Below are 123,049 nucleotides of genomic sequence, written 5' to 3'. Positions count from 1 at the left end.
AATGTGCTCAGGGTCCCTTCATGTTGTTGCAAATGGCAGGATATCCTCCTTTCTCGTGGCTGAATAGTATTCTGTTGTGTATATATACCACATCATGTGTATCCATTCATCTATTGATGGGCATTTAGGTTGTGTTTCCATATCTTGGCTATTGTGAATAATGCTGCAGTAAACCTGGGCATGCATATATTCTCTTTGAAATTCTATTTTCCTTAGGGATTTACCTGGAAGTATGTTAGCTCTATTTTGAAATTTTTGATGAGCCTCCCTATTGTTTTCCATACTAGTTGGGCCAGTTTACATTCCCACCAACAGTGTACAGTTGACCCTTGAACAACAGCATTTCTGCATTCACAGATTCAACCAACCTCAGATTTTACTGAAACAAAATCTAAGTGGACCTGCACAGTTCTAACTTGTGTTAAGTGTCAACTGTGTAAGGGTTCCCTTTTTCACCACATCCTCACCAACACCCGTTATGTCACTTCCTGGTGACAGCCATTCTAACAGGTATGAAGTGTCTTATTATGGTTTTTATTTGCATTTCCCTGAAGATTAGGCATGTTGAGCATCTTTTCATGTACCTGTTGGCCATTCTGATGTCCTCTTTGGAAAAATGTCCATTTAGTTATGCCCATTTTTTCATTGGGTTGGGTTTTTTTGTTGTTATTAAGTTGTATGTATTGTTTACATATATTTTGGACATTAAGCCCTCATTTAATATATGGTGTGCAACAATTTTTCTCCCATTCAGTAGGTTATCCTTTCATTTTTTGTCTCTTTTGCTGTGCAGAATTCTGAGCTTGATGTAGTCCCATTTGTTTTTTGCTTTTGTTGTTTGTGCTTTCGGCATCAGGTCCAAAAAATCATTGCTAAGACCAATATTAAGGAGCTTCTCCCCTTCTAGAAGTTTTATGGTGTCAGGTCTTATGTTTTAAGTCTTTGATCCATTTCAAGTTTTTTTTTAATGTATGACTTGTGTTAATATATTCAAAGCAGGCCTTATTTGATTACATTATCAAAAATTGCCCCCTCATCTCCTCATTTACTATCAGATTAGCCTATTTTATTCACAGCACTTACCACTATTCAAGTTAATTTTTGTGAATGGTGTTAGATAGGCATCCAATTTCATTGTTCTGCATGTGTTCTTCTCTGGTTTCCCAGCACCATTTGTTGAAGAGACTATCCTTTCCCCATTGGGTGTTCTTGGCTCCCTCGTCAAATATTAGGTGACCACTGGGATTTAATTCTGGGCTTTCTATTCTATTCCATTGGTCAATGGGTCTATTTTTGTGCCAGTACCATAATGTTTTTATTACTGTGGTTTTGTAGTATAGTTTGAAATCTGAACACATGATATCCACAGCTTAGTTCTTTTTTCTCAGGATTATTTTGGCTGTTTGGGGCTTCTTTGTGGTTCCACAAAAATTTTTGGATTCTTCTATGTCTGTAAAAGAATGCCTTTGGCACTTTGATGGGAACTGCACAGAATCTGTAGATAGCTTTGGGTAGTAAGGACATCTAGGAAAGTCCTCCATTGGATTTTTCCAATCCATGAACAGAGGATGTCTTTCCATTTGTGTCTTCTTTGATTTCTTTCAGCAGTCTTGTAGTTCTCATTGTACAGATCTTTCACTTCCTTGGTTAAACATTTCCTCAGTAGTATATTGTTTTTATGCTATTTTGAGTGGGATAGTTTTATCAATATTTTGTTTTCAGATGCTTCATCATTAGTGTAAAGGAATGCAACTGACTTATGTATGATGATTTTGTATCCTGCAACTTTACTGAAATTGTTTAGTCCCAACAGTGTTTTGGTTGACTCTGGGATTATCTATATATTAAACCAAATCATCACAAATAGAGACATTTTACTTCTTCCTTTCTGATTTGGATGCCTTTTCTCTTGCCTAGTTGCTCTAGCTAGGAATTCCAATACTATAATGAATATGAGTGGTGAGAGTGGGCATCATTGTCTTGTTCCTGATCTTAGAGGAAAAACTTTCAATTGTTCTCCATTAACAGCTGTGGGTTTATGGTACACAGCCTTTATTATATTGAGGTATATTCTTTTTTTACCCCACCTGTTAAAGGTTTTTATTATGAAAGGATGTTGTATTTTGTCAGATCCTTTTTCTGCATTTATTGAAATGATCATGTAATTTTTCTTTCATTTTATTGATGTGATATATTATTACATTTATTGATTTGCATATGTTAAATCATCCTTGCATACAAGGGATCAATCCCACTTTGGTCATGGTATATGATCCTATTTGTGTGTCCTTGAATTTGGTTTGCTAATATTTGGTTGAGAGTTTTTGCGTCTATATTCAGCAGGGATATTGGTCTGTAGTTTTCTTGTATCCTCATTTGGTTCTGGTATCAATGTAATGCTGGCCTTGTAGATGAATTTGGAAGAGTTCCCTCCTCCTTAATACTTTGGAAGTGTTTGGAGGAAGATTGTGTTCATTCTTCTTTATATGTTTGGTACAATTCACCACTGAAGCCATCTGGTACTGTAGTTTTCTGTGTTGGGATTTTTTTGATTACTGTTTCAGTTCCTTTACTCATTACTGGTCTGTCATGGAGATCTCTCCTCAGAAATCTGGGGTGTTGCTGAAAAGCAATGGGACCCTCCAACTGCAGCCCACAAGCTGAGCAGACTTACACTTACCCTTTTCACTTCCCGCCTCCTCTGCTGGACAGGTTGCTGCTGCCGCCACAGCCAGTGTCACCACGTCTCCCTTGGCTCCCTAGCCTCCTTTGAGGTGTCATTCACCCAATTTCAGATACACGGATGAATCTCTCTCAGGTGTCCTGGTATGCTGTGCAGAGGCACTTGTGTCCAGTTATGGATTTCTGATTAGTTAGAAGTCAAAGGGAGAGAAAAGGAAGCACTGGTGCCACCATGTCTTCACTAAAGGATCATCTTAAAGGCACTCCACTTTGGAGACTCCTGCAAAAGGTAAAAGGAAACCCCTGGAAAGTTTTAAAAGGAGAAGTGACAGATTTGCACTTAGATTGCTCTGAATGGAATTTAGATTCTGAATGGAATTAGATTGCTTTGAATGGAATTTAAAGTGAATATGAGGGTATTAAGACTAGAAGTTTTAAATTCTTGAACCTCTTCAATCATCTACATTCTTTTATGTGGCATCAGACCAAGATGATAAAGGCTTAAGGGAGGGAAATGGTAGAATGCACAGAGAGAATGGATTTATAAAATATTTGGAATAGAAAACTTAGCTTTAATACTGACAGACTGGTCACTTAAATACTGTTATAAATTTTCTTATAACAAATTTCAATGATCAAATCATTTTGGTACCAATTTTGCTAATATTGGATGTACTAATAACGGAAATTATACTTACGCATTGCAAAACCAAGAGCAGGGCAAAAGGTTCAGACTAGTGAGTTAACAAGTGAAAAAACACTGATTTTGAGTATTTGATTTATCTGATCAAACTGAACATTTCTCTTAGAGCAGCTGCTATGAAACACCTTTCCTCAAAAAATTCCAAATAACATTTCTGCAAAAGAAAATTAAGGCAAACAACTTAGAACAAGGACAAAGTTTAAAAGTCAGTTGAAATTTTCTTTTAATTAAACACCCAAGGGACAAGAAGCTCCTTTGTGTTACAGTACATAACATATGGCTCTTATACAGAGTAAAATAGACACCGGGGAGTCAAGTGTTTATACCAGCGCTGAATTCTTACTGTAGCAGCCAAAAACTGAAGCAGGATTTCCTTTACTGGCATTGAGACTGTAATACATTTTTACATGCAATAAATTCTTTGGTAGACTTAATCATTCAGTGGAATCACAGAATTTGCAAAAGAAAGTAATAGTAAAATATTTCATGTAAAATTTGAGCACAGTACTTCTCACCATATGCTATTTATACAGACTTCAGAAAAAAGTCAATCCTACTAAACTTTTAAATACTGCCTCAAAATTTGCCAGTTAACTTCTCTGTGTTCAAAAAAAATGTAACTAAAATAATGTAGGGCAGATAATGAGTTTTTTAAATATGTTTCATGATGTTTCTAGTAATTGTGCAAATGAAAACTAATCTGAAGGATGTGGAATTCTTTGAAATCCTGGACGGCTACCACTTTCTCCTCTCCATCCTCCTCCCAAGCACATCTGTAAGGCATCATTTTGGAACAGCTATCTAATACATCTTAAATTAAGTACATAAATAATGACAGCAATAATTTTCAACTATTACTACACCATAATATCCTCAAGACTTTGCCTTATTACATGAAGAACATGAGTTTTGAATGGTGAAAGTAAATCACTTACTACAAAAAGGAAAAACCCATGATGGGGAAAGGAGCATCAAATGATCTTGATTATGACACTGAGGCCCAGTATGTATAATGCCATGAAATGTCAGTACTGGCTTGGTTTGAAAACTGGTGCTCCTCCTTCTGTGCAATGAGTGCTCTTCCATCAAGAAGTGTATTTCTGAAGTAGTTTGTGTTTTGATTTTACCAAACACCAAAATTTCTGAGACAGCATTTTCCTTTTAAACTCAGAAACTTGTTCCCACTGTGGATCCAGGACTGAAGCATTGTAATATTCTTTGGGTGACTTATAAGATTAGTGTCATAATCATGTAATTACATGTGGGGTTATTTCACTTAAACCACCTGCACTGCTACAGTTCTAAACTCATCCTAGAGAGATTTAAAATAAATAAAGTGACTTAAGTTCTCTCACAGATGGGTTCTGTATTCAGAAACTTTCTCCTCATGAAGCTGCCATTGTAATCAGAGTTCATGGCGATGACCGATGGCCCCATCCAGTAGTCCTCTCACACAACAGTCTGTACAGGAGTGACACACTGTGCAGGAGAACCGGCTCTCTCCGAGGATGAGGTTGATCGGTTGGAAATTTCTCTCTGTAGTTCCTCTACTTTCTTCTGAAGCTCTGCTCGTTTAGCAAGAAGTTCTTTATATCTGTTGTGAATGGGCTCCTACAAGAGCAGCACACCCTAAAATTATTTAACTGGGCAATCCTAAACAAACCCAAAGTCAAGTCATTCCAGTATAGAGCTCCTTCCCTAAATGCTGCAATGTGTGTGTTTTCAGCTATAGGGACCACACCCACCTTTCCAGAACATCAGTGAAAATTAACTTCAGGGACTCCTCTGACACCACTGCTCTTTTCACTGGCTTCCCTAGTGCCCCCAAGTGCTTCCACAGAGTACCCTGAAACTGGTACTTAGCCAAATACAACAAATAATTAAGTAACAATGTAATCTAAAAGCCAATACTCAAAGATTTCCTGTCATTTAGTTGCAGACTTTTTAGTCTTTTAAACAGTTCGAAGCAGTAAATATTCCATAACATTTAAAAAAATCAACCAGAATTTTGTTAGGCTTTTAACTTTCCTAAAGCTATTTTCTCCAGCCTATTAAGACAAGACCTCTAGTCCAGCACCCTCATTTTATAGAAGAGGGGAAAAAAGACAAAACAGAAGTGACTTGTCCAAGGCCAAACAAGCGAGTCATGATAAGAACCAAGTGTACTGATTATCCCTATGTAGTGCTTTTTCTACTATACAATTAAAACTGTTAACAGGAAAAAGTGAAAGCTTTAAATATGCACAGATAATTTTTCTAGATGCTTTAAAGGGGACGAATGTAATTCATACAACTGCATGGATAAAAACTCTCATTGTATATTGCAGGGCATATACCTGTGGCTTCATCCGTGGATTCCACCTTACGTAGTATCCCACCCAGAGCTCTAGGTGGCGCATGCTGGCTACTGGATAAAGGACATGATTGGAATAGCTCCCATAGAGAGGATTAGTGAAGTCCTCCAGCTGACTATTTATGTAAGACCACAATGACACAGTCCTTTTGGGAAGATTCTATAAGAAGGAAAAAGATTCTCCATTACATAAGCTAATTATACTTTAGATGGAATTTGTAAAGAGGTATACTGTGCTCATTTAAATTGTTTCAGAGGGAGAGAGAATTCACAACACTGTGGTGACAGCCCCACTTAGATTAAAATTAGAGGGTATTGGAAAACTGTGCAGTTCCGCAAAAAGTTAAACAGAGTTACCATACCAGCAATTCCACTCTTAGGTATATACCCAAGAGAAGTGAAAACACATGCACACACAACCCAGTACACAAATGTTCAAAGTAGCATCAGTCATAGTAGCCAAAAAGTAGAAACAACCCAAAAGACCATCAACTGATAAATGGATAAAATGCAGTATATCAATACAATTGATTATTCCGTCATAAAAAGGAATGAAGTACTGATACACACTACAAATTGAACCTTGAAAACATTATGTTAAGTGAAAGAAGCCAAACACAAAGGCCACACCCTGACTGATTTCATTTATATGAAATGCCCAGAAGAGGCAAATCAAGAGACAGATTAGTGTTTGCCAGGGTCTGAGAGGAGAGAAGAATGCGGAGCAACTACTCATAGGTATGGGGTTTCTTTTCAGTGTTCTGAAATTAATGGTGGTGATGGCTATACAACTCTAGAGATGCTAAAACCCACTAAATTATACACTTTACAAGAGTGAGATTTTATGGAATGCAAATTATAGCTCAGTTTTAAAAACACTTCTTTTTTTAAAGATACAGTGAATCCTATTTGAGGCTCTCAAAAAATGAAAGTATCTTTGGAAGTTATCTATTAATTACCTAACATGCAAGAAATTCTCTTTTTTTGTACCAATAATTGTTTCTTTTATTGCTGCGTAGTAGTACATCATACAGAAATACCACAGGTGAAGGGCATTTAGGTTGTTTTCAGTTTTCAGCCACTGTAAATAAATGTTCACTGGTATGAACATTTGTGGGAAGAAAATCAGAATCTTGTGGGAACAAAAGTTTCTATTTCTCTAGGATAAATACCCAGTAGTGTGATTACCAGGTCATATGGTAAGTAAATGCATAGCTTTATATTCAAATGTCAACTGTTTATGAGACATTCAATAAATTCTTGGTTGCCTACTATGCACGGAAATATTTACTGCATGCTACATACTGAAGATGTAACGGTGAATTAAAAAATTTAATATCAGTCGTCAAGGAATTTCTAGTCTAGGAAGCACTTACTACATGGCAGTTATTATAGTGTTTTGTATGGTTTATTTTATGTAATCCTCACAACAGTAAGCAGTATTAAGTACTTAAGTAAATAAGTACTATTATCCCTACTTTACAGAAGCCTAAATTAACTTGCCCAACTTCACACAGTAAGTCAAAGATCCAAGATTTGAACCCAGGCAGCCTGGCCCCAGAGCAAGCATTCTTTGCCACTAGGCTTTATAGAAAAGCATGAAGAAACTATTTTATAGCCACATTTTTTAGAATGAAAATTGAAGCAGAGGGAGACACTAATCAAGATAATTTAGAATTTCATACATAGGATAGATGTATTTTGAGGAAGACAACTTGAAATGTAATCCTTACAAGGTTTCTTCTAAATAATATCAACCACTTAAAAGTGGTAACTCTGGGGAAGTGGGGTAACAAATTTTAACTTTCTACTTAATATCTTTTCAGTATTCGAATGTTTTATGGTATTATTTTACAATTAAAAAAAAACTAAAATGGCTCATACATATGCAGAATATATTTGGGGAAGTGAGCTGTCCATTCATTCAAATACATTTTTTTTTTTGCTAATTATATTTTTCTGCACCTGTTTTGATGGTTTTCCATCCTGCAGGGAGTAACAGGTACATGGGCACTCCTAAGACTCCACATACTTCAGTTCTCTTTAGGAGACACTGCTTCCTACCCATAAACTCAACTGACAGCTGGCTAGCATGTTCAGCCTTGTGACAGAGGTGCTTTAAAATAGATCAGGTTCAGATGTATGGAAAGAAGCATACTACAGCATATAAAATAAAATACAGCTAAAGGAATCATCCAAAAGAACAACTGTTCAGCTGAAATCCATCAGAGGATGCACTCTAGTAGAGAAAGCACATATTAGGGATACAGGGGGGAGGGTCAGGGCTCATGTTTTACCTCTTTTCCTCTCTGCTGTTCACTGTTACAGAGGAATGTTCCAAACAAACAGCTATATAGGTGGTCCAAAATGGTAATGAGAAAATATTCATTGAATTCAAATGCTGTAGGAAACTGCAAAATCAAACACCACAAACACACAAAATTATTAAGAAATTTTCTCAAGCATATTCATCCCTGTATACTGGCAGATCCTTTGTAATACTTCTTAAAATTAGGCTAAACAATATTCAAGACTATATATTTCTAAGCCATTATGGTATTATCTGCTTGGTCTTCTGTTCAAATTTATTTTCTGAGATAATTTTTCCTAATATCTCCTTTTCTTGTACAGTAAGAGTTTGAATGGTCTGATCTTGATGTTTCTGCATCCGTTTATATCAGTTAACCCTCAATTTGAGCCTAATAAATTCTGACTTGTCTTTCTCTGCCAAAATAGACCATTAAGCAACACAGTAAAATGTTTCTTTAAATTTTCAACAACATAGTTTTGTTTTTAGGAATTACACAAAAAAATATCGACTTCTCCAGAAAATGTCAGCAATGCACAAAAATAAATTCCAAGGCAGACATGCAGATCATTTAAAAGCCAACCTACTTATCTTTTCAAGGAACATGCACTCAAACCAGGATACCTTGTAATCCAGTACTTTGGCAGCCTCTTTCTAAAAAAAGAAAATTCACTGTCTCTTTAACCTAGGACAAGTGCTTGACTGGATGTCTTGCTATTACACAAACAATACAACTTTGGGGGACTGTATCAAGGACCAATTACAGATCCCAGGAAGGAGGGTAAGGGATTTAGTATAATCCTATCCATCTAATGTTTCAAGAATTATTTGAAAGCTTCTGTGTAGGACTGTACCATTTATAGGACTGTGAAAAGGAATTCCATGAATATTTGGATTGTGGATTTGGGAAATAAATATTGGTGCCAAATTTTTCTTAGAATGATCCCTACCCCATAGTGGAGGAAAACAGTATGAACTGCATGCAAAAGGCACAGGGATGAAAACAACTTTGCCTTGAAGTTTCCTAAATTTATAAGCACGGTAACGTGGCAAATTTATCTTCTCAAACAATGTATCTTCTCGAACAATTCATTCTTGAATAATAATTTTTGTGGCTGTGAAGCAAATGAAGCAGGTAATAAAGCACATGCCCACATAAAGCCAATCAATTGTAAGAAACTTTGTCAAATCCCATTCATTCATTTACAGAACAAATCCCATCTCCTGTACTGTTTTGTTTTTTTTTTTAATTTTTTACTTATTTATTTTTGGCTGCATTGGGTCTTCGTTGCTGCATGCGGGCTTTCTATAATTGCAGCATTGCAGTACTCTTCATTGCAGTGCGTGGGCTTCTCATTGCAGTGGCTTCTCTTATTGCGGAGCATGGGCTCTAGGCGCACAGGCTTCAGTAGTGGCACGCGGGCTCAGTAGTTGTAGCTCACGGGCTGTAGAGCACAGGCTCAGTAGTTGTGGCACACAGGCTTAGTCCACAGCATGTGGGATCTTCCTGGACCAGGGGTCGAACCCGTGTCCCCTGCACTGGCAGGCGGACTCAACCACTGCGCCACCAGGGAAGTCCCCCCATCTCCTGTACTGTTACACACTCTTAACAGCCTTATTTATTAGCCAACCATGAATGCACCCTGACTCATTTCATTACACAGCAAGCCAAAGGAGCTAAGCCTATGATTAGTCTTTCATCTTTGTGGCAAAACTATTATCTCAGTTACGAGAAGATGGCTTAATCAGTGAGCATTTCCTCACAACAAAACTAAAATAGCATTATTTTAGCGCATTATTTAAATAGAGTACTAACTGCTGCTATTGTTTTTAAAATTCTGAGCAGAGGAGGAATATTTTGTCTCCTTACATGTTTAAAATCTAAACGGCCCTTTATCAACTGCTTCCTGATCCCAAGACTGAGGGGATGAGGATGAGGGAAGAAGGAGATGTAGAATCTGGCTAATTACATTATTGGTCCCATTTTAACAAATTTGCTATTTAAATCTCTGCACATTCAATTATTCATAAAACTGATGATTGCCAATAAACATTATGACTATCTAACACATTCAATGCTCAGGAAGAAAATATCATACAGAAAAATATAAGCAGACATTTACAATAAAGACTCACAACTATAGGGGTATTTTAAGTTCTATCAATGAAACACAAGATTAAACTGGTATTACATTATTTATTAACTTAAGCTCAAAATTAGAGTTAAATTGCTTTTAGATATACAGCATATAAAAAGTTAACACAACTACTAAGAAAGAAAGGCATTTGTCATGTACTCTTCTATGTGAACAACTGGTAAATGTGACTGATTTTGTTTTTCTAACAAATATACCAGAACTAATAGTTCACACACATTGCTCCCTTCAAGGTATGTTCCCCAGAAAGCAGTACACTTAACCATCAATGATGACTTTTGTAGCCCTTTGATATGGCATATTTGATTTTTGCCAACATTGTCAAATATTACTTAAAGATTGATAATGGTCAAAAGTAGGTCCTACTGTTTTTGGTCAAACACCCAAAAAAAAGGACTGATAAGGATTTGTAATAGCTAATATATCGAACACTATCTCAAAGGCAGTTCCAAAGGAAAAATTCAAACCTACTCCAAGAAGCAGTGAACATTATTAAACTAATAAGCATGTTGTATCTCCCTTCCCCCCAATACGCCAAGGTCCTAATTTGTAGAACAAAACTGAATTGTAAACACATTTGCATCACATGTGTTAAAATACCAGCCTCAACAAACGGTAGTCATATCTATTACAACACTTCATTTAAGCCAGCAGGTTTCAAAACAATACACCCAAACTGAAATGCTTATGGGGGAAAAATAAACTATTCGATATATAATTAATGCATTTCACTTGAGGATCACCATTTTTCTCTTAAAGAAATAAAGAGTATTTTATTGAAGCTAGAACACAATCCTAATGCCAAGCAGAGCCAGCAACTGCCCTACTTTATATTCCTGTGGCAGTCTAATGAAAAACCAACCAGGCTCCCAGTTGTTTGAGGTCTAATAAAACTCTTGGATAAATAATTAACTGAAAAAAAATAATAATTAACTGATACACCAATGAACTGTATCTAACTTTTGGGTTCTGAGATCATTTTTCCTGAGTTAAACGTTTTTAAGACACCAATTCCTTGCCTCATTAGTGCAGTGATCCCATAATAAATCAGGTGTTTTTCAATCTCCTCTGGTATCTTTCCAAAAGACTAAATCTATTTACAGTAATATTTCAAATCATTTGCTAGAATGTTGATTAAGTCTAAAAAAACATAATCTCTCTCTCCATACCTAAAAACAAAAAGAACTGAATCTATTACATACATACCTTGCCATAATTTTCATCTCAATACATTTTTCCATCAGAAGTGCTTAAAAGAGGATTTCATTTCGCTTGAGTTACCTAGCCTATTTCATTTCTTTACCTCCTTTAGCAACGTACAGATGAGTTTCTGGGTGAATATAAAGCCATTATTTAATACTACTTGTCCAAAACAAAAGAGGAAACCTCTCAGGGGTTATTATCAATGCCATGCATTGAAATGCTAATGGAATCAAATTGTCAGGTGTTTAATACTACCTCCAAATAATATCCTTTAACTTAATTCATAATGTAATAATAGGTAATAGTTCTAGTACCTAGAAAACTTACAAGACTTTCCATTTTACATGAAATATAAGATAATCAGTGATCAAATCCAACTCTGACTGGACAGCTTAAAAGAGAGATGTAAGAATGGATATCCCAGATAAATTACCTGTCTTGTCATTTGCCAGACACAGTCAATAAACTGAAGAAAAACAGGTGATCTGTCTGCATCTGCATGGTTCTTGTCTCCATGGCCAAGTCTCTGAAGCAAAGAATGAAATATTACATGAGCTTTGTGGGATTTTTCAGCTTTTAATGAAAGTAATTTTATTTTCCAAGAAAAGTAATATTTGCTCAGTATTTTTAAAAATTCAGAAAATCTTTTTAAAAGAGCACTGCAAGGAAAATAGAAATCACCATAATCCCACCAAGCAGAAATCTCTATTAACATTTCAATGTGCAAACTGCCAGGTTATTTCCTAACATGAGACACTTGTAACAGGGATTACAACTCAGTTTAATAAATAACACTCAGATCCTAAAAGGCTGATAATGCGACACAGAAGCAGTCAGACCTCAGAGCCCAGATTTTTCTTCTGGAGATTTATTTTGCCCTGAATATTAACAGTTCCTTGTACACTAGCTTCAGGAAGCACCCTTCTCCTTTAACACCTTGGCCAGTGCATGAAGGGGACCTGCTGCATCTGAGCTCCAGACTGTCTTTCAAAAAGAATTACATTAGCACAATCTTTGAAAACTTTTAAAAAATGCTTGACATCTCCCCTCAAGCATGCACTCACCTACTTTCTCAATTTTTTTTTCTCCTCTGAGGACTTCTGCCCCCAATGACTGAGATAAACCTCTACTCTGTACCCTAAAACAGTGATTCTAAAAGTATGGTCCACAGACTTCCGGCAGCAGGGCAGGTCTGTGAGTTCAAAACTATTTTTATAATATTACTAAGACACGTTTTGCCTTTTTCAACGTGTTGACATTTGCACTAATGGTGTAAAAGTGCTGAAGGATGAAAACTTTTGGTACCTTAGGAGGAATCAGGAAGCAAGGCATTGAAATCAATGCAGTTATTATATTCTTCCCTGCCAAACACTTGCAGTTAAAGAAGAAAAAAAAAAAAAAAAAAAAGCCAATCTCTCTTAAGCCAGTTTCCTTGATGAAGCAGTAAAAATTATTAACTTTATTATATCTCCCCATTTGAGTACAAATTTTTTAAGTATCCTATTAACAAAATGGGAAATATACATAATATGCTTCTGCTGCAGACTTAAGTAGGATGGTAGGAAACACAGCTTTTTCATGGAACATCATTTTGACTTGAAAGAACAATATATGAACTATGATTATTAAGACTTGAATATCTTGCAGACATTTTTTTGAAAATGTACAAAAGTGACTGCGTCACTTCAAGGAAAACAATGGACAGTATTTGTTATCAATGACACAATTCAAGTTTTTGAGTGAAAATTAGATTTGGGGGAAATTTTTATATGCTACAATGAGTTTGATAATACTTTTCTGATAAAATCAGTAGCGGTATTAACAAATGTGACTATATGATATTATATAATGAAATGCATTAATATTGGAAGGGCTGTGTAAATCAGTAAGCCAGTATTTTCCAAATTACCAACACTTGATGTTACAAAACCATGCATGGGTAAGAGATCTATTTATTCAAAGTGCAAGACAGACCAAAGGAATTTAATAGAACAAACAACGAAAAATTCATTGAGTTAGTTTTGGATTCTACATCACAATTAACTGCTAAGAAACTACCATTTGTCGAGTTTTGGCACAGTATCCAAGAAAAATATCCACAATTCCCTGAAAAAAATTAAAATACTCTCTATTTTTCAACCTACATATCTGTGTGTGGTCAGATTTTCCTCATTTCTTCAACCAACAGAACATATTGCAACAGACTGAATGCAGAAGGAGAAATGAAATTCAGCTATCTTCTATTAAGCCAGACATTAAAGAAATTTGCAAAAAATGTAGAATAATGCCACTCTTCTCATTAAACTTCTTTATTTGTTTTGGAAAATACAGTTATTTTTCTTTAAAATGTTATTTATGTTAATATATAATAGTACTATGGTTTGAATGTTTGTGTTCCCCCAAAATTCACATGTTGAAATCCTAATGTTCAGTGTGATGGTATTAGGAGCTAACTAGGTCATGAGGGTGGAACCCTCATGAATGGGATTAATGCTCTTATCAAAAGAGACCCCACAGAGGCCCCAGCCCTCTTCCACCATTCAAGAACACAGCGAAATGTTGGCAGTCTGCAACCCGGAAAAGGGCCTTCACCAGAAGGCCATGCTGGCACTCTGAACTTGGACTTCCAGCCGTCAAAACTGTGAGAAATATAGCCGACCAAATGGACTAAGAAAACAGATTTATTTCTTTAAATAATATTTAAATTTTTAAAATTTAATTTCTAACATGGTAAATACTGATAGATATAAACAAAGACCTTTCGGGTCATCAATAATTGTTAAAAAAGGAAAGAGGTCCAGAAATCAAAAAGTTTGAGAATCATTACCCTGTATTAACCATGTAATAAGCATACCCTCTTGATCAGATGTCCTTTAACTGTCAAATTCTCCTTTCAGATAACAACTAAGGGGGAAAAAATGGAGTAGCTAACCAGAGTCAACAATTTAGGAATCCACTGCAACTTCAAACAGTCTGAAATATTTATGATTTTGGTTACATTTACATGAACATGTACAGCTCTGGCTGACTAAAACTTCATTCTTTTTTTTTTAATGGTCTTTTCATGGTAAGTACATTTTATAGAGAACGGAAAAACATGAGCTATTTGAATAGATACTCCAAATGACCAATTTTATTTAACAATTCAAGTTCAAAAGAGCAGACTACCTTTAAATGTCCATTTCTTGCAAGTTTTTTTATAAACACTGCTGGTAGCTACTGGATACTAACGGTTAACATTAGAGACAGCATCTGAGCAAACGTATTTCAGAAAGTCTTTCAGCTAATCTAGGAAAACGCTGCCAAAAATCACTCTCAGGGGCTTCAAGGCCTCTGAACAATCTTAACTCTCATCTCCAGATTTTCTAAACCTGCCCCTCCCTCGACTCTACTCCAGCCACACTCAGTCCCACCCAGACATTTGCTCACCCTGCTCCTCTTTCCTGGGAAAATATTCCTGCTCCTCGCTCTCTAAATTCTATGATTACAACCAACATATACCATGGATGGGCGTACATGAGAACCAAGGCCTACAAGGTAACTGTTCCCAAGTTTGCTGATTCCAAATTCAGTGTTTAGCAGAAACACAGCTAAAAACCACTTGAATGTTTATTTAATTAAAAGCTACATGAATCTAAAGTATGTTGTAACAAAAAGCAAATACAAAAGCACAGTATCCTTTAAAAGGGACATAATAACCCCATTCCTCTATTTTAGGAACTACTACAGTTTTGGGTACCACACTTGTAGAAAGCCATGAGCAAAGTCCAGAGGACAAAGGGGAGGGTGAGGGGATTAGGATGAGAAAAGACTGAAGAAAACGGATGTTTTGCCAGAACTGAAGATTATGACTGACACAGGAAGACAGCTACTTTCAAATATTTGCAGGGCTATCTTATTTGGATTAGTAGTCATATTTGTTCTTCTTATCTCCAAAGGGGAATGTAAGAAAATGAGAAGCAAATTTTAATTCACTATGAAGAAAAAGTTTCTAGTAGGTAGACTTTCTTAAGTGAGACTGGACAGCCTCAGGAAGGGACTTGCTGCTTATTTCTGGAGGTGTTAATGAAGAAACCAGACAACCATTTCACGGGGACACGAGAGTTAATGCCTGGACTCTGAGGCCCTTCCAACTTTTAGATTTGATACGAATGACAACATCAAAATAAATTTTAAGTCATATAGAGGGTACAAAAATTTGTCATTTCCATAAAACTAACTGCAACACTTTCCATACATATGGTCATTAAGAAGGGTAATAGAAAAGCTATTTTATTCCCAACTCTAAATTAAATTATTTTTTCTCTGTTAATTCTTTTAGTCCCAGTCTAAATTGTTTTAGACCCTGATCCTGTGTGAGTAGTGCTACTTTGTAGGGCTACGTTAAATTAAGAATAACAGGCCAGTCTCGTGTTTGTTTAAGTCTACAGGAAAAGCTAGAAGCGCCCTGTAGCTCCATACAGTCCATGCTGCTCTGAACTGTCATTTGAAGGTGGAAGTCACAGAAGGGTATCTCCTATTCCCAATAGAGAGTATGGAAGAGACTGGGTCAGACGCCTGACAAACAGCTAACCCTGGCTCCAGACTGCAGAGCCACAGCAGGGTAACCTAGTGCTTCCAAAACAAGCCCAAAGTTCTCTTGGGAAGTTTACCCATTAGAACAAAGGATCAGATTTAGACGAATATCTAGTGAGTAAAGGCATGATTTTCACATGCCTTACGTGAGATGCGTATGTGATACACTGAGTCACGGTTCTTTACTCACAAGCTGAAATCGATGTCCAAAGCTTAGCCACTCTTTTTCCACAAGGACTTCAAATCCTCGGATGGTTCGGTAGTATCCATCCAACATGAGCATGGCCAGGGAGGTCAGCTGAGCTGTGCGATCCCAGCCATCACTGCAGTGGACTACCACAGACGTCTTTCCTGACTCTACTTTGTCAGCAATCCTAAGGGCCCCTGCGAGAATAAGCTGCAAACAGATTTTTTTAATTAATTTTTTTTTTAAATTAAATGCTTCCTTCTTCAAAATTTACTAATAGAGTTTTGTTTAGAGATGACTGTCTCAATACCATGCGGAGAAAAAAAATCAGTCCCTTCCTAAAAAGAATTTTTGTGAATTGTAGAAGATATATAAATTTTGCTTTTAAAACTAAAAAAAATCTCATAAATGCAGACTCCTATTAATCCGCACAATGAAATATCCAAACAAAAGGTGCCTTTGAGTTCTAAACAAGTCAAAAATATGAGTAAAAGGAAAGAAGGATTAAGTTCTAAAGAGATCTATTTCTGAGAATCTTCAAATATTCCAACATCATCCATTTAAATAAAAATAATACACCAACTTTAGTCTCACCTGTTATTTAAAACAATGATACTTAACCAAATTAGAATATGAAAGCAATAAAGTTGGATATTTTAAAATATTCTACAGCTTCTATAGCATTTATTCTACTGTTTTTATATACATCCTACAGCACACAGCAAGCACAGTATAAAACTTTAGAGTAAGCTGCTTTTTTTGTTATCAGCATGAATAAAAAATTCTGATCAGACCAATATATTACCATGTCAATTTAACTGGTATCTAAAATAATTTTAGGTTTTTTTTAAAATATGCAGACTCTGCAAAATAATTTACCTTTTCTGAAGCTGATCTTGCGTTAAAACTAGACAGAACTAGATGTAACCAAAAAAGAAACACAAAGTATGATATCCTTTAAAATGAACAATATAGCCGCATTCTTCTCTGCAATGGCCAAATCATACTTAAAGAACAGCATGATTACACAAACATAGATAAGAATGAAAGAAAAGATATACTAGGCTTAGAGAATCTCATGATGACCTCCTTTTGATTATAACTGTAGGCATATTCTGGAAGTGGGGTACTCTGAAGCAATCTCAATCTTGACTATGCATCAGAGTCATTTGTGAGCATTAAAAAAAACAAAAACAAACACCTGGTCCCCATTCTCCACTAATCCTAACTCACTATTTTAAATAACTTCTACCTATAGTTCAAATGTATATCCAAACTTACACATCACTGACCCAAAGGATTAAAACAGCTGGAGAGTTAAGACTGACAAGAAAGAGTTATCCAAAGTGGTCACCTTCATTGACTGATTGATTCATTCCTTCATTCAAAAGATAAACATTTATGGAGTCCCCTACCATGTGGCAGGCACAGCTCAAGGTGTTGGAAATAGAGCAGCAAACAGAACAAAGTGCTGGCTTAACGAAGTTTACATTCTACTTAGGTGAGGCCAGCCAGGTGCAAATAAAGAGAGAAATATACAGTGTGTCAGAGGGCAGTAAGTGAAAAAGCACCATCTAGGTCTAGGGAGTGCTGGCAGAGCTGCTATTTTATATGGAGTGGTTGGGAAAGGCATCTTTGAAAAAGTGATATTTGAGCAGAGATTTAAAGAAAGTAAGTGGGTAAGCCTTGCAGGTGTGAGGACTGGGGTAGGAGAAAGTGGTCCAGACACAACTGTACCTCTTAAACTTCTAAGGAAACTTATTTCGGTTATAGCCAGATTTTTGGAGAGAATGTTGTACCTGCTAAAAATTGACCTGGAACTTACAGAATGCTGCAATTTATGTTAGTTCTGAATCAAGTCTTATGGTTTTCTACTTATACATCATACAATGTAATAGATGGTCCCGTGACCATGCTCTTTAACAGAAGAGTGTGTATACACTTTGCTACATTCAAGCTTCTATGTTTCTAGAAGAGAAACAGTAATCAAAATAGTCTATAATTGTCATTAGGTCAATTTAGCTTTCAATTCTGTCTTAGTTTTAGAGGTTTTAATGTGAGTACAATCTGCTCCTTCTTAACATGAAAAATCTCATTTCCATTTATTTCGTAATATGAATATATGTGGTCATATATATTATAGAAATCTATATTTTGGTAAGGTATCTTACTGAAATTCAGACACTATCTGAAAATATTTGTAACTATATTAACTGAAATAACATTTGGTGCTTCAAACATTATATATATTAACATATTAGGCAAGCTAGGGTTCACATGGTAGTCTCCAAATCATTTAGCATTCAAATGGTATCCTTCATTTAACTACTTCACTTCATGTGCCTGACCAGAATGGTTTTCACAAGCCATGCAACAATTATTTATTGAGTGCTTTATTCATATCATATAGTGCTGCCCTGGCTCCTGAGGGGACAAAGAAGAAATATGATTTAGCCTGTCCTACTCTCCATGAATTAGCAATATATGTTGGGTGACACATAAAAGTAATTAAGCCAAGTGCATGGTAACACCTGATTAGCTGGAAAGAAAAAGTAAAGTGAAAAGTTCAGAGAAAATGAAAACAAATGCAATCTGGGAAGACTTCATGGAAGAAATGAAATATCAGCTGGGATCTGAAGGATGGGCAGAATTCAGATAGGATGGGAAAGAGAGGGAAAAAAAGAAGTACAACTGACCCAAATGCATAATATAGAAAACTAATTCATTCAGGCACCAAAACTTAAAAGTAGTTCTAATTATCAAAGCAGTTATCAATTTTTCGCTGTTTAAAAAGGTACTTTCATCTTGATTTCAATTGTAAGAAAAGAGCCGATATAGACAAAAGGGCAGAGAAAGTCCTTGTTTGAAATTCTATGATAGTTTAAAGAAATAATAACATACCCACCTTAATATGTTCTAGCCAGTGAGTAGACTCCAAGTTAGACAACCAGTGGGTCTCCTCAATGTTGGGGTACACAATCTCCTTAAGTTTTCGTAAAGATTCTCTCATAACATGGATATTGTGGATATCTAGAAAAACTAGTTCTGCATTTTGATAGGCATCTTCACTTTCATAACCTCCACCTTTTGCCTGGAAAAAATAAAGCAAACATCACAGGAAATCATAAATGAATGCACATCCATTGTAATGTTGACATCCCCAAGAATACCACAAAATATTCAAAAGAATCAAAGATGACATGCATTACTGATGGATAGGAAAACTCCATGGGAAAATGTGGCTGGCTCAAGGCAACTTAACACAACCACGCTCTATCACATGTTCTTCATGAAACAAGAATATACTCTCACCCTGACTTCCTTTTGTTGCTATTATTAAAATTATATGTGATAACAAATATGAAGGTAAAATTTCCCTATCCATATTTCAAGTCCTACTCAAACATAATTTCATAAAGAAGACTGAAGTCACCAGACTAGCAAGCTCCATGTGCAGGGACATCTGTCTAGTTTACCCCCGGCCCATGCTTCTTCACCTCCCTTCCTCTTCACCTCATTTTAATCTTAATATTTGCAAAGTGCTTTGCAATCATAGTGACTGGCTTCTATTATAACCACACAACTACTATTAAACAAAAAGACAGAACAAGTATAAAAGCACAGAGTACTATAGTATAATACTATCACTGTTTTCAAAGATGTAAATCTACAAGTACAGAACAGAATGAGAAATATTTGGTGTTCACAATAAGCTATGGCTGGAGAAATAAATTTTTCTGGATTGAATATTTCTCTGTTTTAAGAATAAAATATTCTCCTACCTTATGTATAAAATATACATCCTGTCTTATGTATAAAATCATGCTTCTTAGAGCACTAATGGAAAAAAAATTAGGAAGATACAGGAACAGCCACTGTAGTTATACAAAATTAAGAGATTACACCTTTGAAAACAACAAAACTCACCTCTTAACCAACAACAAATTACCAAAGGAAGTTCAAGTTTCCTTTCTGACACTGATAGTCTGGGAAATAGTCTGGAGTTAAGAATGATACAGGTACAAAATTAACAGCGTTTCATTAGGTACCTGTTAACAATGATTACTTCTGGAGAGTGGGGATAGGACAGGCAAGGGGTAAAGGGACGTTCAAATTTGTTGCAACAAATCCTAGAAACATGGCAGTAGTAGCAACTACACAGAACCTGTCACAAAAACACACAGAATGAAAATGCTCTGGAATCAGAGAGTTATACAACTTTATGAATAGAATAAAAACACTGAAATACATACTTTAAAAGAGTGCATTTTATGGCATGTGAATTATATTTCAACGTAAGTGATATTTTTAAAAATAGGGCAACTAGATAGTAAAACCAAAAACACAAAAAAATCATTCAAGACAGAACTGGAGGACAAAGCATTCCATCAAACCCCAAAACCACCAATAGTCACAAGATCTAGATGCTATCAGCGAATGTGTGAAGGAACAAATGGATATAAGATGGACCGGAGAACAAGAGATTCACAAGAGAGTCTTATAATTTGTAGTGTTTGTTCTGCTTCCTTGTTTTAGCTTTCTTCCTCCAGAACTACAGTAAAGAACAACAGATCAATCTAAGAAGTACCGCTGAAACCAGGAAGGGTTCTGTCCAGTCTAACAGCCGAGTTATTAGAGAAACTCAGAAATGAAATGAGACTTGGGAACAAATTAGAAATAAAAGAAAAAAAAATCAGAAATAAAGACTAAATTAGAAGAAACTCAAGAGCAAACAAATACAATGGATATTAAATTAAAAGAAATAGACAGTGAAAAGCAAAATATAAAACCAAAACAGAAATAGAAAGCATAAAAAGGATTCAAGAGAAAGTGGCAAATGATGAAGATAGGCAAAGAAGAGCCAGCACAGGAGTAACAGGAGTCCAGAAGAAGCAAGCCATACATGGAAATGAAACAAATACTAAGAACTATGATTAAAGAAAACATTCATGAAATTTTTAAATTGGAAATTACCAATCAAAATAGCATACATGCATACTTGATAATATAGACCCAGAACACAAAACATGAAGATATATTCTGGCAAAATAACTGGACTTCAAAGAAAAAGAACAAACAAAACCTTTCACAAATCCAAGTAAAAAGAGTGACTTAAAAGGAAAGGAAATTTAGCTTATCATCAGACTTTGAAACTTTATGCCAAAAAAAAGCAACATATTTAAGACATTCAATAAAATCAAATGTAAGCCAGGAATTTTATGCCCAGCAAAACTAACTCAAATATAAAGGACATAAAGCTGCTATCAGCATACAAATACTCAGAATATAGTTCTTATGAGCCTTGCTGAAATATTTACAAGAGAACAACTCCGGACAAAAAGAAAAAGACCAGAAAGACATCCATATAAGAATTGGTTGCCAGCACAAAATATTTAGCTACTTGTAGAAGTCAGAGGTAAAAGGCAAAAAGTATGTGTACAAAAGGGAGACTATGTAAAGACTACACATGCTCTGATGACGTAAATACAATTCATTTTAAAATGGGAGCAAATGGAAAAAAATTTAACTTTTCAGTAAATGTACTGGTGATGATACTATTAATACTGTTATTCTAAGACCATGGTAGGATAAAGCAAATGAGTAATTATGTAGCATACTAATGTTATTATCCCCTCTGTCTTTGAGAATCGGGATTTCTGGTGTGGAAGAAAGGAGATACACATGTAATTTAGAAGAAGTTATGTAAAAACTCGAGCACTGAATTTAAATTGAAAGCACCAGTATGAGCTCATGAGGTATAATACTTTATCTTTAAAAACATATAAACAAACGTTTCCAAGCTCTATCCACTGAAAAGACTTAGAAATTAGACCAACCCAGTAGCAAATAATTATCCTTACCGCCCAGATTATGGTTTGAAATACCACTTCTTACTAACAGAAACCAGAACTTCTTAGAGAAATGGCTATTCTAAGCCTGCGGCAGGAAACATACAAGATTTCCTGATGAGTCTGGTATACCTTGTCATACCAGATAGCAAAGATTATTATGGTTATGTCAAAAGAACTCAGGAGATAACTTGAAAAGTGTTCCTCAGACCAAAGGTGGGAATATTTTTTTTTTCAAAAAAAAAAAAAAATACCATCTGCAATGAATTAGAAATTGTTGACTACATATAAATACATGCATTCATAATGACCCTTAAAAAAATTAGTCACCCTCATGGGATGGTAGGGAGTAAATTCATTATTGGGAAAACTGATAAATAAGGAAAAAGAATCAAGCATTTATCCTGGCTTTCTTATATGAACTGAACTGCTGGTTAACCAAAATTTAGATAAGAGAAAGCGTTTCCTTACAGAAAGAGTTCAACTAAGCTGAAAAGGAAATCATGAAATTAGAATATCACCATTCTGCAACCCCAGTGAATTAATACATCTCGGTACTGAGCATGAACAGCTGCTGATATCCCAAAAAGAAGAATCAGCCACAAATTATGTGCCTCCTGATATATCCCCTATAGCCTTGCAAAAGGAGTTGAACCTGAATCTGAATAAACCTCTGAATTCATGTGAAGGAAATTCAGAGAACAGAAGAAAGTTGAACCATACCATAATACAACTGGCAAAATCTGCACTGTGGAAAACCTTACAATAAAATATATTGGAGTGAAGGAGGGAGGGAAGGAGAAAGGAAGGGCAAGGGGAAGACTGTAGATGAAGAGAGACTTAAAAGACATATCAAATACAATACTTGAAAAGGCAAGGCTAAGAGTCTAGAGATGTATACACTTCAGTAATAAAAGTATAAAGTAATGTAAGAAGACTACTGTAAAAGTTAGGATAGTGGTTACTCTTAGCAGGGGTAGAAGGTAAATTTAATTGTGGTAGGGCACACATGGAAGACTTAGTGGCTAGTACAGTTTTAATTCTTGATATGGCTCATGGTGCAAAAGCAGTTGTCATATTCACACTGACAAAGCTATAAAAAATGTTCTTACTACGAAGGTAAAAAAATACTTGTTGCAACAAGGATGTATACTTTTGCAAATTTTAAAAGGGAGATGGTGGGGAGATTGGGTGAAGGTAGTAAAAAAGGGCAAACTTCCAGTTAAAAGATAAGTAAGTAGTGGTGATGTAATGCACAACATGATGACTATAATCAACAATACTATATTGTATATTTGAAAGTTGCTAAGAGAGTAGACTTTGAAAATTCACAAGGAAAAAAATGTAACTGCGTGAGGCGATGGATGTTAACTAAACTTAGGGGGTGATCATTTCACAATATATGCATATATGATATGCAATCATTATGTTGTACACCTTAAACTTACGCACTTTTCTATGTCAATTATATCTCAATAAAACGGCAGGAAAAAATATATCAAGCTGGTAAACTAACCTTCCTGAAGAATGCTGGCAATATGTAACAAAACTTTTAAAAATATGCATACTTTAAACTATGATATAGTAATGGTATATCTACGAAACTAGTTTATGGAAATAAAGATGCCAACAAAAGATACTTATTTTAGCTATATTTAAAATACTAAATACTTAAACACCTAATATTAGAAGAATGATTAAGTGCACAATGATATAGCTGTATGATGAGCACTATTAAAGTTATTTCAGGAATATTTCATGAAAAGAAATAATTCATATAAAGAGGAAAAACAATGAAAAATAACAATACATAAATGCACAGAACAGTGGGAGAAAATATATCAAAGACTGGTGATTATAAGTGATTTTTATTTCTTTGCTTTGTCTATGCCTTCCTAGATTTTTGTTGTCTATTACATATCAGAAAAATGTCCCAATAGATAAACTATATCAGAGTCTTTTAAAAAAAGAGAGATTTCCGTAGTGAAATATGCATGGGAATGACTTAAAAAATAAGATGACACCAAGACACATGTTAATCAAACTATCAAAAACTAAATACAAAGAAAAAATATTAAAAGCAGCAAGGGAAAAACAACAAATAATATACAAGGGAATCCCCATAAGGTTAACGGCTGATCTTTTGCAGAAACTCTGCAAGCCAAAAGGGAGTGGCAGGACATATTTAAAGTGATGAAAGGGAAAAGCCTACAACCAAGATTCTCTACCCAGCAAGGATTTCATTCAGATTCGATGGAGAAATTAAAACCTTTACAGACAAGCAAAAGATAAGAGAATTCAGCACCACCAAACCAGCTTTGCAACAAATGCTAAAGGAACTTCTCTATGCAGGAAACACAAGAGAAGGAAAAGACCTACAATAAACAACCCAAAACAATTAAGAAAATGGTAATAGGAATATATATATTGATAATTACCTTAAAAGTAAATGGATTAAATGCTCCAACCAAAAGACATAGACTGGCTGAATGGATACAAAAACAAGACCCGTATATATGCTGTCTACAAGAGACCCACTTCAGACCTAGGGACACATACAGACTGAAAGTGAGGGGATGGAAAAAGATATTCCATGCAAATGGAAATCAAAAGAAAGCTGGAGTAGCAGTTCTCATACCAGACAAAACAGACTTTAAAATCAAGACTATTACAAGAGACAAAGAAGAACACTACATAATGATCAAGGGATCAGTCCAAGAAGAAGATATAACAATTGTAACTATTTATGCATCCAACATAGAAACACCTCAATATGTAAGGCAAATGCTAACAGCCATAAAAGGGAAATCGACAGTAACACAATCATAGTAGGGGACTTTAACACCCCACTTTCACCAGTGGACAGATCATCCAAAATGAATAAGGAAACACAAGCTTTAAATGATACATTAAACAAGAGGGACTTAATTGATATTTATAGGACATTCCATCCAAAAACAACAGAATACACTTTTTTCTCAAGTGCTCATAGAACATTCTCCATGATAGATCATATCTTGGGTCACAAGTCAAGCCTTGGTAAATTTAAGAAAACTGAAATTGTATCAGGTATCTTTTCCGACCACAAGGCTATGAGACTAGATATCAATTACAGGAAAAAATCTGTAAAAAATACAAACACATGGATGCTAAACAATACACTACTAAATAACCAAGAGATCACTGAAGAAATCAAAGAGGAAATCAAAAAATACCTAGAAACAAATGAAAATGAAAACACGACCACCCAAAACCTTTGGGATGCAGCAAAAGCAGTTCCAAGAGGGAAGTTTATCGCAATACAATCCTACCTCAAGAAACAAGAAGAATCTCAATAAACAACCTAACCTTACACCTAAAGCAATTAGAGAAAGAAGAACAAAAAAACCCCCAAAGATAGCAGAAAGAAATCATAAAGATCAGATCAGAAATAAATGAAAAAGAAATCAAGGAAATGATAGCAAAGATCACTAAAACTAAAAGCTGTTTCTTTGAGAAGATAAACAAAATTGATAAACCATTAACTAGACTCATCAAGAAAAGAAGGGAGAAGACTCAAATCAATAGAATTAGAAATGAAAAATGAGAAGTAATAACTGACATTGCAGAAATACAAGGGATCATGACAGATTACTACCACCAACTATATGCCAATAAAATGGACAACCTGGAAGAAATGGACAAATTCTTAGAAAAGCACAACCTTCCGAGACTGAACCAGGAAGAAACAGAAAATATGAACAGACCAATCACAAGCACTGAAATTGAGACTGTGATTAAAAACCTTCCAACAAACAACAGCCCAGGACCAGATGGCTTCACAGGAGAATTCTATCAAACATTTAAAGAAGAGCTAACACCTATCCTTCTCAAACTCTTTCAAAATATAGCAGAGGGAGGAACACTCCCAAACTCATTCTACAAGGCCACCATCACCCTGATACCAAAACGAGACAAAGAGGTCACAAAGAAAGAAAACTACAGGCCAATATCACTGATGAACACAGATGCAAAAATCCTCAACAAACTACTAGCAAACAGAATCCAACAGCACATGAAAAGGATCATACACTACGATCAAGTGGGGTTTATCCCAGGAATGCAAGGATTCTTCAATATACGCAAATCAATCGATGTGATAAACCATATTAACAAATTGAAGGAGAAAAACCATATGATCATCTCAATAGATGCAGAGAAAGCTTTTGACAAAATTCAACACCCATTTACAATAAAAACCCTCCAGAAAGTAGGCATAGTGGGAACTTACCTCAACATAATAAAGGCCATATATGACAAACCCACAGCCAAATCATCCTCAAAACTGAAAGCATTTCATCTAAGATCAGGAACAAAACAAGGTTGTCCGCTCTCACCATTATTATTCAACATAGTTTCGGAAGTTTTAGCCACAGCAATCAGAGAAGAAAAAGAAATAAAAGGAATCCAAATCGGAAAAGAAGAAGTAAAGCTGTCACTGTTAGCAGATGACATGAGAATACATAGAGAATCCTAAAGATGCTACCAGAAAACTACTAGAGCTAATCAATCAATTTGGTAAAGTAGCAGGATACAAAATTAAGGCACAGAAATATCTTGCATTCCTATACACTAATGATAAAAAATCTGTAAGAGAAATTAAGGAAACACTCCCATTTACCACTGCAACAAAAAGAATAAAATACCTAGGAATAAACCTACCTAAGGAGACAAAAGACCTGTATGCAGAAAACTATAAGACACTAAGGAAAGAAATTAAAGATGATACAAACAGATGGAGACGTATACCATGTTCTTGGATTGGAAGAATCAACGTTGTGGAAATGACCCTACTACCCAAAGCAATCTACAGATTCAATGCAATCCCTATCAAACTACCAATGGCATTTTTCACAGAACTAGAACAAAAAATTTCACAGTTTGTATGGAAATACAGAGGACCCAGAATAGCCAAAGCAATCTTGAGAGAGAAAAACGGAGCTGGAGGAATCAGGCTCCTGGACTTCAGACTATACTACAAAGCTACAGTAATCAAGACAGTATGGTACTGTCACAGAAACAGAAATATAGATCAATGGAATAGGAGAGAAAGTCCAGAGATAAACCCACGCACATATGGTGACCGTACTTTTGATAAAGGAGGCAAGAATATACAATGGAGAAAAGACAGCCTCTTCAATAAGTGGTGCTGGGAAAACTGGACATCTACACCTAAAAGAATGAAATTACAACACTCCCTAACACCATACACAAAAATAAACTCAAAATGGATTAAGGACCTAAATGTAAGGCCAGACACTATCAAACTCTTAGAGGGAAACATAGGCAGAACACTCTTTGACATAAATCAAAGCAAGATCCTTTTTGACCCACCTCCTAGAGAAATGGAAATAAAAACAAAAATAAACAAATGGGACCTAATGAAACGTAAAAGCTTTTTGCACAGCAAAGGAAACCATAAATAAGATGAAAAGACAACCCTCAGAATGGGAGAAAATACTTGCACATGAAGCAACTGACAAAGGATTAATCTCCAAAATTTACAAGCAGCTCATGCAGCTCAATATCAAAAAAACAAACAACCCAATCCAAAAGTGAGCAGAAGGCCTAAATAGACATTTCTCCAAAGAAGCTATAAAGATGGCCAACAGACACATGATAGAATGCTCAACATCACTAATCATTTTAGAGAAATGCAAATCAAAACTATGATGAGGTATCACCTCACACCAGTCAGAATGGCCATCATCAAAAAATCTACAAACAGTAAATGCTGGAGAGGGTGTGGAGAAAAGGGAACCCTCTTGCACTGTTGGTGGGAGTGTAAATTGATACAGACACTATGGAGAACAATATGGAGGTTCCTTATAAAACTAAAAATAGAACTACCATACCACCCAGCAATCCCACCACTGGGCATATACGCTGAGAGAACCGTAATTCAAAGAGTCATGTACCACAATGTTCACTGCAGCTCTATTTACAATAGCCAGGACATGGAAGCAACCTAGGTGTCCATCGACAGATGAATGGATAAAGAAGATGTGGCACATATATACAATGGAATATTACTCAGACATAAAAAGAAATGAAATTGAACTATTTGTAGTGAGGTGGATGGACCTAGAGTCTGTCATACAGAGTGAAGTAAGTCAGAAAGAGAAAAACAAATACCATATGCTAACACATATATATGGAATCTAAAAAAAAAAAAAAAAGGTTCTGAAGAACCTAGGGGCAGGACAAGAATAAAGATGCAGACATAGAGAATGGACTTGAGGACATGGGGAGGGGAAAGGGTAAGCTGGGACGAAGAGATAGAGTGGCATGGACAGATATACACTACCAAATGTAAAACAGATAGCTAGTGGGAAGCAGCAGCATAGCACAGGGAGATCAGCTCGGTGCTTTGTGACCACCTAGAGGGGTGGGATAGGGAGGGTGGGAGGGAGGGAGACGCAAGAGGGAGGAGATATGGGCATATATGTATATGTATAGCTGATTCACGTTGTTATAAAGTAGAAACTAACACACCATTATAAAGCAATTATACTCCAATAAAGATGTTAAAAAAAAAAAAGACGAGGAATGTACATTTTGCTCTACCCCCTTTTCTGCCTTATATGCCTCTCTCCTTCTCTCATCCTAGACAACATCTTAAGTCTCATTCCTGCGAATTCATGGTATAAGGTTTACGGAAGGGAACAAGTAATTTTACTGGAAAAATACATGCCAGTCTCTGGGGTACCGGCTTCATATACACATTGTCTCATTTCTCCTTTAAGGGGAAATTGTACTTACAGTTTAACAGAGAATGTCTGAAATTCACAATGTCCTCAAAACACTAAATAGGACAGAAATAATTAGGTACATGTTCCATAATTTAATTTAAGGATGGTCACCCCAGCACTGTTTATAATAGGAAAAAAAAAAAAAAAACCAGAAATAACCTAAATATCCTAAAACAATTGGTGTTAATAATTATCATGTTACAGATATTTATTGTCATAGAAAGAAACAGCACCAATTAAAAAAAGGAAGTTGCAATTATCCCATTCTGTCTCAAATATATGTGTGCACGCATCTGCACATAGGTCTGGAAGTATAACCAAGATTTAATGGTGTTTCTCTCTTATTTAGTTATAGGATTTGGGGTGTTTTAGTTTTGGGGGGGCTTTTGGGGTTTTTTCTGCTTATATGTGAGGTAATTTTTTAAAGCTAAATTATATCTCTTCTCTTTCCTTCTCCTATGGTAGATTTTGTCAACTGGACTAGAATTTCTATTTCCACAATGCTAATATTTATTCCACAGCAGAAATCAGGACCACTGTGCCAGCTAACTGCAAGTTTTCAGTCTGAATAGCTTGTACAGGTGGAGAGCTGCCAGAAGAGGGCAGCACTGGTCACTGAGAAGAACACTGCATGATTTCTACAACAGTGCTGTGCAGACTTCTTTTGTCAGTCACAAGTTCAGTTTATTGTCCAGTTTGGAGAAGGGAAAGAGAAACTAGTAATTGATGAATACCTATTTCTTACGTAAGTAAGCAGGATTATGCACTATTTTTTACCAGGTGAGTTTTGCCCCTAAAGCAACCCTGTTAGTTATTATGATTCTCATTTCACAAATAAGCAAATTAAAGTTACTAAAAAGATTAAATAACTGACTCCACATTATACTGGGATTGACATGTACACACTGCTGTATTTAAAACAGATAACCAATAAGGACCTACTGTATAGCACAGGGAACTCTGATCAATATTCTGTAATAACCTAAATGGGAAAAGAATTTGAAAAAGAATAGATACATTTATATGTATAAATGAGTCACTCTGCTGTATACCTGAAACTAATACAACATTGTTAATCAACTATACTCCAATATAAAATAAAATTTTTTTTTAAAAAGTTATACTATCAAGTAGAAGAGCCAGGATTAGAATCTACATTTTTATCATTGAAAAGCCCGAAGTTTTTCTAGTGCTCTGTGGCTCCCACCAAACTCATGAAACTGTAACTATAATCTTAATTACTGGAAGATGATCTCACCTTATTGGCAACAGCATTAACACTTGGCCGGGCGTCAAATATAAACATTTTATGAGATTGGGCATTGGAGTCCATAATGGCTTGAAGGTATTTTTCATCTTCTTTGCTTCGCTTCCCACTTACCCCTACCATGGGCTGGCTACACCGAGTGATTGTGGCTTGACTTTCAGGATGAATCCATGATAAAACCTTAATGGGGGGAAAAAATGGCAACACACCCTTTACATGCTTCTCTGTTTATAATTCTTCTGAAAATCATTACTCTATAAAACTCTGCTTTCTAACTGGATTCAAAGCCTAGCCATAAAAGGATATACGAGGCTGCTATGAAAAATCATCACCTTTCTTTCAAGCCAATTCTGGCATGTGGAAAACTTGGTCTAATTCGTTAATCAGATATTGATTTATGAAAGTCACTGATTATTGGAAGTGTTGTCTCTAGAAAAAAAATACATTAAAAGGGGGCTAAGTAAACCCCACTTTTAAAGTCTGAGTACTATATCAGCAAAACTGTCCAACTATAAAGTCTTCAGAATCTGAATTTTTGTACCTAAAATTATTTGAGCTATCTTTCTAGAACACAGTAATTCATCATAAATTTGTAAAGTTTTCTTCTTTCTAGGATTTAAAGGAAAAAAGGCATTTATCACCATGACCAAAGATGTATAATAAGATAAAGAAATAGTGAATACAGAGCCAACTTTGTTTTCGAGTTAAGAACCATGCAATTCTGTGCAGCTCTCTAATATCCATCTCAAATCCTCCAGAAACGTCTTTAGTCTACGTCTTTCCTCTGGTTTTAATTTTACTAAATAACTCATTCCCTAATATCCCCAGAGAAGACCTGCTGCTGTAGCTATTTTTAATCCTGCAACCATTCTCCCATTTGTCATCCTCATCATGATGTGAAGTACAAAGCAATGGGAAAGTTTCAGCACAGCTTCACACTTACTGGGATACGGCCCCGTGACCTGAAGGATGCCACTCTCTTTAATTCTTCATCAGGAATATTTGCCGGCACAACCAAGAGGGCAGGGTATGTATCACAAAGCTCATACCGTTCATTTATCTTTGTTATTCTCCAGCTTTCATTTGGAATTCCCTGCATGTGAAATAAAACATAAGACAAATTACTGCCTAACAAAAATATTTTAAAACATCAGAACAGAAGCCTCCTCCTATTCAACTTCTCGTTTCTCCACTATCTATCACTTAAGTTGTTGGAATAGTTATTGTCTGCCTGTGGTGACCAGGCTTTTAGGATGAGATATTCTAACACGGGGATCTGTGTTCATTTTGGCATTCAATTTTATGTTAATAGATTTATTAAATCATTAAATACTGAATGAGTGTTGGGTCTGTCCTAAGCACATCAAATGAAAAGCAAGGAAACAGTAAGACTGAAAATGTTCTTGTCTTTAAAAAGAACACAGTCTCATACAGTTTGACTGGTGAGTGATTCTGTTGCCATTCATCTATACAAAGAAATTTCTGAGGGCAGACACCAAGTGTCCACCAGAATGCTATGTACATGTTTATCACTTATATACCTAAAGTGAATTTTACAGTATTAATAAAATGTTGCTGATGTAAAACATATTAAAAAAAACAAGGAAGTAATGGAAGGCAAAACCAAAAAAAAAAAAAAAAAAAGAAGAGGCAAGGGAAACAAAACAATTTTTGAAAAACACACCAATTATTAAACTCATTTGGTCCTTAAATATTTGCCATATTTATAACTAGTGTACCACTTCACATATAGGATTACTTAATAAGACACTTTAAAATTTCCATCCTCCATTCCATAGAAAATAAAGCCATTACATTAAATGGCTGGAATTAAGAAAATACATATATTTTTAATTTTATTACCTCTGATAACTCATAATAAACAGAAAAAGACAAAACTGAAAGAAACCAAATTACAGAAAAAAAAATACATTTATTGAGCACCTACTATGTGCAGGCACTATGCCAGCAGCCTTTCTCTCTATCCCTCCCTCCCTCCCCCTCCCGCCCCCCCCCCACACACATATTACTGTATTCAGGTTTCATTACTGTCATTTTATAGATGAAGAAATTGTGGCACAAACTGTAACTTGACCAAAGGAAGTTGTCAAGAATTCCATGTACATTCTAAATCTATCCTTTTAATAAAAAAAGTACATTGTGCCTCAAGAAAAATTTTACTATCCTGGTTCACAAAATTGTTATAAATATCTGAAATCAAAGGGCAGGAGGTACTCTCCTTTAAAGGGGTATTTCTAAAGCTGTTGCCGAACACCCAGGAGGATATTAAAATTAGGAATGGAAAATTCCCTTCCAGTAATCATGTGATAAATATTATCAATAGAGTTTCCACCTATCCCTAGCCAAGGTCTCTCTTCATTAGTGCCTTACATACTATTTACCCCATTTAATTAGCCTGGTCCCAACTTGCTTCCTATGATCTACATCTCTCCTTCCCTCCTGCTTTCCTCAACTTTCTAGATTAACTGTTCAGGTAAGACCCTTACTTATTTCCAGAAATAAAAAAAAGGTTTAAGTAAGAGATGTTTAAAATAAATGTTCATGCTATAATAAAAAATGTACAATGAAAAAAAATGAATTCGTAAGTTTATAGAGGTGGTACTCAACCAAGAAACTTGGATACCACCTCTAACTCTCCCTCACCCTCTACTTCCAATGAATGATTAATTTTTATGATTTTTTTTCTTCCAAAAGTGCCTGAAAAAAGTTTGCACTTCTCTCAATCTTCACTGTCACTTCCCTAATTCAGGCCATTGTCACTTCTCTTCTGTCCCTCCGCAATCCATTCTCCACACTGCCTCAAAATTCTTTTAAGATGCAAAAGCTATCACATCATTCTTCTGCCTAAAAGCTATCAATGGCTACCTATTCCTTTTCACATAAAGTATAGAACCCTTTATGGGACTTAGCAAAGACCTTCACACTCCTGCTTTCCCCAGACTGATCTCTGGCCACTCTAAACTCTAGTCTAGCCTATACCAAACACCTTCAGTTTCCAGATGGCTTCATATTCTATCACCGGAGTACTTGCTCTATTATTCACAATATTCATCACTGTGGATTTTGACTGTTAGTTTACTTCTTTGAATCCTCCATTAAACATATGTTCTTTGGGAGTCAGGATTGTGTCTTTCTGTTTTAGCCACTAGTACATAGTAGGTGCTACATGAATTTGATGAATGAATGAATGAATATATGAATGAATAAAATCAATGAACCACAAGGAAGCTTCTACAAGAAGCAAAATTAGTTTCTGAAGTTTTCTTAGAAAATATGGAGTCAAAGGTGAGAGGGTCAGATCTCCTGAGATCCTAGTGTACCATCTTTAACCCAGGTAGGTAACTCCCATCTCTCTCTCACTGCCTTCCCATATCCTTGAAAAATCACTACCAGGGAGAACTGTTACCACTGAGATTGTGTCATATTCTTCAGAAAAATGGATGGGTGGGAGTAGAATCACTGACTTAAATTACCTTAATGGCTACTGTCCTCCTCATTCTTAGAGAAGCTGACACACCTATCTCCACTAAAGGAATTGCCTTCCGAGCAGAAAACTGGAGTTGGCTAGTCAGCATATACATCCTTTGTAGACAGTGCTAAAGATATAATGACAACTGTTGATCTCTGGCATACATCTTTCTACTCTCCATGCAAATCACTGCCCTTCAGTTAATGTATCCATTTGTCAGAGTCAATTTTCAACCAAATTAACTGGATTATAGCTTTCCCTAGTTACTTACATTCCAGTTCTGAGGATAAATTCTGTTCTCCTTTACTGCACTTGAGTGCTCTCCAAATTTGTTAAGCAAGATATCTACCATATGATTATTTCTGCAGAAGACCATGCTCATTTCCTATATACTGATTTTTACTATTTTAGCAACTTGATGATTTCTCTTGACCTTATCCACAAATTTCAAGGTCCTCTATATAATCACTACATGTGTCAAGAGAAAATTAAAGAAATACTCTCTTATATAACAAACAAGTGGTTACTAACAGTTTTGCCCATTTAAAAAATATATAATCTAATTTCTTTAGGCACTATAACGCATAGGTCTACAAATTTAATGTGGCTTTCCTTTTGTGTTTCAGCGGCAGCACACAAAAAGCCAACCAATCATGACTTCTGTTTTTAGAGCTTTACAATGTAATAAATATAATAATAATCATTTGGATCGATTTCTATGGTTTATAATGTGCCTTTCTGTATATCACTAATCCTTCAAACAATCCTATAAGGCAGTTCCTATTACCAAGTAAAAAATAAAGGCACTGTGACATGAGTGACTCATTCAACAGCACATATCTAAGTGTGAGAGCTAAGCAAGTGCTACAGCTAGGATTCAAAACTGAGTCTTCTAAATGATCTGGAATTAGATTGTGGTGATAGGTGCACAACCTTATGAATATGTTAAAAAACAGTGGTATACACTTTAAAGTAGAAAATTTTATGGTATGTGAATTATATCTCAATTTTAAAGAAAAAAAGAATAGAGAGGCCGTGTGTTTTGAGATGGTATAATCTCCAAAATACATTAGATGAAAAAGAAGGGTACAGTGTGCACAGAATGCTATTATCTGCTTTAAAAAAATACTGTATACACATTATACAAGCTGTGTAGCATAAAATCTCTGAAAGGATATACGGGTAATGAGTAACATTATTTCCTCAAGGGAGAGGAACTGGGATGGCTGTGGAACAATGTTGGCCAGAAGAGAAACCTTCCTTTCAGTATACCCTTTTATACCTTTTGCATTTTATACAGAGTGTGAGTATTACTGCATCCAATTTTTTTTTTTAATTTAAAAGAAGAAAAAAGGAATATTCTGATGCTTTATCTTTAGTTTCAACATTTATATTAAGAGACTACCCTGAACAGCAAAGGAAAAACCATCAACAAAATGAAAAGGCACCCTATGAAATTGGAGAAAATATTTGCAAACCATATACCTGATATGGCGTTAATATCCAAAAATATATAAAGAACTTAAAAACAACAACAAAAAATCCGATTAAAAATGAGCAAAGGATCTGAATAAACATTTTCCCAAAGACATACAAATGGCTAGCAAACACATGAAAAGATGCTCAACATCACTCATCATCAGGGAAATGCAAATCAAAACTACAGTGAGATATCACCTCACACCTGTTAAAATGGCTAATTACACAGTATTGTAAAGCAATTATACTCCAATAAAGATGTACTAAAAAATAAATAAATAATTTTTAAAATAAATAAATAAATAATATAATAAAATGGCTAATCACCAAGAAAACAAGAAATCACAAGTGTTGGCGAGGGTGTGCAGAAAAGGGCCCTTGTGCAGTGTTGGTGGGAAACAGTAAGGAGGTTCCTCAAAAAATTAAAAATAGAACTACTATATGATCCAGCAATTCCACTTCTGAGTATTTATTCAAAGAAAATGAAAACACTAACTCAAAAAGATGTATGCTTCCATTCATTGTAGTATTATTTACAATAGCCAAGATATGGACACAATTTAAGTGCTCACTGATGAATGAATAAAGAAAATGTGGTGTGTGTGTGTATATATATATATATATATGTATATATATATATATATATATATATATATATAAAAAGAGGGAGAGAGGTCTCTATATATAATGGAATTTTATTCAACCATAGGAAGAATGAAATCTTGCCACTTGTGACAACACGGATGGAACCTGAGTGCACAATGTTAAGTGAAATAAGACAGAAAAAAGCAAATATTGTATGACGATCTCACTTATATGTGGAATCTTTATAAAAAACAAAACAAAACAAGAAAACAAGCTCATAGATAAAGGGAACAAACTGATGGTTGGTTGTTGGAAGCTTGGAAGCAGGGGGTCAGGAGTGGGCAAAATGGTGAAGGGAGCCAAAAGGTACAAGCTTCCAATTATAAAGTAAATGTAAGTCACAGGGATATACTGTACAGCATGGTAACTATAGTTAATACTGTATTGTATATTTGAAAGTTGCAAAGAGAATAAATCTTGCAAGATCTCATCACAAGAAAAAAAATCCTAACTGTTTTTGGTGACACTGTCCAGATGTTAACTAGACTTACTGTGGTGATCATTTCACAATATATATAAATATCAAATCATTACGGTATACACCTGAAACTAATATAATGTCGTATGTCAATTATACCTCAATGAAAACAAGGAAAGAAAGAAACAGAAGAAAGAGATTATCTTCATTTTCTTCAGTAATAAACTTAAATTAAAAAAAAAACGTCTTCTAACTACACCAAATACAGTGTCCTCTCCACTAGACTTTAACTTAGTTGACTCAGAGACAAAGTGTCTAACTCTGCAGTAAAAAGCCAACAAATTAATCTAGTAAGTCAAAGACCATAAAGCATCTGTATCATTCAGTGTAGAGTTCATTGCTGTATCTGATTACCGCATTTCCTAATCTCATAATTCTCTTTCTGAATGCGTATAGCTGTTCATTTACTCTTTTTTTTCAATTGGAGTATAGCTAATTGAAATATTGTATTAGTTTCAAATGTACAGCAAAGTGATTCAGTTACACATATTTTCTCTTATTTTTTTCCATTATAGGCTATTACAAGATATTGAATATAGGTTCCTGTACTATACAGTAAATCACTGTTGTTTATTTTACATACAGTGGTGTGTATCTGTTAATCCCATACTCCTAACTTATCTCTCCCCCCCACCTCTTTCCCCTTTGGTAAACATGAGTTTGTTTTCTATGTCAGTGAGTCTGTTTCTGTTTTGTAAACAAGTTCATTTGTATTACTTTTTTAGTTCCACATATAAGTGATATTATATATTTGTCTTTCTCTGCCTGGCTTACTTCACTCAGTATGATAATCTCTAGGTACATTCACATTGCTGCAAATGGCAATATTTCATTCATTTTTATGGCTGAGTAATATTCCAGTGTGCGTGTGTGTGTGTGTGTGTACACACCACATCTTCTTGATCCATTCATCAGTTGATGAACACTTAGGTTGCTTCCATGCCTTTGCTACTGTAAATAGTGATGCTATGAAACATTAGGGTGCATGTATCTCTTCGAATTGGAGTTTTCATCTTTTCCAGATCACATGGTAACTCTATTTTTAGTTTTTTAAGGAACCTCCAGACTATTTTCCATAGTGACTATACCAATTTACATTCCCACCAAAAGTGTAGGAAGGTTCTCTTTTCTCCACACCCTCTGCAGCATTTATTTGTAAACTTTTTGATGATGGCCATTCTGACCAGGGTGAGGTGACACTTCATTACAGTTTTGAATTGCATTTCTCTAATAATTGGCAATGTTGAGCCTCTTTTCATGTGATTGTTGGCCATCTGCACGTCTTTGGAGAAATGTTCACTTCTGCCCATTTTTTGATCGGGTTGTTTGTTTTTTCACACTCACTTTTCAACTTATTCTTTTTCATATTAATTTCTTTCTTTTCGCTGGACACAGTTATCTCATCTCCTTTCCAAAGTTCTATGTTGAATGCTACTACAACAGACAGCAATTTTTGCCCAGATTCCCAAAGAATATTCTTCATTTTTACAATTCTACAGACATTTGTTAGATTTTCTGATTGCTTTGCCACCTAATTCTGACACTGGATTTTTGGTTTAGCAAAAATTTTGCAATGTTACTTGTAGACTCTTGGTTTTTAAAAGCTGATCCATTTATTTTGTATTCTGCTTCATATTTTGCCAGCTGACGGTTTTATAACTGAATGGTTTTATAACTGATGGTTTTATAACTAATTTTAAATTTTACTTGCCACATGCAATTGAGCAACAAAATCAGTTTCAAACCATCTGGATATCTTTAGTTCTCTGGTGATGGTTTTTTATTCTTCCTGGTTTTCTGAAACAAACCTAAAAAATTAGAAGCTTTATAGTAACTAAAATGCAATGTTTAAAATCTAAATACAAAAATCACAGCCTAATGTTTGTCATATTTGAATTCTAGAATAATTTGAATATCAAATCTAATAATTACCAAGAAACAATCAATGTGTCTGAAAAATTCTCAAGAATGCACAGTGAACATGTGGAAAGTTAAAAATAAAGACTATTTTTGGTAGAGTTTAAGCACTGCAGTATAGGAATTCTGGGAAGTGGTATATTGAGGAAGAATAGGGAGACTGATACACTGTAACACAGATTTCAAGACTGAATTCTGCTTTAATCTCCTACTGTGGTGAATCACATTATTAGGTTTTCTAATATTAAGCAAACTCACCTTAGTCGTGATGTATTATCTCTTTTGTATACTATCAGATTTGATTTGTTAACATTTTATGTAGAAGTATGTCCTCTGAAAATGTAGAACTTTCAAAATTTTATGTGGAGCTAAATTATAAGCAGTAGAATTATTAGGAAATGTTTTCAGAATTAAATTATAGGATACCCAAAAAGAAAAATCTGAGTGAATAATGCGAATGACATATAAAAACATTAAAATGTAAATATATTTACAATTTTATTTTTATTTTTAAAATTATTAAACATTTTTTAAATAAACTGATTTACTTGTAAACTCTTAGATAAGTAAAGATTCATGAAAGATCATTGGCATAGTCTGAAAAGCTGTTTAAAGAAACTGAAAGGCAATCAAAAAAATCAAGATTAGCCTTTATTAAAGAAACAACAACAAAAACCACAAAACTATATAAAGCTGTTCACTTCTATCCATGAACGTTTTGTTGTAATGAAAAGAATACAGAATATTGAAATTCAAAAAAAAAAGTACTTACCTGCCTTCTATACTCTAAAAGAGAGTCATATAGCTTCCACCCGTTTTCAGGGAATACTTCTTTGTACTCAAAAGCAAAAAGAGGCTACAAAAAGTAAAGAGTTAATAGCTAAAAAGACATTTAAGAAGGTAATGAATCAGAAATGTAACCTTATCATACCCCAAGTTTTCATTTACTTATCTGTAAGGATATTTTGTATTGGTATTCTTCTTTATATTGTTGTTTTAGCTTTTGTTTTATAATTTTGAAAACTTACTTTTTTTTTATATTTTCAAGCACAGAAAAGCACAAAGGTCTGCCACCAAGATTTATCAAATGCTAACATATCACCATGTTTCCTTCAGATATCTTTGGTAGCTGTTTTAGGTTTACTTCTAAATAATGAAAGATATTACATAAAAAAGACATCTTCTGATATAATTAATTAGTTTGACATCACAGATATCAGCAGTTAAGCAGCTTTAAAGATTATGCTACATTTTCTAAAACATACTGAATAAACTTTTTATTTTGGGACATGCAATCTGTACCAAAAAAGAAAATTTAATTTATCATTAATGTAGACAGAATAGCAGGAACAACTATGATGATAAACACTCAAACTCAAGTCAGAAGACCAGGATTGATTCTAAATTTTACTTCTTACTAATTATGCCACTGAGTCAATTGTTTACCTGCTCCTGGTTTCAACTTTAAAATACGGATAAATAATATTTAGCACCATAGGGCTACTGTAGAAGTTAGATTATATAAAATAAATGAGGAAACCTAGTACTGTTAATAGCACACAGTAGGAACTCAGTTCTAAGTATTTATCCACCCTTCCCTCCTGAAATTGCTAGACTTAACTCTCAGCTCTCAATTTAAAAGATTTCACATCCTAATGAAAACCACATACAGCTTTTCATCATGAAAATACCCTGGATAGAAAGATCATATAATGATAGAATGTCAGTCTGCAGGGATGGACCTCAGAAATCAGCTAGTCCAGCTTCCTCATTTTATACCTTAAAAAGCTGGTCCTATAGACTAAACCTAAACTAGACATCTGGCAAAGTGGGATTGTAAACAGAGAGATTCTAAATAGCCTAGACAAGTTTCTTGACACTACACCAATAATTATAATATAGCTTTTTCAAAGATGAGAAACCTCTTACCAGGTTATTAGAGACAGGAAATGCATATTTCATTAGATTCTCAAATATAGATCTTCTTGTTCGCCCCTCAGGTTTATGAGCAAACCGTAAATTCCGAATATCCTAGAAAAGAGTTAGGATCCAAGTCACCTATCATTGTTTGTTCACTTTTTATTTAAGGAACAAATAAGGCAACTTATTTGTTCCTTAAATAAAAAGTGAATGAATGTGGGATACAAAAATAGACAACAGCTCCTGGAGGTAGGGAAATTACAATGCCTTATTGAGAGAAACAAAAATAAACACAAGACACTCTGATACAAGGCGGAATTCAGAGGACAGAAAATTTCCCTCTGCTTATGAACTCAAGATAGGCCACTGAAGAAGCCAGCATCTGATGTAGGCACTGGGGATTAGAGATACTATGTCTGAAGTCATGATATTACATGGCTGATACACACTGTCAACATTATGTCCTGGGACTTCCCTAGTGGTCCAGTGGTAAAGAATCCACCTTCCAATGCAGGGGACGCGGGTTGATCCCTGGTCGGGGAACTAAGATTCCACATGCCACGGGGCAACTAAGCCCCCTCACCACAACTACTGAGCTCACGTGCCTCAACTAGAGAGCCCGCTTGCCGCAAATTACAGAGCCCATGCGCTCTGGAACCCGCACGCCACAACTACAGAGCCTACATGCCACAACTAGAGAAGAGAAAACCTGCACACCACAACTAGAGAGAAGCCCACGCACCGGAACAAAAGATGCCGCGCGCCTCAACGAATACCCCACATGCCGCAACTAAGACCCAACGCAGCCAAAAATAAATTAAATAAATAAATAAATCTTAAAAAAAAATTATGTCCTTTCCCTGTGAAAGCCCAATGTCTGTTATGAATTTCCCTATTAAAAATCTGATTAGCTGTTGTTATATTTCATAAATGTCTTCATTCCCATTATGGTTGGTGATCATTTGCCTATTTATAATCCCTTGCCAGGACTCACTTCCATTGGACCTTCAATTCATAAGGCTCCTGCTACTAGACTGATAGAACCCAACCCTGCCTAAAGGTCTTCCTCCAGTCCATGTCCCAAGGTCTTCAACTATCTACTAGCAAAAACCTTGAATAGTTTGACTGATATCATCCAGGCTCTAAAGTCAGATCTAAAGAGCAAAATTCCCTTCCCTTATTTGTTCTCAAGCAGTTTTCTATGCTCAGGCTGAATGTAGATATTCATGTTCCAACTTACTGAGATCTTAACAGCACTAAGAAAAAAAACGGGATTAAGAATAATTTCAAGACTATTCATGTTATTTAAGTGGTTTCATCTAGACAGAATTCAAAATAGCTTTATTCCACTGTATTCTGTAAAACTGAGCACATAGACCCTCCACAACAATGCACCTACAGAACATGAACAAGTAGAACATTTTATTATAAATCTGATCCAAAATTAGAATGCCAGCTCTACCACCTTTTAAAACAAATGTGTGAGAACCTAAGCTGATATTTTGTTTTTCATCAGTAAATACCTTTACAACTAATAGAGATATTCATAATCACTCTGTTAAACAGAGCTCTCCAAAAGTACCATAGCAGGGGCCCTACAAATGTTTGGGTTTATTGATAATGGTCTTGTTCTATGGAAAAAGTTATATTTAAAATGATCAAAATTTCAAAGTCACCCTCTTTCATGTCCTCTTATATTCTATGCTCTATTTACTCTTAGACCACAGAAGAGCAATCAGGAGACGTGCCTGTCACACAGCTGACAGCTATTATACTCTTAGAGCCCTTCCAACTATAATGGAAAAGCACACAAATAATTACTAAGTCATTAGCTTTAATACTAGATTCATAAAGCTTCTAAGATTGGCATGAGAAAGGTTCTTGAAAGTTACACATGTGCTGTTGCTTTTACTTTTTTGGCACTCGCAGAACAGCAAAAGAAAGGAAAAAGATCTAGCAGTGAGACGTACACAGCTGTTAATTAGGCTATATAGTAAGGAGAACAGTGACCTTAGAAGTGGCAATGGTATTAAATATTTATGACTGAATGTTAAGATTATAACAATCTAACTCTCATTCAAGTTATCAATGCACTTAAGGAATACCAGTTAGGTAAGAAAATACAGGTCTATAACATGAAGTTTTCCTCACCATTGTTTTAGAAGCAGAAAAATTATGAGAACTAGAAATAGGAAAGAGAGGTGACTGTATCATAATCAGTTCCTCCACTACAAAGTACTATGAGCCTTAACTGCTCAGAGCCTTATGTTTCTAATTTGTGAATTAAAGGTAATAATGTCCATCATGCCTACTTCAAGATTTTTATGAGGCTCAAAAATGAAATAATGAATGTGAGAGTACTTTGTGTTGAGTCCAAAAAATTCAAGTCTAATTCACAACCAATCACCTTTTTATTACTCCTAAATGTTGTTTTCTTCTACTAGAATGACTCTTCTAGCATGAAATCCATTTGATATTTTGGAAATTTCTAAAATATCTATTTAATAGAAAGCTTTTCAAACAAAAAAAAAATTGCATACATATTACAACATTTACCTTGCACACAGTTTCAAGTCCGTAAGAATTTTCACCTCGACTAGAAGCACCACCAATTTTTTCTACTCTGCTTATAACACCAAGAGAAGCATCTAAAACAAATGGGGGATCCTAAAGGAAGGAAAAAAAAGTTAAAACTGAGCAACTGATACTGTACAATTATAGCTGAGAAAAATATTAACTAGAAATGCTTTAATTAACAATGACCAAAGATGAACAAACAACACACAGATGTACATATAAAAATCTAATCCAACAAGCCTTACCCGTTCCATGCTTTTGAAATATAACCTGTAATTCGTAACAGTCAGAGTTCCTCGTACAGCACCAGTGAATGGACATATATAAGTTACATCTTTGGCTGAAAAGGAAAAGAGCCCACAATTTACTATACATTGTGCACTATTAAAAACTGCACTATCATCTTTTCACAAACAAAATTTAAAAGAATTCTGACTGCTAGTCTAAATTATGATCAAAAAAATCACAGAATCAGTGATTCAAAGAGACCTCAAATGCCAAATCCAAGCTTCTAACCACACACTAATCTGGGGAAGGAATGTAGAACAAATGGGAAGGACTGAAGAAGCAGAGGGACATCCTTTACCCTGAGACAGACACAAGGAAACAAAGATGGCCACTCTCCCTGATGGACAGACTAGGTGTGGCAGTTGGAGTAGTGAGTGGAAGAGTAGTGGTAAAGGTGGGAACAACAGTAAATGTCTCAAGTCACAGTCACCAATCATCTAATCATAGTTCCTAGATCATCTCCCCAATCTGCTGGTCTTCTTCCGGCCACAGTCTAGTGTGTCACCATTCCTCTAACTATACAATACCTAAAACATAGTAACAGAAACTCCTGACCTGATTATATTTATACGGAAAATACTGTACAGAAAATGAAACATATATGAAATAGATTCTTAGAAAAAATAACAGTACAGTAAGAGGGTATTATATTCCTGACCGAGCAACAGATGTCAAACTTTGTAGTGAAATAATCACAAGCATTGTTTAATTAAATGATAAATGATGAATCTATACAGTATTATCGCTTTTTAAAACGTGTTAATTAAGCAGGGTAACTCAGCTACCACCAGCTCAAAATACTATTTAATATGGTAAAGTTCATATGCCCAATACAAAGGTTTTTTGTATCTTAAAATATTCATAAATCCCTGCTATGTCATTATTGTAGCAAAGCAGCAGATAAAGGAACATCTTCATTGTTCCAAGAAACTAAGGCACAATTAGGAGCAAAAAATTTCTAAGAACCTTTCAAGGGGCCTCTGGGAAAACTTAGGAACATGAAATATGTTTAATAAGGTATTGCAACTTCCTGACTTTGCTTTCTATTCCTCACTTTGAAGGACTGACCGCTTTGTATGGAATCTGAAATGAGACCGATCTTCTAACAAACATTTCTAACCTTCAAAATAGCTCCCTTGGGAATGTTCAAATATGAGATGAATTATTTGAATCATTGTTTCCAAGGCATTTCCAATGTTTCATTTAGAGGGAAGCTATTAAAATTAAATAAACCAATCATTATAGAAAGATACATAAACTTGCCTTGCAGACATTTTCTTGCCCTTATGAATTTTTATCTCAACTGGGAAAGCTTTATTCAATGTTACTAAAAACATTTCTTTATTTTTTCCAGAGCCAATTTTCTTCACTCACACAAGAAAATCAGTCTTATTATTCTATATTCTACTACAGGATATGTCCCTCTTAGTCCCAGCCCAAAGTTTTTGTTACAACTTCCCCTTTATTCTAAAATCATGAAATAATATACATGAAAGTGCTTCCAAAATTAAAAGTACTCTACTAGATATTGGGTTGGCCAAAAAGTTCGTTTGGTTAATGAATACGTTATTCAATAAAGTTCTTGATGAAAATTACTTACAGCCGAACGAACTTTTTGGCCAATCCAATACAAGGGTTTATAGCTATGTTACTATTATCATCATTAGGCTTGGCTTTGCTCTGTCCCTTTTATCCTTTTTCCTCAGGCTGGTGGCAGCTAAGTCACTCTGAAGAGAGAATTTATGCCCAGTAGAGTCTGTACCACGTAGAAGAGAGACTGTGATTAGGAATCTTAACCAGAGCGAATGACAATAGTAACAACCAGCACTGACAGCCTAGCACTTCAGAATTTATGAAGTACTTTTTACCTGAGTACCTCCCTTAACCTTCAAAACAACCTTTAAATATAAAACCTCTAATTACCTACAATTTTTAGATGAGAATACCAGGGCTCAGAAAAGTAAAACAAATTGTCTAATGTTTCAGAACCAGTAACTGCTAAGATTAGGACTTGAATGCAATTCCTATGACTGCAAATTCAAATTTCCTTCCATCACATCACGCAAAGCTAAGCCACTCAAGTAGCACAGCCTGTCTCCTGTGTTAAAGGGTGAAATATTGCCGTCTGGGGCCACCTCTACTGCTGATGTGCGCAGGCCACAATACCCTGCTGCTACTGTTAAAGCATTCTGTTGATGTTCCTAACACTACTCTAACTTTTAAAAAACGTCTAAACTGCAGATTTACTTTAGACCAACTAAGAATGTCTTTTCTATATGAAGTAATACACTCAAGGTTACCAGCCTTATCCTTTGTATTACATTTAATTTTTTGAAGAATAATCAAGTCTATACAGATGACTTTGAATCAGAATATTTTACTTAATATATTAGGTATTCCTCTAAATTTCGCAATATTGATACTGCCTAGTGGTTACCAAAAGAGCTTAGATTTACCAATCCTCTCAAATTTTCCCTGAGCTCACAAAGAATCAGTAATAGTTTCCATGAGGCAGACCAAAATGACTTTGAGAATACATATCTATAAGGATGTAAAATATATACAAATAAATGTAATATATGAGAGCATGCAATCTGTGCAGAAAGAGAGGCACAAAAACATACTCTAAGTAATACAAAGAAGAAAAGTCCATTAAGCTATGGGATCGGAGAAGGTTCAAGGAACACAGCTATGTGAGCTGTGCCCCAGGGGCTGGCATCCTTTTAATGGGTAGAGATGTTGATACAGCACTCAATGCAGAGAAGAACCTAAACTAAATTACAGAAGTAAGAAAGTAAAGTAACTATTTGGACAAGGTAAGTATATAGTCTGGATCTCTCTAATTTATATTATATCACATTCTCTTCATTCCTTCTCAATTTCCCTCCCCGGTTCCTCTTCTACCATTTACCAAAGCTATGTTCTTGGCCCTCTTTTTACTCCATACATTCTCTGGGTTATTTTCCTCCTTTCATTTTCAACTAATATCCATATTCTGATGATTCCAAAATATGCACTTCCAGGCCTGCTCTCTCTCCCAAACTCCTACAAGTTTCTCATAGGCACCTGAAATTCAATGTACATAAATATTATACCAAGGGCTCATGAAAATGAGAGAAAAAGATATCATTCAAGAAATTTTTAGAGATTACTCCTCTGGATCTGGTAACTGATTGAATGTCAGAGTTCAGAAAAAAAGAGCAGCTGAGGATGACTCCCAGATTTCTGCCTTGAGTGAACGGACAACCAGTGTTAATATTAACCGACAGAAAGAATAAAAGAAAAGGAGTAAATTTGGACATAAAGGTGATGACAGTTTTGGAGATGCTGAGCATAAGGGATATCTACAGAATATCCAAGGGCATGTGTCTAAGACACAGGCATTTGTTTTATACGTATTAAGACAGAGGTTCACACTAGAAGTAACAAATTTTGGAGTCATCAGTAAATACATGGTAGGTAAAGCTACTAATTTAGATATGATCAACTAAAAAGAGCAAATAGGAGAGAAAAGGGAAATGAGCCAAGGATGAAGTCCTAACTGGAGTGTTGCTATCTAAAGGAGGAGACGACAACAAAAGAGGTTGAGTGGTAACTTGAAAATCTTTTATAAGGTCATTTATCACAGCGGAAATAGCATATGCTTTAGGCTCAGAAGAGGGAAAAAAAATTGTCTCAATGCTAGCTATAACTTTACTAGCTAGGTAGTCTCCCTATGCCTTAGTTTCTCCATCTACACAATGGGATTAATATCTTCCTCAGAAGATCACTGTGAGGATGATTAAATGAGACAGTAAGCACTTAATAGTGATAACTACTGTTATTATATGATATCCAGTGGTAATAATACATAACACCTAACTTAGTAGGTAACTCAGCAGAACAAGCTTAGGATACCTGAGGTGAGTAGGGAGGAAAAAAGGAATGTGGAGGTATTCAATCAAGAGTTAAAAGTAAGAAGAGAGAAATGCTAAGTGTGAGGAACTAAATGTACCGCAGGCAATAACAACACATTTAGGGGACAGGTCCTCTTTGGCTTGCTTATTTTTACACAAGGAAATGACATGTGGCCAGGGGAAATTAGGCATTTATTAAGTGCTTTTTAAAATTATGATTGATAATCAAATGAAAGGTGGTGTTTACTTTGACTGAAAAACCATCTAGTGTATTCTCCTATATATTACTTTATTTCTCAAAAGCTATGAGTATTTTCTTTTAATGACTGAATAATATTCCACTGTATATATATATAAATATATAAACATACCACAACTTTTTTTCAATCATCTTACGTTATTTCTTTACAGAGTTCTTTTACGAACACAAGCATACAATTTTTTCTTTTCTTTTTTTTTAATTGAAGTACAGTTTCTGTACAATATTATGTAAGCTATAGGTGTACACACGGCGATTCACAATTTTTAAAGGTTTTATTCCATTATAGTTGTTCTAAAATACTGGCTATATTCCCTGTGTTGTACAATATATCCTTGTAGCTTATTTTATGCCTAATAGTTTGTACTTCTTAATCTCCTACCCCTATATTGCCCCTCCCCCCTTCCCTCTCCCCACCTGTGACCACTAGTTTGTTCTCTATATCTATGAGTCTGCTTCTTTTTTGTTATATTCACTAGTCTGTTGTACTTTTTAGATTCTACATATAAGAGATATCATACAGTATTTGTCTTTCTTTGACTTATTTCACCTAGCATAATGACCTCCAAGTCCATCCATGTTGTTGCAAATGGCAAAATTTCACCTTTTTATGGCTGAGTAATATTCCATTTTATACACACACACACACACACCCCACATCTTCTTTATCCATTCATCTATTGGCAAACACTTAGGTTGCTTCCATATCTTGGAAACTGTAAATAATGCTGCTATGAACACTGGGGTGCATGTATCTTTCTGAATCAGTGTTTTGGGGTTTTTTTTTTTTTTGGATATATACCCAGGAGTGGAACTGCTGGGTCATATGGTAGTTCTATATATACCTCACCTTCTTTATCCATTCCTCTGTAAATGGACACCTAGAAAAGAATAAAATCTTGCCATCTCCAAAAACATGAATAGACCTGGAGGGTATTATATTTAATGAAATAAGTCAGACAGAGAAAGACAAACACCATACTATTTATGTATACATGGAATTAAAAAAACAAAGGAACATATGTAACAAAACAGAAACAGACTCACAGATACAGAGAACAAACTAGTGGTTATTAGAGGGTAGAGGGGTGGGGAAAGGGGCAAAATAGGTAAAGGGGATTAAGAAGTATAAACTACCAATTGTAAAATAAATAATTTACAAGGATGTAATGTGCAGCACAGGGAATATAGTCAATATTTTATAACAACTTTGCATGATGTGTAATCTATACAAATATCAAATTACTATGTTGTACACCTGAAACTAATACTGTAAGTCAACTATACTTCAATAAATAAATAAATATCTTAAAAATAAAAAAAGCTATGGGTATTTTGTAGATCACCACGCAAATGAAACAAAGTAAAAGCATGAGGACAAAAAAATACCTTAAAAGTGTGTTTCCAGTTTCCAGTCCATACAATAAGTTAATGCTTAGTTATTTAGGCTGGACAAAGAAAGGCACCTATATGTAAACGGCTTGCTTTGCAATGGCGATGAAATATATTTATCCAAAACTGACAAATTTATTCAGAGTAGGAAAAAATAAAGAAGCAAAAAGAGAGAATGTGCTTTAAGAAAAATTACTTGTACAAAGTAACAATTCAATTTTTTATCTATGCAACCCACTATCTTACTGCAGTAATTCAAAAATAATGAAATTTACTTTCACGAAATTCAGCAACAGTTTTTAAAATAAGTCACCTACTTTCAGTGAAAGTAAAGCAAACCAGAAAAGCAGCAGAATATCATTCAACTTGCATGTTTCCCAGTAGTCCAAATCCAAACACAACCAACAGGTCTAGACTTAAGCTTACAGAACACACTGGATGCTGGGAAGGCTGGCAGTCATGAGTACACCAAACAGGAGGTGTCTAGGCAGTGAGCCTGTTCTCTGTACACTGAGAGTACTGAATAGTCTGTACAGTCACAAAGGAGGAGGAAATTCGACAAAAAATACCATTACAGACCCATGTCTTTAATATTTTCTCCTGGAAGTAAGGGTGGTTCTTCCATTTCTGCTAATTTGTTAGACTCCCTCAGGACCTGGATTGGAAAGGGGAGGAGAGAGCAAGAAAAGAAACATTTTTTTATTCAAAGGCTAATTTTTTACTCAAATTTCAACTGTGTATGCTTGGTCTTATTTAAAGTTATAATACTATATCACATATACTGCTTTAAATCAAATTATAAAGACTATAATGCTGGCATGTGTAACATGTGAAGTTGCTGTTTTTCTACAAAACATGTACTGAGTGCCTACTTTGTATAAGGTACCACACAAAACACTACGTTTTCTCACTGACTCCGACAACAGCCCTATAAGGGTAGGTATTATCATCCTCATTTCTTAGATGAGGAAAAAGAGGCCAGAATTAACTTGTTCAAGATCCTATAGCTAAAAAGTGTCAGAGCCTAGATGTGAATTATAGTTTTGGTGGACTAGGAAGCCCATTTTCTTTCCCTTAAGCCATGCTCAAATGCCTTAGTGCATTTAGACTTGGATGAAATCCAACTCTTATGTAGATTTAATGTTTAGAGAATTTGGAAATGATGTTGATAAAGAATCTTACTGAAAAAGAGATATTTAATAAATTAAAATCAAGATCAACATTTATTGAGTAGTTACCTTATGAAGGATGTTACACTGGATTCCAAGAATGTAAAGGTACAGAATCATGGTTCTAATGGATTTACAACCCAGAGACCACACACATACACGCATGCACGCAGGCACACGCGTGCGCAATTGTCATATGCTAAATATCCCAATTGTCATATGCTAAATATCACAATTGTAATATGCTAAATATCGCAATTGTCATATGCTAAATACATCCCGCTAACTGCCAAATGCCTCCCCTTTCACCTCTTTCACTGCCAAACAATAACCTTCACTGTCGCCAGTTCTTTACCTCCCATTAATTCCTCAACCTTCTGCAATCTGGCTTTGCCACCTAACCCAACCCCTTCCAGGGAACCTGTTTTCTCCCCAATAACCTCCTCATTGTTAAAGACAATAGGTATTTCTCAGTCTTTATTTCTATCTCCTAGCTACATGTGATACTATCTGCACTTGCCTGCTTCTTGAAAGTACACTCTCCTGGCTAAACTCTTCCTTCTCTGGCCATTCTTTTTCAATGACCTTTATATGCCCTTTTCTCAACCCTCCCTATTTCTTCAAGGTCTGTCCATTTCTCACTTTACTCACTTCCTGTTGATTTCATACCTTATCTATGACATTACCTAACTTCAATCTACATTGTCAGCCGAGATTTTTCTTGGACTCTAGTTCCATACATCCGACTGCTTAAATGTTCCTCTCCATCTAGATTTCCCACAGACACTCTGAACTCAACAGATTTAAAATTGAACTGTGTTCCATACTTAGCAAGAGGCACTACCATCCATTTGGTTGTCCTAGCCTGCCTGGGGAGGGCCGAGCAGTGGTCTCTGTGAGCAGACTCAGGCCTTCTACTTCCAACTCAATTTGTTTCATTAGACTAAGAACCAATACTACTAGAAAAAAGATTCTCAATTTTTTTTTAAATAGCTTTTGACTTATTTCCTTCCATCCAAAAAGTAGACTTAGAGTCCTCAAAAGAAGGTAAAAGGGAGAAAAAACAAGGTATTACCACTGCCTTAAAGGTCACCTTCTGCAGGCCGTCAAAACTGAGCTAGATGTCTGCCATGCGTGAGCTCCTATCTGGCACTTACTACACCTCTCTAATTGCCTGTCTGTTTTCTTCCATACTAGACCCCTAGAGAAGAGGTACCATACCTTATACAATTTTGAATTCCCAATAAAAATATAACACGAGGCACATATGTAATTTTTAATTGTCTTGTAGTCACATTAGAAAAAGAAAAAACAGCAAAAATTGATTTTAAAAATATATTTTATTTAATCTAGTAAGTCAAAACTATTGTCATTTCAACACGTAATATTTTTAAGTATTAATGAGATATTTTATATTCTTTTATTCATACTAAGCCTTCAAAATCCAGAGTATGTTTTATACTTCTAGCACATCTCAACCAGACCAGCCGCATTTCCAGTGTTCAATAGCCATCTATCTAGTGGTGCCCATATTGGCAGCACTAATCCAATGAATCTAATTCTTACTGATAGTCAAGTCATTCCCTAGTTTAAGTTAGGTGCTTAGGGAGGATTACACAAAAGGGTTAGACATTACTTCCACAGCCCAATGCTCACCTAAGGCCAATAAAGGAAGAACTACAAAGAACAAATTACTTCTGTTCAATAAATTTGCAATCTAAACAAATTCATACTTTTGAAAATTTAAAAATTTATTTCAGAAAGTCACCTTAGTGCAATACCTAAAGAACTGAAATATATACACACATACATACTTTTTTAATATTCCACATTCTAAAACTCAAAAAAGGTCATATTTTTGAATGGTATCTCATTGCCAGTTCCTGATATAGTGTTTTATGTAGTCATAAAAGAAACTTAAGAAAAAAGGAAGAGAGAGAAGTAGGGAATGAAGGAGAAAGGGCGGGCCCATGAAGACGCAGAAAAACAGGATAAAAACTTGCACTATGCAAATATATAGACTTCCTGGCTTCAAATCCTGACTGTGCTACATGTTAGCTAAGTACTCTTAGACAAGTGTTCAACTTCTTTATGCCTCATTTTTTCCACCTATAAAATGGTGATAATTACAGTATGCCACAAAAGGGCTGTTATAACTTAAATGAGTTAATACACTTAAAGCATTTATATCAGTGTTGACACAAAATATATACTTAATAAGTATTTTCTATTTATAGAAATAATAATAGTAAAATTAATAATAATAGTAAAAATTTAGACTAACAAGACTGCCAGAATCTGGTAAGAATTTCTACTAATTATGAAAACAATTAGATCAAAAGATATGAATAATAACTAACACACAGTATACTGAAAAAACCAAACAAGGCTACACATGTGAAAGATCACATAAAGGGAATCTGCTTTATCCTTTGCCCACTGTCTACCACTTGATTTGGAAATACAAAGATTATGTCACTTCCAAAGCTGGGCACTAGTTCTCTATTGCACAGGTATACCTTCTTATAGTTGCTATAGTGTTGTTCCCCATGATTTCCTCTCTTTCTATATTTCTATACTCAGAAGGAAGCTGCAAACCCCAGAAAATATGTGTGTTGTAGACAGGTGTGGAGAGAAAGGCAGTTCTGGCAGAGGCACAGGTGTATGACGAGGTACAATCTTCATAAGTAAAGCTTTGCAAAGTGAGAAAAGACACAGGGAAACGCATGCAAGTAGTGCATGTTGAGAATCATAGGCTCTCTTACACTCTTGGACTAGAAGGTCAGAGAGCAAGACAATGAAGAGAAGCAAGATAGACAGCTTTGTTTGGTAAATCTGCACCAGATGACAGACTTTTAATAATAGGCACACACTGGAGGTTACACATGAACAACTCACTTTAGAGCTCAAGATACAAAAAGGAACTCAAACAAGTACACAAAGCAGGGCCAAGGGCAATCCAGACCCTTTGTTTACTGGCAAACACTGATTCTGAACCAATCTATCCTTAATGAAACAGAAGAGAAAAAAAAAAATAGGGCCTAAAAACAAGATTGTTTGACAAGAAAAAGGTAGTATCAGCCTGAAGCTCAAAAAAAGAGCAGTTCTCTGAAAATATTCCTATAAGCATTAGTAGAAACAATGTAAAAACTATATGGCGTACCCAAAAGGAAACCAGCCTATCCCCTGGGAAACAGGAATAGAAAGGAGAGACTGCAACTAAGAGAAGTGGGTAAAATAAGGAATTACTACAAAAAAATTTAAATGTAACAGCAGAAATAAAATCTGTGCTGGAGTTAATAAAGAACTGAATGCATTATTCAGAAGACAGCATTTATGTACAGGGCAAACGTGAAAAATCCTCTAACAATTTGTAGAAAAGAACAGACATAAAAATCATGAGAGAAGATGATAACCAATAAAAGAATTCTATTCCCTAAAGGAAAAAATTAAAACAGCATAGAAGCAACAATCCAATATGTAATTGAAGAACATGCCTTTGAAATGAGTAAAGATTTTCTAAGTTTGCTGATCAAAATAATTTATAATGTTCCACATAAAAATCAGTGAACAGACATATATGGGTGTAACTCAGCAAAAATTTTTGAACTGTAATTAAAAGACAAACTATGAAAATATAGACAAAAATGTTTAGAAAGAGAGAATTTACATACAAAAGCAAAATCAGGCTACCTTCAAATTTCTCTGTAAAGCCATATTCTAGAAGACAATAAGAAAATGTTATCAGATTCTTGAAGGAAAATGCTGTGACCTCTCTAATATGGAAGTCATTCTCAGATATGCCAAGTCAACAAAAATGTAACCCACATGTCCTGCTTTTGAAAAAAGAAAAAAACTACCCAAGGCAGTAATTAAGGTGAAAAAGGGGAATGAAAATTAAAACTTAAATGTAAGAAATTTGTGGTACCCAGTGAAGACAAGTTTTTTATATCCTAACTGCCTTCCAGCCAAAAAAAAAAAACAAACAAAAGAAAACCCATTTGGTGGCAGTAGCCACCATACTAACCTCTCTGAGTCTTAGTTTCATCATTTATATTATTACGGTAATATTAATATCCACCTTACAGGTTTGTGAATATGAAATGAGATAGCTGCATCATAAAGGGATTTGCAAGATGCTATTAAAATATAAGAAATACTTATTATTCACTTAACAGAAGCATCAACATAAATTTGCACTGTCTTTTCTCACAATGGCTTATTCACATGGTGCTTTATTCCTCTGCTCTAAAATACACAGGGATTAATATTTGAGACAGCATGTCATAAAGGGAACCATATATCTCTCTAACTCTTGACCTACTAACTTCTAGACTTAGCTACAGAATAGCAAGCATCTTACTATTCTAAAGAAAGCAGCAAGAGAAGTGATGCTAGCTTCATGGTAGCATAAGGCATCCCTCATTTTCATTGTCCTTTAACATCTAAAATTTTGTATCTATCCATGAACAAAAGTGTCCCCATGGGAGCTATGGAATCCAGCACCATATGCCGAGGGACCTAGAAGGAATCTCCCCCACCACTGCATCATGTAAAAAGCAGACCTAACCTGATACAGGCTGTGGAGCCAGCAGGAGCCTGTGAACTGACTCCAACCCCTCTTAACTGCAGTACCTGGAAAACAATGACTTGAGCAAATACCCACAGATGAGAAAGCCTTTATGGAAGTTCAGGTTTCTAAAGAAGTTCCAGCACTCCAGTTGGAACAACAACAAAAAAATAACAAGCCTGGACCCATTAGAGTAAGAGGACCTTTGCCAGTATCACCCCTCCCCCCAAGGTGGCACAGCCTGGAGAAAAAGGTTTGGAATTCCTCTGGGGAAAAGGGAAAACAGTGAGTGAGCACACAGCTTTCCCAGTTGTGGGGACACTGCTAAAGAAACCCACCTCTCTCCCACAGCCTCAGAGCATTATTAAAGCAAGAGCTCCGTGACTGGGGGAAGGGAGGAGTTCAGGAAAGAGGTAGGTAAGAATACCAGAGGGCATTAAATGGATGTGGTTCTCTGCATTCTAGACTCCAGGAGGAAGGCCACCATGAGTCACTGGAAAAACTTCATCCAAAGATCCCCTAATCTGACCCACCAGAACTCCCAATGCCCCAAATGCCACATCCAGAGCCTCCCCACTCTGCAGCCAGCTCCTTGTTCACATTTCCAAGGGCAACAACAGTGAGAGTAAGCTCAGGTAGACAGGGAGTGTACACAGAAAACAAGCCAGGGTCTGTGGGCAAGGGAGAAACCACAATCTTGAGCTGTAGCACCACCCTCTGGAAAATGAAAGAGAGGTTAACCAACAGCCAGCCTGGGTCACAGTAAGATTTAGAGAAGACATACAAGCTTAACAATTCTGCCACCAGAGGGAGCAAGAAGTGTGGAGCTGATGTACCCATACAAGGTCACAGAAAGCCCCAGAACACAAGTAGGATCAACAAAAAGTATCTCTCAGCTAGTAAAGATTGGAGGAAGCAACTTACTTCAAATGCCAAAACAGCAATGTAAAACTACAAGGGGGCTTCCCTGGTGGCGCAGTGGTTGAGAATCTGCCTGCCAATGCAGGGGACACGGGTTCGAGCCCTGGTCTGGGAAGATCCCACATGCCACGGAGCAACTGGGCCCGTGAGCCTCAATTACTGAGCCTGCGCGTCTGGAGCCTGTGCTCCGCAACAAGAGAGGCCGCGATGGTGAGAGGCCCGCGCACCGCGATGAAGAGTGGTCCCCACTTGCCGCAACTGGAGAAAGCCCTCGCACAGAAACGAAGACTCAACACAGTCATAAAATAAAATAAATAAATAAATAAATAAAAAGAACGTGAATTTCTTTAAAAAAAAAAAAAAAAACTGCAAGGAACATGAAGAATAAAGGAACTGTGACATTACCAAAAGATCATAATTATCCCCCCAGTAACTGAAGGCAAAGACACAGAGATCTGTGATTTATCCAATAAAGAATTCGAAATAGCCATCTTGAGGAAACTCAATGATCTACAAGAAAATAAAGAGACAATTTAACAAAATCTGGAAAACAATACATGATCAAAATGAGAAATAAACAGAGATAGAAATCATTAAAAGAACCAAACATGAATTCTGGAGCTGAAGAATTCAATGAATGAAATGAAGAATGCAAGAGAAAGCATCAACAGCAGAACAGAAGAGTCAGAAAATAGAATCCATGAGTTAGAGGATAGGAACTTTGAAATAACCCAGTCAGAGGAGAACAAAGAAGAAAGAATGAAAAAGAATAAAGAGGGTCTACATGATCTATGGAACACTATCAAAAGAATCAATAGCAGAATCATTGGAGTTCCAGAAGGAGAAGAGAAAAGAAAGGGGGAATAAAGCTTATTAAAAAAAATAATGGCTGAAAACTTCCCAAACCTGGGGAGAAGGTTGGACATCCAAGTTCATAAAGCTAATAGGTCCCCCACTGTTTCAATTCAAAATTATTTTCTCCAAGACACATTATACTCAAACTGTCAAAAATCAAAGACAAAGAGAAAATCCTAAGAGCAGTAAGATAAAGATTGTAAACTACAAAGGAACCCCCACTAGGCTACCAGCAGATTTCTGAGCAGAAACCTTTCAGGCCAGGAGAGAGTGGAATGAATGATATATTCAAAGTGCTGAAAGGAAAAAATTGCCAGCTAAGAATACTCTATCCAACAAAGGTATCCTTCAGAAATGAAGACATTCCCAGATGAATAAAAGCTAGATCAGCCATATAAAATCATCACCACTAGATCTACTTTACAAAAAATGCTGAAAGGAATTCTTCAAGCTGAAATGAAAAAACACTAATAGTAACATGAAAATATACAATTCACTGATAAAGGTAAATATACAGTGAGGTTCAGAAAATTCTAATTCTGTAATAGGATGGTGTGTTAACCACTTAACTTTAAACATTATATAGTTTAAAGGAAAAGACTATTAAAAATAACTAGAGCCAGTATAGTTTCTTCATGAATACACAATATAAAAAGAGGTAAATTTTAACACTAAAAACATAAAAAGTTCAAAGCAATCCCTATCAAATTTCCACTGGCATTTTTCAACAGAAATACAAAAAAAAATCCTAAAATTTGTATGAAACCACAAAAGATCTTGAATAGCCAAAGAAATCTTGAGAAAGAACACAGCTGGAGGCATACTTCCTGATTTCAAACTATATTACAAAGCTATAGTAGTCAAACAGTATGGTATTGGCATAAAAAAATACACATAGATCAACGGAACAGAATAGAGAGCACAGAAATAAAACCACTCATCTACAGTCAATTAATTTACAACAAAACTGCCAAGAATATACAATGGGGAAAGGACAGTCTCTTTAACAAATAGTGCTGGGAAAACTGGACAGCCAAATGCAAAAGAGTGAAAATAGACTCCTATCTTACACCATACACAAGAATCAATTCAAAAGGAATTAAAGACTTGAATGTAAGACCTGAAAGCATAAAATCCTAGAAGAAAATATAAAGGATAAGCTCCTTGACATCAGTCTTGGCAATGATATTTTGGATTTGACACCAAAAGCAAAGGCAAAAAAAGCAAAAATAAACAAGTGGGACTATATCGAACTAAAAAGCTTCTGCACAACAAAGGAAACCATCAACAACAAAAAAAGGCAACCTACCAAATGGGAGAAAATATTTGCAAATCATATATCTGATAAGGGGTTAATATTGAATATATAGAGAACTGATACAACTCAATAGTGTGTCTGGAAATTTTTATAATAAAATATGGGGGTTGCAGCTCTATTTACAATAGCCAGGACATGGAAGCAACCTAAGTGTCCATCAACAGATGAATGGATAAAGAAGATGTGGCACATATATACAATGGAATATTACTCAGCCATAAAAAGAAACGAAATTGAGTTATTTGTAGTGAGGTGGATGGACCTAGAGTCTGTCATACAGAGTGAAGTAAGTCAGAAAGAAAAAAAGAAATACTGTATGTTAACACATATATATGGAATCTAAGGGAAAAAAAGGTCATGAAGAACCTAGGGGCAAGACGGGAATAAAGACACAGACCTACTAGAGAATGGACTTGAGGATATGGGGAGGGGGAAGGGTAAGCTGTGACAAAGTGAGAGAGTGGCATGGACATATATACACTACCAAACGTAAAATATATAGCTATTGGGAAGCAGCCACATAGCACAGGGAGATCAGCTCGGTGCTTTGTGACCACCTAGAGGGGTGGGATAGGGAGGGTGGGAGGGAGGGAGACGCAAAAGGGAAGAGATTTGGGAACATATGTATATGTATACCTGATTCACTTTGTTATAAAGCAGAAACTAACACACCATTGTAAAGCAATTATACTCCAATAAAGATGTTAAAAAAAATAAATAAAATAAAATAAAATAAAATAAAATATGGGGGGAGTGGGGAGAGTAAGGATTTTAAACTTGACCAGTCATGTTAAGGAAAACCACTGCAGATCTCTGATAGAGGTAAATGGCATGGTCATAAAGGTGCACAAAACTGTATATGATAAAGATGAAAGGATAATAATCTAGGACAGAAATATCAGAATCCTGGATTAGTCTGTGGTAGGAGAAATAAAGATGCATATGAAATAGCTTGTTGGAAGAAGTGATCAAATTTGACCCTAGGTTTACAAAAAAAATACAAGCAATTATTGAGTAATACAGGATGCTTTTTACTTGACGAGAACTGCATTTCAGATATGTCAGTAATGAAAAAAGAAATGCAGATTAAACAAAGAAAGGAGTTAAGTTCAAAACAAGAGGTCAACTCAAAAACACCAGGGTCCTACCTTCCTAAAATGAGAGTAGAGAAACTAAGACAGCAAAGCCAGACTGATTCATTAGGTTTGTCAGCATTCACATGGAACTGTCTTCAGCAGAGAAAAAGTTATATAACCCTCAGATATGAGAGGAAGAGAGAAATTCCCCCCAGAAGAAACCCCCTGGAATACATAAAACACTTTCTCATACTGGACCAAAGTCATGTTACTGAGTGGCTATCCATTCTGTTTCCTATCAGATGTATTAGATGCTGGCCTGCCTCAAGAGCTCTGGCTATATCAATAGATAAGATTATATAAAACCTGCTCTTTACTAGCACTTAATACAATATTTAATCCTTTTCTTAACTATCAAGAAAAGTGTATTGATCACATTAAAATCTTACTGGTGGAAAAAAACACACAGATTGAAATGTATAATTTTTTATTCCTAAAACATAATTCAGTTTTGCTCTCTCCCAACCATGTTTTTTTCCCCCCATTTTCTTCCATGCCCTCTTTATCAAACTATTTTCAAAGTGCTCAGTAACTTTCCATGCGACTCTAACCTACCTCCCTTTCTCTCCTTCTCTCTGATCAGGAAATTACTATAAAGGAAATTCAGAAACCTTGTCTATAATGATGATCTGGAAGTTGGCAAGTTTATGGGTCAGTTTTCACATGGAATGTCAGATGACAGAAAGAGAGGAAAGAATTTTTCTGAAATCTGCAAAACACTAAATTATAATCACCTGAAAGGGAAAAATGAGTCTGTAGAAGTTATACACTATCTCTCACAGCTTCTTTATGTACTAGAACTGTGAAGAAAAAAATAATGAACTTACTCTTCATTGGCTAATTCTATTAAAGAAAATTATTTTACATCAATTTCACTTTATTCTATTTCTATACTTCACTGACAAACCACGAAGTACGCAAATGAATCATACAAACCAAAATCTGAAGAGGCACAGACTGGTGTCTGGGATGGATCTTACTGGTTACATATTTGAAAGCACATCCAAATTCAAGCACAAGGAAGCCCGTTCTTTCTATAACACTGCCAAGGACACTGGTTTTCAGCTGAAACCACAATTAGTAAGATATGGATAATATTACATCACCATCAATGATTGAACAACAACAAAAAAAGGGCGAGTATCTACAGAGGAACAGTCTGGAAAGCATCACTTCATGCTATGGGTTGAACTGTGCCCCTCAATAAACATAGGTTGAGGTACTAACTGACAGCACCTTGGAACATGACCTTATTTGGAAACAGGGTCACTGCAGATGTAATTAGTTAAATGAGGATATACTGGATAGGGTGGACCCCTAGTCCAATATGACTGTCGTCTACATAAGAAGACATCCCTAGAAGACACAGAGATACCGGGATAATGCCATGTGAAGATGGAGGCAGAGATTGGAGTGATGGATCTACAAGCCGAGGAACACCAAGGATCGTTGGTCCTCCCCAGCAGCTAGAAAAGAGGTATCGAACAGATTCTTCCTCTGAACCCTCAGAAGTAACCAACCCTCTCAACATCTTGATTTTAGATTATGAGAAAGAAAGAAAAATCACTGTTTTTCTATCCTCTACTCTCAACACTTCTGACACCAGATGTGTGGTTTTTTCCACACCAAGTAATTCTCCAATTCTCAGCGGATACCAGCGGGGTGTCCTATAACTCAGTTACTACACTATCACCCGTAGTTAGTGCAGACTTCACATTGTAAGGGTTTAGTCCCACAAGACTGCCCCCTACTTCAAGCACCAATCTCAAGTCCCAGGTTGCCAATTGTACTTCTGACCAATCGTTCATAAATCAGGGGTTCCCACAACCCCTCCTTGGGTTCAATAATTTGCTAAAATGGTTCACAAAACTCAGGGAAACACCTTACTTACATTCGCCAGTTTATTATGAAGGACAGAACTCAGAAACAACCAGATGGAAGACCTACATAGGGCAAGGAATGGGGTATGAGGCTGTGTGGAATTTCCATGCCCTGTCTGGGCATATTACTCTCCCAGAACCTCAAAGTGTTCACCAGTCTGGAAGCTCTCTAAACCCCTTCAGTAAGGGTATTTTTATGGCGGCCTCATTACTTAGACATGATTGATTGAATTACTGGCCATCAGTGATTAACTAAACCTCCAGCCTCTCTCCCCTCCCCAGAGATGGGAGGGGGTTGAAAGTTCCAAACCTAATCAAAGGTGGATTCTCCTGACAACCAGGCCCCATCCTTAGGGGCTTTCCAAAAGTCATTCATTAATATAAACTCAGGTGTGATCCAAAGGGGTGTGTTATGAATAACAAAAGATGCTTTTACTTTTATCACTCTGGAACCAGAGACAAAAACTAAATATTATAACAAAAGATGCTCCTATGGCTCTTATCACTTAGAAAATGACAAAAGTTTTAGGAGCTCTGACCAAGATTTAAGGATGAAGACCTATATATATATATATATTTCTTATTACATACTCCAGAACTGTGAGAGAATAAATTTTTGTTGTTTTAAGCCACCCAGTTTGTGTATTCTGTTACAGCAGCCCTAGGAATGAACACACCTAATATCAAGAAAAATTTTCAAGTTTAAATCTTAAAATGCAAGGTGTTCATAACTGCCAAAACTTGGAAGCAACAGAAAAGTCCTTCAGTGAGTGAATGGATAAACAAACTGTGGTACATCAATACAAAGGAATATTATTTAGTGATAAGAAGAAATGAGCTATCAAGCCACAAAAAGATATGGAGGAATCTCAAAGGCATACTGCTAAGTAAAAGAAGCCAATCCGGCTATGTATTAGATGATTCCAACTATATGACATTCTGGAAAAGCAAAACTATGGAGACAGTAAAAAGATCAGTGGTAGTCAGGGGTTCAGGGAGAAGGGGGAGGGACAAATAGGTGGAGTAAAGAGTGCTTTTAGGGTAGTGAAACTACTTTGTATGATACAGTAATGGTGGAAACATGTCATTATACATTTGTCAAAACCCATAGAATGTACCACACAAAGACTGAACCCTAATGTAAACTATGGATTTTAATTAGTATTATTATGTGTCAATATTGGTTCATCAATTATAACAAATGCACCACACTAATATGTAAATAGGAGAAACTGTGGAGGTTGAAGAGGGGAATAACATAGGGCTGCAACTTTAAAAAAAAAAATAACTTAGAACATTAAAATAACCACAAAAACAACTACCATTGGGACTTCCCTGGTGGCACAGTGGTTAAGAATCTGCCTGCCAATGCAGGGGACACGGGTTCGAGCCCTGGTCTGGGAAGTTCCCACATGCCGCAGAGCAACTAAGCCCGTGCGCCACAACTACTGAGCCTGCACTCTAGAGCCCGCGAGCCACAACTACTGAGCCCACGTGCCACAACTACTGAAGCCCGTGCACCTAGAGCCCGTGCTCCGCAACAAGAGAAGCCACCACAATGGGAAGCCCGTGCACCGCAAATAGAGAAAGCCCGTGCACAGCAACGACGACCCAACGCAGACAAAAATAAATAAATAAATTTTAAAAATTAAAAAAAAACAACACAAACTACCATCTATGACCAATATCATTTCATAAGAGAAAGGAGACTTTTAAAACCAAGAAGTTAGAATGATATAATCCTGTGATAAAGAACACTTCTTCCCAGTAAAGGATGGCTTATATCAATTTCTGCCAAAAACAAAACAGAAGTAGACAGGTAGATAGATAAAATATTATCTCATTACTTTCATTTTACCTCATCCACAGAAGATATCATCATGACCTGACCTGGTTAATGCACTGCTTTTAGAAGATCATTATTCATTTACTGCTCATAATAACCTTGAAAGAGAAGTAGTGTTTTTATTCCCATTTCTAAATGGGGTAATTGACCCTTATAGAAGTTAAGCAACTTTTCCAAGGTGACATATACCTCACAACAGCAGCTGAACTTGAACAGATGAATGACTGAACTAAGACTATGACCATGACATAATAGCATCCTACTGTAACTGTATAGCAAGCAAGTGATACGATGGATCAGAGGCTGAGAAAGAGATCACAACCAGAGGTAAAGATATGGGAGCCATCCATAAAGTGACGATAGCTGAAGTTATGAGAAAAAAAGAGCATAAGGAAGACAGGAGTAGGGAGTTTGGGGGTGAGCAAGGGATGAAGGACATATTAGGGTCACCTTGGTTAGCTGAGGAGAGAGGAACAGCAAGTACACAAAGGAGGGGCAGTCCGATAGAAAAGAAGTGAAGCCATAAATTGTCACCAGGTTTGAAACCTGGAGTCATCATCTTTGACTCCTCTCTCCCCCAATCTGCAATACTCAGGCAGCTTAAACACATTACGTCCACATAAATATTTTTTCAAACCTGTCCTTTACTGTGCATTGTCATTACCCTAGTGCATGCCCTTTATCAATTTTTACTTGGAATTGTACAAACAGCCTCCAAACATATCTCCTTGTTTTCATTCCACCTGCCTCTAATTAATACCACCTGATTATGTATCCGCGGCTTCTTCTAGCCCTCCCCCAACAATTCCCAGCAAATGGAAACTTAAACACACTCTTCTCTCCTGAATTTTTTAACCTATCTTGAACATATTTTCATATCCATAAATGAACATCCATTTCTTCTTTCCAAATACTACATAGTATTCAATTGTAAACACATAATTTATTTAACCATCCCCCTAACCAAAAAGCATTTCTATTGTTTCCAGACTTTTGTCATTACAAATGTGAGAATCAGCTTGTCAAGTCTTAACCATATTATTTACAGAATAAGCAAGAATTAAAATCTGAACAATATTGAGCCTTTCTATCAAAAAACAAGGTATGACTTTCCATTTATTTAAGTATTCTTTTATATTACTCAGCAGAGTTTTAAAGTTTCTTCATATAGTTTCTTCCTGTATCTTAAGTTTATTCCTGGATATTTTATGTTTTTAATTGTTATTATAAATAGGACCTTTCCCTTCCTGATATTTATAAGTATTTTTATCATAGAAAGCTGTTGATCTTTACATATCAATTTTGGCTTTTAGTATGCCTTGTAATGTTTTGCTGAAAGTTGGACATGATGCACCAGGTAAAAAGAGCTGAGATAAACAGGCCCCTAATGATGTCGTAGTGAGGTGAGGAGGTGGGAGGGGAAATGTTCTATAGTCCTATGACTGAATCCCATAGTCCTCTGTCTTTTAATGAGCTTGTGCCCCGGCAGTGTGATGTTTACAAGTGCTTCTTTGTCCCCCCGCCCCTCCCACCCCCAGACAGGACAGGTTGGCTAGAGGGTGCTGAAGTCTGTATTTCTCTTCTCCCATGCGGAAGGTTAGATGAGGCTGGAATTGGGTATTTCCCTTCCCCCAGGTCAGTTAGGCTCTCACAAAGCCGGTAGGCTGGGCTAGTAAAATAGTTTCTTTTGAGGGCAGGCCTTGTTAAGAAGAACAGAATGTTCTCGACATTTTCAAAATAGCTGCTTTTCCCCTCCCTCTGCCAGAAGCAAAAGAGATTTTTCTCAGTCTTCACTGTGAGAACCTGGTAGGGCTCCTATAGGTAAAACTCACAAAACTATGAAGGCCCCCCTAAGACTGGGACCCCCTTGAGCATTTAACTCTCAGACTTGTCCACGCTGACCCGCCAGCAATTCATCAATTACAGTTTAAGTTGTCCTGCCCCTTACTGGTTCCAGAGACAGTTTCTGCTGACGGGTTTCTGCTCTGCCTGTCTCTCCAATTTGGGAGACAGCCATTTGTCCTGTGATCTCAATTCTCTGATGGATCTAAGAGCTGAATTTCAACTTTTTGGCTTTTTACTTGTTTGTTAGGACAGATGACCTCCAAGCTTCTTTTTGTAACCAGTCACCTGATTAGTCTTTTGTTTCTAAAAATTTTCATTTGATTTTCTTAACTTCCAGGTAAAAACAATGCTCCTTTTCAGTAATATGCCTCCCATGTACAGTCGTCCCTTGGTATCCACAAGGGATTGGTTCCAGGACCCCCACTGGATACCAAAATCTGAGGATTCTCAAGGCCCTTTTATAAAATGGCGTAGTATTTGCATATAACTTACGCACATTCTCCCACATACTTTAAATCAATTCTAGATTACTGAAAAAAACTAATAAAATGTAAGTGCTATGTAAATAGTTGCTGGTGAGTGGCAAATTCAAGTTCTGTTTTTTGGAAATTCTGGAAGTTTTTTCCCCAAATATTTTCAATCCGCAGTTAGTTGAATCTGCTGATAAGGAACCTGTGGATTCAGGGGGCAGACTATATTTCTCTAATCTAATTGCATCAGACAGTACTTATAAAGAATGCTAAGTAACACAGGCATGATAGTAGGCACCTTGTCTTGTTCTTTCATGGGACTACTTCTAATGTTTTAATATTAGGCACAGTGCTTAAAAAGTATTTACCTATTCACTTCTAATTAAAAGTTCTAAAAACCTGAAACAGGCTAAATTTGGTCAAATACTCTTTATTAAATGCCTTTTCTGCATATATAAAGATAATTATGTGGAACCCTCTCTGTCTTGTAAAAGAAGTGATATCAGCAGCACTTTTACTATGCTTAGCTTTGAAGTGTGAAACATTCTCTACTCCAGAATCAGGATCATTTTAATAAGTGTTCCACCTAATTAAATATACTTCAGGCACAAACACTTTTCCTTATCTCCTTACTATCAACTGAATATAGTCACTATTACTCCTGTTGCATCATGACTATGTTAAATATACTTTTATGTTTGTCAGTTTTTCCATACATTCTAATTTTTTAATAATCTCTATATATGTTTCTATTATAATTATTTGGCTCCTTTTACTAAAACTCTTAACACATTCAGAGCTTTTATTCTTTTAACCCTTAAAGGGGTTAATAATATCTGCAATATAATCTGCAAATCACATCAAAATAATTACAAACCCAATAAACATGCTATACAACAGTATAGCATCTAAGACCCTACTTACTATAGCTTAGCCAACTGCTGACATCATGAACTTGGGGTGAGTAGAGTTGAAGAGCTTTTACTGATACCCAATCTTATAACTGTAGAAGTTCTACGTAAAACTTTTAAGGAAGATGTTTTGTGTACCAAATACTAAGAGTAATGGTAAGAGTAGTAGAGGCACTGGTGATTTTTATTTTTTCCTTAATCCTATTTCTATTTCCCACAAATTAGTACACTGTACTACTTTTATAATAAAAAAAACTCTCAAGGTTATTATAAAAGATACAAAATTTTACAAATATGAGTCAGGTAATTTTGGAGAGAAAAGTTTCAGTAAAATGGAAATCATGAAGGTGTGGTCTGAAGTCATTTCTCTATTAAGCATGGAAATGAGACAACTGTGAATATTTTCAAGTGTGATGAAGGAAGTGAATTAGTGACTGTCTCTCTTCCAAATTTTCCTCATATAACTTCAAAGTTTTTTCAACATTGTTCTCTCTCTGATTTTTATCTAAATATCTCCCATCAGAAAAAAAAAGATCATAATGAGCTAGAAGGGTCAGAGATGGGACTGAGTCTATGATAAACGGGCTGACCATGATTTGTTTCACTGAAGAGCAGAAGTACATTCCAGATGCGTGAGTGAGTGATCATGAATGGAAGTGAGAATGAGCACATATTGTGTAAGGGACTAAAAGAAGAATCCCTATCTATCGGGGTGGGATTACACTTGGGGACAGTTGGAGATACAGTGTGATAGTTGTGATGGGATCAATCACAAAGAACCCTGAAAGCAAGGCTTAGAAGTCTGCACTCACTACTGTAAGAAACGGGGATCCCCTTGAAGAATTTTTAAACAGGGTATCACATATGAAAGTGATGTCAGAGGAAGATTAGCCTTATGGTAGTGCATTAGCTGCATCAGACAAAGACAAGCCTATCAGACGTAAGAACTAGGGGACTGTTAACAATGGAAAGTAAAGGGGAAATGAGCATTTTTTTCAAAATATGACATTCTGTTAAAAGAGAAAGTAACTTCGTATTTCTCATTCTCTGCAACTGATTTAGTCAAAACACTTTTCCTGGGTACCTTCCCACATTCCAAATATGGAGCTCTAAGGATACAAGACAGGACAACAGATATATCTTATCTGTATATATCTTATAGTATATTCTCTTTTTCTTTCCAGAAAGTTTATTTTTCTTTAAATTCTTGTTTTTGTAAATGCCCTCCAAGTTTTTTCTTTAAGTATGTTTAAATGTAGTAGTACTTTATTTACTTATAATGTAAACTGCTTTAGAATGTTCTGCCCTTTCTGCTCCCAAGATATACCTTTGTCATAGTACCTATCATATAATAATCATGGATCTGCTTACCTCCTTTTCCACTACATGAGTCTAAGCTTCATGCTGGCAGAGGCCATGTCTTACTGGACACTTTTTCCCCGGAACACTCAGGAAATTTCAAGAGAGTGCAGTGAGTTAGTGAATAAATGCATAGATTTTATCGGGAACTATGAATAAAACACAGAATTTCCTTCTTTAGTTTCCCAGATGTAGCTGACAGGTGGTTTCAAGTTTCAGTCAATGAGGAGTGCTCCTCAAACTTTTCCACCAATTAAATACAGCAAATGAGAGGACAAATATTCCCAGTGTCCCAAGGAGCTTTAGTTTGCAACTGGCCACAAGTGTGAAATAGCTTTTAAGTCACATTGATTCAGGCACTATTCTATGCACTAGGGAAATAACCAAGGCTCCTGCCTTTGTAGAGCTTAATTTGAGAGAGGTCAGATGAACAGTAATCAGATAAACAGGAAAAGGTCTTTACCCTTCTAGCACAATAAAACTTTGTTTTTATTTTTTATAAATGAAACTTCTAAAATTTGTTTTTTTATATCTTTTCTTTTAATCTTTTCTTTTATGGTTAATATTTTTGGGTATTATTTTAAAATTCCCTCCTGACAGAAGTCATAAAGATACTGTATTTTCTTTTAAAATTTTAAAATTTTGATTTTCAAGTTTAAGTGCTTAGTTTAACGAATTCAATTTTTGCGTATGTGTGAATTAGGAACCCAACTTTTTTTCCCCCAATATGGCGAACCTAGTGCTGATTACCAAATAGTTCATTCTTCCCACTTCTCCGAGATGAATACAGAGTTCCTATAAATATCAGTCTGTTCTTGAACTTTGCCATGTCTCATTCATCTATTTCTGTTCGAATTACTTTAGCTTTATATTTGACTAACTGTATCCCCCCCCCCTCTTCATTTTTCTTCGTAAGTAATCTTGACCTTTTTACCTTTTCATATAAATTTTAGGATCAGCTTGCCAAGTTCTTCAGGATAAACTTGAATCTGGTTTGCAATGATATAGAGTTAACAGACATACTGAAAATATTTGACATTCCCAGGCTTTTGTGTCTACTTACATATTTAAGATAGTTTTAGGCTCTTTAATAAAGTTTTATAACTTTCTCCATGAGGTTGTTACATATCTTTTATTAGACTTTGTAATTTTGTTGCTCTTGTGACTAGAATATCTTTTAAATCACACTGTCTGAACATTTTTGCTAAGGTACAGAAGCATGATTTTTTTTTAATTATCTTGTATCCAGCACCAGTGCTGGTAGTGTACATATAGATTTTTCTTAAGCCTTCTGTATATACAATCATTTATAAATAATAAAATTTTGTTTCTTCCTTTCATTTCTTATATTATTTATTCTTTTCCTATTTTACTGGCTAGGACTTCTAGCATAATGTTGAATAAAAGTGGTGATAGAAATCATCATCATGTTTCTAAGTTTAAAGGAAATGCTTCTAACATCTTCCCATTAAGTATGAGGCTTATTGTGGAGTTTTGGTGGGTATCCTTTATTTCACTAAGATGTTCTTTTCAATTCCTAGGCTCTCAAGAGTTGATGCTGGTATGCGGGGTGGTGGTATTAATCATAATAAGTGCTAACTTCAATCAGTTTTTGCTCTGGCTATTGAAATAATTATGTATAATAGACACTGTTCTCTGTTTACCTAACATCTGCTCTATGAGCCTTAACTCATTCCAACTAGATTTGCATACCTACAGAATATGTCAATATTACATTCATGTACACACTCTAGATAAGAAATAATCCTATTATCTCTGACCTCTGGTTCATAAAGAAATATGAACAATATAACACAAATTTTGAAAGGATAATCACACTTGCTTGATTTAAGCCCATTAAATATTTCAAGGGCAGATGGTTAAGAACAAAACCCAAAATATTGTAACTTTTATCTCATATATATTTATGTATATATAAACTATATAAATACATATATATATATATATATATATTCTGAGATAAAATAGGCCTTCTAAAATAGAGATAAAAAACACAGAATACAATTTCATTTTAATATTTGATTTTGAATTGTAGACAAACATCAGTATAAGCACCATATCACAGGCATCAACAAAGGAAAGGGGATACTGCGTAGCCTGACTTTTAACTTATCTTTTAATCACCACCATTTAAGGAACATACTTCGCTTAAAGCCCAATGCTATACTAATTACTATTTATACTATTAAATAGTATAAATACTATACTAATTAAAATTTATACTATTTATAAATAGAGTTGTGCATTTGAATTTTAAAATCCTGTATTTCATGGGATTTTAGTCTTCAGTGAGCAAATAAGTCAACCAAACACAAGTTCCCTAGGTTCTTAATTCCACTGTCAAACTTTAAAAATATGTTCTTATTAAAGAAAGTCTGATTTTAAAAATTGCAAATTTATTTTAAAATAATTTATTAAAAATTCTATACGAAAGGATTTTAAGTTTTTTAAATGAAATTAAATAGGCTGCACTACCAAGTGAAGAATAAATGAAGCAAAGAGAAAACACTAATGTCACTGAGGATTCAATTTATCAAGCCTAAGTTTGTGCTCAACTTTTTAGAAATACATCTACTGGATTAAATCTGTATATGACTTTTTCCACAACAAACAAGGCTCACAGGGTGAAAAAGTACCACAAATAGAATTCCACCTGAGTAAATACAAGTTCAAGATATCTAGAATAGTCCACTACCCCCAGTGATTTTCCATTCTGCTTTACTGATGTAGGAGCAAAGAATCTTGCTTGACTAAGAAATTCATAACAGAAACTTTCACAGCTGTTACTCCACTACAACACTATCCTTTCAGGAAAGTGTCACTTCATGGTGCCTACAGCAGAAAACCTATACAATTCGATTTAATATATTTAATGAAGCAGGATTCGCTTTTCAATGCATTGTGTTCTTTACACTTCTATTTAAAAGTTGTTACTAACAGAGCTTCTAAAATGTTGAGGCTCAGGGCAGAGATAAACAGTGAGGCTACGTGGAGAACTCAAAGCCTAGAGGTTAAACAACTTCAAATCATCTGTGAGATGATGTTCAAACTACCATACCAAGCCCCTCATCTCATAAATAGAGCCAAACCATGGTCAAAGAACACCATAGCTGTCTGCAGTTAGTTGCACCTATAATTTACTAGAACACTACCATTTTATAGCCACTAAAGGTATACATAATAAAAGCAAAATATCATAACTAACAAAATTGAGAAGGGGGAGAGATCAGATATTATTAGAAAAACCATCTTTTATGATTAATTAGAAAAGCAATTCTCACTTATTAAGGAATATTGAAAACTGCTATTGCTACCTCAAAAATGTGTTAAAGTTATTCCTTTTAATTAAGAAAATCGCACTTCACATTTGAAAAAACTTAGCAACAAAATCCTGGGAGAATAGTCTCTCTGGATAATGTGCTGTACAGGAATATGACCAATCTGAGACCAAACATCAATAAAAGGGCAACACCTAGCTGTGTGCCTTTAAGCACATGATTTAATTCAGCTCTTCTGAATATCAGGTTGCTCCCTGTCAAACGGGGTAGTGATATCTGTCTCACAGGATTGTTGTGAAAGTTAAATGAGATAAGCATGTATAAATATTTATCCAGGTAGCACACTACATTTTTTTCAATTCTTAGAAGTATGTTCTTCCTCCACCCTACACATACATTTGAAATCAGGCTGCGTTTTTTAAATGATATTAAATGTTACTCATTCATTTCCCTTCCACAACTGAAAAAAAGACTGTGATTCAGGTAAAGATTGTATCTAATAATCAAGGATATCTTTTAAAATGAGGAAACAGGAAAACAGTCAGCCTAAACACATTAGTTTCCTTTTTTCTCTGTCCTTTCAGGCACTCTACCGTGGAAAGTATGGTTAACCTTTGGTTGCCCAAAACCATCTTCTCCTTAATTTAACATTTAACAATTGTCTCTTCATTTGTCTATTAAAAATTATCTGAGGGCCCCAAGAAGTTGTGAAAGATGCTGAATTGACAAGGCACTAATGGGGACAATTCCTTAAGTCACGGACCTGATGTATAAATTTAACAGATTCCCTTAGTATCCTAGTGCTAAGAGAGTCAGTAATTCAGGACATTTTTGTGTCTAATGTAAAACCTGAAGAGACAACAGCATAAAATAAGACTACTCCAGACAAACTTACATATATGATCACCAGACTCATTATCTCCAAATAGGATGTATGCAAATGATCTTTTGCTTCAGAAGGAGAATAAAAGTACTTTGTTACCTTTTTTTGGGAAGGGAGGGAAGGAGAGAGGAAGGAAGGAAGGGAGGGAGCACGTAGTGCACAGATCTTGGTTTCTAATACCATTCTCCAATAAAAGAAATCTGGCTCCCTGAGAAATGGATGATGATTCTAGGACTGAGGCAGGAAGTATCAAGATGAGCTTGGAGTATCTTGCAGTGACAGAAAGTAAGGAAGAGCTAATAAACAAACAACAAACAAGAAAATCAACAACAACAGCAAAACACCATAATGATGGGAGTATGTCAAAGGGACACAAGATCTGACTGAAAGAAATCCCAATCTGGAGCTGGAACAATTTGAGCAACAAAGTAGTACTGGACTGTAATATATAAAATAAATATCCATAAGTCTATACTGATATAAATAAATGATTGCATAAATCAATAAATGAAGGAGAAGAGACAAATCTCTCATGCAAAAGAAATAAAAGGTGTTCCACTCTAACAAGGTAGAGTCTGGGCTCCTTAAGCAGGGACTGTGCATAGTTACTTCCTTTCAAAGAGTACAGTATAAGGATAAGAAGGGGAAAAAAGAGTATCTTATAGTGAAAGAACCTAACACTACCTCAACCAAGCGATTAACGTTAACATCAACAGTGACAAATCATGTTGATAGTATGTACCTTTGATATGATGTGATGAAAATGGCTCCTCACCTCTGTGGTCTTCTTCCCCAAAAGACATAATCCCAGTCTAATAATGGGTAAAACATCAGACATTCTACAAAGTATCTGACCAGTGCTCTTCGAAACTAACACGCTCATGAAAAACAAAGAAAGTCTGAAAACGTGTCACAGCCAAGAGGTGCCGTGCCTAAGGAGACATGACTACTAAATGCAACGTGGTATCCTGGATGGACCATGGAACAAAAAGAAGGGCATTAGGTAAAAACTAAGGATATGTGAATAAAGCATTGATTTTAGTTAATAATAATGTATCAACATTGGTTCATTAATTTTGACAAATGTACCATACTAATGTAAGATATTAATAATAGGGGAAACTGGATGTCAAGTATCTGGGAACTCTGTAGTATCTCTGCATTTTTTCTGTAAATCTAAACCTGTTCTAAAATTAAAATTTTACCTAATAAAAGTAAGAAATAAGTTATAATAGTTAGTCTGCAGATTAACATTATGACCCTTATTTTGTCCCAGTGCAAGCCAGTCACTCTTATTATGGTATACATGACATCCTGAGGAAATAAAGGGGGTCTGCACACAGAGAAGCTGACAGTGGAGGCCTCCTTTCAGCATCCTACAATGTACTTCAATTCACATCCATGCCTAGTTAAGTAGTTTAACTAAGCTAACCCTCACAAGAATACACACATAGTTTAACATATTTTAGGCAAGAAACAGCAGGTAAAATATAATATTAATAATATAAGCACAGGCTAGAAATAAAAGCGACATTTCTCCCATTCCTAATGAGTTCTTTATCAGTCACAAGAAGTTAAAAACAATGATGTATTTAACTAATAAAATCTGACCAGAAGTAGGCCAAAAAATTTCAAAATTATCAAAAGGCCTAGAGGCCTTTAATGTATTTTTATTAATGTAATGACTAAACCAAGGTTAGATACATATATCAAATATGTATTTTTAAATAGTAATATATTAATGAAAGGCAACAGTGGACTTATATCCACTATTATTAATGATAAACCCTGCCCTAAATGTATGCTATGCTTCAAGATAAGAGCTAATGATATTATGAGGCCTTTTTAACCAGCACAACATATATTCAGATTATAAAGATAAATGTTTATCATTTGTAGCAATGTTTAAAGTCCTGCTATACCCAATTTAGTATTTTATGACATTTCACAGGAGATAATGGCAAATAAGCAGAAGCCTTTACACACACTTCTAACCTGTCTTCTTACATTTGTTGGATTCTGGTTTTGAAAATGAAATACATGAAAAAGATATAGTCTCAATATATTCTCAACAGCAAATGACTTCATTAATGAAAACAACGTTTTAGTTAAAATTGTGAAAGTATAGCCACTGAGAAGGCAGTCACTTCATCAGAATAAAAAGATTTTGAGGTAAGGTTTAAAGGTCATCACCACATATGAAATTCATTTTCCCCATCATTCATAGACAATCAGCAGTAGAAAAGCAGATGAATCCAAAAATGTACAAAGTGCTACAGGATATCACTGATATGGTTAATTTCATAGCAACAAGACCTTTAATAAATAGAGGAATACCTACATACTATAATGAGGTATGTAGCAACTACAGCACAGTATTTAAGTGACTTAGCTCCAGAACTGGACTACATGAGCTGCAATACTGACAACTAAATGTATTAGCTATGAGACCCTGGACATGTTATTTAATCTCTCTCTGAGTTACTGTCATCTGTAGAATGGCAGTAATAATTTCTACCTCACAGAATTGCTAAAAGTATTACAAGAGATATTTCATTAGAGCACTTAGAACAATACTTGGCACATGGTAAGTACTCAAAAAATATCAGCTATTATTGGGAGTAAAGCATTATGGGAGTATTCATGAAAATCTTTTATATCACAACAAAATTCATTAATTATCTTAAAGATATCAAACCCAGAGATGAATTACACATTTTTCTTTTACAAATAAATAAGAATGGCCTGTTCTGGGATATTACATAAAGACTCAGGTCTTTGAGACTTCCATCAGTGTCTCCTTCTTAATTAGTTAAAGGTTATATTGATAGTGTGGCCACAAACAGCTAACAGAAAATACTTCACTAGAACTTAGAAACAGTATACGTACCCTCAAATCAGGAGAAAAGTTCTCTGCAGAAGTTGATATGGAATCCGATGATACAACAGAAGCTGATTTTGTATGCACTGAATTCTCTGAATGAGAAGTGGAAGCACTACAAGATACAAAAGCACAGTGTGTTTGAAAAATGGGCGTGTTAAAAACCAATTTCAGAAATTTTATTAACTCTATTATTTCTTAAAACCTCCACTGCCAACCAGTCCTACTTTGCCTATTCAATCTTACCTCCAAATACTGATAAATTGCAAGCTCTAGTGGTAAGAATAGGGCTAAGTATTATTACCATCCACATTCCCTCTGGACAGGCTTCCCCAGTACTCATGAATACACTCAAGGTTAATTCTTTCTTTTTATCCAACCATCCATTTATTCATCCAATGATCAGGCCAATGTGCAAAACCATTACACCAGGCACTATGATTTGGAGATAAATATGGCAAAACCCTCATGTTCATAAAGCTCACAAGCTTGTGAAAGAGGCAGACAAGTAGATAATGGTGCAATGTGATAACTCTAACTACATACACACACACACGGGGTGGGGTGGGGTGAGGGCAGAGAGAGAGAGAAAGAGAAAGAGAAAGAAGGACTATGATTACAAACTTGGAGAAAAGAAAAGAAAGCACCTGACTCTACCCAGGAAAGTTCAGGGAAGACATCACAGAGGAGGTGATATCTGAACTGAGTCTTGAAAGATAGGAAATTGTCAGGCTGACAAACAAGTAAGGGAATTCCAAAAACAAACAAAAAACACTACAGAAGTACAGAATTATCAAAGAGCACAGAACACTTGAGAAACTACAAATAGCTCGACAGTGCTGGATGAGCAGAAGATGGAAAGTTGAGCCTGTCTTTGTACCTTGTACCTTTCCACCAAACCAAATGCTATATTTTTAACAAGCCTGTCTTAAATATCCACTTCTTCCTTTACAATAAGGAATCACACTCTAGAGTTACTTTTATTCTCTTAAATTCTTATAGAACTTTTGATACCTGATCACATGCTGCCTTTTACTGTTTACTGATCTCAGGTATCTAAATTTAGTCTCACCAACTAAAATTTAAATACCCCAAGAGGGAGGACCGTGTCTTTACTTTCCTTAAAATCGACTTCAGTGCCTGTGTATATAGTTAACATGTATTATGTTTCTTAAATTCAAAAATACAGGACTTCCCTGGCGGTCCAGTGGTTAAGACTCCGCGTTTCCACCGCAGGGGCCATGGGTTCAATCCCTGGTCAGGGAACTGAGATCCCACATGCCCTGCGGCCAAAAATTATAGTGACAATATACCTATGCCACAAACTGAAATGATTTACATCATTTCCTTTTATCAGTAAAAAGATTTAATTATTTAAGGAAGAAAAATCAATGGTAGAAAAATCTCAGACACTTTGAATTGAAACTTAAAGTTCTGATAAAAAAATATATTTTTCTAAAGTTTCATTCCCAACATATTAAAAGTCTCCCTCACATGAAAAGTCAAAACTTTTTCATTAGATTCTGATGCAATAATCCGCCTTGAGGTTGTGATAATATTTAAGAACCATATTTTTGTTTTAAAATTTGTCCATCATAAACCTGTGTATAATGATTACTAAACTATTTTTACAATGTGAAAATCATCTCCCCTCAAAAAACTGTCAGTTCATTTTTTTATTGGTTTTTTCAGCTTTTTGAGGTTTGATTACTAAAACTTGTGTATATTTTAGGTGTACAACATGTTTTGACATATGTATACATTGTGAAATGATCACCACAATTAAGCTAACTGAAACATCCATCACCTCACAGAGTTACCTTTCTTTTCCTGGTGAGAGAATTTGAGATCTACTGTCTTGGCAGTTTCAAGTATACAATACCGTATTACTAACTACAGTCACCGTGCTATATATTAGGTACCCAGAACTTAATTTATAACTGAAAATGTGTCCCTTTTGATCAGTATGTCCACTTTTTCCCTCTTGAGATAGGATTTGAAAACATTTTCTCTCACTCGGTAGGTCACTTTTTCGTTTTATTTTTTCTTTTGTTACAGGGAAACTTTTTGTTTTTGATGTAGTCCCAATAGTTTATTTTTGCTTTTGTTGTCTGCACTATTGGTGTCAAATCCCAGAAACCATTCTCAAGACCAACACCAAAGAGCTTTTTCCCTATGTTTTCCTCTAGGAGTTTTACAGATTCAGGTCTTACTTTTAAATGTTTAATCCATTTTGTGTTGATTTTTGTGTGTGATGTAATACAAGAGTCCAATTTCATCCTTTTGCATGTGGATATCTATTTTTACCAACACCATTTATTGAAGAGTCTATCATTTCCCCACTGTGCATTCCTGGTGCCCTTTCAAAGGCAAGTTGACTGTATACATGTGTGGTTCTATTTCTGGGCTCTCTATTCTGTTCTAATGTCTATGTGTCTATTTTCTTATGCTGGTACCATATTGTTTTGATAACTATAGCTTTGTAATACAGTTTGAAGTTAGGAAGCATGATGCCTCCAGCTTTGTTCTTCATGCTCAAGATTGCTTTAGCTATTTCAGGTTTTGTGTGGTTCCATACTGACTTTAGGATTGTTTTTCTATCTGTGAAAAATGCCATTAGAATTTTTATGTAGAATGCATTGAATCTGTAGATCACTTTGGGCAGCAGTGACATTTTAACAAGATTAATTCTTCCAATCCATTAACATAGGATAACTGTCCATTGATTTGTGTCTTCTTCAATTTCTTCCATCATTGTTTTATAGTTTTCTTCATACAGGTCTTTTACCGCCTTGGTTAATTTTACTCCTTAGTATTTTATTCTTGTTGATGTTATTGCAATGAATTTGTTTTCTTAATGTCTTTTTTGGAAAGTTCATTGCTAGCATATAGAAACAACTGATTTCTGCATGTTGATTTTGTATCCTGTAACTTAACCTGAATTTGCTTATTAGTTTTAACAGTTCTTTTGGTAGAGTTTTTAGTGTTCCATGTATAAGATCATGCTATCTACAATATGTTTTTATGTATTTATACAATGTGAAAATCATCTCCCCCAAAATAAACTGTCACTTCACTTAAATGAATGAAAATGGCATTCCACTGGGAACACTTCAAAATTGTTTTTTCAAATACAAACATCTCTTTATTTTATTAACTATTTCAAAGTATAATTGGGTAATTTTTTTTGTATCCAAGAATCTATATTATACAAAGGAGCAGTCATAAGAATTCTATTATCTAGTTTTATAATGCAAGGAAAGAGAAATTGATAGGCTGAGAATGATTTCTTCCTTTTTTCCTGTACCAATTTCTGAGTAATTAAATTCCATGTGCATTAAAATAACAAGTAAAACAGACAAACTTCAGGCACAGTGCTCTAACAGATATTGTTTGCTGCCTGCTCCATATATATACACACCCCTTTCTTTCCTGACTTTAGTGAGGACAGTTTGTGGCCAGCCCAAGATGACATGCTTGTTTTTTGGCTCCCTTATGTCTAGGAAACAATGTGACACAATTTTGGCCAATGAGATTTAAGGGCCGGTTTGTTAATTGTTATGGAAGCCTCTTATTTTCTTAATAAAGGGGAGCAGAAATAGCAAGGCGGTCCTTAACCTTTCCCACTTTCTCTTGCCTGGACCAAGAACGTAAAGCTTGGATATACTGTGGCCATCCTGTAAACATGAGCAAATGCTGGCTTGTGAAGGACACAAAAGAGCATAAAGTCCTTTCCTGGTGAGCAGCTGAATCTACACCAACAACTCCCTACTTTGGGAATTTTGGTTATGTAAAATAAATGAAGTTCAATTTTTAAAATCACTGTAATGGAGTTTTCTATTCTGTACAGCCAAACACAATTTTAAGCGTTACAGCAATCAACACCTCACAAAGTCTATTTTGAATAAGCTGAAATGCATGGTACTATTTTTTATGTATATGACCTTCTGGGAAAACAGAAAAAACATGTAAAGGCAATAAAACACAATTTGGAATTATGGGTAGTGTATACCTAAAAATAATAGTATCGATAGGAATATTATAGCATGTACCATTAAGACATCAAATAGTTCTTGAGAGCCAAAGTATGAAATAAACAAATCTAAGAGAAATAAAATAACAAGCAAAATCAGGTCTTGCAACTAATACTTTGCAGTCTCAAAGAATCAGTCTTCCAAGCAAAAGTGTGGAAAACAGCCTTTAATTATTAATCTCTTTTCAGACACACATAAACATGGGTAGATATTGTGATCTACACTGTTGTATTTGAATAAGCACTAAAAGGTTTTAAACTCCAGGCAGGCAATGAGGGGCTGGAGGGGACAAGGGTGGGAATACTTGTGATTACAGCAAACACAAATACACACAGCACCACCACCACCACCAGAACCCCTGAAAGTTCTGGTATAAACATGAAGTGGCTACTCAGACTGAAGGTGGCCACAGAATGCAGTTCTTATCAGCAGTTATTTTTCTCCTGTCATATGGGCTCTATGCATGCTTGTGATCGCCATGGCTACTACAATAATACAACCTAATTTCCACTGCTCTCTTCCATTTCCCCACTGCTCATCTTGAGGTCAAGCTCTCTATGTTGACCTTTTATGAACTGTTCCACAAACAAGCTCTATATTTCCCTGAATTCATACCTTTGCTCATGCCATTCCAAAAACAATGCCCATTTATCCCAATCTATTTATTAACATCTTACTTACACTTTAAGACCCGGTTAAAAGGCTAGCTTTTCCAAGAAATCTTCCCTAGGTCTTCCAGCTGGAACAAAACTCTCAGTCGACTACACTTCTGCCTATACTCTATAATGGCACTTAACACTTTCCACATTAGACTAGAGCTCTTTGGTTACACAGCCTCCTCCTTTTTAAATGATAAACTGCTAGAGAATAAGAATCTTGTAATTGGCAAGGCATTTGAACTCAGAGCAAAGATTGCAGTCTGCTAATCTCATTAAGTAACCAGTGCCACTTTGGTTTTCCTAGGCCCATAAACTTCACTACATAAATTTCAATCCAAACATTCCTGCTATCCTTGTCATCCTGAACTTCTTCAAAAATGCCAGACCTTCTAGTCCGACTATGTGTTTTCTCCATCCATTTTCCCTGCCCAAGTCTTCCTTCAGCTCCTAACTTTTCCTAACCTTTATACTAGACTTTTTACTCCATACTGAATAAATTCTCTTACATCTTCAACCAAATTCTCCCCTCCACCTCTTTGCTTCAACTGAGATCTCCTTCCAGGAATCCACTTTGCTGCAGCCTTTTCTAGAGAAAACTTTCTTGTCCCACATCTAAAAAGCCCAAAGGTGAAGCCAGCATTTCCCCAGCTCCTTTCTCATGCTTCTACACTAGTATTACTTTTCCATCTTCATATATAAAAGCCTTCTTCCTCTGAGGTTCACGGGATTTGGGTATAAAACCTCTCTGTAACTATCATCCACTCACCTTTTAATTACTCCTCCTCACTCAGTAAGAACTTTCTAATCTGGCTCACTTTCTTCTCTAAAGCTTCTTTCTACTCCAAAAGTGCCTTCATCATGGGAATTTTAATGCCCATAAGGGCAAACTAGCAACAACCTAGCTCAAAATTCCTCACTTCCTACATCCCTCATCTATATCCCCACCTTAGCAATGTGCTTCTGTAGTCACACACTGTACTTTATCATTTCTGGAAACTACCCAGCCTTTGTAATCTTAAACTTAAGGAAACCAATATCTGACCACAGATGCTATTCTTTCCAAATATCTCACTTTCTTAACTTTCCCTTCATCTAATCTTCAACCTGGTGGTGACAACTCATCCCTCAACTCCTCCATTTGCCATTATTATCCTTCATGCTTTACTGCTCTCTCTATCCCCCTTCACTTCCTTCCCCATCCAACCTGGAATACACAGTATCATTTTATACTCTCTCTCGCCAAACATTCAGTATCCTTATATCCTTATCCACTGACCACCACTTCCCTAACTAATCCCTAAATTCAGATCAATATATTGAATAACTATCTACCTTCTCCTGCGCTAATGGAATAAATCTTCACATTGGGGCCATTTAAAACTTATGGTTAGAAAATATTAGCTAGGCCCTGGGCAGTGCTCAGCAACACTCCCACTTACCAAGTGATTTTTCTAAACCATCACTATCTTTTCCCCAAGCCAATCACATCCAATCAATCCAAAGTCCTGTAGAGTCTACCTCCCTATCATCTCTTGAATGCATCCTTTTTTCTATCCTAATTTTTACTGTCTTAGCTCGACACCTCTTCCCTCAACTACTCATCCAATATATCATCTCAAACTAATACCAAAGTGATCTTTCAAAAACAGATCTGATCCTATCATTCCTCTGCTTAAAACTTGTTTTTAAATTGAGATATAATAGACATATAACATTATATTAGTTTCAGGTGTACAGCATAATGATTCCATGTTTGTATATATTGTGAAATAATCACAGTTAAGTCTTGTTAACATCCATCACCATAAATATTTACAATTTTTCTTCTGATGATAACTTTTAAGATCAACTCTCTTAGCAACTCTCAACTATACAATACAGTATTATTAACTATAGTCACCATGCTGTACATCACATCCCCATGACTTTATTTCATAACCAGAAGTACTCTGACCACCTTCACATTTCACCCATTCCCTCCTACCCTAATCCCCTGCCTCTGGCAACCACCAATCTGTTCTATGTGAGTTCGGTTTTTGTTTTTCAGATTCCACATATAAGTGAGGTCATACAGTATTTGTCTTTCTCTGACTTATTTCACTTAGCATAACGCCCTCAAGATCCACCCATGTTGTTGCAAATGACAAGATTTCCCTCTTTTTATGGCTACATAATATCCCATTTTGTGTGTGTGTGTGTGTGTGTGTGTGTGTGTGTGTGTAGCACATTTTCTTTATCAATTCATCCATCAGGGGACCCTTAGGTTGCTTCCATATTTTGGTTATTGTAAATAATGCTGCAATGAACATGAGGGTGCACATATCTTTTTCAGTTAGTGCTTTCGTTTTTCTCAGATAAATATCCAGAAGTCGAACTGCTGGATCATACAGTAGTTCCATTTTTAATTTTTTGAGGAACCTCCATCCTGTTTCCCATAGCGACTGTACCACTTTATATGCTGACCAACAGTCTATCAGGGCTCCCATTTCTCCACATCCTCACCAACACTTGTGATGTTTTGTCTTTTTGATAAGAGCCATTCTAACAGGTGTGAGGTGATATCTCATTGTGGTTTTAACTTGCATTCCCTGCTTAAATCTTCAGTGATTACTCACTGCCAACAGAATCGAGCCCAAACTCCTTAGCACAACACTTGAAGTCTTCCATGATCTGGCCTTTGTTCTACACATCTAGCTGGAGCTCTTATTCATCTGAACCCATTGGGAATGGCTTGCAGATTCTCTAAGTTCTTTAGCTATTTCATGCATCTGCACCTTTGCTAACCTTGCTTAACCCTGCTGTCTTTGCCTCTAATGTCCTTCATACACTTCCATGCCCTCTTTGCCCATCCATCTTGTAAACATGACTTCTTCCTTCCCTGTACACTGTACATATTTCTATCATAATACCTGTAACACTGTATTGTATTTACTCATCTACGAGCTCCTCTTCTCAGACACTTTGTTATTGTTTACTATTCCAAGATCCTTTACCACAGATCGTTTCCCTATCTTGCTCACGATAAAATATGTAAAGCGTCTAAAAAAATGTAGCACCACGTGTAAGTATCGATATTAGCTGTAATTATTTATGACAAATGAGTGTTATTACACAGAAATTACCCCACCCCAAGTAAGATTAGCTGCAGAAATTTAAAAATTATAATAGCAAAGTTGCTGTTTCACCTCTCATTAATACTACTTTCAGCTGTGACATATTACAAGTCAGAATACAAATGTCCCCTAGTGACTGCACCCACAGATTTACCGGGGGAGCGGAGGGGACAGCAAGAACTACAATTAAAGACCTGGTATTCACAAAATAAGGAATTATGTCTTTTGGACAACATTATGTTAGAAGTATTAGAAAAATGATTATTTTTCCCACTATAAGGCATGTGTGTTGGCACTGTGGATGCAATTTAAAAATGAAGTCTGTCGTTGCCATGAACTGAATGGTGCCCCCCCCAAATTCTTACACTGAAGCTCACTATGAGCCCCAAAGTGATTATAATTGGTGACAGTGCTTTTAGGAGATAATTAAAGTTCAATGAAGTCATAAGGGTGGGGTATAAGTTAACATCAATAGGATTAGTGGCCTTATAAGAAGAGGAAGAGAGAAAGCCTATCATTGCCCCCATCCCTACCTGACTCTGTAAGCACACAGCAGGAAAGGCCATGTAAGAAAACAGCAAGAAGACAGCCACCTGCAAGCCAGTCAAAGAGAGTCCTCACTGGGAACTGAATCGGCCAGCACCTTGATCCCAGACTTCCCAGCCTCTAAAACTGTGAGAAATAAATTTCTGTTGTTTAAGCCACAAGTCTATAGTATTGCTTTGTATGCAAGCCTGAGCTGACTAATACAGTCATAGAGAATAAAAGTCATCAAAGGAGTTTCTCTTGGATATACTGATAGAAGTGAAAGATTTCCAATTTGAAATTGATAATATAATATAAATTTTTTTTATACAAAAAAAAGCTCAAAAGTTCTGAAAAGTACTAAAAAGGACATGGCAGTCCTACCAAAAGAGACCTAATTATGTCATCAGAAATAACCTTTCTCTGGGAAAAATATGAGTAAAAATTAATGTTTATGTTGCCTATTATGTTTTCCACAGAACTACCTTTCCCAAAACTGTTCACCCCAACTTGATAGACACTCCAACTGTATGAAGTCATTTCCATCAAGAAACAGTTTATATTTTCTTTTCTTCTTCCCTTCCTTTCTTTCTCACTGAATATGGTTTTTATTTCCCATTTTCATGTCTCACTCTAGCTCAATACACTTTTGCTGAAAAAAGCTGGAATCAGCTCATAACTGGATTCCCTCAGGGATGTTAGTCTCATCACTTTGTAATATATAATATTCAAATCTACAAGAATAATGTCCTTCAAGCATCACTCCAACAATCCTGTAGCACTTGTATTCATTATGATGAAAGTGCGTCTACTGGTACCCAACTGCCTCCAAATCAAATTAAATCTCGTAATAGCTTTCAGAGTGCCAAGGCTCTCCAACATACCTACTTCTAGCTCAAGTTTACATTTCACTCCAGCCAGACAAACCTGTTCCTTGCCACTGGTCATGAGAATCAGACTCTTCTCTGTTTCCACTCTGAATAGCTTTTAATTTAGTCTCCAAACTGTCTTCTCTTCTGACCAACTCTGGTTTTTAACCACCTCAAACTTATCTTGAAGGTGCATTTTCCACAATAAACCAGTCCTAAGTTATTCTTACTGATTCCTTTCAATAAGTCTAGTCATTCCAACACCTTTGCATTTGTATTCAGTTATGTTTACACTGATGTACTATGTTTATACTGATTCATCTTTGTCTATATTGATTCACTGTATAATGCACATATACCTTTAAAAAATTTTTAACAATTACCAAACCCTGACTATGTACAAAATACTAGATTACAGAACAGCCTCTGCCCTTGAGATTTCAGCCCGATAACAGGCATTATACCACATAAGCATATCAATAATACCATGAGAGGTACAAACAAGGAGAAAAAACTCAAAGGAAATGGTAATAATTTGAGGATTAGAGAAAAGAAGAAATACATTAAGTTGAACCATTTGAAATTGCTGTTTTGTAGGTAAAATGGTCAAATATCAACTATTCCACATGGCTCGATGTGTTCAAATGCAGGAGAAAGAAATTCAGCTGGGCCTTTAAGGAAGGACTGCAAGGCACAGCTCAAGCCTTTGCAAATCACAAGTACCCCCTCCCACCTCCCCCAACACACACACACACACACACACACACACAGAAATTTGTAAAAAGAGTTTTGGAAAGTATAGGGCGTATTTTGTGAATAATAAGTCACTGACTCAAACAAAATAGATAAAAGGCCTGGTACCAGAACACTGAGAATCCTAAATGCCAGGCTTAAAAACCTTGCTAGGAAAAGGCAAGGGGTTCACAATGAGAAACGACTCCACACCCTCTAGGGTGGCTAAAATCAAAAAGACAATAACAAGCGTTAGCAAAATAGTGGAGAAATTGGAACCCTCATACATTGCTGATGGGAATGTTAGATGGTATAGCCACTTTGGAAATCAGTCTGGCAGTTCCTTAAAAGGTGAAATGGAGTTACCAAATGACATAGCAATTCCACTCCTAAACATATATCCAGGACAAATGAAAACATGCTTACTTAAAAAACTACACAAATGTACACAGATGTTCACAGCAGCATTATTCATAATAGCCAAACAGTTAAAATGCCCCATGCCATCCCCCTGCTTGAAATCCTTCCATGGCTCCCCACTGCTCTTACTTACCTTAACCTCAAGTAGCTACATGATCTGCCCCTGCCTCCTTCTCCAGCCTCCTCTTGTACATCTCTCTCTCTCCTTGCTCTTCTGTCCAACCACAGTGGCCTTCTTTGAGACCCTTAAATAAGCTGGCACCTCTGCAGGGAGCCTAGTTCTGCAAAACTCCCTGACTAGTTCCTCTAAGACTACAAACTTTAAGAAGGAAGAACTGTCAATTTTGCTCGCCATTCTATTCCTAAGACCTAGCATGGTACCTGGTATAGAACAGGCACTCAAGAAATACTGCTCAAACTAATTAATGAGTGAAAAAATGAGAATGATCAAAAGATTGAATTATTCTAATCAAATTCATCAGAGGCCATGACTAGAACATAAGACAAGATGAAAAAGAAATGTGGCAAAGGGGGGCTGGTGGGGGCAGAACAAGGCAGGGGAAGATAAACAGTTTCATTTTCCTTCTGGAGTTCCTGTGCATATGTTACTTTATATACCATATGTAGTACTCCATTTCCATTGAAAAATTTCTTAGGACATTGGAGCAAATATTTTGTTAAGGAGGCTATGTCTTAAGTGAACGACAAATGATCCTTAAACAACTGGTGGGAATTGTTTTTTGACTGTTATTTCCACTGGAATGATTAAAGAAAAAGTTGGGAATTAAGAAACAAGGATACTTAACAGCAGTATCCATGGCCAAGTGACTTAATCCCCACTCCCCATTACAGTTTCATTATCTGTGAAAAGTACCGATTAGACTATTTTAATGGTTAGCTTTTTGATGGTCAGATACCTCTTTGAAAAATCTCATGAAAGCTATTCCCTGTATTGTTTACAATGTCAGGGACTTTAAGGTTAAGAACCGTGGCCTAGATTATTCCTTTTAGTTCTAACATAGTCCAGAGCTTCAGAAATGAGTATTCTGCCTTTTGAAATATTCACACAATATCTAGATAAATACTGAAAAATTAAACTGATTGTCCAAAAGGTATATGTGTATGTAAGTGTATATATATGTATGTTTTTTCTAATTAGGTAATCACAGTCTTGAATATGAAGTTAAGACTCATAAACTAAATAGAAACATTACAATATTGTATTTCATACAACAGAGTCAAAGGGAAACTAAATCCAATAGCTATACTTATTTCAGGAACTCTGGGCTATCACTGTGTAAATTCAACGCCCCTGATTATAGATAAATAGAAACGATACCTTATCAAGAAATATAAGCCACAATTTCTTTAAATATTTTCATTGTTTTTATATTAAGTGATTTTATCAGAAGCTGTATCTATCTTTTAAAATACACTTGAAAAATAATCTAATTTAGCTAAGTAATGATTCTTTTTTCCTTTTTTTCTTTTTTTTTTTTTTTAACTAACTACAGATGGGCCACAGAAGTCTCGCCCATAATGCCATTTCAAGTGCAATGGAAAGACCTTCACTGTCTGCCTCCCTGGCCCTACCATACGTTATCAACAGCTTCCACCATTAGGGTTTCTGGGCTTAATGATTCTATTTCAAATGTCATACATTTCAAAACATACCTGTAATAATTAGGGGGAGATACCTCCTTAAAAATATACATATGGTTGGCTCAGTAACTCTTCTAAATAAATAATTTCATCAGAATGAACTGGAACACAAGAATATAAACTCAGTGACTCAGGAACATCACCCTTGCCAATGCCCAACATGGTTATGTTACAAGGCTTCTTATTCTGTGATTCGTACACTTAATCTAACCTTGTGGCCTCAGTACACTGGAACTTGTTATTAGCTTCAGTGGCCTGACTCACTGGACTGCCTCTCCTCTGCCAAGGTGAAAAACAAAAACACATGACTTGGAGTAATCTTGGCACCTGCGTTTCTGACAGCACACTCATTTTTCTTTCAAACACCGCATGTGGTTTTCCTTCACACGTCTCTTTCCAAATCTGAAGGCCATACTCCATTTCTTAAGACTTTAGCTACCTTCTACATTACAGCAAATTGTCTATCCTCAATGGTTCCATTTTCTTAGTACCCACTCGTTCCCTAATTCCTTCCCACCTGGCTTCTGCCTCTATCAAGCCCCTAAAATGGCTCCTTCCTATAGTTACTAATGACCTGATTATTTTTTTTAAAAAGGTCTTTTCTCAGTTCTGATACTATAAATTCAGCTCTCCTCACTAGCATATTCTTTTGGTTATCCCATATCTCAGTTTAATTTCATCAATACTCTTGAGTATCTACTATATGCAAGACACTACTGTTCTAGGAACTACTAGAGATACAGAGATAAATAACATAGGGTTGCTGCCCCTAGTGAGCTTTCACTCCAATGTACTTAATACAAGTACAGAAAAATCACAACACAATATAGAATATGAAAAATGAATGAAATAAAGAACTTAGGGGTTTGGAAATTGGAATGCTCATATACAGCTTTAACTTAGGGGCTTGAAAAGGATTTTAAGAAAGAGGCAGCATTTGAAGTTAGACTATAGAAGAGGTTCAACACCTTCTCAACAATTTCACTAAGCAAAAGAACAATAGGAAAAAAAGAATTAGGAAATTCAGGGCATATTAAAGCTATTTTAAGAGGCAGACCACTTTGAAGTGTGGGATACTTGTAAGGCTCAATCAGAGATATGCCAGAAAGAGTAAGTTTTGATTAGCCTGTACAAGTTCTAAAAAATAAGTTGATATCTAGATATTTAGTTCTGAAAGCAGTGAGAAGCCACTGAAAGCTTCTGTGCTTTCGGAAGATCATTTTAACAATAGGTCAAAGAATGGATGACAACAGCAGGAAAATCTGTTTGAAAACTATTAGGAGACCTCCTCAAGTCAGAGGTACTAAGGACCTAAACTAGCAGAAAAATGAAATAGGACTGGATGCAAGGCACACTGGAGACAGAATCAATAGAACTTGGCAACTGACTTGACATGATGAGAGCAGGAGAGAAAAGGGTCAAAATATGAACCCAAGTACTGCTGACTGAGAAACCAGTGTGCCAAATTAGAGAGCAAGAAAAGTAGGTGGTTGGGGGAGCTAATGAGTTTCATCTTGGAATTTTTAAGACTGAGGTGGCATCAAGGCATCCACAGGGAAACATACGCACCCCATGCAGCAGTAGGCCAAAGGATTTTATATTTTACCTGGTCATGCATTTGTTCATCCATTCATTCAGGCAATTTTGATTTACTGCTTACATTGTGTTGGATGAGTGCACTGTGAAGATACATGTGATACGGTAACATTAGATGTGCTCCCAAATTAAATCGTCATGGGAGAGGCTGACTCCTATTCAACTATCTATGAAACTGACTGTGATAAATGCTATAAGAGTGGTTTAAAAAATACTATAGAGTAGAAGAGCAAAGGACTGAGTGCGACTGGGAAAGGTTGAGGCAGACCTGAAAAATGTGTCATTTTGTTACGGACAATGGCCTGTTAATAGGATTTGAAGGTAGAGTGGAAAAGTAAAAACATTCCATACAGAGAACAGCAGAAGTAAATAGATTACTTGGGGAAACCTATGTGACTGGGCTTTGTGGATCATGGCAGGGGTGAGGCAAGAAAGGCTGAGCTATGTTCTATGAAGAAACCATAGAAATTGTGGTTCTATGAAGGATACCATCATAAGAGTTCAGATTCTATTCTGTAGGCAATGGGAAGCCATCAAACATTTCTGAGCATGTGTTACATAATCAGTTCTATGTGCAGAGAGAGATTCTGCTGGCATGATGGAGCACCAACTGGGGGAAAACCTCTAGAGGAAGTCAGATTAGTTAACAGGCTATTGAACGAAATCATTAATAGACATTTGGAACAGGCCGCACAATGACAAAGACAGGAAATACAGAAGAAAGAGCAAATTTGAATGGGGTATGTGAAAATATGCAGTAGATTTTGATGTTGTTGAACTTGAAGCTCTTACAAAGTACCCAAGTGTTCATTAAGTGGAAGTACAAAACTTTTCCAGTTTTGAAGTTCTTTGGAGAGGTTACAGTTAGGTGACAGCTAAATCCATGAAACTGAATCATGTAGCCCAGGGACAGGATGTATAAAGCAATAAGAGATTTGAGATTTAGTGAACAGAACTACAGTCATTTTCACAGAATACAGACTGGAGGTAGAAGTCTAGAAAAAAATGGTCAGAGAGATGAAAGAATCAAGAGAAAAAGTTTAGTGAAAGCCAAAAAGAGTGTTTTTTTTTTTTTTTTCAACAGCTCCTGTTTATTTTTTTATTTTTTTATTTTATTTTTAATTTTTATTTATTTATTTTATTTATGGCTGTGTTGGGTCTTCGTTTCTGTGCAGGGCTTTCTCTAGTTGTGGCAAGTGGAGGCCACTCTTCATCTCATTGCGCGGGCCTCTCACTGTCGCGGCCTCTCCTGTTGTGGAGCACAGGCTCCAGACGCGCAGGCTCAGTAGTTGTGGCTCACGGGCCCATTTGCTCCGCGGCACGTGGGATCCTCCCAGACCAGGGCTCAAACCCATGTCCCCTGCATCGGCAGGCAGATTCTCAACCACTGCGCCACCAGGGAAGCCCAAAAAGAGTGTTTTAAAATGGTAGTTCATAGTACATAATAATACTACAAAGAGGTCAAGGAAAGTAAGAGAAAAATCCAATGGAATTATTAATAAGATATGTAAAATAAATTACTATGTCAACAAGATCTATATGTTTTAGAAACAATAATCTAATAGGAATGAAAAACTGAGGTAATAAGGCATATTGTCTCTCTCTCAGTAAACGTAACTGTATCCAAACCCACTCTTTCCTCCTATCTTAGATGATAACACATCCCTTCTCAGGTTCAAGGCAAGTCCCTCCTCCTGTGTTCTTCATCCTGCCCCATCCAGTCATCCTCAGGAGAGGAGAGGGAGTGTGTGTGTGTCTGTGTGTGTGTGTGTGTGCGTGTCTGTGTGTGTGTGTGTGTGTGCATGCGTACACATGCATAGACTTTATACAACACTGGATATTCAGTAGAAACTCAACACTGATTTGCTGAATCTATGTCAGGTTCATTAATAACTCTACCCTCTACTGCTCTCTGGATGTCATGTGACTTCAGGAAGTTTCTCTAGTTCTTGCCCTCCTTAACTTCTCTGCAATATCTGACACTCCTGGCACTGCCTCCCTATTGGGATTCTTTTCCTCTCTAAATTTCCGCTGTCATTAAAATTTACTGGCTTCCTCCAGGTTCTTTTCTTCCAGTTGCCCCCTAAATATAGATTCTCTTGAAAGTTCTGACCTTGGCTCTGTTCTCTGTCCTCAGTCTCTCTCTGAAATATCATGGATTCCCACAGCTTCAGTTATCACCTCCGTGCCAACGATTTTCAAACATCTTTAGTCTTCTCAGTCCCACATTTACAAATACTACTAGTACTATCTGGCCCCACCCTCTCTCTCTCCAGTCCTATTTCTCACTCTGATCCTGTCTGGCTACTGCCCACACCTTACAATGACACTAAGCTGCACAGTAAGCAACCACAGTTATACCAAATAATAGTTTTTAATTGTTCCTTTCAAATGCAAGTATAGGCACCAGTTAGCCAACTATTCTGTTAATTAGCCAGTTAATTAAAGAATATTATAACTTGCAAGGACCTCCAAGATTTTAGTGAAACGCCCCTCATTTACAGATAAAATACAGCCCAGAGAAGTGAAGTGAATGATTTGAAATACGATACCGAATAAGTGGCAGAGCCAGATACATCAGGTCCCATTTTGACTAAATCACACTGCTTCTGATACGGAGTACAGAACCAAAAGGACAAATACCCTCAGGGTGTTTACTATCTAACTAGGGACATGAAACAAATGCACACACGCACGCACAAACACACACACCAATATTTCTATCACATAAGCTCACTGTATGAAGATGAAGTTCAGCTGAGACCAATCAAGAAATGCTCCCTGGAGAAGATAAAGCTGAACTGGATTTAGAAGTGGGTTAAGAATAAAACAACCAGAAAGCAGTTTCTTTGGGTTTCTTTTCCATAATTTTTTTTTACGTTTCTGGACAATAAACACAAGGAACATATTCAATATGAGAAGACTGGATTGTTCATTAAATCTCCTATTTAGAATTCAGTATGAAAAGGATGTGATAATAAAAACAAAAATAAAAAATAAAATATACATATATAATGAGGTGAAAAAATAAAAAAGAATTCAGTATAAATCCAAGTGATATTGTAGGATCTTGAAAGTAAATGAAAGCTCCAGTGACAATCTACTATTATCTCAGAATGTTATTGTTCCCTGACTCCTCATCTACTTTACTGTTTAAGACTGCTTCATCTCCTTTTACTCTACTACTCAGCAGCCATGTGGCTGTGGGCAGGATGCTCTACCTCACTAAGTCTCAGTTTCTTTATGTGTAAAATGGAAATGATAAACTCTACCTCATATAATTGATCATTCATTCAGCTCCTTGTGTTCCAAATAAGACCACCCATTCCCCCCAGCCCCCAGCCCCCATCAGTAGGAGTTATGAAAGGACATCAGAAATCCAAGTGCTCCGGAAGAGTAAGACTGTGTGCCTCCATCTCTCCATAGCCTCCCCAACATCACTGGCAAGTGAAGAGTAGATCCCAGAACTGTGAGTGATCTCTACAGGACCTCACCCTTCCCTCCCCCTCAGTACTCAGTCTCCCTACATTCCATCATCCCATCTTAAAAACTGTAAGGACTAACTTCATTATACCCTTTATCTCTGTTTACAACAGTTCCCACAAAAAGTCAGAACCACCAGACTAATTCCCTCCTCTCATCTCATCTTCCATTCACTCCCCCCACAACTCCTGTGCTTCTGAATTTCAAGGTCAATCATCAGCAAAATATCCTCTACCTTTCTCTCCCTTAAATGGTCTCTTTACCTTTTACTCTAACTAAAGCCTGGTTTTTCCCCCTGAGAACACTGCTCTCCCTACAGCCCTTTCAAATGGAAAAATAAGCCCTCTTATTTTCTCACCAATATCTCTCTCCCACAGCTGGGCCTGGAAATTAGGCCTTATTCTCCATTGCCACTTTCAGACTATTCTTCCTCTCCATGTCTAAAAACCCCAATCATTCAATCTTATGTCATCAGGCTACACTACCTTCTACCCTTCCCTGCTGAGGTCAACGACCAGTCTCTAACTCACTCTCCCTCACTCCTTGAAGAATTAGCTTCAGGCTCACCCTGACTCTTTCTAATATCAACACAATTGCCATAATTCTTATTGATTTCAATATCCATATAAATGAATATTCCAACACCCTGGCCTCTCAGTGCCTTACCTCCTCTCCACCAATGATCTTGTCCGCCACTCTACCTCAGATCAGGATCACACCCTAAAACACTGGCATTCCCAATTAACTGACCTCCATAATTTAAATTTCAAACGGTCTACTACCAGCTCATCTCTCTAGGACCCTAGCCAACATCTTTTAATTGTTCAATTCCACCAAGGCCTCCACTGTTCCTACTGTCTTTCGCTGTCTCTATTTCATGACCTTATTTCTCTTTCCCCAACTTATTAAATTCTATAGCCTGTAATTACAATCATCTCTGGTCCTTGCTTGCTTCATGGTACTTACCTGGCAACACCCAAATGCTAGTTAAGCCAACTCTCTGCCTACTCCAGATCTGTACCCATACAGTTGGATTAGTGTAGAGAAAAACACACAACCATACGGCCTGGACTCACTTTGAATACATGATCACTCACCTCAACCAAGCCCTTAATACTGTCCAGCAAACACACTACATTTCCCTAATCCATATGTTCTCCCATTCTTCCAGACAACTACTTCATATGGTCTTTTCTTTCCTCATCCTCTACCATCCTCTCCGTCTTGAATTTAGTAGGTGATCTAGATTCCCATTTCACTGAAAAATATAGAAGTAATCAAAAAAATATCTTTCACAGGCTCCCTCAACTACAACCTCTTTGCATCAGTGCATGTGTACTCTGCCTTCCTTTCTCTTACTGTAGGGAAAGCATCCATGCTTCTATCTAAAGCTCCTCCACTGAACTATCTCCCCTCATCTTCACAAGAAAATCTCTCCAGCAATTCTTCCCTCTGGTTCCTGTATCATAAAAATTTTCCTCTCTTCTCAATCATTCCAGTCAGCATAGAAACATGCTATTATTTCTCTTAACTTACCCTCCAGATACCACTCCGCTTCTCTGAGCTTCCTTACAGCAAAACTCCTTGAAACAGATGTCTACTCACTGCTTCCAATTCCTCACTTCTCATTTTCGCTGAACACACTTCCAACGGGCCAACAAAAATGCTTTTGTCAGGCCATCAAGAACCTCCACTTTGCTAAACTCAATTGTCAATTGTCAATACTTAGTCCTCATCTATAAGCAGCATTTGACATAGCTGATCCTTCCTTCTTGAAATACTTTCTATCCTTGGCTTCCAAAACACTGTACTCTTATGGCTACCTCACGAGCCCTTCTTCCTCTCAGGTCTCCTGTAGTGATTCCTTCTCACTTCTGAACCTCCTAACACTGGAGTACCCCTAAACTCTCGGTCTTTGAAACTCTTATCTTCTCTGTGTACACCTCCCCTCCTTAATAATCTCATCCAGTCTCACAACTTTAACATCTCTAAATTGATGAACCCAAATGTATAGCATTATCCCACACTTTTCTCTTGAATTCCAGATTCCAATAACTTATTTATGTAACACCTCCAGGTGAACAATATGCCCCAAACCAAATTCCTGCTCTTCTTCCTGAAACCAGCTCTAACATCTTAGTAAATGTTAATTCTATCCTTCTATACTTTCTTGAGCCAAAAACTCTGGAGTCAACTTTGACTCTTCTCCTACACTACATGTTCAATCCATCACGAAATCCTATTGGCTGCACCCTCAAAACATGTCCAGTATCCAACCACTTCTCTTTCCTCTTTGGCTACTACCATCATCTCCCTCCTGGATGATTCCAATTCCCTACAAACCAGTCTCCCTGCTTCTGCATCCTAGTCTGTTCTTAACACAGCAGCCACAGTGATCCTTCTGAAACATCTGACATAGTCACTCCTCTGCAAAAAGCCTTCCACTACCTTCCCATCGCACTCAAAAGCCAAAATCCTTAATACGGCCCAAAAGGCTTTCACATCTGCCCCCACCCTTACCTCCCTGACCTCATCTTCTACTATTCCCCCCCTGCTCCTTTGCACTATAACAACACAGGGGCCCTTGCTGTTCCTCAAACACACCAGGCAAGCTCCCACTTCAAGTCCTTCATATCTTCCATTACCTCTATCTGTAACTCTCTTCTCCTAAATATTCCGTTTCTTCCTTTACTTTCTTCAGCTTTTTTGCTCAGATGTTGCCTACTTAGTGAGACCTTCCCTGGCCATTCTATTTAAAATTGCAAACAACTCCAAACCCACCCACTCATTCTCTATTCATCCTCCCTGCTTTATTTTTCCCAAAACACTCATTGCTATCTGACATACTTTTTGTTTTACTTATTTATTTTCTGTTTCCTCCATTTAGTTAATACTTGCTGAGTACTTACTTACCACATGCCAGGAACAGTTCACATACTAATAAAGATTAAATAAAATAATGCATGCAAAGAGCTTAGCACATTACCTGACAGAAACACCTTAACAATGTAAAATACTATTTTTATCTAATGGAGGCTGGAATGGGATGCCGCCTACTGTCATCAGAGAACACCAGTTTAACAGAATGAGGTTAAACACAGGGCTGGAGAATTAAAACAAATGAAACTCTAACAATTTTATCCTTAAAGAAGCAAGGAGCTAAATTATCCATAGTCAGATAGTCTCTGCCAGAGAAAATGTAATACAATTTATTTAAAACATAACAAGAAAGCAAAAATAACTTCTGGAAAAGGAAATTTCATATTTCCCCTCTAGCAACCAGTTCCAATTATTAAATCATTGTTGGAAACATAAGATCCTTTCGGCTTTCAACACAAATGCTGTGTACTATGTCATTTCATGACCAAAAAGGGATGTATACCATTAAGCGTTTAATAGTGGATTATTATAAGTAACCATACTGCAAAGCACCTTCACAATATGAAGCATGGGACACTTTGGAGGATGCTAACACATAAACTATTCTCTCACCCCAACTAGGACATGTAAGTTTAAGCTACAAGAAGAGAAAGGAAAATTAGGTCTCGTAAATCATGGAAAGTCATTTAGCCTCTCAGAGCCTCAATTTCATACTGCAAAGTAGGGATAAAAATACTGATACTTGTTCTTATCTCACTGGATAGTTCTAAAATAATGTGAAAATGCTATCTAAACATTAAGATTCTTTTATATATAAACACCACTACTAAGGGGGGGGGGCGGGAAGGGACCAGCATCCAACAACTGATAATGTACTAAAATATGGAAAATGAAGTTACTGTTAAAGTGTTTAAGATATACACGGGGCTATCTAAGAAACAAGGCATCTTCTCAGGAAGACTTTCCACATTAACACCATTCCTTCTGGATGACTCCTTGGATATATACCCCCCTCATCACATTCATCATTGAGTCACAGCTATTTCTTACAGTTCTTTGCTCATGTTTTCAAGCAAGCTTACGTTTTCTAGATAGGTAAAATGTACAAAATAAATGCTTATGTACCAAGAAAACTTCCCAAATAAAAATCAGAGCTCCTTGGAGATTAGCATTTAGGACATATCCATTACATTTAAAATGACAGCAATAAAATAGTAAGCCAGACCTATTTACACTAAAATAATTTAAAGGAATAACTGACTTATAGGAAAAGACATTAAATAAAGAAATATTTGAGATGATCAAATGTATCATGACCAACAGTAAAAGACTCGTGGAAAAGTCACCAGATGTCCAAAAAAAAAAAAAAAAAATCACATCATCTTATTTTTGACAAAAGCCAAATTGGATAGAATTTGGGCACGCAAATGAAAAGATGACATAGAGAGTCACAGGTTCATGGTCCAAATACTTTTTTTTTAATGACCATTAGTTTCATAACAGTTTCACAGAGTGATTTCAAAGAGTCAAGATGAAAAGAATTGTGGTGTTACTATTCAAATTAAATTATAACCATTCCATGGTATCTGCTTTAATCACGAAATGTCACCTGCCCTCAATGACAAAAAGGATTTTTCCAAATGTATGCTTAAATGAGAAATACAACTATGGTTCCAAACTAAGCAATCATTCTCCACTATCCATATTCCATTTAATTGACAGGCTACCAAAAGGGTCATTTCCTATACCCAATGCCTCTTTTCTTTGATGAGAGTGATCTCCAAAATGGAACAGGAAGTGTTGAGGAAGTGAGGGCTTTGTGAATGATGACATTCAAGTCATAAGGAAGACTTGAGGGGTGGAGCTGCTACACAAGATGGTCTCAAAGTTCAAATCTAAGGTTCTATGATTCACAGCATAAAAATCCTAGAGATAAAATTCTAGGATTACAAATGAAGAGTTATGGTTCTAACTATTGGAAATATTTGCTAAACTGGATTTTACCATTTTTAATATCCCTTTCAGCTCTTGATAGTCATAATGCCCCCAACTCTCCCCTCTTATACACACACATGCGTACATACATAGAAATAAACTATTGTCCCATATGAAAATGTGATTCAAAGACTTCTCCGTCAACATTATTTCTTACATATACTGCATAAACTTTCCCCATAAAAAGGCCGTCACACAGCAGCAACGTCGTGAAATTTTATTCATTTTCAATTAGTGTAGGCACTTTTCTGCCCAAACCTTTTATCAGAATTGTTATTAAGAAACAGTATCGAATTATAATCATTCTGTTCCTATAAATCCTTTAATGGAGGTACAAAAAAACCACTGACAAGGTTCAAATACCTAAGCCATAAATAAATACAACATTCCCTGGCCCTGGATAACCTGCAAGTTATTAATAAGGTTCAGAATAATGGAGAGGTAAATGTACTTCGGAACAAAAACAATCATAATACCTCAAGGGTAGGCCAAACAATTTCTGCCCTCAAGAGCAGTAATGTCTGTACTTAGAAAAGTGTGCTATGTCAAAAAAAAAAGTATAAATAAAACACACATTTTAGAAATTAATAAAGTTGTTATAGAGAGAATATGTTCTCAAAAGCTACAAAACTGATAAAAACATAACCAGCACTGAGGAATACTCTTGTTACTAATACTAATTATTCTTTATACTTATTCATATGTAGACTGCTTTTCTCAGGAGGCTCAAAATACCTCAGAATAAAACTGTGTTATATTCTAAATTCTGATTCATTGTATAATCCTTTGGAAGACCAGTTAAAGATTATATGAACATGCAAACAATTTACATTCTCACATGTGCTTATCCAAATTTGCAGAGCCATGGTCATTGTAAATGGGAAACCATTCTCAGTAGAACTCCCCTCTTTAACCTACTTCTTATTCTACCCTAAACTACATTCTTCTCTTTATTCCTAATTTAAAGGAATCAAGTCAATATTATTTAAATGTTAACTTCTGGCTCCACAAAATAACCAAATGAACATACACACATACCTATGAAAGAACAGAACTTAGCTTTATAGTGACTAAGAGAGGCATAATACAGGACAGCACTAGTCATACTATTTTTCAATAGTCCTGCCACTATCTCAGCCAGAGTGATGCAGTTTTCTTTCCACCACAAGATCAAAACAGAAATCCCATCATCTGACTCTTAGTCATTCCCACACATTTACTGGTCTGCTGTTATTGCAACAGAATATCTTTTTCCCTTGCTACACTATTCCTAAGAGCAATGTTCCACCCTTTTGGTCTCAAAAGTTCTACTATTTCAAAGTGTAGCATTTAGGCAAACAGAGTTATACAAACTAATTATTGGTAGGAAGATAGAAATTACTCTTTATACGCTTTTCAAAATATATAGTATTAAATAAGGTACTCTCTACTTTTCAATTTTTTTGTTTGTTTCAGTTAGATTTTTTTTTAAGTTATACTTATTCCTGAGAATTAATCAGGCTAAAAACTTGCTAATTATGACAATTATGTCTAAACAAATGAATTTTGGTCCCTACCACCAAAGTATTTCTTGCCTCAATACTAGTGAACTTACACGCATCCCTGGTAATGCTGCAAAGGCAGAAAAACCTGTCTCCAGATAGCAGGGGTCACTTATCAATTCCAAATATTCCCATGCCTCAAAGTACCCCTCAGCTTCTTCAAGGATGGAGACTAAGAATCTCTACCTCCACTAAAGGCCTCCTAGCCATCTTCCCTCTGGCTCTTCACACTCTTCCCCTCCATTTGCAGGGCAGGAACTTCCTAAGTCTCCTATTTCATACCCTCCCCTCTCATTGACATTTACTGACATCACCAATGTATCATGTACTGGGGACAGTGTTGAAAACAGATTCATTTTCTTCAAGGGACTTATGGTCTAAGGAAGATGCTGGATATCTAAGTATCTCATAATAGTAAAATGTGGGACTGAAAGGATATAAAGGATGCAATGGAAACACAGAAGAGAACACAAAGCATAGAGCACAGATGCAGAAGTGCTCAGTAGCTGAAAATATGAGCTGCAGGGTCACAAGGACTTGGTTTCCCGCTTAGCAAATAATAATTCAGGCAAGTTACTTAATCTAACTTCTTTCTTTATAAAATAAGGTAATGATATCTTATTAAGACCATAGTAAGGATAAAAAACATGACCTGTAGAAAGCAATTCGTACTAAATACTTAACTGGTAGAAAGCGTTCAACGAATAGCACCGTGGAAATACAAGAGTACCCTTGTCAGAAAGGAAAACAGTATGAAATCAGAAATAAGGGTCTCCTTTTAAAAAGGAACCCACTAATTAAATTAAAATGAAGCAAAGCCCTTGGCCCTAAAAGTACTTTTCACTCAGATGTACACTGTAAAATGTCCTCATTTGACTAAGATAACTAAACGTATAAACTTTTAAACGTAAAAAAAAAGTTTTAGTTAACGGATGAATCACTGAATACTAAGCACAAATATCAAGAGGAAAATTTTTTAATATATATAAATAGGCACATATTATACACATACACACACACACACACACACACCCTCACACACATGCATACATGCATCCTATGTAACTTCTGATAGATTCAAGCAGAAGACTGGCCCAAAGCTTCAATCACAAAACCAATTCCATCACCGGTATTTTTCAATGTAACTGTTAGCAAAGCACTGACCCTCTTTGACTCTGTTGGTTTGCTGGACTGTTAATGGAATTAACATTACTTTATTGTCAATTGCACCAACACTGGTGGTATTTCACAATAATGAACAGAAAAATAAAATTCAAGCACTAAAAGATGCCAAAAATATAGTTATACTCCTCTTAATTCTCCTGATTTAACATTTCAAAATCCCATAAAAACATTTCTAGCAAAAGTGAAAAAGTGTGTCTGAAAATTAGGGATGCAGATAAACATACCAACATTTTACACTCTTAATTCAAAACAACCTGGAAACAAGTCACCTATCTTTCTATATATCCTAGTAAACAAATGCCTCCCGAGGATTTAATTTCTTTTATTTCCAGTCATTACTGATTATAATCATTACAATAAGATTTAAATCACTTGCCTTATTTAAACTGCTTCACTCCTACTGCCAATTCAATTTTTCTTCAGTATTCCATGGAAAGAAAAGGTTCTTTTCAAAAAAGTATTCTCCTGTAAGTAATGTCCTGAGCACATACATAGCATGTTTGCCCAAGAACATTAAAGAATGTATTCTGACTGTGAACGAGCTTTTCTAGAAATGCAAATTTTGCTGTCAATACTTACACAATGGACTACAGTGCATAAGCACTGTTCATGCTCTATTAGTCATTCTGTTGGAAATTTTATTAAAAAAAAAAAAAAAGGCCTGCAGTGTGTATAAAGCACTTAGGATACAAAAGACGTATTGTCAGAATATTTGCAGGATCTCCAAAATAGATAAACAACTCCCCCAAACAAATTAATTACAGCTTATAGTAATTATTTTTTTAAATGCTACACCAGAAACCTGAATTTCTTAACTTAACCAATCTATAGTATAAAAGAGATGACATAAGTGATCTTATCATCATGGCATCTGATTGACAGATGAGAGCCTACATTTTGTATTCTTCAGAGAAACAAAGGGGATCTGAGCTCTGAGACAGCTGGTGCAGTGCATGTTGGCACTTAGTCTGGAAAATCCCTAGGTTCTGAGGTACACATGACCTTGGATACAGTTTAATTTGTATTATTTTATTTTCAGGTCTATCAGCTACATTTCCCTAACTAAAAGTTAGGGCATATTACTTAGTAATGCAACAGAAAGTGTGAAAAACCAGGTTGTATAGAAAATGGTTTACATACATGTTTTTCTTCTGCAGAGTATTATTTCTTCAAAGATCTTATCTAGAAATATAAATAAATAGGTAAAAGCCAAAGTATTCTAGCCAAAAGGAGTGTGTCCACGGGGAATGGGGTGAGAACTGGAGAGGAGGAGGGACTTTCAGTCCCAGCACCAATCCCAACACCCTCAGCAACTTCTTAAAAGAGTTTCTCAGAACCCCTTCAAAAATCCTGATTCAAACTCTGATGAGAGCTGAAATTAAAACTCACATGGATTCATAAGTAGCCTAGAGAGGAAAAGTGAGCAATTTAGCTGAGAAAAATGTCACACTAAACTGAACGTTGGTAAGAATAGAGCTCAAAGCGCACTACACTGAAATTGCATTTCCTTTTAGAAACGAACACTTCCATCCAAATTGAAGTATAAGGGCAGAAACACTAAAAAGAGGAGAGTTGACCTATTCTGTAAATGCTTGCTCAACAAACACTTTTACCTGGACAAACAATAGGAAACACACGGGGAATTCATGCTTTAATAAATGAACTTGCATGTAATTTTCTCATTCTATTATGCAAATCTGAATTCATTATTAAAACCATGAAGTCACATATCCATTCTTTAGGCTCTCTAGACAGACATTTTGTTTTCCCAAGACAGAGAAAAACAAATTATTACTATTAATTGGTCACAACCCCATCAGCATAATGAGATATAACTTTTCTGCACAAACTTCAGTCATATAAGTGAAGTTGACATAGGTGTTTTATTTTGTTTTGTCCTGCACTCACTAAAACATTTTGTAGGAAAATAAGAGCATTCAACGTCTCTTTCTCTTCCTAGCCTGGAATGGTTAAATTAAAAATCTAATGTATTGGCATCATTCCGCGATTTATCCCTCCTTAATTTTGAATACTATTCGCTATTTACCAGATTAAGCTGGTTATTTTTTCTTGCTTGTTTTTGCCTTTTTTTCCTCTATCTGTATAAAAAGGATGAGGAAAACATCTCTCTTTTAAAGTACTTTTAGAATAATAATACTTCACGTTAGCACAGCCCTTTACAAATGTCAAAGAGCTCTCACACACATTTATCTTCCATACATATTACCATCTCTGGGGCTAGATTGCCTGGTACTAAATTCTGGTTCTACCACCCTGTTGTGACCTCAAGGAAGTTACTTAACCTCTCTGTGCCTCAGACTCCTCATCTATAAAGTGAGGATAATGATAATTCTTATACCTCACAGGACTGTTATGAGAATTAAATGAATATATGTAAAATACTTAAAACAGTGCCTACTACATGGTACACACTACACAGGCATTAACTATTCTTTTAAATTATTGTCATCAACATAAATCATCATATTTAGGTCTCACAACGATTCTGTAAAAATAGGACAGCAAGTATCATTTTACCCTTTTTCCAGATAAGGGAATCAGGCTCAGAGAAATCAAGGGACTCATCCAGAGTCATAGTTAAGAAGCAGAATCCGAACTGAAAAACACAGGCCTAAGAAAGTATCAAGAAATACAATGAAGGAATTATACTGCATGATAAGACTCTTTTTTGGAACCACCATATTTACAATTTTAAGTCTGTGGTTACAAAAAGAGCAAAAAAAATATATTTGATGGGAAGAAAATTTTAAATTACAAAAATACAGCTTATTAGAAATGAATATGTGATTTTAAAATGTCTTTTTAAAAATCTTACAGTTAAAACATGTACCAAAATTTCCGGAAAATTGAATAATAGCATTTTATAGTTAAACTCAGTTGTTAATTTGAGAGTTACAGAATATTTCAAAGAAAACTGGATAACGACATTTACTAATGTAAGTTTACAATTCAGTAACTATCAATATACCATACACAATACAATATAAAATACACATACAACACTAAAATTAATTCAAATACATATAGTTCAGAAAATACTTTAGAATAATTTAGTCCCTCAGAGATATTGTGAATATCAACTACAACAATGGAGTATCATAAATATAAATGACTTCAATTATTTAAGGTCTCTGGCTTGGTATATAAAGTATCAGCTTCTGTACAAAGCAAATAAAACCACTCCTAATAGTAGCTTATAGAATACAAAGGAAAAAAACAAAGTTTTAACAGTAACCTGTTCATACTATTTATCGAGCACCTACTATTTGCAAAGCACTATGCTAGCTACCATCATTCAAAAAGGAAATCAGATCCTTCCTTTTCAGAAGCATAAAATTTAAAGACCAAGTAGGGATAGTGCCATGGGGGGAATAAAAGGTTTTTTTCCTCTTCCTGGACTACCAGGGGTTCCCCCCTAACCCCAGTGATTTCAAAGTTAGAACCAGTCATATAACTGACTAAAGATGAAGAAACAAACAGTTGATGTTCTTCAGTTATTTTTTTAGTTACTTTTTTCAGGAACAGTGATGAACTGCCTATGATTTTATATATATATACGCTGTCTGGCCTAATAAAACCCACAACGTGACTTGAAGTCTAGGAGTCGGCAGATCACTTCTGGCACTAAATATCTCCGTGACTTTGGAGAAAACACCACCAACCATTCCTGGCCTTCTAACACTTATGGTGCCTTTGGGTAAAGTTATTAAACTTCTCTAGGTCTGTTCCCTCAACTGCAAACTTACAGAGCTGTATAGAATCCAAAAAGTAACTGGATCGGTGGGGTTCTCACTTTAAGTAGAGACTCCTGGGCCCACTCCCAGCGATTCAGAATGTCTGGCCTGGAACCCAGGAAGCTAAGTGCTCACCAAGCACCACAAGTGACTGAAATGTACAGGCGGGCCTCAGCCACACTTGAGAAATTAACTACATGATCTCTAATGCACCAACTGTATAAAAAGATGACATAGCAAGATGACATAACTTATTTCAGAAACAAGGTCTTAGGAATTCTGGATCTAGCTCAACGTTCAGGATATAATCTATGTTAAACAAATACTTACAGAGAGTAAGAAAGGAAGGAAGGGAGCTGGTTAAGACAGAAGGGAAGGCAGGGAGGAGGCTAGCTAGCTTACTGGTCATAGTTCTGCCTAAGAAACATACAGAACGATAGTAAAATTAAAACTGTGCAAAACATACATCAGCAGCTAGAAAGCGAAGACCTCAGTCTCTACACACATACAATTTTAAATACAACATCAGCCCTTGTCAAAGTGCAAAGTACTAAGGAGAAAAAAGCAAAAAACAGTACATGGAAGCCAAAAGAATCCTAATGGAAAATTACTGATGACTAAAACTTAGTGACTGTTTTCCCTAGGTAGAAGAGAATAGAATTTTAAGAACTAGGACTTGGAACTGGGACTAAAGTTTGAAGTTACTGGTTAGTCATATGCATAAATTGCATTTGGGGTAATATATGAATTGCAGAAATATTGTTGGCAATATTCCCTTCTGTCCATTTTTTATTTCCATTTTCCCATTCACTTACATTATAATTTTTGAGATGTTTTATCTTCACTTCTGATGATCTTCAAATGTCAATGGCTCTTAACACATTAACTGTAAATAAACACAAAGGAACTTAGGGGAATTCAGATATTTAAGGAACCCTACAGTAAAGTATTCTAAAGTATTCTGTAAAGCCTACAGGGGAGGGAGGGTTGGGAAGAGGCTTTGGCATCATGTTTACTTGCTTTATTATTTATCTGATGTTCAAAATGTAAAACTATTCTTCTGAATGAAAATGATACTATCCTCTTAATCATCAGGCAAAGAAAAAAAAAATCCTATTTTCTGTCAGAAGAAAAAAACATTCAAAGCTAGAGAAAATTCTCTCCAAAGACGGACATTCTGAATTCACTAATGTATTGTGTACCTTATCCTTCTCCTGCTCAGCAGTATAGCTGGTCAAGGAAACTCATTTCCTCATCAAGACAACCCAACTGACCTGCCCTGGGACTGCCCTTAACTACCAAGTTTTGCCCTGGAGCTGGGGCACCAGATCGTCAGGTATGATGAGTTCATTACAGCACAGAAGATGCTGAAGTTAAACATGACTTGGGTTCAAATGTCAAACTGCTCTCCCTAATCTTCAGTTTTCTCATCTGTAAAATGGAAACAATAATACTGTTTATTTTATACAGTTATGAGGATTATATGAGAAAATGCATATAAGGGATTTACCACTATGCCTAGCATATAGTACGCACTCAATAAATGTTAAGTGCTATTATTTATATTATTATTATTGGGACTGTTGATATTAATACTATTAATTGTTTACTACAACAACTTTCTACCACTTGAAAGGCAAAGCTTATCTCAGATGTTCATATTTTTAGGTACTGCCTTTGGTTATAATGGAAGAGTATTATCCAATACTAGTAACAGAGGACATTCATATCATATTAAAATTTTATTTTTGAGCTTTGCTGCATTTCCTGGCTCAACTCAAGAAAATTAAGGTTCATCATCACTAGCCCATCATCAGCCAAAGTTATTACACCTTTTGCTAATACACAACCTCCTAACAAAGTCCTAGTTGAACAACTATTCACTTGCTGTTTTCAGTAATAGCAATTCTGTTAAGAAAGGAGATGGATATATTTGTAACTCATGCCTATTAAACCCTATGAGCACAATGAATAATGCTGTATCAACCCAGAAGAGACTCCTCTACCCTCCTCTACTTATCTCCAAATGATTGAACTCCTTCTGTTTGACATTACATACTTAAAATATTAATATTTAAGTTAGATGACACAAAAATGTATAAAACACTGATTTCTCTGAATTTTCAATCAAACCTTTAGGTCGATGATGTAAAAATAAACACAAGATACTGGCAAAAGCATTCATAAATTAACATGGCCCAAAATGGCCTGCTTTAGTTCTCTTATGAAGACCAAAGCTTTTGAACTGAAATGAGAGAAAATACCTAAGTATGACCTGATGCAATATTCTAGGGGGAGATAAAACACATGGACACATGGCTTGAGAATGAACGCCAAACTGCAGAGGAATAATCAGTGCAGGCCATCATCCTCATACCACCACTACTTTACCAGGCAACTCCTTGAGCTCTTCAAATGAAATAACATAGCTGATCATTCCTCATTTGATTTCTATTTGCCTTTCACTTAATGACCTGGTAATTAATAAGTCTATCCCCTTTATTTTATAGTCCTAGATTAAGATTATAAAAATCTGGCCCAAGATAATACAAACAAAAAAAAGTAAAAAGCTTAAAAGTTTAGAGCATTCCAAGATACAGTTCTCTTTTTCAGTCGGCTACAATATATCATCTCTCTCTTTCCGAGCATTTTCTATTATGGTCATTGCAGGCAAATCTAAGAATGCCTTTGGCATAAGTTAAGTGTTGTACACTTGAACTGAAAAATATTTTCCTTGCTTTAAGATGATTTATGTGTATACGTGGGAGAAGTTGTTGACTATCTCCAATACCCATTCTCTCCTATTCCTTAAAGATAGACCTCCAATTTCCAGCTCAGAATAAAGCCTCCCAGAAAAGACTACGTATCCTAGCCTCCGTTGTGGCTAGGTATGGCCATGGGACCATGATCTGGCCAACCGGATGTAAGCTTCAAGGCGGTATGTGACTTCAAACAAAAAGTATCCTTTACATAGAGGAACATGCCTTTCTTCTTCCTTTCCTCCTTCCTTTCGACTAATGAAGATCCAATGGGTAAAGCATTGCAATAGCAATTTCAGTTTTTGAGGTAACACTGGAATGTAACATACACTAAGTTAAAAAGAGTCTGTGTCCTTGATACTTTATATCCACTATATCAGATCTGTATTAACTATCTCCAGGCTTTTACCATGGGGGAAAAAAACACAAAATTATCTGTTTTAAGCCACTGTTAGTTTGGGTTTTCTGTTATACTCTAAGCCTAAATCCTAACTTTAAAAAAATAATAAAGAAGAAGAGTTTTCCAAGTAAGTGTATTTAGGTTTTTTGAAGTGTATAGGTTGAAACATTTTAAAAGTTAATTTTTATTATATTGAAAACATAGCATTTGCACTTATTTAATATAGACTAAAAAGTACTTAAAGAGGCCAAGAGCTAATCACACCCAGTAAAGAGTCTTTGAAAGAAGAAAAGTTCATCAGCAATTACTGCATGGGTACTATGTACTTGGCCAGGGGAAGAATTATGAAGCTTGCTCGTTAGTGGTCTATAGTGATGACAACATTGGTACATATAGAGAAACACATTAAGAGGGATAAGCACAGTCAGTTCTGTGTAATAAAGCTACAGGAAAGGGAACTGAGGTTATTCTTTTCATTAAGAGGGCATCTTCTCTAGTCCCTTTAATTTTAAGAACCTTGTATCAATCTTTTCATTTTATATAGTTCCGTTTTTAACCTGACTTCCTGTGGAATGCAGGCTTATAAAATCACTCCCTACCCATATCACCTCTCAATAGTTTTAATCCTATCCACTGATTTAACTAAATCAGAGTAGGCCAAGAGACGGCAAGTGCTTTACCTATTCAAAACTAACTTCCTCTAAAAAGAGAATATATTCGGGGCTTCCCTGGTGGCGCAGTGGTTGAGAATCTGCCTGCCGATGCAGGGGACACGGGTTCGAGCCCTGGTTCTGGGAGGATCCCGCATGCCGCAGAGCAGCTAGGCCCGTGAGCCACAAATGCTGAGCCTGCGCGTCTGGAGCCTGTGCTCCGCAACAAGAGAGGCCGCGATGGTGAGAGGCCCGCGCACCGCGATGAAGAGTGGCCCCCACTTGCTGCAACTAGAGAAAGCCCTCGCACAGAAACGAAAACCCAACACAGCCATAAATAAATAAATAAATAAAAATTAATAATAATAATAATAAATTTAAAAAAAAAAGAGAAAATATTCTATACTAATCTAGAGAATGGTCAAGTCCTGAATCACATGCAACCTTTGTCCCTGATGAATCTGAATACAATAGCATTAACTGGCAGCTTTCCAAAATAAACTCACTGCTTACTGAACATCTGTATCTGGGTTATTTCCTTCCCTTGGGCATAATCCTTTATTGGTTCAGGTGATGGCCTCCTGGAATTCTTTATAACACTTTTTTAATATGTATGTTACCACTAATGCATCTCACCAAGGATCTATTTTTAAGAAAAGCCTAAAACATATATTCTTGATTTGGTGTTCTTTCTTGTGGCTATGAAAGAAAAGAGCTCAGGAAATTTCCAAAGAGCGAGATATAATAAATCCACAAGAGATGACTTTTACCTCTCACTACTTCAGTCGATATTTTTACAAAAGTGCTCTCAAGTAATAGGCTTACAGTAGTTCTAACACAGACCTTAACCTAGTCCATTTCAACTAATATTGATGGAGTTGCTAGGCAACAATCAGGAAAAGACCCAAGACAATGGTTCTCAAACTTCAGCATGCATCAGGGTCACCTGGAGGTCTTGCTAAAATACAAACTGTGGTCTCCACCCTCAAAGTTTTTGATTCAGTTAGATCTGAGGTAGGCCCAGGAAATCTGTATTTTAACAAATTCCCAAGGGATGTTGATGCTACTGTCCTGGAACTACTGACTTATATTAATAGAAGACTATTGATGATAGCATAAGGAAGAATGAATAAAACATACACAGGACCCAGTCTCAGCTTTAGTATTAACTTGTACACTTTTGATTGGTAAGTAATTTAAATGTTCTTCCAGAAAAATATATACAATTACTGATTAGTTCACAAGAATACTGGATCTTATCTAACAGAACTTTAAGGTTCTTTTAGGGTCCTGTTATAATGAAACCCAAAATAAGTAATTTTTAGGCTACCAAAATGTTCCATGTCTGATGCAAGGTGTTAATAATAAGGCCAAGGTTGAAGAGTCAACCTATCAGCTTCACTTTGTTCTGTAGCTATAGTTTCTACCACCAATCAGGCCAGCTGCCTCAGAAGACATGCCAAGAGTCAAAAGGAGTATTGGTAAGAATGTGTGATTGGATACAAATCCATCACCACTACTGAAAAAACAACCTAAAAGGATATTTCCTACTTACATCACCTCTAAGTAACCTTGGGGCTGAAACTAGAAATGAGACCTTATGACAAAATGTATTTTAGAAATCTTAAAAACTCTCCTACCTCTTCAGGCTATGAGTACCATCAAAACTCATGGAAACAGAAATCCAGGATCTACTGTTTTCGAATGATGATAATTTTAAGGAAGACATGCAATTCAAAAATCTAATTAGTTGGAGCTACTTTTTTGATTACATTATGTGCACCTCCCCTCTGATTTTTTTTTTAATCTAAGCTAAACATAAATACAGAATGCTCATAAATACTAATGAATATACAGACTAGAAATCAACTGATAACCCAAAATCATCTGAGACAAACAAGTGGTGCCCAGAGTAATTAGAAAATGAGGATATATATAGGATGAAAGAAATATACATTAAATAAAATGACTGACAAAATAAATTAGAGAGAAAGAGACCAAAGTAATCAAGACAGATGGAAAATCCGGTAGGCTAAGGAAACAATGTTGTGAAGACATATAGGAGTGGGCACAGAAAAGATAATGCAGCCAATAAAATAGCTCAGGGTGTCAGGAGGCTTCATGCAAGGGTAACTTCCCAGCTTGAACCTGAAGTTGTGACTTTACAGGCCAAATTCCACATAAGAAAACCCTTTTTAATTCTTTGAATAGAAACAGCAAATAAGACAAGTGGTGAACATTCAGTCAACATTTCTTTATTCAATCATTCACTGGGCACATATTCAGCACTAGATATATTAGCATGTGATTATGCAATGCAAAAAGTAATCAAAGAAACTCACTTAAGCAGTACATTTTATAACAGTGTACAAAATGGAAAACCAGACTAAGAAGGCAGAATAGTACCAATATAGTGTCAAATTGTGCTGTGTAACTTCTACAATTCTAAGGCTCAGGCCTACCCTAGCTACCATATCCAGCCTACAGTATTGTTTTATCAATATCCTACACAAGAATCAGAGCAAAACCAACAAGAAGAAAATTATGGAATACAGCCAGATAAACAGTGTGCTGAAGTGAATTTTTTCACAACTCTCTCTCTGCGGGGCAGGACACGTGTGATGAATGGACAATAGCAGGATATACAAGAGCTGCTGAACAGCTCACTTAAGTAGACAATACCAAGCAGGACTCACCAAAGAAAATTACTTTTTGTAAGGATGCAAGATGACATAATTCCTAATCATATACAGCTGATTAGGAAACTGCTATGTGAACATCATATTAAGAATGAAACTGTTCTTCTGTGATCAAAGATATCAGGCCTAAGATGACCTAGAAGGCAAAGCTAGAGCAATAGCAATCCTGAGCTGACTACAGATTTATAGATACATACAGACAGTAGATATATAGATATCAAGACTCAATATATGCTTAGTGTGAACTACAGATCCCACAAGAGCCAGTCACCCAACTTAAATGGAGTGTGTCATTTTCCAAAAAACAATGGGCAACCACATAGGTTACAGTACTATTTTTCAGATTTATATTCTTCCTACTTCCCAGAAGAGTGTAAAACATTTTACAAATTAACACATTTAAACATAATATTTAAACTGAATTCACCTAATAGAAGTACTTGAAGAAATTAAAGATGAGTATACTACCAACTTCAGTTATAAATCTGACTGAAGTCTCTTGCCAAACTGAAGATGCGTTAATAGTTTCCATTTTCAAACAAATAGGAAATATACATAATTTTTTGCATAAACAATTTTCCTTTGAACTAAACTCAACAGAAATTTGTTAATCGAATGTGTAAAAGACAATCTGTAACACACTGAACAGTATTAACTATTATTCTACAGGAGATATCAAAACAATTTCACAAGGCAATTTCCTAATTGAAAATTTGAAAATGAAAATTTCCTAATTGTATAAAACAAAAGCATAACTACAATTTAAGGGTGAGATTTCTGCAAAAGGCTGAGATAATACAGTTCAAACACCAATATTTTGCTTTACTATAGGCTAACAAAAGTAATAAACTTAATCTGGGTAGCCACTTAACATTGCTTTTGTAACAGTTGTCCACCCCCGCCCCCCGTGTACTAGAATCATCTGTGACTGTTACCCTAAATTAAGTTTAAAATTAAGCTTTCTAACAACTGTCTACAATGCAGCTTTTCTATAATGTTGATTAAAGAGAATGCCACAAACAGGTGTTATGATTCATGAAATAAAAGATATGAAAGAATTTAGCAGGGTGGACTGTATACAGTAGACAATCAATAAATGTTATTTTTCCACCTTCTAGAGAAGAGGAATGAAAGCTGGCATTTTCCTGTGAAAGTAGAGTCATACTTATATTTTAGTCTGGAGAGGATGAAGCTAATACTCTAGTCAAAATTCAAGGAGTTCTTAATCTTCTCAAATTTATATGTAACATAATGTTTCATTAAGAAGTTAAAAAAATATATATATATATAAACTTTAAAGTTGCTGGGCTTTTTTTTTTTTTAGAAAATAATTGTGCTTAAGTGGCACAGGTATGTACATTAGTTTGTAACACTAACAGACATCTATTTAGTGTAATTGCAAAAATTCATAACAAAGGTTATTATCATCAAGTATTATCATTAAGATAAAGAATTTTAGAGCTCCACAGGACCTTACAGGTTTTCTAGATCAACCCCCTTATTTCAAAAGATGAAAAAACTGCAGACTGGAAAGGTTAAATGATACAGGCCAAATCATTAGCTGAGCCTAGGACTTTAAAAGAGCCTGAGCCTCCTGATTTCCAGTACTTTCTTTCTAACAACACTATGCTGCTTCCTGTGGTTCCAAATCCTCTCCCTTGGATGAGATTACTAGTTGCCTCATTTGTGTTCTTTACATTCTATCCTGGGCCATAGTTGTCATTCATAATTCTCCCATAAAATTGTAATTTTCCAACCTGTTTTCTGAATGATTTTACAGCTGAGTGTAAATCCCCAGCTTTCTAAATTTCCAAGTAATAAACATAAACCTAAAAATTACTTGAAACAAATGTACACTGTACATAATCAAACACAAAGAAAAGTTCTTCTCTCCTGGATAACTCAATATACAAATTCAAAAAAAAACATTTATTAAGCACCTCTGACAGGCAGGGTCTCTGTTTAATGCTGGTGATATGAAGATGAATACGATCCTTGTCCGCAAGTAGCTTATAGCCTAGTAGAGAAGACAATTAAACCAAAAATTACACTGTGCTTGTTAAGGACTCTGAAAAAAGCGTGGGCAGGTTGCTATGAACGCATTTAAGAGAATCTAATTTAGAACGGTGGGATCAGCTAATGATTTCCCAATGAGGTCCCAAACAGCAACAGGAAAAAAAATGGCAGTATCACCCATATCTAGCAGAATCCAAAATGAATTAAAAGAGACAGAGCAACTTCAATTTATTCACAGGAAAAAATGAAAATAGTGTGTTTTCACAGCGGTTTAGTATCTAATAAGTCTCTAATAACAACTAGACTATTTTTCAATGGAAAAGAACCTGATTTCATTGTGGCCATATAACAAATACAGGTCTTCCAATTATTTCTTAATAAAATTTTAAATCACTATTTTAAAACCAAAGGAAAAAACTGCGTCTGAAACACGTGTAGTTAACATTCACAACAGCTCTCTGCAAAGCTGCATAGTAAAGTCCTCCTCAAAATCCCGTCTGGTACAAGAGAAATAACCTGGAGAACCGGTAGCCCAAGAAGGAAGAAAACTACCACTCATTAGTTACTCGGGAATAATGACTTTCAACTGAAAGATTCAGAGCAGAAAAGCACAGTGGCGGGTAGTTTTACTTACATTTTAAAGCAAAGTTGGGGGGGGGGGGGGAAGGCGGGGGCGGGGGTGGAGATCAGAATGTAAGGAAAATAGTAAAAGAGATAAGTGAAGCGAAGAGAAAGAGAGGAAAGAGTCGGCAAGAAACCGAAAAGCAAAGACTTAAAGACGGATGGAAAAAACACTGGAGGATGATTTTGGAAAGAGTGGTCAAGAGAGAAAGGCAGGGAGGAAATGGGGGGAGGGCTATCCAAAAAATGAATTAAGAATGAAAGATTAGAGAATGTAATGAACCGGGGCTTCCCCAACCGCGGATAAAACGACCCCGGAATACAAAAGGTAGAGGAGCCGAAAAAGAAGCAGTGAGTTTTAACCTCCTCTTTCCCAGCCTCTAACCCCCAGAGAGGGAGAAAGAAGACGTTTCCAGTCCTAGGGAAGGAATTCCGGCGCAGTCTTCTGGAACCAGAGGCGGCGAGCTGTGGCACCATCCAGCGTGGCCCCGGCCCCTCGTCATCCCCCTCGGACGCTGGGCGAGGCCCTGGGCGTCCCGGTTACCTGGACAGGGAATCCACGCTGGGTGGCCGTGCTACTGCCGGCTGGGAGCCAAGACTCTCGCAACTCGAGCTCTTCTCCATGGCGCGGCGGAGGCAGCGGGAGAGAAAGCCTGCAGCGACCTCCGCGGCTGCTGGGCTGGAGAAACGCAGGGCGGAGTGCGACAGGCAGGGGCCGCGGTCAGGCCCGCGCCGGCCCAGGAGGGAGACCGGAAGCGGCCATGTTCCCCTAACTTGCACCGCGCGCGGGGGCTGCCGGGGAGCCGGAGGACCCCGCGGCTCCCTCAGACGCCCGCCCCCCACGCGCCACGCACGCTGTGACCCCCGCGCCCCCACGCGCCGCGCCCGCTGTGACCGCCGTGCCTCCGCTGGTCGATGGGAAAGAGAGGGGGCGGCACCGGAGGGGAGGGGATTCCGTGAGGCAGGAGGGACCAGGAGTCTGCGGCAGGAAGGGACATTTTAAAAATAAGAGAGAGGGAACAGGGAATATTACGAACGAGGGTCTCAAGAGAAGAAAGAGACAAGGACCTTAAGGACGGGGATGATTGTGACAGGAATGTGGAGGTCAGGGGAAGTGGGAGGACAGGGTAATAAAGGAAGGTGGGCAAACAGTAGGATGAGGGGGCAGAGGGACGTGGGGGATGAGGAAGGGAGGAAGAGAACATAGGGACGCGTAAAGGATAAGGATATGAGAGATGAGATGGCAAAATGTTCACCGGATTAGGGGCTGAAAATAATGATTAAAAAATAATAATAATGATTAAATAGTTGTTCATTAACTCATAATTAAAGGCTGCTTTAGAGTTAGTCAGGCATGGATTCAAATCCTGCCTCTGCCAGTTATTTGCAGTGTAATTCAAGGCATGGAACATCAGCTTCCTTATCTTTAAAATAGGAATAATAATAGCCTCACAGATTAGATGAGTTAATACGTGTTAAATGCTTAAAATAATGCTTGATACGTAGTAAATAGTCAAATGTAAGTAGTATTACTACTGTCTCCGTAAGGGTTGTTAGGATGGAATGGACTAATGTATATCAACAGTTTCTAATACAACTTCAAAAATAGTGGCTGTAGGAGGGGAAGATACAGGAAGCAGGGCTGAGATGTAAGCAAGTGATTGGTATGGGAAGGGTAATAGAGAAAGTATAAAACAGGTAGGGAAAAAGTTAATGTTTATCATTCTATTTCCGTTGCACCCCTGGCCCAGCATTGTAGAAAGGGCACTAGAACAGAAGCTGAAACTTTCAGTCCCACTGTGAGTTGTATTAAAGTCTCTGTGGTCTGGAAGTGTCTGAAGGGGAAAATCACTTTGGCATTAATCCATTGTCCACACAAAAACAGTATGAAAGAGGAAATGGGGAAGGACCTGTTAATTGTGTGAAAAGATTAGACACATATACTATTGGATGCAGTGGTGTTGGACAGAGGGCAAACTTTTAGTAATCTTTCCCTGTCCTCTCAAATTCCCAAGCAGGGCAGGAAGGGAGGGTAGAGGGATAGAACTATGATAAGAGAACCAGAACTGGGTGAAGGAGAAATGCTTCTGCTGGTAATTTTCTGTTACAGAGGACAAAGGAATGCCATAGGAAGGATACCATAAAATGAATTTTTCTGATAGAGACTGAATCCCAGTCACCTCGTGTATGTGGTATAAAAGTATGCAAAGATTATTTCTGTGAAAAAATTAGACAATGAGTCATTTAAAAAAAAAAACACTTCCTTGCTAGGATAAATAGAATTATGTTGATTTAAACTATATTTAATTTATACTGACAACTGATTTTTTTTTTTAATTTTATTTATTTATTTATTTACTTATGGCTGTGTTGGGTCTTCGTTTCTGTGCAAGGGCTCCCTCTAGTTGCGGCAAGCGGGGGCCACTCTTCATCGCGGTGCGCGGGCCTCTCACTATCGCGGCCTTTCTTGTTGTGGAGCACAGGCTCCAGACACGCAGGCTCAGTAATTGTGGCTCACGGGCCTAGTTGCTCCGTGGCATGTGGGATCTTCCCGGACCAGGGCTCGAACCCGTGTCCCCTGCATTTGCAGGCAGACTCTCAACCGCTGCGCCACCAGGGAAGCCCCACAACTGATGTTTTTAAGAAAATCTTAAAGCATAGGGCCAGTGAAATTGAAATATTAACTTGCAAGTACATTCCCCAGAGGAACAACTAGCCTAGTTGTGTTCAGTATAAACTGTAGTACCTATTACAATGAATGAATATGTGTTTAAGCAGAAAGACTTGGCCTTTCTGTTCCATTCTCCAGCTTGGCAGGGACAGGATGGTAACTGATGGTTTTTATTTCTATAATTTTTAAAGAGAACTGTACTCCCCTGATAGGCAGAGAGAATACGTAGTCAGGAACACTTGACAAGAATAAACATCTACAGTGATTCATTAAAAAAATCTTATTGCTTCTCCATCCCTACCTGCCTTCCAAAATGCTGACTCACTGTCACCTGAAACCTTGACATAGATTTTCCAAGCTAAGTTTAGTAGAAACTGATGAATCCTTGAACGGGAGACGCATGTACTTTCTACTACCCAGTTCATTTTTAGCACTGTGTTAATAGAGCACTTGAAACCATCTGCCTGATGATGTAATAATTTATATATGAGTCTATTTGATGATTAATAAAGAACAGTAATGTTAAGTGTACAGATTTTGGAACCAGAAAAATCTGAATTGGAATCCTGATTCTGTCACTTACTTGCTCTGTGATTTTGATTAAGATGCTTCACCAAGACTCAGTTTTCTCATTTCTAACATGGCATTAAAAATACCCATACAATGGGTTGTTTTTCTCTACATAGAGTTCATTGTATAGTATCCTTTCTACAGATAAAAACTATAAACTCTAGAAAAAATCCAAAAAAGAAGAAAAAGAAAAAACGAAACCCTGAGGGGTCAAGAGAGTGAACAGAAGCAGGCAAAGTCAAAATGTGGAGTTAGTGACCAACAGAGAGTGAGTTTCCCATTTTCTGGTGGCTTTGACCTATGGACAGATCAAAATTGTGGTGCAATTCAGAGTGGCAAAAACTATCATAGAAAGCCCACTATCTTTCTGGCCTGAGAAGCCCAGGGCAGCTAGAGAATGAGGCAAGAATTCCAAAACAGAGAACCAGAGAGGGGGACTCTAAACTCTGTATAAAAACTCAGACATATGCAATTTCACTCCTGGGTGTATAGCTGAAAGAAACAAAAACACTAATTTGAAGATACATACACCCAATGTTCATAGCAACATTATTTACAATTGCCAAGATATGGCAGCAACCTAAGGGTCCATCAACAGATAAACGGATAAAGAAGATGTGGTATACACACACACACACACAAAATGGAATGCTATTCAGCCATGAAAAAAGGATGAGATTTTGCCATTTGCAGCAACATGGATGACTTGCAGGGCATTATGCTAAGTGAAATAAGTCAGATGGAGAAAGATAAATACTGTATGATATCACATATATGTGGAATCTAAAAAATACAACAAACTAGTGAGTAAAACAACAAAAGAAGCAGACTCAGATATAGAGAACAAATTCGTGGTTGGTTATCAGTGGGGAGAGGGAAGGGAGAGGGGCAACAGGGGTAGGGGAAAAAAGGGGGTTATTATGATATTATTATATGGAATCATCTGTGTGAAACTTTTGAAAATTGTAAAGCACTATAGAATTTTAAAAATCATTCAATAAAAACAAAAGTTTTTTAAAAACCCTAGTTTGATTTGAATAACATAAAGGCAGAATGCAAGCAGCTCAGATAAAAAACCTACTACTCTTCCAGTTAAAAGAACTGAAGCAAGATTTGAGTTGTTACCCACTACAAGCAAAACAGAATCTTCAGTTTGTTTCAAACCAAGTTAATTTCTTGCTAAACAAAAGCCTTGGTACTTTGCAGAGAAATAAAACAGAATCCAGAGGCTCTAAAACAATGTTCATAAATGCCAAACACACAATTCAGAATTACTTGACATTAAAAGTACCAAGAAAGTGAGACCTAGTGTCAAAGGAAAAAGTAAAGAGAAGCTAAATTCCAGATGACAAAAATGTTAGGATTATTAGACAATGACTTTAAAGCAGCTAATATTGAACTATGTTCAATGAAATAAAAGACAATACACTTGTAATCAATGAAAAGATAGTAAAACTCAGCAGAGGAATCAAATATAAAAGATTCAAATGGAAATTTTAAGAAAAATACAGTCCCTGAAATAAAAAGATTCACTGGCTGGGCCTAACAGCAGAATGGACTTAACAGAGAAAAATGTCAGAAATGAATAAATCAATAGAAATTATCCAATATGAAAAAGCATGAGAAAAAAATGTTAACAGAGCCCAAGGGACATATAGGACAATATCAAAAGGTCTAATATACAAATAATTGGAGCCCAGAAGAAGTAGAAAAAATTAGGCAGAGAAAACTATTTAAAGAAACTAGCCAGGGGCTTCCCTGGTGGCGCAGTGGTTGAGAATCCGCCTGCCAATGCAGGGGACACGGGTTCGAGCCCTGGTCTGGGAAGATCCCACATGCCGCGGAGCAGCTGGGCCCGTGAGCCACAATTACTGAGCCTGCGCGTTTGGAGCCTGTGCTCCGTAACAAGAGAGGCCGCGATAGTGAGAGGCCCACGCATCGCGATGAAGAGTGGCCCCCACTTGCCGCAACTGGGGAAAGCCCTTGCACAGAAACGAAGACCCAACGCAGCCATAAATGAATAAATAAAAAAAATTTTTTTAAAAAGAAACTAGCCAAAAAAACTTACCAAAATTTGACCAACAACATAAATTTACAGATTCAAGATGCTCAGAAAACATAAAACAGGATAAATTCAAAGAAAACTATGCCTAGACACATCATAATTATACTGCTGAAAACCAAAAAAATCTTAAAAGCAGCTACAGAAAAATGACACATTAATATACAGGGAAGCACAATTCTAAGGGTCACAGGTTTCCCAGCAATTATTATGAGTGATAGAAAACAGCAGAGCAAAATCTTTAGAGTGTTTAAAGAAAAAAAACGGTAAAACTGCATATATATATATATATATATATATATATATATATATATCACAGAAACATCTTTCAAGGATGGTGGTGCAATGAAGACATTTTTAGATGAAGGACATTAAGAGAATGTGTTGCCAGCAGACACACACGACAAGATACACTAAAGGAAATTCTTCAGGCTAAAGAGAAATGATAACAAGGGAAACTTGGACTTTCAGGATGAAGATTAATAATGGGAACTATCTGGATAAATATAAAAGACTATTTTCCCTTTTAATTTATTTAAAATACATAACACTTTTTAAAGCAAAACTTACAGCATTTTCTGGTGGAGTTTGTAATGCATGTAGATGTAATATATATGAAAATCAGAGCATAAAGGCTGTCAAGGGTTCATTGTAAATAGAACTATGTAATTGCAAAGTTTCTGTATTTTCCATGAAGTGGTTCAAAAAATTCTAAAGAATCTGATTGTTAAGGTATTATTATTATCCCTATTTTACAGAGTAAAACATTTCTGAAGCTTTGTAAGTTTAAATATTTCAAGATCACCTGAAGTACAATTTAAGTCTACTTAACTCTGATGCCTATCTTCTTAATCACTGTGCTGTGCTTCTTCATGAATAATTCATATAATCCTCACAACAGGCCTTTGAGTTAAATGTTCATTGAGGATTGGTAACAGAATTTCCTTTGCTTAGTATACTTCTATAATCTTGGTCCAATTCTTCTTTGCTCTGGAAGTCCCCTAAAAATAATGACTCTCCCCCAGCTTTCCAGGAGGCAAATGGGATCAGCAAATTATACTAGTATTCTTCATTAAATCATTCTACAATTTTTTCTAAGAAAGCTGTATTTCACAAGTTTATCACAATACAATATACCTGCAAAATTCTTATAAGAATTCTCTCTCCCAGCACTCTTACTCACTATTTAATATTGCTTGTAAAGAGCAGAGAGCATATAGCATATTAACCCCTAACCTCCAACCCACCCATGGAATTGTGATTAGACCCCATCAGACCAAATTATTTCCACCACAAAGAAAGTAATAAAAAAGGTCGGGACTTCCACTTCTTGACAAAATGGCGAACTAACATGGACTCTGTCTTCCTTCTCCAGCTCAACACTTGTAGTCATGCAGGAGCAGGAAGGAGATTGGGGGTCCTGAGAAAATAAAAAACTGTGAGAAGTCCTTTGAGAAAGAGAAGGTGACTGGCTTCAAGTGCATGGAGAATAGCAGTCCATATGAAAAGTGAGGGAAGAAAAATTAGATGTGTTTTTTTCCTGCACATTACAACAAGTGGATCACCATCCTCCAGGCATTTCTGCAAGGCAGAAAATATGTGTTAGGCTAGCATCAAGAAATGGCAATATTTTCCTGGATGTGAATTCAAAACCATGGACAACAATATCCAGAGTACTTTAAGAATACATAAAGAGTACTTACCAATCAACAACAGAAAGTCAAATAATCCTATTACAAAATGGGCAAAGGACTTGAATAGACATTTCGCCAAAGATGATATACAAATGGCCAATAAGCATATGAAAAAGACACTCAAGGTCACTAATTACTGGAGAACTGCAAATCAAAACCATAATGAGATTCTACTTCATACCCAGTAAGATGGCTACTATCAAAAACTCCCCCAAATAACAAGTATTGGTGAGGATATGGAGAAATTGGAATCCTGTGCAATATTGGTGGGGTTTAAAATGATTCAACTTCTGTAGAGAACATCATTGGAGGTTCCTCAAAAAATTGAATATAGAACTACTGTACCATATGATCCAGCATCCCACTTCTGGGTATATATGCAAAGGAATTTAAAGCAGGATCTCAAAGATATATTTGTACACCTATGTTCATAGCGGCAATATTCGCAATAGCCAAGAGGCAGAAGCAACCCAAATGCCCATCGACAGATGAATGGATAAACAAATGTGGTATATATATTCAACAGAATATTATTTAGACTTAAAAAGGAAGGGAGTTCTGTCACATGCTACAACATGGATGAACCTTGAGGACACTATGCTAAGTGAAATAAGCCAGTCGCAAAAAGACAAATACTGTATGATTCCACTTAAATGAGGTAAATAAGGTAGTCAGACTCTTAGAAACAGAAAGTAGAATGGTGGGGCTTCCCTGGTGGCGCAGTGGTTGAGAATCTGCCTGCCGATGCAGGGGACACGGGTTCGAGCCCTGGTCTGGGAAGATCCCACATGCCGCGGAGCAGCTAGGCCCGTGCGCCACAGCTGCTGAGCCTGCGCATCTGGAGCCTGTGCTCCGCAACAAGAGAGGCCGCGATAGTGAGAGGCCCGCGCACCGCGATGAAGAGTGGCCCCCACTTGCCGCAGCTGGAGAAGGCCCTCGCACAGAAACGAAGACCCAACACAGCCAAAAATAAATATTTAAAAAAATAAAAATAAATAAAATAAATAAATAAAAATGCAATAAAATTAAAAAAAAAAAAAAAAAAAGAAAGTAGAATGGTGATTGCCAGGGGCTGGGAGGGACGGGGAAAAGGGAATCATTGTTCAATGGGTATAGAGTTTCAGTTTTGCAAGATGAAAATATTTCTAGACATCTGTTGCACAATGAGGTACATATAGTTAACACTACTTAAAAGTGGTTAAGATAGTAAATTTTGTTATATATTTTTTACCAGAAAAAATAGATAAATAAAAATAGGATTACCATATGATCCAGCAATTCCACTGGGTATATATTCAAAAGAATTAAAAGTATGGCCATTATTTACCTTTACAATAATGATTCAGAAGTTGCACAGTTGAATTCAGCTCCTGTCTGACGGGCCAGAATTTAGTCGCAGACCACACCTACTGCAAGAGAAGTTTAGAAGTATAATGTTTAAATATGTACCTCTACTCATTTTCTATTTTTGTGTAACAAATAATCACAAATTTAGTAGCGTAACCTGACACATATTTATCATCTCACAGTTTTTGTGGATCAGGAGTCTTAGCAAGGTTTCACTGGATCCTCTGCTCAGGATCTCACCAGGTTGAAATGAAGGTGTTGGCTGGGCTCTCTTCTCATCTGGAGGCTTGACTGGAACAATCTGCTTCCAAGCTAATTCAGGTTCAGGTTCTTGCAAAATACCTGCACCTTTGCCATGTAATGCAATCTAATCACAGGAGTGAAATCCCATCACATTCACAAATCCTGCCGTACTCAGGGCGAGGGGTTATACAGGGTATGTACACTAGTGTTAAGAATCTTGTGGGTGATCTTAGAATTCTGTCTATCTTGCCTGTTTGTCCAACTAAAAAAATTTGTTTTTAATTGTGGAAGAAGCAGGAAATGGATATTGGGAACAACTAATAGTTTCTAATACAATCCACCCTTTTGGCAACCCCCAAACCTGTGTACTCTCTTCTAATAACACACAGAACATGTTTCTTTTCCTAATGTAATCTCATTAGTAACTCTATACAGCTCAAGGTCCTCTACTTGTGAGTGAAATGCATTCCTCTTCATCATTTCCAGATATGGCTTCCTGTGGTCTGGCCTCCTACAAGATTTTTTAAAAATATTATATGCACCTCTCCACTCACACATACACATACACATACCCATTATGTGATGGTGGATCAGGAAAGGATAACTACAATAAAAACTCACATTCAGAAGAGGAAAGGATGGGAAATAGTCACAGATCTACAGAAATCATGAAATCCTGCTGGGTAGAAATTGTAAAGAACCCCCATTTTAACAATGGGGTAAACTTCTAGTTTAGCTCATTTGACATCCTGTATTTCTCTTGAAGGAATAGTTTAATACCTGAGAAGTCTGTGTTCTCTTCACTTGCCTCTGTGCTCTGCTGGCTATTTTAAACAGAAAAACATTTAAAGCAGAATTAGTTCCCTATTTGCAAGGAGGCTCTGAGGCTTTCTAAGTGAAAGGAAAAGCACTAAGCAGAGAGGCTGACACCCAGCAGTAGCTCAATAAATGCAATTGGCCTCTGCATTATTAAAAAAAATGCCACATCATATGATACAGAAAACAAATGGCTAGAGTTAGGGGACAAGGATATTTGTTATTTATAATACTGGAAAGCTGGAAGCCAGGACCTGACCTACAGTAGGAGACAGGCTAAATAAATCAATGGCACATCCATATGATGGGCTATTATACGGCTTTTAAAAATGCTGTTTAAAGATAAATTAGTGGAATGGGAAAATTCTCTTAACAATTAGCAAATAAAGAAAGAGAAAATGTATAAATAGCACAATACCAATGATGTAAAAATAATATATACCTTTATATATGCATGTGCATTTCATCTTTGGAAGATACACGCAAATTATAATCTTAATTTCTGGGTGGTGAAATTTTAAGTTTTTTTCATCTCTTCTGTATACTTCGCTCTACAGTAAGTCCCCTACATACGAACCTTCAAGCTGCAAACTTTCAAAGATGTGAATGTGTGTTCGCTGGCTCAATGCCAGCCCCTGTATGCCAGCTGTTGTACTGTACTGTACTTTTCAAGGTACTGTACAGTAAGATTAAAAATGTTTTCTTTAAAAAAAAAAGAATTAGTTACCTATACGGTTGTGATAGGGGTGAATGAGTAGCCTCTAGGCAGGGCCTTCAGGAACGGTTCTCAGAATGACGTAGCTAAATAGGCTTTCCAAGGGAACAAGCGTTAGCAGTATACTAAAATGAAGAAAGTGGGGAATTAGGATGCTGCCATTGGAATTGGTTACTATATACAATCCAGAGATCAAGAAACAGATACCGTCTAGGCTAGCAATCAGCCAAAACAGAAAAGAAATGGCCTCTACCCTCACTTCCATTTTTCAAGTTTTTTGTGAATGCATCTAATTGACAGAATTGAATTTATATTCAGAATCCTACATACAGGAAGTCTGAAAAATTCTACTTTGTAATTTTGCAGCCTCTGCCATTCTGGAAGGTACTTTAAAAAGAGGCTAACATACATTCTGGGTGCCAATCCACTATATCCACTACAATTTATACCTTTGGCTATTCTACTTTCATAAACACGATTCTGTTGAGACTTAAACTCCCAAATAACAGATGCAACCGTAACGTTCTTCCAGCCACGATGAAACTAGCCTTTATACAGATTAAAACACACTTACTCCCAAAAGAGGAAACCCAAAGTCTCATCAGTCTCTACAGCTATTTCTGAGTGATGTTTATTCCTTTTCTACTTAAATCACATCCCCAAAACAATATCCTGTAATTCAAGGATTGAATAATAAAATTAACCACTCATACTATATAAAGTAGTAGGGGAAATGTAAATAAATGAGTAAAGAAAATAAAGACATAGTAGCACAATGAAGAAAATAGATATCATAATCCTAATTTCCACAATTTATCACAAAGCCTTTGATTGGCACTTACAATTATTTTTTCCAGCACTTCTTCCATTTTTCCTTTATTTTTGTTTAGCACCTTAGATAGTTGGGGTTCTTTGCCTTTTTAGGTGATTCAAATCTTTGTTACAGAGAGATATGAATACATGGAATTCCTGCATGAATTGTGTTGCTATGGTTTTTATTATCTTTTACCATTGGATATAGCAATTAAGGAAGGTACTTCCAGAAGTTCTCCTAGGTTCTAAATATATTTTCTTGCCTTCATAATGTAGCAGCAACTCCCATTTCCATTTGATAATCAGGATCAATCACTTATTGATTCAGTAACTCACCTTCTTGCCTGTTAATTCAGTAACCCCAAGACCTCAAAATAGTCTGATGGCAATCTTGACTTTGGTGAAATCACTATTATGTCCCCTCATGAAATATCCCTTGGGTATTAATACCTCTAGGCCAGCAAAGCACAAATGTCATATGGAAGCAAACATTATTCAAATAGGTAGTTAGGTATAATGGTAAGTGAAACCACTCTCACTTCTACACCTTGAGTTACAGACCCAAGTGTGTTTGTGAGGGAAACTGCACCATATATTGGAAGCTGTATTAGAGGATGTGTCGTAACTGAGTCTTCAATATGTACACTATTTTATAATAATAATACCAGCTTCTTCTAGATGACAGGCACATGGTAATACCTGTGAATCCAATGGACACTCCTCATTGTCCCACTTTAGCCGTAAAATGAGTTCATTGTTCAAACAC

At 36.3% G+C, this 123,049-nt stretch overlaps 1 protein-coding gene across 4 annotated transcripts; it reads right to left on the bottom strand.

The window, feature by feature from the left end:
• Nucleotides 1-3,591: 3,591 nt before the first annotated feature.
• MTMR2 (myotubularin related protein 2) lies at nucleotides 3,592-112,255 on the bottom strand. Of its 4 annotated transcripts, none has more exons than XM_068555094.1 (16): nucleotides 111,897-112,073; nucleotides 110,656-110,732; nucleotides 73,768-73,873; nucleotides 48,995-49,070; nucleotides 42,826-42,920; nucleotides 42,560-42,670; nucleotides 40,013-40,114; nucleotides 38,856-38,939; nucleotides 31,018-31,167; nucleotides 30,066-30,254; nucleotides 19,073-19,258; nucleotides 16,171-16,377; nucleotides 11,839-11,931; nucleotides 8,036-8,149; nucleotides 5,722-5,898; nucleotides 3,592-4,996 (listed from the first exon to the last, which is right to left on the bottom strand). In XM_068555094.1, exons 4-16 carry the CDS (start codon nucleotides 49,038-49,040, stop codon nucleotides 4,835-4,837), a joined length of 1,716 nt encoding a protein of 571 aa, XP_068411195.1. In that variant the 5' UTR covers nucleotides 49,041-49,070; nucleotides 73,768-73,873; nucleotides 110,656-110,732; nucleotides 111,897-112,073; the 3' UTR covers nucleotides 3,592-4,834. The 4 variants fall into 4 exon arrangements, with proteins under 4 accessions (XP_068411195.1, XP_068411191.1, XP_068411192.1 ...); XM_068555090.1 differs by lacking the exon at nucleotides 110,656-110,732 and adding an exon at nucleotides 103,023-103,093 and having other exon boundaries at nucleotides 111,897-112,008; XM_068555091.1 differs by lacking the exon at nucleotides 111,897-112,073 and adding an exon at nucleotides 103,023-103,093.
• Between the last annotated feature and the right edge of the window lie 10,794 nt (nucleotides 112,256-123,049).

The sequence above is a fragment of the Eschrichtius robustus genome, chromosome 11 (genome assembly GCF_028021215.1).
Source record: "Eschrichtius robustus isolate mEscRob2 chromosome 11, mEscRob2.pri, whole genome shotgun sequence".
Taxonomy (NCBI): Eukaryota; Metazoa; Chordata; class Mammalia; order Artiodactyla; family Eschrichtiidae; genus Eschrichtius; species Eschrichtius robustus.
Note: the sequence above shows the minus strand (reverse complement) of the source record. Positions and strands in the feature narration are given on the sequence as shown.

Bases quoted from the DNA above. Each gene is read 5' to 3' on its own strand.
- MTMR2 (XM_068555093.1), bottom strand. From the start codon at position 111,976: ATGGAGAAGAGCTCGAGTTGCGAGAGTCTTGGCTCCCAGCCGGCAGTA. The intron at 42,671-42,825 runs GTAAGGCTTGTT...TCCTTCCTTTAG, and splicing joins ATTTCAAAAGCATGGAACGG to GATCCCCCATTTGTTTTAGA. The intron at 31,168-38,855 runs GTAAGTACTTTT...TTTCACATGCAG, and splicing joins TTTTAGAGTATAGAAGGCAG to GGAATTCCAAATGAAAGCTG.